General features: G+C 43.2%; 3 protein-coding genes across 6 annotated transcripts in view; 1 reads left to right on the plus strand and 2 right to left on the minus strand.

Annotated features, from left to right (window-relative positions):
* CGN (cingulin) overlaps positions 1-7913 on the minus strand; it is a 22981-nt gene extending 15068 nt beyond the window's left edge. The window contains exons 1-5 of the mRNA XM_032397056.1: positions 7823-7913; positions 1350-2230; positions 575-675; positions 351-420; positions 156-251 (exon numbers count right to left, since the gene is read on the minus strand). Coding sequence (XP_032252947.1) covers positions 156-251; positions 351-420; positions 575-675; positions 1350-2216 — 1134 coding nt within the window. The 5' untranslated portion in view covers positions 2217-2230; positions 7823-7913. The remainder of the gene's footprint in view (positions 1-155; positions 252-350; positions 421-574; positions 676-1349; positions 2231-7822) is intronic.
* A 39312-nt stretch (positions 7914-47225) lies between these two features.
* Positions 47226-99172, plus strand: POGZ (pogo transposable element derived with ZNF domain). Of its 4 annotated transcripts, none has more exons than XM_032397029.1 (19): positions 47226-47398; positions 66315-66439; positions 67389-67547; positions 77850-78025; positions 78963-79071; positions 80302-80592; positions 80673-80891; positions 82999-83108; positions 84186-84523; positions 84883-85037; positions 89895-89995; positions 90544-90690; positions 93146-93280; positions 93393-93565; positions 93722-93862; positions 94327-94383; positions 94575-94687; positions 94900-94924; positions 95062-99172. In XM_032397029.1, the coding sequence occupies exons 2-19, from the start codon at positions 66316-66318 to the stop codon at positions 96731-96733; spliced, it is 4245 nt and encodes a 1414-aa protein (XP_032252920.1). In that variant the 5' UTR covers positions 47226-47398; position 66315; the 3' UTR covers positions 96734-99172. The 4 variants fall into 4 exon arrangements, with proteins under 4 accessions (XP_032252920.1, XP_032252921.1, XP_032252922.1 ...); XM_032397030.1 differs by having other exon boundaries at positions 80700-80891; XM_032397031.1 differs by lacking the exon at positions 67389-67547.
* Positions 99173-99625: 453 nt separating this feature from the next.
* PSMB4 (proteasome 20S subunit beta 4) lies at positions 99626-102281 on the minus strand. The gene is made up of 7 exons (XM_032397033.1): positions 102111-102281; positions 101660-101866; positions 101237-101383; positions 100976-101057; positions 100481-100597; positions 100184-100272; positions 99626-99750 (listed from the first exon to the last, which is right to left on the minus strand). Exons 1-7 carry the CDS (start codon positions 102248-102250, stop codon positions 99738-99740), a joined length of 795 nt encoding a protein of 264 aa, XP_032252924.1. The 5' UTR covers positions 102251-102281; the 3' UTR covers positions 99626-99737.
* Positions 102282-115939: the final 13658 nt, after the last annotated feature.

Genomic DNA, 115939 nt, shown 5'->3' on the forward strand with positions numbered 1-115939 from the left:
TCCAGGGAACCCCAGAAGTCCTTGGTGGGACCAGCACACACGCTTGTCTCGTATCACAGAACACACAAGCGCTCATTCGATCGCTTGGCAGAGCAACCCAGGCCACGGTTTCTCCCGTGTCCTGTGTGCCTCCTGCAGCTCCAGTCTCCCCTCACCTTCACTTCTTCATCCAGCTTTTGCTGAAGCTCCTCCACTTTTCGGGTGAGCTCACTCTGCCCAGCCAGGGCCTTAGCAGACCCAGGAGAAGCCATCTGCCAGAGACAGGGCGGGAAAAAACAGGTCCACACCCAGACCCAGGCCTGAGAGGCCCAACACTGCCCCCCTGCTCCCACCAGGAGGTAGCCACTTACCACCAGAGGCTGCATCTGTTCCAGCACCAAATTGACCTTCCTCCTCACAGAGGTTTCACTTTCTGAGCTTCTGGAGGATAAAAAGGATAGAAGCAAAGGCTAAGGGAGGGAAGAGGTAGCAGAGATGAGAGAAGGAAGAGCTAAGGGCAGGGAAGATGGGGAAGGAAGCTAGAAGGAAAAGAGGGGAGGTGTGTGACTCTGCTGTTGGGAAGGCCCCCACTCACCCCTCCCTCAGGATGCTGTAGATGGTGGCCTTCACATGGTCCACACTGCCTGATGGGGCTGTCTCCTGCTGGTCTCGGAGAAGGTCTGGAGTTGACTTGAACTGCAAAACATAAACCCAGAGAAACAGGAAGATGAAGCCAGCAGTGTGTGTGATGTTCCGATGGCGCAGAAGCGGCAGGTGGGAGATGAGGCCCTCCAAGCGTGCTGAACAAGCCTCACGTGGGGAAAAGAGGCAACACCGCTGAGGCCTGAGCAGCAGGCCCAGGAGAGGTCCAAGCAGGGTACACCTCTCACTGTTGCTGCAAGCCAGATACTCCTTGACAAGCAGATCTCAACTAGCTGGGAGCTCTGTGGTAAGTGTTTTGTTGCTACTGACAGTTAACGTATTAGACTTTGTAAATGAACAGGCTTAAGAAGTCGCTCCCCCACTTACTTACACTCCTGAGTGGGAGACAAAGGTGGGAGTTTTGACAAGAGCACTGGAAGTTGTTCGTATTACCAGGCCTGCCTTACTTATGCTGCAGACCTAGCAAATGCTAGTGACTGAGGCACAGTTCATGGCCGGGCAGTAACACGGAACTCTCATGCTTGTGAAGACTAATTTCACAGTTAGTTTCCATGGAAGTATCTTGTACATGTGAATATCATCTATGAAGAAGATGGGTAAATTGGAGAACAAAAGTAGAAACCTTCTGCCTTAAGTTATTTGAATCAGCAAGGGGTCCCTGGGCTGGTGGGTTAGGGATTGGAAGCCACAGAGGAATGGGGTCTGACCTGCAGCATGCCAGGGTCCTGGGCTCTCCCCCGTGGCTCCTCAAAACTCTGAAGGACCCAGTCCTGGGTCTGACGGGAATGGCTAAAGCCACCAAGAGGGCTCTGGCTCTGGGCCGACTGTTTGGAGCTGCCCATGTGGCTGTCATGCTTTGTGCTAGGAGTCCAGTGGTTGGGGGACCGACGCTCCCGTTCCTCAAGGGTATCACGTGGGAGCCGGTTGTCCAGGCTTTGGCTCCGCTTGCGTTGTTCAGGGGGCAGCGTCCGCATGCGCCGGCCAGTCCGGCCCCGGGCCTGCCCCCCATGGTGACTGTCAAACTTGTTGATGAGTGAGTCCACTGAAGATAGGGGAGCAGTGTCAATGGTGCTCCCAGGGGAAGCTCCTTGGGGGGCCAACTCCAGCAAGCTAGTGCTCCTGGTGGTCGGACTCACAGGGGCAGGGCCTGTCAGTGAGGCCTGGGACTGGGATCGGAGTAGCCTTCCATTCCAGTGGGCCCCAGGCTCCTCATCAGACATGCTGCCCTGTGAGCGGGCAGGAAATTCCTTGGCATGAGAGTAGGAACTCTCTGGGAATTCCGAGTCAGAGCTCAGAGCTCCCGGAGCCCCTCTGTTGTTGGCCCCCTTGATCTGGACTCCAAAGGAGTCACCACCTTGCTCCCCACTGTTGAGCACTACAAAGGGCTGTCCAGCGATGCCCTGCACACGCACAGCGACCCCATAGGTATTGGCTCTTGCATCCTTAGCTGGACGTCGTCCACCACGACGTAGGGTGCCCATCTCTGCATCACCCACTGGCTCTGTAATGAAGCGAATCTGGACTCCATGGTCTACAGGGCCCCGGGGCTCAGCCATGGTAGATGCCTGCTCCATGAATGGGAGGGTTCCTAGAAAATTAAGAAAACAGTTAAAGCTGAGAGACTGGGAGTAGAAACCCAGAAACCTCCACCTGTCTGGCTTTTGTGTGGCTTGTTACCTTGTCGTTCCTTCTACATAGAATAGTGGTTCTCATATTTTATCTGAGCAGAAGTACCTCAAGGGCCTATGAAAACACAGACTATTGGACCCTGTCCCCAGAGCTTCTGATTCAGTAGGTCTGAATTTGCATTTCTAAAAATTTCCAGGAGATATTGATGCTGCTGGTCCAGATTCCAGATTTTGAAACCCACTGACTTAGAAGAATCCATTTCCTCTAATACAGTCCTAGGGAGCTTGGCTTTGTCGAGAGTTTAATGATTTTGCTTGATCTTCGCATGTACGCCCATAGCATGGTGTGCCTCCTCCAACTCCAAAGAAGGCAGAACCCAAACCCCACCTTATAGATACCTCTATCCCAATGGAGAAAAGGGGCCCTCTACTCCCAGAGCTCATTTAAAATACAGAAGACAACCCCCTCAAGGTATGCCATCCCATTTCTGGGAGGATAGCAGTGATGCCTCTGGGTTGGAGGACCTGGGGGCTAAGGACAGAGATGGGAGAGTAACTAGCTTTCTACTGTCCCTTTTAAACTTGGAACCATGTAGATGTATTGTTTATTCAAAAAAAGATTTAAATAACATTTAAGAATGTCAGTCCAAAGGGCCCTAGGATAGGCAGACTTGTCCCACATGAGGGCCAGAGCCAGGACCACCCATAGGCCAACTCCTCCAGTCCACATCAACCCAAGATTAGAGTCGGCAAATGGAATATATTCCAGGTGTGCTCTGGCTCCAGGAATTGGGGAGGGCAGGTTCTCCTTGAAGCAAATAAAAACTCCAGCTTCCCAGCCCTGCAACTAATCTCCACCACAGCCTAGCACTTAACTGGAGGAGGAGTATATCAAGACCCGGACAGACACACAAACATACCCAGCTCGATTTCCCAGTGGAGCTCTCGGCCAAGGAAAGTTGGCAAGGCCCCCTTCAGGGACTGTAGACAAGCTAAGAAACCCAGGAAACGGGGGTGAGAGGGGAAGGGAGTGGCCTAGCTGCAGGTGAGAAAGGGCTTGGTGGGAAGAACATTCCTAGCATTCCCAGCCCTTCCCCTCCAGAGAAAGGAATAGCGAGGGAGGAGCCCTTATTGGCAATGGTTCTTCTCCTTTTTGGTTCTGAGACTCCATTGAGAGAATGATTAAAGTAATGCACCCCGCCCAAGAAACAGTCCACCCAAACTTTTACCACAGAATCTCAAGAGGTTCATGGACACCTCCAAGCCCACCCTGAACTAAAGGACCCCTGTCCTCCCACCATTCCAGCATTGGGGAGGACTTTAACCAACCTCAGATACTCCAAACAAAAGGATATTTAGTTGACAGGGTCCTTTGTTAGAATTCAAGTAAGAGATGGGACCAGGAAAGAAGCTACAAGGCAAAGGTTCTCCAAACCTCATCCAGTAAAAAAGGAACTTAGCCCCGCTCTTCATTGGATGTATATAACCTTGAGCAAATCCCAACTTTTCTGAGCCTCAGTTTCCCCATCGGTAAAATAAGTACAATGATAATCCCTCATGAGGTAATACTTGTGAGAATTAGAAAATAATAATTACATGTATACAGCTGTAAAAATTTTATCATGTTCTACACTTCAGATTCTTGCATGTAATTTACTTAGGTTCCATTATTTTTTTTAATAAAAAGAGGGAAAATAAGGGCACCTGGGTCGCTCAGTCAGTTAAGCGTCTGACTCCTGGATTCAGCTCAGGTTGTGATCTCATGGTCGTTGGGATCGAGCCTCACGTTGGGCTCTGCACTCGGCACGATGTCTGCTTCAGATTCTCTCCCCCTCTCCCCCCACTCACTTTCTCTCTCAAATAAATAAAATCTTAAAAAAAAGAGGGAAAATGACAAAACATGAAACATAGCTAGCAGCATGTATGCCTGTCACAAAGCTGACAACAAATGTTACCCTGCATACATGTGTTCCTCCTAACAGGACCTTCCTGGCTTCAAGTGCCTCACAGAAGGATGTCACTTCCTCAGAGCCTTTCCCAACCACCCCCTCCCACAAACTAGATCAGAACCATGTTATATGTTCTACAGTTGTCCTTCAATGAATTTACCTCAGTTTATTCTTTTCTTTTTTTTTTTTTAAAGATTTTATTTATTTGACAGAGAGAGAGATAGCGAGAGCAGGAACACAAGCAGGGGGAGTGGGAGAGGGAGAAGCAGGCTTCCCGCCGAGCAGGGAGCCCGATGTGGGACCCGATCCCGGGACCCCGGGATCATGACCTGAGCCGAAGGCAGACGCTTAACGACTGAGCCACCCAGGCGCCCAGTTTATTATTTTCTTAAACAGTTTATTTTTAAGTAATCTCTACACCCAATGTGGGGCTCAAATTTACAACCCCGAGATCAAGAGTCACATGCTGTTCCGACTGAGCCAGCCAGACAACCCTGTTTATTTTTATATATTTATCAGTGATGATTTGTTTCCTGTCTGTCTCCCCCACTAGATTATAAACTCCTGGACGGCAAAGAACATGGCTCTCAGCTGACTACGGTGGCCCCAGGGCCTGGTGACATGGTATGCATCAATAAATATTTGTTAAAGGTTGTATCCTGAACCAAGGCAGACTCGCACAGCAGTGGGGAGATTTACCCAATGACCCCCTCACAGCCATTTCTCATTTGCCCCAGTAACAAGACCTCTCCCTGCCCCATTCAGTCATAATTTTGGAACCAGATGTGCCTAGACTGCCAGCTCTCAGAAGTCACATGATTTATTCATAATGCAGCTCTACTCTGTCAGTACCTCTACTGATCTTCCAGATCCAGGTCAAGGAGCTCCCCGACTAGGCCCAGCAGAGCGCACAGTCCCTCACCCACGCAAGTGCACCAAGTTGTTCAGAGCCAGTGCTGAACGTGCCCCCAGGTCCCAATGACTCCCTAACTTCAATGGACCGTTAGTCCTGGGGACAGGTGGGTCAGGGACCAGGAGGGTTGAAGTGATCTTTGGGGTGGGTCAGAAAGCAGAGCTCTAAATGATTCAACATGGAAAACCCGAAACCTACCCGCCTTCAGTTACGAGGACAGTGGGGCGTGGCCAGGGGAGCCAGGCAGCTCCAAGGTCTTGCGTAAGCCCCAGAGGAAGGTAAACAGCGATCCAGTGCCAGGAAACATGGAGTAGAGAGGGTTCGCTCTCACAGCCTGCCCCTGCTTTTCCCTCCTCTGGCATGTGCCCAGGGCACTCCTCACCAACTGTACTCTGGGAAGAGCTCGGGCCACAGGTTAATTCAACTTCATCTGTCTGCCTCTGCCATTCCAGCCTGTAAGAAAAGGGAGGATACGCTGCCCCTGTACCAGGCAGCCACTTCTCCCTGAGTTACTCATTAGCCTGCCCTGCCCCAATTCCGTCACCTCTGGCCCAGCCATAAGCATCTGGCTTCCAACTAGGAGTGACGGTCTCTGGACTTCTGGCAGGAAGTGGGGGTGGGGTGGTTTGGGGTGTGCAGAGGAAGAACTGATATATACAGGGCCAGGCAACATGCTAGATGCTATGTAATTGGCAGATTTAGAAAATGGAAGAATGAGAGGTATAGAGATTAGACTCCCCTCGGAGGTAACAAGGGAAGTAAATGGTCAAAATAGAAAAGGACACCTCAGTGACCTTGATCAATTGGTTATTTTCTCAGAAAGAGTTACAAAGACAAGAAGGTTCCCCACGGATCAAAAAGAACCACCCCAAGTGGACTCCTGGCCCAGTCCACTGAAAAAGCAGAAACCTGAGAGCCATGCTAGAGCAGCTTGGCCAGTGGAGGAAAAAACACAATGACAAACTGGGCCCTGCAAACTGGCTGGACTGGTTTGAGAGGCAAGGGGAAGGGGAGGGCCACGGACACTCCACTGGCAGCTCATAAAGCAGACCAGAGAAACTCCACACCACAAAGGAGGCAGGGGGCAAAACCATGGGCAAGGGCTGTCCAGCCTAGAGCCAAAGCTCTGAAGGAGTAGGCAGAAGGTGGAGAGGGAACAGGGAGGAACAGATGCACAAAGAACCTGGTGAGTGACAGGCCAGTATGTGACAGGAAGACTTTGTATCCCCCGCCCCTCCCTCTCAAGTTCCCCAAGTTACATTCCTCATCCCACACTTGCCTTGGCCAACTCCTGGGCCTTAGTTCTCCCCTCCCCAGCATGAAGAGAAGCAACCCTACCTTCTCCTCACCTCCCACAGGGCTGATAGCATGCAGGTCAGCCTGGGGAAAGAAGAAAGGATTCTAGGAAGCCAGAATCCTCTTAGGGTCAGGCAAATCTCTGGATTAGCAGTCCCCTAGGGCCAGCCCCCCACTCCCAAATATCAAGGAGGAAAGAAGAGGTGCAGAGGCACCCGTAGGCAGCCTATGAACAACATAGCGGTTGCTAATTATTTCCCAATTACAACAACTTTCCTCAGGCAGGGCATCAAAGGGGCCAAGCTAAGACTGGCTCTGGTTCCCTTACCTGCCTAAGGCAAGGAAATCTGCCTCAGAAGTCTTGTCTGGGCCCCAATGTGCAGCTCTCATCCAGCCTGGAGACCAAGAGGTGCCAATTCCCCTAGTCTTGTGGTCTCCTAAGGAGTCCTGCCTATTTCCCACACCACTGGTGCCTCCTGCCAGTCTGACAGCCATCATGGTCCCAGAGTCAGGGATGCCTTGTGGGGTTTCAAGGAGTAATGGGGATCTTCTGGGAGGCATCAAGGAAATTGGTTAGGCTCCCAAAGCGCATCCAATGACTCCATCTAGAACCACAGAAGAAAGTATGCGTGCTTGGGGAGAGGGTTTGACATTAGCCCCAGTCATTAAAAAGTATTTCTACATATTTTGTAGGCCTAGGGATCTACTTTCCTCCTATCCCTCTCTTGAAGAGCACTCTCTGAAGAGGAAGAAGGAAAAATTCTCCCAGGCATAAAAGCAAAGGCGACAGAAACTGAAGGCTTAAGTAGTTTCACACCTAGCAAAGAGATGGGGGTGCCTTCTTGTTCTGCCCCTCAGTGTCTTCACCTGTAGGTGAATAGTCAGAGCAAGATTCCACACCTCAGAGACATCTCAAAGCCGGAAAGGAGGTGTCAGCGCCAGCTGAGAACGGCAGCCAGGGGGAAAACCTCAGGGAAACAGCACCTCTGGATGCCTTCCCCTTACGTCTCTGACCCCTTGTCCAACTGAGACTAACTACTTCCCCCTAACACCTCGGTCTCCCAAGAGAAACTCTGCCCTGGGACCGGCGTCTGACCTCCAGAGATAACCTGGCCCTGAAATGCTTTCACGTCCTGAGAGTAGCCTTAGCCTCACCTGGCACGTTCCCAGGCACCTGCCTCTGGTACCTTAGAGTAGGAGCCAGCTCTTGATCAGTACTCCCACCCCAGCTTCACCTCCCCTCCTCCCCTCTCCAATGCAGCACCTGTACCCCGGAGGAGGGTATCTCGGATCGCCTCGCCCCTTGCCCCTGAGGCCCGCTTGCCTTTCAGGTACTCTTGGCCCTGAGGCCCGCTTGCCTTTCAGGTGCTCTTGCCCCCTCCGCATTCACTCACCCCAGCCGGGCTCGGCGCTCCCGGGCTCGGGCTCGGCGCTCCCGGGCTCGGGTTCGGGCTCGCGCTCCAGCAGAGCTGCACCAGCCGCTCCCGGGCCCTCCCCCTCCGTCCCTCCGCGCTCCCTCCCCCCCCCCCCCACCCTGTTACTCCCCTCCGGAGCTCCACCCCCATTGGCCGTCACCACCCGCCCCGCCTTACCCTTCCTCTGGTTGGTCCGTTTCCCTCGAGGGGCGGGGCCGTTCGCCGCAGGGAATTGGACCGGGGGTCGCGGGCCGGGGTTGGGGGGCTGGGTCACGTGGGCCGGCGGGCGGTGGAGCGCCGCGGGCGGGGCGGCAAGGGGCAACCGGAGGCCATTTTGGGGGCGTAATGGTTGGCCGTGTGTGGCCGCCCCCGCCCGGGTCCAGGAGCTGCCCGCCAGGGCATCTTCTCGCCCTTGCTGGAAAGCAGCCCTCTGTCTCCGCGGTTCTCGACGGGAATCTCTGTCTAGACCGCTTTCTGCCCTTCACCTAGCTCCACATAAATCAGATTGCTTTGATGTCCTTTTGCAGAGGGTATCTCCCTGGTCCTCAAAACGCCAGAGCTCCGCGACTTCAGCTCGTGTCGCTTCTCCCCAGCCTGAGCCGCAGCCCCTATCTTCTGGCCTCCACAAATCATTTTCCAGCCTGGTACCTTTTTCTCTGTAGTATTTTATCATTTTCCAAATTACATAATTCAATTTTTGAATCATATTCATTGTTTGTCTCTCATCCAACGTTAAGCTCCACCGCGGAAAGGATCTCTTGTGTTCGCTGCTATCCCAAACGCCTGCTACAGGGACTGGCACACATTAGGCGCTTAATTTGTTGAATGAATGGGAATTGGGTAAAAGTCAATGTAAGTTTACATTGAAGGGGAATGTAAGTTTACAATGAATAGGAATGACCCTCACTCTAAACAAAAGGGGACTCAACCTCAGATTGTGAATCCACTTTAGAGTTTAGCCTTTCAAGAGATGGAGGCATTGATCCCAGGCCCCAGAAGAGTAAAGTCAGGTCAGGGGTGCTCAGCAAACTATAGGCCCCTGCTAAACGCTAGCTGTGGTTAAACAGCATTAAAGTTGGCTTCCTCGATTTTAACCGCTGAGATATGTAAAAAGGAGATTAGTTTACGTTGCTGGGCTCTGGATACTGTTCTCAACAAATATTAAAAAAAAACACACACACAAATATTTATTGTGTACCTATTTAGGGTTGAAGTGGAATCTTAAATGCAGCCGACAGTCTGGTGCTCATTGCTGGCGCTCATTGCCTTTTCCTCCCCCCTCCCCCCTTCCGAAGCTAGGTGTGGGTCCTGGAGGGTAAAGTCCACCTACCAGGTCCTTAGCTAGATGCAAAGTCTCCGCATTCCAAGGGAAGCATTATACCCGGATTAGAGTCATCAAACAGGCCAGTGCCTAGGGGAGGGAACAGCAAAAAGGTGTGGGGGTGGGGATCCGAAGAGGAAGTATCCCTCCAGGACTTGTCTCTAGACCAGTGGGAAGACTTAAAAAAAAAAAACAAAAAAAAAAAACCTGTTTTTTTTGAAATGGGAGATTGTTAATTGACCCAGATATTGGAAAAGTGGAAACACCTGAAGTCTCACAGGTAACACCTTAATAATTAGGGTACTTAGTATATTTGTAGTAAATATAAAGTTAGGGTGGTAAAGAAGACACCACACCCCAGCACTCTGGACACAGATTACAAGAAAAACCAGGAGGCCTCAGAGTCACCATAGTGTCATCTATTCCTCAAGGAAGCACTCAATCTCAGAAGGACACCATCATCAGGCACAGGTAGTAAAGGTGACACCAACGTCTTTTTCCAGAGTTTGTGGTCCCTTCTCCTTAAGAAATGTTACAATTTGGAAAAATTGGCCAGTTTACAAATATGGCAAAGGTAGGAAAGCAGAGCAAATACAATATTCAGAAAGAAGGAATAAATTACATTGATATATATTCAAGTGGTAATTATACTTTTTGTGAAATGGTATAAAAGAGAAAGTTCTAGGTAAATTGGAAAATTTTTCACTAAGAAGTGAATTTGGAACCAAATTCCTGTCCTACAATTCTTTCCTTTGTTCTTTCCTGAGTGTCCCAGGCCATCACCACTACCACTAACAACTCTACTGAAATTATTACCCGTTAATCTGTGGCCAATTCCTGAGGAGGAGCAGGGAAGACTGCATAGGAAGAGTAACTTAAAGATAAATAACTGGAAGAAGGTGACACCATTGGCTGAGATTGAAAGGACAGGAGACAGAGGGATTGGGGAGGACCCAGAAGAGGAAGAACATAATAAATTAACTTTGGAATTTGCCATGTTGGAGAAGTAGGTGGGACATACACACACACACAAGGTAGGAACTGAAGCTTAGAAGAGAAGTAGAGCTAGAAACAGATCTAAGAATCATCCTAAGAGATATGCAAATTTGCAAAGAGGACCAAAGAACAAACCTTGAGAAATATGGGACAGAAGGGAGAAACACAAAAGTCAGTGATGGAGGATTCAGAGAGGTAGGTAAAAAAAAGTCCATGGAAGAGAGGTGTTGAAGGAGGAGAAGAAATGGGAATTTGACATTTTGAATTTTTGTTGGTCTTCCAGATGCAAGTTTCAGCAGAGGGCAGACCCTCAGCTCAGACTGCAACAACAGAAGTATATATCAAGAAAAGAGAAGGAAAAAGGTACCTTGACTTAAAGAAAAACAGGGTAAAAGGGGAAGTTTTTTGTTTTATTTTGTTTTTAGGGAGGAGAGACTTGGTTATATTTTGAGAATAAGCCAAAAGGGTGAGCAAGATTCAAGAAATAAGGGAGAGAGAGTGTGTGAGCAAGCAGTCAAAGCCTGGACCTAGAGGAAAAGGTAAAGTCTGTGTTCTGGAACTTAAATTGGAAGACCAGGTAAGGAGTTGAAGTTGAGTCAGATCACTCTAGTTCACCACATTGTACAACCTGCCAAAAAGAAGGGTGATTCTGAGGGCTGGAGACTTTGTAAACCAGTTTTGGAACTATTGGAATTATCTACAAACCTACAGAAGAATACGGTAAGTGCCAAATAAATGGTTCAAATGAAATGCTGCCAGGAAAGCCTCTCTTTCAACTAGAAGAGAGTGGTATCTAACCTGAGTGTTGAGAAAACAAGTAGGTGAAGGGAGAGGAGGAATGAGGGCCAGAAATCGTGCAAAGGTCCTGGGGCAGGAAAGCATAATGTTTGTTGTGGGAATTGGAAGGAGCCCCTACAAGCTAATCAAAGAGACAGGGACATAGTGGGAAATAAGACTGGAGAGGTAGATTCTGGGATAGATTATACAAGGCCTTGAATATCAGGATAAGGAATGTGGGCTTTATTTGTAATGGAGAACTATTCAAGGTTTTTGAGTGAGAACAAGGCAGTACTCAAGAGGGTTAAGCTAGGTCAATATGATAAATGCAATGGCAAGGCTTGGTTGAGGTGGCACACCCTACACTGGAGTTGTGGCAAAGGCAGAAAGAAAGGGACCACTCACACTGATGTCCCTTTGCACACTGCTCATCATTTCTTTCTGGAGCTTTGTTTACAAGTATTTTGCTCTTCAAGAGCAATAATAACTTGTCATACTAATGCTTGGGGCTTTTCTTGGTTGAGTAAAATTTTTGTTATGGGTATTGTTAGGGAAGACAATAAGAAAGGGTCACTTTATATACTCACTTGATATACTCTTCCCATCTTTGGGTTCAGGATCTCCAAGAGTTCCTTGGGAGAAACACAATATTTCTGGGAAATCCATAATATTAGTCAAGTCTCCTAAATCTCTGGGACTCCGTTTCCTCGGAAAAACTAAGAAAATGGTCCCAGATTTCATAATTACATTGTTTCCTTTGAGCATCTTCAGGGAAAAAAAAGTCTTGTTCTATCTTCCAGCCCCTCTCTTATCATGGGCTGGGAACATGAGTATGTGTAACCAGATCTGATATATAACAAGGTAACTGTTTGGGACAAAGAATTCCAAGCAACCTTTTCAGTCTAATCAGAGTCACTCCCTAACAAGGGAGAGCCTCATCTCCAAGCTCCTCCTGTCGTCCTACACTCACTCACCCATTTGTCCTCCTAGCTGCCCCACCTCTACCGCTCGGGCAACCGAATTCCAGTATGTCGAAAGTCTCCAGTAGACATTCAAAATACTGTATCATTTAAAAGGGGAAAAAAAGGGGGTGCCTCGGTGGCTCAGTGGTTAAGCGTCTCATTCCACTCAGGTCATGATCCTGGGGTCCTGGGATCGAGCCCCACATCCTGGGATCGAGCCCCACGTCGGGCTCCCTGCTCGGCTGGAAGCCTGCTTCTCCCTGTCCCACTCCCCCTGCTTGTGTTCCTGCTCTCACTGTCTGTCTCTCTCTCTGTGTCAAATTAATAAATAAAATCTTAAAAAATTTTTTGTTTAATTTTTTTAAAAATTTTTAAAAAATAAAAGGAAAGGGAAAAAAAAGAGCAAGAAGGCTACATATTTCCAATTCCAAGGGGAATTAAAAGGAACAGATTCCTTCTGCATAATTCTTCTTTCTGAGTTGTTAAGACGCCATTCTGAGGAGAGAGCCAGCTTGCCTCCACACACCCAAACAACAGCTGATTCCGCCCTCCCATCTTGCTTTCCTTTCCTCATCAGTGAAGGAGGCAGAAGCTTGGCAGCCTAAACCTGTACACACATTCCCAAAGCCCCAAGTTCTCTCCCAGTCAGTTACGGCAAGAAATTTCAGCAGGGTCCCACCAATTGCCAGATTTGCTTAGATTCCTGATGTGAATTTTTTTTTAATGTATATCTCAAATACAGAGAAAGGGAAGATGATATATGGACATAGCACTGAAATCAGAGACAAAATACCTGTGTGGGAGCCATGGAGATTGTATGGCTCAGATCTTCCTTTGACGAAGAATCTGCCATTCAACTACCAGCACACAGTTGTCAGCCCCCAGCTACATCACTTTTGGGATCTGTTACAGTGTCAGAGGTAAGGCCCCACTCTCCCTGGGCAGCGCCTAGTTTAGGACAAGGCATGGTATGGGGATTAGGGCTTGGCCATTTCTGTCCACTATTGGACTCTTCTATCAGACACTCTGCTCTGGAGCTTTCCATTTGGTTGACTGGAGCTTGGAAGGATCTGCATCATGGCTTGAGGTTCTCCTTGCCCAATTTGCTTCCTACATCCTTTCCTTTCAGGGGTATCGGATTTGTATCCTACCTGAAAGCTTTCTTTCCCCTTTTTCCTGCTTCTTTCCCCTTTTTCATTCACAGGCATTAATACCCACTGAGCCTCTTGCACTCCTAATTTTGCCTCAGCATCTGCTTCCCAGACCACCTGAATTAACTCAAGTTGGTTCTAGGAGTGGTCTGAAAAAGCAGGCAATCAGATAGGGTTTGGGAATTGCATTACTCACTGCCTGGCTGACAATAAGAACCCCTCCCAGATAGTACGTGGGCTACAGATAGTCTGAGACAAGATGGTGGCCCAGTTGCTTTCACTGATGGTGAAGTGGGAGAATATTCCTGTAGTGTAACAATTCAGGCATAAGGGGTAGACAGAGGGGTAGCAGTGAATACAGAGACAATGGAATTGGCTGGCTGTTATTAAGTTGCATTGAGCCCTGCCAAGAGATAATGAAAAACTGAGAGCAGTTACCAAACATTGAAAATTAACTGTGAAGGCCAGACAGCCTCTTTGATGGGTTACGAAGAGGCCCTTATCTGTAGCAGCTGGAAAGCAAAAAAAACTGAAGACCAAACTTGGGATTTAACAGAGTTCCAGGAGGCAGATCTGTAATCAAGGTCAGGGCCCTGGTTGGGAAAACCCAGGACTCTGGTACATGGAATGGAGGTATCTAAGTGGTGCCCCCCAAATTTTTGGCTCTCACACTCCTCTGAACCCTCAGAGCCTTAAGAAGGGGCCCACACCTCCCTATGAAGATCGAGCACTCCCTCCACGTGAAAAGACACTACAGAGGCCTCGTCACTGCCAGAATCTGCCCCTACGTCCTCTCCTGACTGCCAAGATCTTGTTTAGGGTTAAGTTACAGCATAGCCCAGCAAGGACATGCTGGTCCTGATGAGAGAAGAAAGGGACTATACCCCCAGCACTGCATGTGCTGCGTAAGAACTAACCAGCAGGTGCTGGTAAGATGGGGTTGGTGCTTAATCAAGGGGCTGAAATACAAGACTGGATAAGGGACAGTTTATTCACTGGGGCCTACTCTCTTGGGATAGAATTTAACTTCCTGGTAAGGACCTACACTAGTGACTCCTAGAAACATGGAGGAGCCTTTGCTGAGTGAAGCTCATCTGCCTGGATCGCCATGGCAACGGGGAGAAAGGATTGCATGGCTCAGTGAAGCGAGCACATGCTAGAATCAATTATAAGAGCCAGAAACTACCAGAGGATGTTCCGTAGAACTTCTGGAGGAACCCATTTACCAAGGCCGTCAGGAATGTGCTGGTGAGGGAGGACCAGCATTGCTACAGAGCTCAGCGTGGCTTTCTTCTGCGGGGCTAATAAGAGGAGATGTCACCACTTGGCTCTTTTATGGCAACAGAAATAAAGGAGGGTTCCAAAGCAATAGAGGCCCAGTGGCAGCACTTAAACTTAACTGCCCGAAGCCTGGGAGTTACAATTATCCTAATGACTGGCAAGGTCAGAGTGACAGCCCAGGGAGCTTGACACAGAGTTGTAGAGATGGTTAATAGAACGTGGCATCCCTAGGGGCAAATATAAGGGCAATCAAAGCACAGGTATTGCTGGAAATATGTCATTGAAAGAAAGCAAAAATAGATAAGCAGGAACCTAAGGATGGAAGTCCCAGTAAAAAAAAAAAAAATCCTGATCCCTTACCTAGTTCCGCAACCTGAGTCCGTTTTCAGACCTAAAGTGCATCAGTTAAAGAGGTGGCTGGGTCTCCAAGACTGGCAATATGGTGGTAAGTATATACTACAATAATTCCCCAGTCTTTCCAAAGAGGACTTATGACTGTTTGCTCAGGTAACTGTAAACAGAGGAGAGGAGAACAGGCCAGGCATTTTGAGGACTGTTGGACACAGGACCTGAGTTGACATTGATATCTGGAGACCCAAAGCATCATCTCAGCCCCCTGTTGAGTAGAGCTTATGAGGGCCAGGTAATATATAGAATCCTAACTAAAGTCCAGTTTATAATGGATTCAGCCCATCTAGTCAGAAACAATCTGGACTATTGGAACATCCTGCAGAACATCCCTTTGATCTACTGATGACATCATGCTGATCAGTCAGGAGAAGCAAGAGTAACCCTGACCTGCAAAGGGACCTCAGAGTTCTCAGGAATCAGGGTTTGGGCCACACCACTGGGTCCGCCACAGAGAACAGGAGATGTAATGGCTGAGGGCAAGGGAGGTTTGCAGCGGGGAGGAAGCAAACAAAGAGTACTGGTTGCAGCCCTGAGACTAATGGCAGCAACAGGGACAGTAGTTTATTCTGTTAACCTCCCTCTGAGTTCCTCCTCAGGAAGAAAGGCCCACAGAACACTTATCAAATGTGTAGGAGAAGTGAAGCCAAAGGACTGGGGGGGGGGGGGGGGCGCTGTAGCAGCCATGTAGGTGCCCAGCTGGATTCCCTTCAAGAAAGTACTTTCTCTCTCTCTCTCAAAATAAATAAATAAAATCTTTAAAAAAAGTTGGGGGGGGGGGACCTGGGTGGCTCAGTCAGGTAAGCATCTGCCTTCAGCTCAGGTCATGATCTCAGGGTCTTGGGATCGAGTCCCGCATCGGGCTCCCTGCAGAGGGAGCCTGCTTCTCCCTCTGCTGTTCCCCCTGCTTGTGCTCTCTCTCTGTCAAATAAATAAAATCTTTAAATTAAAAAAAAAGTGCCTTCTGTTCAGCTGCCAGAAGTATACCCATCTCCCCCCTCTTCCAGCTGCAGTACCTTCAGGATTCACTATTAGTTCAAGGTGAGAGCACACTCTTCCCTGGCAACCCCGCCAATGACTGAGCATGATTGGGTATTAGGACCTGGCCATCTCTGCTCAACATGGGCCTCCTATACTGGCAGTCTTTGCCCCAGGCCTCTGTCCTGGGCAGGCTGAGACTGTCAGATTTGCATGGTGCTGGAGGCTCTCCTTTGCCCCATCCTGCATCATCCCTCTTTCACAGGTGTTACCCTTAATAAACTCCTTACATTCTTAATTTTGTCTCAGTATCTCTTCTCCCAAAGGACCCAAACTGACACACTCATGCAATAAAATAATGTTAAACAGAAAAATGAAAACTACATATATATGTGTCTACACACACACATTACAATCACAAAGATTTTTATTTATTACTTTATTTTAATTTATTTATTTTAGGTGGGGGAGGTGCAGCAGCAGAGAGGGAGAGAGAATCTTAAGTAGGCTCCATGCCCAGTGCAGAGCCCAATGCAGAGCTCAATCTCATGACCTTGAGATCATGACCTGAGCTGAAATCAAAAGGAAGATGCTTAACCAACTGAGCCACCTAGGCACCCCACAAAGTTTTTTTTAAATGTGTATTTATGTAGATGAGATCTGGAAGAAGACATAGAAAAAGTTTATTTATTGTTAAGTAATCTCTACACCCTACGTGGGGCTGGAACTCACAACCCCAAGATCAAGAGTCAAATGTTGCCCCCAACTGAGCCAGCCAGGTGCCTCAGTATTATTTTTATTACAGGCTGGGGTCCCAGATATAAGGAAGTTGGTCAATAAACATATGTTTATGCACCAGGTACCATATGTATTAGTTTTCTATAGCTGCTATAACCAATTACCACCAATTTAGTGCCTTTAAATAATTTATCATCTTACAGTTCTGGAGATTAGAAATCCTAAAATCAAGCTATTGGCAGGGCTGCATTCCTTCTAGAGGCACTCAGAGAGAATTTATGTCCTTGTCTTTTCCAGCTTCTAGAAGCTGCCCACATTCCTTAGCTCATGGCCCCTTCCTCCATCTTCAAAGCCAGCAATGCAGCATCCTCAAGTCTCTCTCCCACTTTCTGACTGCCTCTTCTGTTGTCACATCTCCTTCACTGACACTGATTCCCCTTCCTCCATCTTAGAAGGACATTTGTGATTACATCCAGAAGGACCCACCTGGACCAGGATACTTTCCCCATCTTTGAGTCCCCATCCCGAACTTAATCACATCTGCAAAGTCCTTTTTGCCCTGTGAAATAACATATTTAGGGGGTCCTAGGATAAGGATGTGGCCACGTTTGGGAAGCCATCATTCTGCATTATTGCAGTGATACAGGGGTGAACACAGGAGGTGACATCCCTGCTCCCATGGAGAGTCTCTTCCACTGTAGGAGAGACAGAAACTAAACAGGTAAATTAATTGATAAGATACTGAAATGTGCTATGAAGAAAATTTTGAGAGGGCATCATGATGGCAACTAGGTATGGAGAATGTTTGGAGAAGTCTCTCTGAAGAGGAGGCTTTTGAGCCAAAGCCTGAAGGATTAGAAGCCAATTACTGGCACCCTTGCTTCCATGGTTCCCCTGGAATTCTTTGGAGATTTTTAGTAAATTTGGGACCTGTTAGTTCAGGAAATGAGTTGACTTTAACCCTCCCTACTTATGAATGCGCTCTATTAAACAGACCAGTTCCAACTCACAACTATTGATTTGTCACCTCTGCCCCAGGGATTTTAGTCTCTAGCCTTTGTGAGTTTCAAGTCAAGATCAAGAACCAACCCTGCCTCTTTAGGATTAAGAACAGCACCCAGCACTGTTTCATGCATATTGTTTGGCATAAAAGCCCTAAGACTGCAATGCAATGGCAGAGACCAATTGGGAATAATTTTTTAAAAGATTTTATTTATTTATTTATTTATTTATTTATTTATTTATTTGAGAGAGAGAGAGAGCACAAGCAGAGGGAGGGGCAGAGAGAGAGGGAGAAGCAGACTCCCCACTGATTCAAGGATCCTGACCTGAGCCTAAGTCAGCCGCTTAACCGACTGAGCCACCCAGGTGCCCCCCGTTGGGAGTAATTTAAATCCTTAGACACTTAAATTTGATTCCTGTGGACATAATTTCCAAAACCTTTTCAGAAAAGTTTAAAGTGGATGGACCTCAGCAAGAGTTTCATTCATCACTGAGTCCTGGGGCCAGGGAAACCAGGTCCTTGATCCATCCATTCAGTGAACTGTACTTGCATCTCTCAAGTTCTGTAGTGCCTCAGGAGGACTATGAAATGAGACCCTGGGACCAGCAGAATGCCAGAGCAACTGGCTTCCCTTGGGAAGAAAACACCTTTCTCTCTAGGTTGTAAAAAGGAGGGTTTTATGTATATTGGTGGGGACAAGGAGAGCATGGTCTCAAGGAGTCAGCCAGCTAAATAAGGAATTACAAAAAGAACACAACATTCTCATCCCAGCTAATGGAAGACTTTCTCCTCTTAAGTTCTTTGCCTCCCCCACCCACACCCCAGAAAATGGTTAGTTTATCCTGGTGTGTGGCTGGGATTCCCGCAATGACACTCTTTGTATCTTGTCTCCCTGGTTGTCCTTTGTTTTCTCCAAAATAATATCTTACTTCAAAATGATTTTCTCTTTGATTGCAAAGATAAATTCGATAAATTGATATATGCACAAAATAAATACCCTAACTCTGTGATTATAAAAATATTTTAGGGGGGAGGGGGGATTGGTTAGCCCGGTGATGGGTATTAAGGAGGGCACGTACTGCATGGAGCACTGGGTGTTATACGAAAACAATGGATCATGGATCACCACATCAAAAACCAATGATGTACTGTATGGTGACTAACATAACACAATAAAATTTTTAAAAATTTTAAAAAATATTTTACATGAGATTCCTGTTTTCCTTTTTCTAAACAGCTTTATTGGGGTATAATTAACATACAGTCATACATATATATGACTGCATAAATGTAAATGTACAATTTGATAGTTTTGAGATACATATAGATATCTATATCTATGTCTATGTCTATATTTATATCCATGAAATCCTCACTGCAATCAAGATAGGGAACATATCCATCCACCAGAAATTGGGGGTAGGTGGGGAGGTGGGGGTGAATATTGTTCTCCCTGGGTTTTAATCTCTTGTAATCAGCTCACAAATTTGTACTCTGGGTAATGAGAAAAGATGAATCATTCATAAAAACTTTTTTTCTACAAAAGTGGGCAGAAAGAAAAACAACTTCCCACCCACTTGGCAGGTGACCAGTGGTTCATTAACCTAAATCATGTCACTGCATTGTCAGTTCCCTTTCTTCATTGTGCACAGGACTGAGCTGGAATGCAAAGGGATGGGGAAAGAGCCCAGCTGGTGTCCCAGGCCAGCTCTTGGCTGCCCTGGATGGAAGCAGGAAGAGATTTTTGCCCTTAGTTCCTTGACAAGCCTGCAGTCCATCTTCATTGGGTACCGTGTCCTTCAGCCCAGGGCTTCAGGCATGAGTTCTGTATCTACCCCCAGCTCCTCAATCTTCCCTATGGTCTAAGAGGAAGAGATACATGTGTTCATTTATCCTTCATTCTAAAGCCAGTCTCTCGGGGTGCCTGGGTGGCTCAGTTGGTTAAGCGACTGTCTTCAGCTCGGGTCGTGATCCTGGGGTCCTGGGGTTGAGTCCCGCATTGGGCTCCCTGCTCCTCGGGGAGCCTGCTTCTCCTCCCTCTGCCTGCAGCTCCCCCTGCTTGTGGCTCTCTCTCTGTCAAATATATAAATAAAATCTTTAAAAATAAATAAATAGGGGCGCCTGGGTGGCTCAGTCATTAGGCGTCTGCCTTCGGCTCAGGTCATGATCCCGGGGTCCTGGGATCGAGCCCCGCATCGGGCTCCCGGCTCAGTGGGAAGCCTGCTTCTCCCTCTCCCACTCCCCTGCTTGTGTTCCCTCTCTCGCTCTGTCTCTCTCTGTCAAATAAATAAAATCTTAAAAAGAAATAAAAAATAAAAATAAATAAATAAAGCCAGTCTGTCTTCCTAGTATCTAGACTTAATAATTCCCATTCTTCTCAATCCTTCAGCAATGTTTATTGAAGACCTACCAGGTGCCAGGCACTGTTCTAGGCTCCTGGAATATGGCAGAAGTCAAAACTGATAGAAATCCTTGCCTTTGTGAGCTTACATCCTAGTGAAGCAGGGCAACTACAAGAACCTCAGTAGAACCTAACTTCCACCAATTTCCCTTTCCCCTCGATCATCTTCGCTAATTCACCCTCTGAGTTACTTTCCTTCTGACCTCAAAGATGTATATGAGAACCATATCCCCTTCCCTTTGCCACGTGTAGCTGCTACCCTATCTCTTTCCTTTCTATTCGCCATTGCCTGTGTCAGTTTATACCCAGTGGTTCTGAGTCCCCTTGTCCCTCCTCTATAGTTGAGCTCAGAAACCGAAAACCTCTTTTCAGTGCTCCTTCTACCGGATGTCTCTTGTTCCTCTGCTTCCTAGTCTTCCACACTCTTTCCTCCAGGGGCTCCAGCCCCTCGCCTGTCTCCAGCACAGGCCCTCCCTCCCAGTCTCCTAACTGTAGACAAGGCTCTCTCCTCTGCCCTCAGCTCTTCTCCCTCATTCCCATGCCTTCTGCTGCCACCTTCAAAAGCAGGTAACTCTCACATCTCCATTTTAAATGCTGACCTCTCGTCAGTGTACAAAATCTGTATGTATTTCTAGCTTTCTCTAAGACTTCTGCGCTTGTGCATCTCACCTTTACTTGCTGACCTCTCGTCAGTGCACAAAATCTATATTTCTAGCTTTCTCTAGGACTTCTGCGCTTCTGCATCACCTTTACTTCAGACACATACACACCAGGGGCATTAACTTCCCCGGTTCACCAACTCTTCTTCTCAACCTCCCTGTCTCTGCTAGTGGTAGTCCTCAGTCTCTCCAGGATCTGAAGGAGAGACTCCTTGCTTAGAATGGTACCAGAAACTAGCTACCAAAAAAACCAGCCAGCTACCCTAACCAAGATGATAAATAAACACACACACAAACAAATAAAGCAAGCTTGTTGGGATATGTGTGGGTGATCCCAGCCTCTGGCAAAGAAGGCTAGAAAGCAGCCTTTTACTTCAAAGGAAGACTTACCTTCAATATGTTGAAGTCAGAGGGCAAAGGAGGAATGCACAGGGCACTGGAGTGAATGTACGGGGAGGTGGGAATGCCTGAGAGCCTCGGGGTAAGGGGGTTGGAAGCAGTAGGGAGAGCAGAGATAGGGATCTAGAGTCAGCTATTTGCTGATTCTGTATCCTGGGCATGGCTGGTTCCAAGAGGGTTTTGCTCCCAATAGCCATGAATTGATGTGGGATGACAATGATAGAAAGCAGGAAACAACTGTCATGGCCAAGAGGAGCCTAAGTAGACATTATGAATAAATAGTAAGTGGAATCCTGGATGGGGTCCTGGAACTGAAACAGAATATGAGACTAAAACACTAAGGAAATCTGAGTAAAGCATGAAATTTAGTTAATAATAACATAGCACTATTGGGTCATTAATTGTGATAAAGTTACCATACTAATATAAGATGTTAATAATAGGAAAAACTGGGTGTAGGGTAGATAAGAACACTTACTCTTATGGTACCTACTATTTTTGCAACTTTTTGGTAAATCTGAAATAATTCTTAAGTTGTTTATTAAAAAATTAAAAGCAGGAGCACCTGGCTGGCTTAGTTAGTAGAGCATGTGACTCTTGATCTCAGGGCTGTAAGTTCAAGCCCCATGTTGGGTGTAGAGATTACTTAAAAATAAAATCTTTTTTAAAATTAAAAAGAAAGAAGTCACACAGATAAAGATGAATATCATGATTTCACTTATATGTGGAATCTGAAAAACAAAACAAATGGGGGCGCCTGGCTGGCTCAGTCAGTGGAGCATGCGATTCTTGATCTCAGGGTTGTAGAGATTATTAAAAATAAAATCTTTAAAAAATTAAATAGGGGCACCTGGGTGGCTCAGTCGTTAAGCGTCTGCCTTCGGCTCAGGTCATGATCCCAGGGTCCTGGGATCGAGCCCCACATCGGGCTCCCTGCTCTGCGGGAAGCCTGCTTCTCCCTCTCCCATTCCCCCTGCTTGTGTTCCCTCTCTCGCTGTGTCTCTCTCTGTCAAATAAATAAATAAAATCTTTAAAAATAAAAATAAATAAAAAATTAAATAAAAGGGGCACCTTGGTGCTTCAGTCGTTAAGCGTCTGCCTTCAGCTCAGGTCATGATCCCAGAGTCCTGGGATCGAGCCCCTCATCAGGCTCCCTGCTCCGCGGGAAGCCTGCTTCTCCCTCTCCCACTCCCCCTGCTTGTATTCCCTCTCTCGCTGTCTCTCTGTCAAATAAATAAATAAAAATCTTAAAAAAAAAATTTTAAATAAAAAAACAAATGAACAAACAAAATAAAACAGAAACAGGCTCATAAATACAGAGAAAAACCGGTGGTTGCCAAGAGAAATAGGTGAAGGGGATTAAGAAGTACCCCCCCCAAAATGCTACAAATAAAATCAAAAGACTCATAAGTCAGGGATAATATATTTATAACTCATATAACAAGCAAAGAGCTAACTAATTTATATAAAGAAATACTAAAGGCAAACAACCTATAGTATTAGAACAAAGGATAGCAATAGGCAATTCACAAAAGGGAAAAAAGAAAAATGACTAATACATAAACATGTTCAACTTCACACATGATTACATAAATGCAAATTAAAACAACTGCAACAATCAGATTGGCAAATGTTTTAAAGTTTGGAAATTCACGGAGTTAGCAAGCTGTGAGAAAAGAGACATTCTCAAATATTCTTGCTAGGAGTGAAAATCAGTACAAACTTTTTGGAGAGCAACAAGGCAATCATGATCATTATTTGAAATACAAATATCCTTCGGCTTGGCCGCAGGGCTACTGAGGGTATAGTGTCTGAACGCAATGTCAGCATATGCTGAAGTGTGTGTGTTTACATATATACACCCTGAGTGCAGCTCTGTGTCACTGCACAGGTCATACGGCCGTGAAGCTGCGCCTCTCTCTAAACACAGCTCATTCTCATTATTTGTGGGTTCTATATTTGTCAACTCGCCTACTCGCTAAAACTTACTTGTAGCCTCCCAATCAATACTCTTAACACTTTCGTGGTCATCCATAGACACGTACAAAGCAGCAAACAATTTGAGTCACAGGACAGGTTTGTTCCCAGCTGAGGTCAAACAAAGGAACGCTCTGCCTTCTTTTTTTAGCTCTGATCCTACAAAAAGTGTCCTACTCATGGTCTATGAAGTGTCATGTTTTTCACATTTTTTTGGTGCTGTTGGTGATTTCACTGTTTAAAACGGCCCCCAACTGTTGTGCTGAAGGGCTGTCTAGTGTGCCCAAGCTCAAGAAAACTTCCATGTGCCCTAGAGAGAAAATAGGCATTAGATAAGCTCCCTTCAGGCATGAGTCATAGTGCTCTTGGTCATAAGCTCAATGTTAATGAATCAACAATACGTATTGAATAAGGTGTCTTAAAACAGAAATACACAAAACCAAAGTTATGTTTGATCGGTTGAAAATGTTATGATCAGGCAGTGGGTCCTCGTCAGGTGGCAGCCGTGGCGGGTCAAGAGGATCCAGCGCAGCAGGAGATTCACCAGGACTGGGCGAACTGGGAATACATTGAAGTCATCACCAGCAGCATCAAGAAAATCACGGACTTTCTCAACTCGTTTGATATGTCTTGTCGTTCGAGACTTGCAACACTAAACGAGAAATTGACAGCCCTCGAACGGAGAATAGAGTACATTGAGGCTCGGGTGACAAAAGGCGAGACCCTCACCTGGAACTACACCATGCTGCTGCTGGGAAGCTGCTTTACGGAATACAGGCCCATGTGGGAGAGGCCCCAGCAGCCTCAGCTCCTTCCTCTCTCCTTAAAGAGCAACAGGGCTTGTTCTTGTTTTTCTTTTTTCAAAAGCGTGGCCTTTGGGCTCTGCCGTGTACATCGGTGTGTGATGTGGCGTGTGGGAAGACGTCCAGGGGAGCTCTTGGAACCAACATTAGGCATTTTATCCTTTAAGTAACATTTTGTAGAACTGTTCGTCAGTGTATTTGAGGTGCTCAGAGCCAAACGCCTGGGACTCTTTGTCAAGGTCCTCCCCACCTCTCTTTCTCTCTCTCTCTCTCTGACTTTCCTTACAGCTCTCATTGCCTCCGCACTGATTCTATAAACAGTCTTTGTCTCCTTTCCACCTTTGGTGGGGGGTGGGAGGCAGTCCAGGCTGAGACACTTACGCCCTGGCAAGGTGGCCACCAGAGAATGTTGTTCCTAACCCACCAGTTTCTTGTCCTTTTGGGGAGGTCAAGGCGAGGCCCCCACTTGGCTTGAAGGGACATTTTCAGAATTTTCTTTTTGTCACTTGGGTTGTCTTTGCCTCTCATATTTCCCTAATAAACTCCTCAACTTTAAAAAAAAGAAAAGAAGGACGCCTGGGTGGCTCAGATGCTTAAGCGTCTGCCTTCGGCTCAGGTCATGATCCCAGGGTCCTGGGATCGAGTCCCGCATCGGGCTTCCTGCTCCTTGGGAGCCTGCTTCTCCCTCTGTTTCTCTCTCTCTCTCTCTATCATGAATAAATAAATAAAATCTTTAAAAATAAATAAAATAAAATAAAAAAGAAAAAGAAAAAAAAAGAAAAGAAAATGTTATGATCAGAGACTTGCAATAATCTAACCCTGTGTTTCCCCAAGAGCAGTGGTTCTATATTTGCTAATTCAGTGTTGGAGACAACTTTATAGAACATAACTACCAGGAAAAACAGAGTCAACCGTTTATATACAGGTATATGCTTAAAACTTACTTGAAGTACACAAGAAATCTTTAAGAGTGTTTACCTTTGTAAAGCCAGACTAGGGGTGGCAAAGACAAGGCAGACTTTTATTTTTCATTTTATACCTTTATGTACTATTCAATTTTTTTTAACTCTAAGCATATCTTACTTTTTTTACTTTCTGAAAATAAATTTAAAACCAAATATCTCACAAATTCCCCTCATCTCACGTCTAGTGCAACATTAAATCAGGTCCTCACCACCTCAAGTCAGAATTATTATAACTATAATTATTTTATTATTATAACCACCTCAAGCCAGAATTATTATAACCATCCTTCCCACTCCTGATCTTTTCTCTTCTCCAGTCTTTCCAGAAAGCCACTGCCAGATGAATCTTCCCAAAACACTATTTCCATCGTGTCATTTCCTTCTGAAAAATGTCAACAATTCTCCATTGCCTCCTACAGAGTCTGTCAGAGTCCTATGCAATCAGGTTTGAACCTTAGCTCTCTCTGTTCCCCAATTGCAACTCTACACCCTGCCATCTCTTCTCATTCTCCACCACCTGCCCCCATACCATGTCAGTTTCTACCTCCATGCCTTCACCTGGATCTGGCCACACCTCTGTCTTCCCAAATCTGCCCACTCTTTAGTTTCACTACCTTACTGAAACCCTTCTTAATTTCTTTTTCCCTGTTTTTTCCCATTTCTGTTTTTGCTCTTGTTTTATTTTGTTCTTAAGTAGGTTCCACACCCAGGATGGAGCCCAACACAGGGCTTGAATTCACAACCCTGAGATCAAGACCTGAGCTGAGATTGAATTGCTTAACCAACTGAGCCACACAGGCACCCCCAATTTCTGAATTCTTATGGAACTAAGCCACACAATGAGTGTTGTTACATGTTATCTAGAAATCTCTAATTATATGTGTTTATTTATTTTAAAAGCACTGAAGCACTTATTATATGCCTGACACTATCTTAATTACTTTACAAATATTATCTCATTTAATCTTCATGATGATCTTATGAGGTAGGTAGCATTATCACTCCTACTTAAAGTGTAGGAACCGAAGCACAGAGAAGTTAAGTAAGTTACCTAAGTTCACACAGTAAGTAGCAGAGCCAGCATTCACACCCAGACAGCCTGACTAGATCTAGAGTCATGCTCTTAACCATATACAATTCTGCCTGCTGATTGCTCCAATGGATGTATTATATGACAAGTTCCTTGAGGAAGGGGAATATGTCTTCCATTTCTTCTCTTGAGAGGCCCTTATCATACTTAAGAAAGTCTTACTGGGGGCGCCTGGGTGGCTCAGTCGTTAAGTGTCTGCCTTCGGCTCAGGTCATGATCTCAGCGTCCTGGGACGGAGCCCCACGCCAGGCTCTCTGCTCCGCGGGAAGCCTGCTTCTCCCTCTCCCACTCCCCCTGCTTGTGTTCCCTCTCTCACTGTGTCTCTCTCTGTCAAATAAATAAAATCTTTAAAAAAAAAAAAAAAAAAAAGAAAGTCTTACTGGGGCGCCTGGGTGGCTCAGATGGTTGGGCATCTGCCTTCAGCTCGGGTCATGATCCTGGGGCCCTGGGATGGAGCCCTGGTGGGACTCTCTGCTTGGCAGGGAGCCTGCTTCTCCCTCTCCCTTTGCCTGCAGCTCCCTCTGCTTGTGTGTGCTCTCTCTCTCTCTCTGTCTGTCAAATAAATAAATAAAAGAATTAAAAAAAAAAAAAAAAGGAAAGACAGTCTTATCAACTTCCTGGAGTTTTCTGGACCTCATTTTTATGGGAGGCTGACTCACCTAGGTCTGGAAATGGACTTGGGACTTAGGAATTGACCTAAGTATAGTTCCCTTGAACTTGCTAACTTCTCCTTCCTTCTCCTTGAATACCCCATTTTTCTCCCACAGATGGGCTAAGTAAGCAAAGCCCTCTGCTGACTTTAGCCCTCCCCTCTGGCTTCCTCCTCACTCCTTGCCAAAGCTCAGGTCTTGTGGCCACAAGAGGGCGAGATGGATATTGGTTCCTTCGGGAAGTCCAATGAGTCACGCGAGAGCAAAAGGCAGGATTTCATTAATCCGTCTGTCCATGAGATGAGGCCTAACAGGTAGGAAGGGACTGGAATGTGAATGACCTTATGGCATTTTTATGACAAAAGTCTAACTCAAGCCTGTAAGTGATGAGGAATCATGGAAGAGTAACATGGCGAGGTTCACATTAGATGGGGATGAGAGATGTGTGGCTAGAGGTAGGGACTAATGTTAGGAAGCTATTTCGGTAGTTGAAGAAACGATGAACTCAGGCATGGTCGGGAGAATGGAAAGAAAAGTTAGAGTGTGAGAGAAATGAGCACAGTAAGTAGAGAAAACATTTCCCCTTCTGGCCTTCACAGCCAAACCCTTCTGGATTGTAAGTAATTACAATGGCTGGCAATGGACAAAAGTAGGAAATATACCTCCCATTGCTCAGCCTCACCCAGAGGACTTCATTCTCTCTCTTCTATTTCACACTTTAGGCTGTGTTTCTGGGTGTGCAAGCTAAGTGTGCCAGAGACTTCTAAGTACTCACCAACATCTCCGTTCTCCCCTTTTCTCTTTGCAAACAGCTAGACCACATTTCTTTCTTTTTTTTTTTTACAGATTTTATTTATTTATTTTGACAGAGAGAGAGAGAGAGAGAGAGAGGGAACACAAGCAGGGGGAGAGGGAGAAGCAGGCTTCCCGCTGAGCAGGAAGCCCGATGCGGGGCTCGATCCCAGGACCCTGGGATCATGACCTGAGCAGAAGGCAGACGCTTAACGACTGAGCCACCCAGGCGCCCCTAGACCACATTTCTAACCTCCGCTATGGTTAGACATGAACAGGAGACTAAATTCTAGCTGAAGATATGAAGGGAAGTAATGTACACTCTTGCTTCTAGATCATGTTTTTTGTTGTTTTTTTCTTTTCCTTCTCATTCATTGTAGACCAAAACTTTTGTAAAATACACTACAAATGAGTTACTGGAAAAAATGAAATTTTAACACAAAGACATTTAAATTAAATTCAGCAGACATAAAACGGCAGCAAAACGGTTATAAAACTTTCTAAAGGCTTAGTTTCTATTTCTGTACTTATCTTGTCACACCCCAGTAACTGCACCAAACTGATACCAGTCCATACAGCCCATTTTGAGGGACATACCCTACTTCTAGGCCCACAAAAACTTCCCACATGTGCTCCTCCATGCCTTTTGTGGGCCTTCCTTAATTTGGGTCCCACCTTCTGCATGGAGGTGGGCTGCTCTGGCTAAGAAGCAAGAAATAAACAATTGAGGGCATCTAGCTGGCTCAGTTGGTAGAGCATGTGACTTTTGATGATCTCGGGGTTCTGGTTCGAGCCCCACATTGAGTGTAGAGTTTACTTAAAAATAAAAATCTTGGGGCACCTGGGTGGCTCAGTCGTTAAGTGTCTGCCTTCGGCTCAGGTCATGATCCCAGGGTCCTGGGATCGAGCCCCGCATCGGGCTCCCTGCTCAGTGGGAAGCCTGCTTCTCTCTCTCCCACTCCCCCTGCTTGTGTTCTCTCTCTGGCTGTCTCTCTCTGTCAAATAAATAAATAAAATCTTAAAAAAAAAAAATCTTTAGGGGCACCTGGGTGGCTAGTCGGTTAAGCATCTGTCTTCGGCTCAGGGCATGATCCCAGGGTCCTAGGATGGAGCCCCGTGTCTGGGCTCCTTGCTCAGCGGGGAGCCTGCTTCTCCCTCTTCCTCTGCCACTCCCCCTGCTTGTGCTCACTTGCCCCCTCTCTCATTCTTTGTCAAATAAATAAATAAAGTCTTCTAAAAAATATATAAAAATCTTCAGAAAGAACGGAAGATTTGTATTTGAGCCATTTTCCTTATTTGGATCTATCTGTTATAGCAATTATCCTAATTAATACAACATGCTTCCACTCTTTCACAAGAGTAATTCTGTCCAGAAAGACATTCTCAGTACATCTTTGTAGTGAGAGGGTAAGAACCACATGCTAGGATGGAATGTGGTACACAGTGTCTGTATCTTCATAGAGCAATGGTCAAAGGTAGGAAAAATGTTTCAGGTTGCAGAGGTACCTTAATACTAAAGTATTTTGGGTGGATTTTTTTTTTAAGATTTTTAAATTTTATTTTAAGTACAATCTACCCCTCCAACGTGGGGCTCAAACTCACGACCCCAAGATCAAGAGTCGCATGCTCCACCAGCCGAGCCAGCCAGGTGCCCCAGTTTGGGCTTTTTTAAATTTGCATGTAGTTGACACAATGAATACTAAAGTATTCCTGTAGTTGGTCCTCACTCTGCAGGATATCATTTCAGGATGAAATTCCATTTGGGGGGATGCCTGGGTGGCTCGGATGGTTAAGCGTCTGCCTTCGGCTCAGGTCATGATCTCAGGGTCCTGGGATCGAGCCCCGCATCCAGCTCCCTGCTTGGTGGGGAGCCTGCTTCTCCCTCTCCCTCTACTGTTCCCCCTGCTCGTGCTCTCTCGCTCTCTCTGTCAAATAAATAAATAAAATCTTTTTTTAAAAAAAGAAAGAAATTCCATTTGGGAAAAAGCTGAAGAGTTTCTCTTGGACCCCAATATTAAAATGGTACAGTAGAAAGATGCGCCTTGTGTATAGTATCTATTCAACAACTGTTTGCTGATTCCGAATCTGAATGCCCAAGCCTTTCGGGGGGTTCTTTTTTGTACAGAAACATCTTTTCTAGGATGAGATCCTCCCTCATTTGTTTTGTGTTGGTGTCTACTATGGCTTGGCTGCAGGAAGTCCTTCTTGAATTATAACTTCCTTTCTTCCTTCTGTAACTATAGGATCTCTTCTTGCTCTCACTGGAGGTAGAAACAGTGTTGGCACCTGGCAGAGTTGTCTATATTGGAATAAATCCACTTTCCCAGAAGTAAAAGGGAGCAGCCCATATGCTTGGATAGGCTGTTCCTTCAAACAAGAGAACTGGTGCTCCACAGAAAATGTGAAAAGTTAAGGAACCTGCAAGCTCTCAACACCCTGGTTTATTTAATTAGGGATTTCATTTATTTATTGACCTCTGCAGACACTGAATAATTAATTTGCCTCACTGCCCTACTACCAGGAGGCAGCAGCAATCTACCTAAAAGAGGTACCGTTGGGGGCAAGTGCCTGGGTTCTTCTGACTTGTTTCAAATCAGTAGATGATCCTGAGTAAGTAGCTACACCACTTTCTCCTCTACAAAATGTGAAAGGGGATCGTTTTTCTCCCAGAAGGAGAAGGTGATATGTATTTTTCTATAGAAGTCTCTAATCTACAAGAAGAGCTAACTGAAGACCATGTTGAAAAAAAAAAAAAAAGCACCTGGACACCTGGGTGGCTCAGTTGGTTAAGCATCTGCCTTCGGCTCCCATCATGATCCCAGGGTCCTGGGATCCAGCCCCGCATCAGGCTCCCTGGGAAAGCCTGCTTCTCCTTCTCCCTCTGCCGCTCCCCCTGCTTGTGCACTTTCTCTCTCTCTCAAATAAATAAATAAAATATTAAAAAAAAAAAAAAGAAAAGAAAAGCACTTGAATTTAAACCTGATACAGGGTCAAGCTCTCCTGATTTTTATTTATTTATTTTTTTAAAGATTTTTTATTTATTTATTTGACAGAGAGAGACACAGCGAGAGAGGGAACACAAGCAGGGGGAGTGGGAGAGGGAGAAGCAGGCCTCCCGCGGAGTGGGGAGCCCAATGCGGGGCTCAATCCCAGGACCCTGGGATCATGACCTGAGCCGAAGGCAGACACCTAACGACTGAGCCACCCAGGCGCCCCAAGCTCTCCTGATTTTTAAGTGAAGAACTTGAGCCACAGAAGTAAATAACTATAGCACAAAATTTTAACCCCATTAAAATTCTATTCAAACCCATTTAAATTCTACTAAAGCAGGAAGAGGGGTGCCTGGCTGACTCAATCTGTAGAGTGGGTGACTGTTGATCTCGATGTGGTGAATTGAATCCCCATGTTGGGCACTGAGCCTACAGGAAGGAAGGAAGGAAGAGAGAGAGAGAGAGAGAGAGAAAGAAAGAAAGAAAGAAAGAAAGAAAGAAAGAAAGAAAGAAAGAAAGAAAGAAAGAAAGAAAGAGCCTACAGGAAGGAAGGAAGGAAGAGAGAGAGAGAGAAAGAAAGAAAGAAAGAAAGACAGAAAGAGAGAGAGAGAGAAAGAAAGAAAAAGAAAGAAAGGAAATGGAAAGAAAGTGGAAGGCAAGAAAGAAAAAGAAATTCAGATGATAAGAGACTGCTGGGTGATAAAAGGGGGAGGAGGGGATGGGGCTGAGAGGCCGACAGAAAAAGGAACCAGAGAAGGAAGAGGCAGAAACAGTGAAAGGGAGAAGTAGTGAACTTAGTGAGCAGAACTTGTGTGCTGGCTGCTTTACATCCATCATTTCACATTTGTTCACCGTGCATTCATGTATTTAAGGTTTTAAGCAGAGGGGGTGACATGATCACATGCACATGTTTAAGAGGTCACTCTAGCCACAGAGAGGTGCATAGGTGGATGCAGGTAGACAATTTTGGAGGCTGTTGTGCAAGTCAGAGAAAGGATACTGGCTTGGTTTAAGAGTCGCTGCAAGAAGGACGCAGAGAAGCACAAAGAATTGTGGAATCTGGGGACGAACTAAAGGGACTAAGTCTTTGTATATGTTCATTGTACCTTATACTTGTCTGATCATAGCTTCTGTTACATTTCACTGAAATTACCTGTTTACTCATCTGTATTTCCCTCTAGACCTGGGCTGCCTCATACGGTAACTACTGGTCACGTGTGGCTTTGAGTAGCTGAAACATGGGGAGCGCAACGTGAGATGTGCTGAAAGTGTAAAATACCAAATTAGAAAAGCTGGATTCCAAAGAATGTAAACTATTTCATTAATAATTTCTAAATAGGTCACGGGGCGTGAGTCCTACACGTTGGGTGTAGAGATTACTAAAAAAAAAAACTTTTTTTGGGGGTGGTTGGAGGGGTAGAGGGAGAGGGCAAGAGATAATCCCAAGCAGGTTCCACGCCCAGCATGGGGCTCCATTTTATGACCCTAAGATCATGACCTGAGCCCAATCAAGAGTCAAGGCTTAACTGAGCCACCCAGATTCCCCCAAAATAATAAACTATTAAAAAATAATAATTTCTGGGGCGCCTGGATGGCTCAGTCGGTTAAGCGTCTGCCTTTGGCTCAGGTCATGATCCCAGGGTCCTGGGATCCAGCCCCGCCTTGGGCTCCCTGCTCAGCAGGGTGTCTGCTTCTCCCTCTGCCTCTCCCCTTGGCTTGGGCTCTCTCTCTCGCTCACTCTCTCTCTCTCTCTCAAATAAATAAAACCTTTTAAAAAATAAATAATAATAATAATAATTTCTATATAGGTCACATACCAAAATAATATTTTAGATATATTTGGTGAAATAAAATATAATATTAAAATTAATTTTAGGGCGCCTGGGTGGCTGTTGTTAAGCGTCTGCCTTCGGCTCAGGTCATGATCCCAGGGTCCTGGGATCGAGCCCCACATCGGGCTCCCTGCTCAAGCGGGAAGCCTGCTTCTCCCTCTCCCACTCCCCCTGCTATGTTCCCTCTCTCGCTGTCTCTATCAAATAAATAAAATCTTAAAAAAATAATAAAAATAAAAAAATAAAATTAATTTTATTGGTTTCTTTTAAATTTCTTAATGTGGCTACTGGAAAATTTTAAATTACATAGATAGTTCAAATTATATTCCTATTGAACAGCACTGTTAGAGTATAAGAACTGAGGCATCTCCAAGGTCTAGCACTTAATAAATATGTGTTGAATGAATATGTTATACTCAGCCATAGCATACTCAGTCTCTGACTACAGATATATATTAATGTTGATGGCTGCAACTTGAATGTTGGTTGACGCTTTTGACAATGTTGACTTCACTATTGCCTGAAAAAGAATGTACTTCCTATACCAGCTAGGCCCAAACATTGGTCAAAATTTTTAGAATACTTCTGCAATTCATCTACTTGTCTGGAACATTCCAGGGATATTTGTCTCCTTACAGACATAGTTCACTTCCAGTTCAGTCACTCTGGAAACTGAGTGGCACATCTGGCTTGATAACTGAGGGCCAGCATCAGGTGTGCATTCCAAAGGAATGACTAAAACATGAAACATAATACCTACTCATCAAAATCTGTGAAGCTCCTCTGAAGTTCTGACTTCATTTTCACCAAATAGTCTAGCACCTTGCCAAAGTCTGTGCTTCTATTGCGCTCAGGTGCTTGAGCAGAAGAAAATGAGCATGGGGCCCAGCTGACTCCACTGTCATGGCCAGATGGAGTTGAACACTTGCATGTCTTTGAACACATCAGCACGGCCCTTATTTTATTCCCCTGCAGCTTTACGTGAACTGTGCTAGGCTGTCACGTCACATCAGTAGGAAAGAACAATTTTATGAGCCAGTAGGGGTCTGGCATGTTTTATCTCTCAGAACCTTTTTAATTAATTCACTAAAGTCTAATCTAAGGAAACAGCTCGGTAAATCTCTTCAACAGGTTTCCACCACTTAGCAGTCTGACAGCATTAAAGTAACTCGATCTCCATGTTCTGTTTTCACCTTTTCCAAATATACTAAAAACTGAATATGGCCAAGGGCAGAAACACAAAGAAAATTCAGTTAATTCCTTCACTGAATCATGTGACTTGCACAGCTCCCAGCTCTCACTCTCCTAATGAGTGATGTAATAAATGGAAACCAGGGCCCACTAATCGCTTTTGACATGAATAACTTGAATAATGTGTAGAAACCTCCCCCCTCCAATCTGTGTCAAGTGAGCTTAGCTTTTCCATATTTAAACAAACTTCTTAAGTTCCATCCTGACAAGAGGTTAGGCCCTACTAGTTAATTAGGCATGCTTCTTTCCCCCTGAAAATTAGAAGTGGTCCACATTCCAAAGTCAAGAGAGCCTGCATCTGGTAAAAAGGCTGCAGGATGGATACCTTCATACTAAGCTTCAGTGATGAAATGAAGTCATTGTGCTAGAGGGCTCCCATCCTAGCATTTCCCTGTGTATAGTACGGGACATGGCATGCTAATTCATTCAACCAATACTTATTGATTGCCGCGTGCAAAGCACTTTGGAGGATATCAAGATAAACAATACTAATAGCTGTCATTTAATGAGTCCCTATTATATCCTAGACCTTGTAAAATGCACAATGCCAGAAGGAGATTAACTCCATTTCACTGAAGAATAAAACAGGGCCCCTACATTTTGGGAGTTTACGTTTCACAAATATTTCTGATATATAACAAGATACAGACTATATGTAAATGAAATCCTAAATGCTATATTTTTTTAATATTTATTTATTTATTTGAGAGAGGGAGAGAGAGAGAGAGAGAGCACGTATGTGAGGAGGGGCAGAGGGAAAGAGAATCTCCAGCAGACTCCCCTGCCCAGCATGGAGCCCTCACGGCGCTTGATCTCATGACCCTGAGAGATCATGACCTGAGCCCAAATTGGGAGTCGGACGCTTAATCGACTGAGCCACCAAGGCGACCCTAAATTCTACTTTTTTAGCTTTTTTTTTTTTTAAAGATTTTATTTATTTATTTATTTGAGAGAGAGAGAATGAGAGAGAGCACATGAGAGGGGGGAGGGTCAGAGGGAGAAGCAGACTCCCTGCCGAGCAGGGAGCCCGATGCGGGACTCGATCCCGGGACTCCAGGATCATGACCTGAGCCGAAGGCAGTCGCTTAACCAATTGAGCCACCCAGGCGCCCCTACTTTTTTAGCTTTTTAAAAAATTTTTATTTATTTGCGAGAAAGAGAGAGAGCGAGAGAGAGAATGAGAGAGAGCAAGCGAGCACAAGCAGGGGGAGGAGCAGAGGGAGAGGAAGAAGCAGGCTTCCCGCTGAGCAGGGAGCCTGAGGCAGGACTCAATCCCAGGACTCTGGGATCATGACCTGAGCCGAACACAGATGCTTAACCGACTGAGCCACCCAGGCATCCCCTACCATAGAAATTTTTAAAAAACAATCTGAATTAACCAGGGCTGACCTAGGTATAATCTTACCCACTCAAAGAAGAGACATGTATTAGAAGAAGTAAAGCAAAAACTAAGTCTTCACCCATGGAAATGTTCATTACTTACCAGGGTGATGTTTGGGGGAGTCGACCTCCATTTGCCAAAATTACCATCACACCAAAATCTTATGTTAAGTGTCAGGTGAGGGCAGAAGACAGAGCCTTGGAAAGCCTGACCTTGGGTCCTTTCCAAATGTAACTTACATGTAAAGTAATTTGAGAGAGAAAAAGGAAGTAGGAAAAACTCTATTTTTTAAATCACATTTTAATTTTTTCTCCAGGTCACCTCATTTTCTGCACTCTCAATATGGCTCCCTTAACGCAGTCTGAGGCCAAGAGATGACGACGACAAAAAGAAATTATCAATAAAAGGCGGCTCTAGGCGACCGGAGACTAAACCTCCCCCGGCGGTGGGGGTGGGGTGGGGCAGGGAGACGTCGGCCCCATCCTCAGCTCCCCGACCGCCAGCGCCCCCTCCCGGGCGGCGGGCGCTCACCAGAGGCGCGCAGGCCGACGCTGCCCCTCCCGGGACTTCAGGTTTTCTTTTCCCCTCCCCGCCGGCCCGCCCTCGCCGCCCGCCGCCTGCGCCGCCGCCCCGCCCCGCCCCGCCCCGCCGGCCGGTCCCGGCTCCCCGGCCCCTGCCCGCGCAGCCCACCCACTCGCACGTCCAACGCCCTCTTTCCCCCTGAAAAGTTTTTAGACGGTGGGGACTATTTTCTTCTAAGGTAACCTTCCACCAAACTGGAGGGAAAAGTTAACCGAGGCCGGAGAAGGGCTGGGGCGCCAGCGGGACCCGCGGGAACCTGGCTTTGGGAGAGAGGCTTCTCTTGCATGGAACTGAATAGCTGGGCTCCCAAACCAGAGTTGTGTGTTGGGTTAGTTGTAAAAGGTGCACTGTGGTGCTAAATATTTAAGATGGAGATTTTTTAAAAATTAATAATAAATAATATAAAATAGATTCCACTAGACAAATGGTTCTTGTCTTTAGACCTTGCAGTTCGTTCGTTCTATTGATTCTCATGTTTGTCTGTCCTATAGGGGAACCAAGGTCCCCTGGGAATGACTTCTTAAATCCTAGAGCCAAAAGTCAAACCTTGAAACTGCCCTTTGGGGCAGTTCGCTGAATTCTGGTGAGTAAACAACCTACAGAAATATTTAGGAAAACCCACTAGACCTGTATTTTTCAAACTGTTGAGTGGCAAATCGGTTTGAGAATATTAGGGAGGGAGAGAGTAAGGGGGAAGGGAGGGAGGGAGGAAAGAAGGAAGGAAGGAAGGAAAGAAAGTATTACATAGTAAGGATCAATATTCTTTTATGAAACCTGTATCGGGGCACCTGGGTGGCTCAGTCATTAAGCGTCTGCCTTCGGCTCAGGTCATGATCCCAGAGTCCTGGGATCGAGCCCCACATCGGGCTCCCTGCTCAGCGGGAAGCCTGCTTCTCCCTCTCCCACTCCCCCTGCTCGTGTTCCCTCTCGCTGTGTCTCTCTCTGTCAAATAAATAAATAAAATCTTAAAAAAAAAAAAAATGAAACCTGTATGGTGAGAGAATATTGTATATGTTTGCATGTACCAGGTGGAAATTGTGTGTGTTTGCATGTATGAGGTCGAGATGTTGAAAAATGTTTGAAAACCTCAGTGCTAGGCAGAATTATTTTAGGCTATTAGATTGGAAAGCTTTGAAAAGTCATCCAATTTATGCCTCTATACTTCATTTTAAAGACTACAGGCTTTAATTATCTTTCTTGCTTATTATCTTCCCATCTCAGCATCTGCTATTAATGATTTGTGAATAATTTATCTCCTTAAAGCTATTATTTCAGTAAAGAAAGCTATAACTTAAAATGTGAAGGCATTTCTGCCAAGCTCCCCTCTTTCCCCTCTTCTATCCTGTGACTCAGGCTTATGGCCACATTCCAAATGTGTCTGAAGACCCTCCAGAAAGCCTGGGTTGCTGTGATATTATGTAATCAAATATTCCCCTTATCTAGTTTATTTTAATTTATATTAATTTAAAATATGTATTTTTTTCCTTTATTGCTTATTTTAAAAGTTTTATACCTGTATAGATAATATGAAAGGCAGTAGTGCTTGAATTTGACTTTGTTCCTTCTCAGTATAGGGGAAGCTCTCTTTTATGCCAAACAGGGGCATGGTCTGTGACTGAGTTTTCTATCTTTACTACCCTGTTGCTGGCGATACACAGGCTCCATTCATTCATTCATTCATTCCTGCCATTTTCTTTAATTCGATATTTGTATCAGAAGTCCCACAGGTATGTGTGGCTAAGGGTGCTGATGGTGAGGAAATACTCTTCATAGTCATTAGTGAGACGCTGGCCCAGTAACAACAACAATAATAAAATACTTGTAATAATAAACATTACTCAGGTTTACATTAATAGCTGACATTGACTCAACACTTTTCTGTACTAAGCATCTTACATGCATTAGGTCAGTAAATTCTCTTTAACCTTGTTTCACAGTTGAAGACATTAAGCTTAGATAGGGTTAAGTGAGGTGCTAGCTAGTGCTTGGCATGGTTCTTCAACTACCACCAGGCTCTCCTTTCACTTTTCTTCGCTGACTTCCTGAATATTGAATCTGAACATTTTCCCCCAGAGACCTCCTGCCTAAAAGGCAGTTGTGACATCAATGAGATATTTATGTTCCTTGAAGTCATGCCTTGTTAACTGGCACCAGGCACACTCCACAGATCTTGCCTACCAGGCAGGAGGGGGTCATTCCAAACACCGGCTGAAGAAGAAGAGCCCCTGGGTAAAACATTCTCCAAGCTATACACAGATGTGCCTTGGGAGAGAGGAAGAGCAAACACTGGGAACTGACTTAACTGGTTCTCTTTCCTCTATGTGTTCATCATGGGTCAGCGATGCTATTCAGCTGGTTGTTGAACATTTTGAGCATCACCCTGGCAATAAATCTTGGAATTTGATCTGTCATGGGGCAATCGTCGGAGATCTATGAAGGAGAGGAACGGGATGGAGAGAATTTTAGTGCAATTAGAAAAGTATTATTTTGAAAAACAGTGTACTTTCCTTGTTCCTTTATGAATAAATGACTTTATCCTTAATTGGTCCTTGGCATCCATCTGCTTGAGGAAGATAAGGATTTGTTAGAGAAGGAAGGGGGGAAAATACTGAGATATTCAGCTTCTGACATTCAAAATAGAACTTTATAGCAAAACAAGAAGTTTCTAAGCCAGGTTAGTGGCTTGAAAGAAGATTTCCTAAATTCCTTTCAAGATTAAAAAAAAAAAAAGTCTGTTTGACTCCCTGAAGATACCAGCTTGGAGGACTTAACTCAGGAAGTTCTCCCAAAGGGTATGACTGCCAGGCCGTGATGTCTACTGCTCAGAGGTAGAAGGACACAGAGTGGGGGAAGGCAGGGAAGCCTATGTTTGTTGGTCCTGGGGGATAATTGGAAGAAAGAGTGGGAGAGAGAATAAGGGGAGAAGGGAAAACTGTCAGATGTCCCGATTTTTCCTTTCCAGACTTCTGTCTAGAGATGACGAGATGGGTGCCTGGGTGGCTCAGTCAGTTAAGTGTCTGCCTTCAGCTCAGGTTGTGATCCCAGGGTCCTGGGATGGAGCCCCACATGGGGCTCCCTGCTCAGCAAGGGAGTCTGTTTCTCTCCCCCCACCCACCCCCGCTCATGCTCTCTCTCTCAAATAGAAATGACAAGGTACATCATGTGATTGGAGGGAATAGCAGGGACTTGCTCCCTTTTGCTATGCTCTGTATCTTCCTCTGGCATAACACATCAGGTAAAAGTGTACTCAGACCAAAGGCCCTGGGGTCTGGCTTTCCTGGGAAGCTGTCAATGAGAGCCACAGTATCTGGCTGAGGAACTTGTTGGAGGGGTGACCTTAGCAAGCTAGAGCAAGGTGACACAGTAGTGAAGCCTGCAGAGTGGATCACCTGCCTCCACCAACCAGGGCCAAGCCTAATGGACCTCAGAGACAGACTGTTATTTGTAGGATCTGCAGAGCCAGAGAGCTGAGGGGAGGCTGAGAGACAGTCATGAGGCCTGAACAACCAAAGGCCAGCTCACAAGTTATATCCACATGGTCTGGAACTATATCTTTCAGCTGCCAATACCAGCAGGACAAGCAGTGGCCTGGTGGGGAAGGGACAATGTCCCAAAGGCCAAAACAGTCCACATTGCACTTAGGGGTCTCTTGGATTGTCTCCTTTGTCATACAATTGCATAAGCTGTGCTTGCCGCCTAAACCATTTGGGGGAAAACTGGAGAAAAAAGTGAAGGTCTGAGAATACTGAGAAAACCAAGTGTTATTTTCTTTCTTTCTTTCTTTTCTTTTCTTTCTTTCTTTCTTTCCTCTTTTTTTAAGATCTTATTTATTTATTTGCCAGAGAGAGAGAGGGAGTACAAGTAGGGGGACGGGCAGGCAGACCTTGAAGCAGGCTCCCGCTGAGCAAGAAGCCAAACGTGGGACTCGATCCCAGGACCCTGGGATCATGACCTGAGACAAGGCAGATGCTTAACCGACTGAGCCACCCAGGCGTCTCCAAGGGTATTTTCCTAAAGAGAATGAGTGTTACCTAAAAGTAACCTAAAGGGATTGCTTAAATTATTTGATAAGATTTAACTTCCTTTTTTGCTCTTCTTTAAATTATTTTATTTTATTTTTCTTTAAATTATTTTAATGAGATAATTGTAAAATATTTAAGAACCACAAGAAATAAGAAGTAATATAAGGAACTTACGTACCTACCACTCAGTGTAAAAAAGAAAACATTACTGGGCGCCCGCGTGGCTCAGTCAGTTAAGCGTCCGACTCTTGGTTTTGGCTCAGGTCATGATCTTGGGGTTGGGAGAGGGAGCCCTGATTTGGCTGCACGCTCAAAGTGGAGTGGGCTTGAGAGATTCTTTCTCTCCCTTCAACTCCCATACAGTTGAAACTTCCAGTGTACCACTCCATAAATGCCACTTGTATTAATTCGAAAACAGAAAATTGCTGATATTAGATTGCTTTTTTTTTTTATTAAAGATTTTATTTATTTATTCATGAGAGACAGAGAGAGAGAGACAGAGAGGCAGAGGGAGAAGCAGGCTCCCAAGGAGCAGAGAGCCCGATGCGGGACTCGATCCCAGGACCCTGGGATCATGACCTGAGCCGAAGGCAGACGCTTAACCATCTGAGACACCCAGGCGCCCTAGATTGCTTTTTTGCCTACAAAAAAACCTTCAGAGATTTTATATTAATCAACCTAATATTTTATTTACCTTTATAGGTTTGATCAGTACCTTGCTCATTCTGTTGTCCACTTGAAATGCCTTCTTCCCTTCCCTCATTTATCTACATTCTAACCATGCTTCAAGATGAGATCTGAGCCCCACTCCTTTCAAGAAGCTTTCTCTGAAGACTTGAACCTGCACAGAGCTTTCCTTTCTCTTTCCAGAACATACTGTCTGTCTCACACAGTTAGCATTGTTTTATGTGTTCTATTCTGTAATTATCTGGACCACACACATTTGCACTTGGTAATATTGTTACCTTCTTTGCTGTTTTGTTCATTAATATATGGAAGAAATAATAGGCTTTTACTGAACATTTGGCTGATTAAAGATAATAAACTACTTATTTCTTGGAAGTTATTACTTCTAGCAATTTTATAAAAGATACTTTTGCTCAAGATCCAAACTATTTCCAAGAGATACTTTAAGGTGGGAAATCTGGGAAAGAATCAGAATAGGAGCCTGTTATCCATGAATGTAGTCAAATATTATCATGTTCCATAAAATACTTACATTATGGTATAGAATATCTTAAGAACTAATAATAAGGGACACCTCGGTGGCTCAGTCGGTTAAGTGTCTGCCTTCAGCTCAGGTCAGGATCCCAGAGTCCTGGGATCGAGCCCCACATTGCCTAATATACCCTGGATTTCACCAGGACAATAACAACACACCTTTATTGCTGAGAAATATATCACTTCTCTGTGAAGACAGGGAGTGAAGGATCTTGTCCAATGAACCCAGGGCCTGAGATTCTTTCCCTGGGGTTCATACAGAAGCACACAAATGGGCTTTAAGCCTGAAAGTATTTGCAAAATTTTACATCCATGTACCAATGTGCATTTTTCATAGGGAGATAATCCATAGCTTTCATAGAGATTTTCAAGAGGTTCATAATGCAGAAAAGGTTAAGATCCACTTTTCTAGGTTAGGAATAAGATCTCTGAATTGGAGAAGCAGAGATGCATAGGAAAGAAGAAACTCATATTACAACTGACTCACAAGGACTTACACACCAATGCATTTATTTTTTTTTTTTAAAGATTTTATTTATTTGACAGAGAGAGACACAGCGAGAGAGGGAACACAAGCAGGGGGAGCAGGAGAGGGAGAAGCAGGCTTCCCGCTGAGCAGGGAGCCCGATGCGGGGCTCGATGCGGGGCTCGATGCGGGGCTCGATGCGGGGCTCAATCCCAGGACCCTGGGATCATGACCTGAGCTGAAGGCAGACGCTTAATGACTGAGCCACCCAGGCGCCCCCACACCAATGCATTTACACCCAAGAGTAGAAATGAGAACAATTTCCTGGATGAATGAAGGCTCAATCATTTTGCTCCTATAAAATTATTTTAAATTGGTGAATCTTGGCACTTTCACATTTTCAGGTCTTACTAACTTTATGTCTCAGGCAATACAAAAGACATTAAAAATGAATCTCTGGGGGGCGCCTGGGTGGCTAAGTCGTTAAGCGTCTGCCTTTGGCTCAGGTCATGATCCCAGGTCCTGGGATCGAGCCCCACATGGGCTCCCTGCTCAGCGGGAAGCCTGCTTCTCCCTCTCCCGCTCCCCCTGCTTGTGTTCCCTCTCTCGCTGTCTTTCTTTGTCAAATAAGTAAGTAAAATCTTAAAAAAAAAAAAAAAAAAAAGAATCTCTGGCTGTCTTAGGAGATGGCCCTCTTGCTACCTCTAACTCCTACTGTACATACTCAACAATAAGAAGACACCCCAAAGGATGTGATCACCTATCTACACCAGAAACCTTTAAAACTAAATTCTGGAGCCTGAGTCTCCTCTCTGTAAAACAATGATGTTAATCCTCTTGTCCTTCAGAAGAATGAATCAAGTTGCTTAATGTCTGCAATTGTGTTCTGGAAATTATTCATGACTATAATAAAATACAAACACTGCTAAATTAGAAAAGAATGTATCCTAGAGAAAAAAAGGAAATTTTAATTAAATTGTACTTTGCAATCTATTATAGTGAACAAACCACATAACAAATGTGTCTATAAAGTAATCCAATTAATTTTTCCACGAAGCTTTATGGAATCAGTTTAATTACTTGATAATCATACCTGCTCAACTCCGTAGCAACAACCTAGATGAAACAAATGTAGCTTTGCTTCTGGGTGTCTCTTAAATAATATTAATTTAATTCAAAGTTTAACTAAATTATTACCTTCCATGAAATCATACAGCAACTCACAGAAAAGTCTTGATGACTGATGAAATTGCTGCTCATCCATTTCTCGCAAAATATATTTGGAAGGCAGAGACCTTCAGTTGCTTTTTACTGAAAGCTAATGAGTATCGTTTATTTTATTTTACTTTATTATTTTTTTTAAAGATGAGACCTGTGTTTTTTTTTAAAGATTTTATTTATTTATTTGGCAGAGAGAGAGACAGTGAGAGAGGGAACACAAACAGGGGGAGTGGGAGAGGGAGAAGCAGGCTCCCCGCAGAGCAGGGAGCTCGATGTGGGGCTCGATTCCAGGACCCTGGGATCATGACCTGAGCCAAAGGCAGTCACATACCAACTGAGCCATCCAGGCACCCCAGCAACGTTTATTTTAGAAACCCAGTCTAAAAACTTCCTCCAGTTATTTCTCACCTCTTGAGAATATTCTGAGCCCCTAGGAAAGTCCTCAGCTCTTCTAAGCATAAGGAGATAGCACATAATATTTTTTTTATTTTTTTAAGATTTTATTTATTTATTTGACAGAGAGATAGAGAGAGAGCACAAGTAGGCAGAGAGGCAGGCAGAGGGAGAGGGAGAAGCAGGCTCTCCGCTGAGCAGGGAGCCCGACGTGGGGCTCGATCCCAGGACCCTGGGATCATGACCTGAGCCAAAGGCAGCCGCTTAACCAACTGAGCCACCCAGGCGCCCCGCACATAATATTTTTAAATACAACCTAGCAGCAGCCTCTGGGTTCCCCATTTTTTATTTGTCACTGGTCAAACATAGATCACTTGCCCTTTATGTCACAATGATTTCCCCATGAAGTTAGGCATATCCCATCACGTTATGCATATATTCCCACTCGTATGTGTGGACTTCTCTTGACTCCCAGGTTCAGTGCAATCAGCTGTCGATCTTTTGGGGCTGGGAGATGTTCTGATGGTGAAAATTTCTCCACTGTTTTTCTAGCTCTCACATCTTGCAGAATGAGTAGCTCCTTTGAGTTCCTAGTTTTGACCACCCTGAGTGTATGCTGCAGAGAGCAAGATGTTCATTTTAAAGAAACCTGGCATTGTCCCCCACTGAAGCTGCTTTCTGCCTGGACTGACCTCACAATCCTCTCCACTCCCCACGCTGACAAGTATGGGTCAGCTTCACACTGAACCTGAGCAGTGGGTGTTGGGTCTGGATATTAGCAAAACAAGGGCAGAGGGGCACCCATGGATCACTGGTTTTGAAGACATGTTGAAATCATTTGTCTCTCTGCCTTGACACTCTCCAAGCTACAGGTGGTTCTAATTTTCAACTCGTGGCAGAAACCATAAGCCAAGGAAGCAAATAAGTGTTTCCATAAACTGTAGAAAAGAAACAGTCTCCGGCTACCTAACTGTGAAATGCCCAACTTGGGACTTCCATTAACTTTTGACCTTTCTTAGAAACCCATATGGAGAGGATTCAATTTTTCTAAGTTGGCTACCGAAGACAGGGAGGGGTAGCTTTTTAGCAGCAGTATTAGGGTACAATTTCCAATATACCAAACTGGATTGGCTTTCAGACCCCTCCCTAATATGTTGTAGAGGCACATGTGAATGGAATTCTAAGGTTTCAATCCAGGTTATCGGCTCTGCTGCTTTGGTTTCCCATCATTATCAAGATGGGTCAAGTATAAGAGACCACAGCTATCAGTTCTATTCACTCTAGGAGAAACTTGTGTCAGCTGAGGACAGCAAAATGTTCCAACACTGTCCAAATTAATATGGGCATTCCATCTTTAGCACAGGGAATACATTTCTGGAAATGGGAGAGCACTAACTGTAGAGTCCTTTTGCAGATGTTGCTTTAGTGTTGCAGGGTGGTGAAGTTCTTTTCACATCCCCCGAAGTTATAAAATGTCTCTACTACTGCTTTCTTCCAACAATTAGTCATTCAACAGTTGATCAGTCCTGGCTGTGGCATAGTTAGGACATCTCTTATAATGCAAAGAGCTTGCTCCATTCCCTGATTGTTGATCCTTATCCTTGTTTCCTGAACTCTTTCCTCAAAGGTGCCTCCCATACCCAAAAAAACTCCCATTTCAACATTCAGCATGATGTTCTTCTTTTATTTCTTTGTGGCAGGCAGGGCACCATCACTCACACATTTTGTTAGCCATTATGGGTCAAAACTCTCTCCCAGCGTGACGCCTTGTTGGCTCAGTCCATTGTGCAGCCGACTCTTGATTTCAGCTCTGGTCATGATCTCAGGGTCCTGGGATGGAGCTTGAGTAGAGTCGAGTGGGGCTCCGTGCTCAGCGGGGAGTCCCTGCTGCAGGATTCTCTCCCTCCTCCCCTTCCCCCCCTAAGAAATAAATAAATCTTAAAAACAAACAAACAAACAAACAAAACCTGTCTTCCAGGACACAAACAAAATTACAGAAAAATGGGTCACAGAGAACTAAACAACACACTGCAGAACTCACTCAGTTGAAGGAAGCAGCAGCTCCACGGTTCCCACCCGGTCCAGGCCACCATCACCTCACCTGGATTATTGCAAAAGGCTCCTAAGTCATCTTCCTGCATATGCTCCTTGCCCCTTCCAGTTATTCTCTAAAAGCAGCCAGAGTGTTCCTTTAAAAATGTTAGTCAGGTCATGTCACTCCTGGGCTCAAAATCCTCCAATGACTTCACTTTCTGAAGTTGCCTTCACTTTCTTCAGGTCTGCGCTCAAATGTCGCCTTAATAATGAAGGCTTTTCCAACCACCCCACATAAGATAAGGACTTTCCCATCCCCACCTCTGTACCACACTCCCAATTTGCCCTCTCCTGCCCTTTTCCCCATCCATAGCACCTATCATGTTATCACCTACTATATATCTACTGATATGATATGTGGTCGATTATAGTTTCCAAGATGGCCACAACAAGATTTCCCATGCCACAGATTCTTCTTACAATGTGATATTTCTACTACTTCCTCTGAGAAATGTTTCCCACTGGCCTCAAATCGAGGGCAGCCTTTAAGTGTAGTGGAAGTGATGCTTTGTGACCTCTGAGGCTAGATCACAAAAAGCCATATACTCTGCCTAGTCCTCTTGAGGCACTCAATCTTGGAATTCAGCCACTATGATATGAGGAAGCCCAGGCCACATGGAGAGGCCAACAGTCAGCTGTTCTGGCCAACAGCCATCACCAACTTCCAGATATTTGAGGAAGCTTTTGAGATGATTTCAGCCCCAGCCCCTGCATGAGACTCCAAGTGAAAACTGCTTAGCTTAATCACCTCCCAGAACCATGAAAGATAATAAAATTGTTGTTGTTCTAAGCCACTAAGTTTGGGGGCCATTTGTTATTCAACAATAGATATTGGAACAATTTGTTTATGTATATATTGTATGTCTCTCCCCACTAGAGTACAAGTTTCATGAAATCAGGAATTTCGTTTGCTTTCTTTGTTGCTGTACTCCCAGCACCTAGACCAGCAAAGCAGTCAATAAAAATGTGGTGAATAAGTGAATGAATGCATGACACATGTTCAGTATGGTATGCTAATGGTTACTGGTCAACAGTGCACAGTACAGTCAACTGGACTAGACCTCATTGGCAGAGGGGATAAGCTGGCACTTTCAGTATGGCAAAATACACTTCAACAAGAATATTTCAGAGACAAATAACATTATAGTGAATTATAATTATTGCAGGAAAGCATAAAATAGGATTTGAGCTTCGTGTAGAATTTGTCTTCTGGTGATTGATTCCATAATCCCATCATGGGCTTTTCCAGATCAGGTCTGGAAAGGCTTCAGAAGTACTTTCAGAAGGATTAGTGATTTTTTTCAATCCAGATAATAAAGTTCTTGCTAAAAATGCCAAGTTGAAACCATTCACATGTTCTTGGTATGAAATGAGATGAAGTGGAATGAAAATCGATGGCATCATGTATACACATGTGCATGGGTGCACAATTTGTAATGCCTACTTCCATGGCCTATCTTCAGTCTGGTGGTTTGAATGGAGTGTACATATATAAAAAAATGAATAAATATGGTTCTGAATCTCCCCAGTCATGCACTAAGTACTTTGATTTACATTTGGTTTGGAGCAAATACTTGTGTATTGCTTAGAGAGCAACAATATACTCACATCTCCAAGGAAAATATTACAATATTATCATCAACTCTAGAAGTAAAGAAGGACAAAATTTCTTAGCCACCTGGAAAAGAGGTTACTTTTTGTTTGGGGAAAAATTACAGGTGGATGGTCTTGAATGGACGCATCAATTTCTTTGGGCCTATCCATCTCAGCCTTGATTGGAGCAAAAAGCACAGATGTGGAATCTACAGTTTCTTAGAATTGGGGACCTCTGCTGAGTCTATTGACAATGGCTTCAAAGCAGTTTCCATACATGAATCACTTTAATAAGCAATATATGTGATTTCTTTCCAGAATCCAGAAGCGTTCAGAGTAAAAATGGCTTTTAAAAGTTCTTCACTTAAGGCTACTGCCATAAGACTACTTGGCTGAATGTCTCCTGAGGAAGAGTATGTGCCATTTTGCTGCCTTTGTTCCAATGACAGTTGTTGGTGCCATTGGGCCTCACCATCTGGCTTGTGGCATGAGGTTCCCTTCTTGGTTAGGTACAAGCCTTGAGTGGAAAGTGGGGAGATTCCCAAAATTTCCTTGGAAAGTCCAGGCAAGTGAATTGGGCAATGTTTTCTTTGGAAATCCCATTTTTCTCACCAAAATTTAGATGTTGCTTCTGAAACTAATTATTCTTTATTTCATTTAAAAAAAAAATGTTTTTATTTATTTATTTATTTGCAGGCCCAGACAAACTTGACTAGAAAAGAAGCCCGGGCAGGGGTTAGGATGAGCCCATGACGTGCCACACGCTCCAACCAATTGAAAGGCCACGAGAGGGGGAGGGCGGAAGTGACGAGACGTATCCCTCCGCGGGGCGAGAGGGTCGGTGGGGGGAGTCGGCGTCTCTCTCCCCCGCGCCAGCTCCCGTACACGGAGCCGCATTCCTTGGCCCCCCCACCCCCCTCCCTCGGGGCCCCCCCGCCCCCCTCGGGAAAAAAATCCACCCCAAATCACTCGAACCCGAGGGAGGTTTCCTTTTACCCTCGGGGAGACGAGCTCTCAACGGTTCCCTCTCAGCCGTCTCCCCCAAGCCCCCGTCCCCTCCCCTGCTCCCACCCCCTTCTCCCGGCGCCGGGTGCAAGGTCCCTTTAAGGCGACGGCGCCTTCCTCGGGTCAGACTACCGGCGGCGACGACCACGGGAGGTGAGTGAGGGAGCGGGCGAGCCTTCTCTCTCCCCACCCCCTTCTCCCGGGGGTTCCGTTATCTTTTCGCTCGGCGAGGCGCTCCGAGGCGAGACAATGAGAGGGGGATGGGGCGGGTGCGCGAGGGGTGGGGGCGGGGGCCCGGTGGCGCGCGCCCCCGTCCCCCGCGAGTGGCGGCGAGGCTCGCGGCGGCGGCGGGAGTGGGGTGCGGTGCGCGAGCGCGAGTGTGAGTGCGTGCGCCCCGGGAGCCGCGGGAGCCGCGCAGCGAGCCGGGCCGGGTGGCCCCTGCTTGCCTGCCGGCCGCCCCCGCCCCCCGGCGTCCGCCGCGGCGCGCGCGCGCGCACTCGCGCCCCACGGCCCCGCATACACCCGACGTCCACACGCACGCCCGGCGCGAGGCGTCTCGGAGGAGTGGGCGGGCGCGGGCGCGGGCGCGGGCGGCGGCCCGCGGGGAAGGGGGCGGGGGCGCGGGCGGCTGTGAGACGGCGGGGCGCGGCGGGAGGGGCGGGCGAGGGGGTGAGGCCGCGCCGAGGTGACGTCCCGGGGGGGTAGCGCTCGGTTCTCCCGCCGCGCCCCCGCCGGCGAAGGAGTGGGGCGCTCTTTTTGCGCGCGATGAGGAAAATGAGTGATTGCTGTGCCGCTCCGTTGTGTTATGTAATCTGTGCTTGGTCCGATAGTACATCCTAAGCCTTAGTGCACTGCAGTTAGTTTACAAAGTCTCCTCCCTTGGCCCTAAAATTTCTTTGGGTTGGCGCCGTGATTTATAAGATGGGATGGGGCGGAAAACCTTTATTTTCTGATGATTATATCCTGCCGCGGTGGGCGCCATGTTTATCCTAGGGACTATTTTTTCTAGATTCTCGGCACCTACTGGAAAGGAGTGATGTCGTTGATCCACCTGCTTTTCCTCCTTTCTGCGAGTTGCCCTGATTTCCTCTCCCGTCAGACGCGGGATTCCCCCAGACTGTTAATGACTGGACATATCTCTGCTCACTTTTCTTGGACGTTCTCAGCTCAGAAAAAGGTAGAGCTGAGGAGAGTCTTGGAAGTTAATTAGCCCAATCTCGTTTTCCAGACGGAAATTGGGAAACAGTTGTACCACCTCAGAACAACTGCTTTCCTGTTGGAGATTGTAGCCTAGCCTTCTACACTCCCAGAGAAACGGAGTTTTACTTTCAAAGAAGATTTTCCCATCTAGAGGGAGGGGAAATGGCGGGGGCGGGGAGGGCTGCTTCCTGATGAACGACGTTGAATTTCCAGACCCTGGAACTGGAAACTGGGACTGGGACTGGAAGTTGGACTGTGAATTCAAACTAGTTCGCACAGTCTGTAACTTCGGGATACATAAAAAGTACCTTGGAGATTGCGGAAAGAGCTGTTTTGGGGCCCTCATCCCCAAGTCTCTTTGGGTGGGATAGGGAGTGCCATCTTCTCGACATTGTTAACCTGCAGTCCGGCTGAGGTAACCACATTGAGAATTAACTGGTTTAGTGTAAAAGTGCTCAATATATCATCTTAAAACAATTAAATGGCAATTTATGTCCTTGATTTCCGTCCCCTTCTTAGGGTTGTAACAGTCCTGTTGGTGGTGTATCTCAAACTAAACGAACTAACAGAATGGAGACTCTTGGGATGAACAGGATCTTGTTCGTTTCCACCCCCACCTTGAACCAGTGGTATAATCTAGGAAAGCAGTTCTTTTTTTTTTTTTCTTTTTTAAGATTTTATTTATTTGAGAGAGTGAGCGAGAGAGAGCACGATCAGGGGGTGGAGGGGCAGACGGGGAGGGAGAAGCAGGCTCTGCACTGAGCAGGAAGCTGGGGTTCGATCCCAGGGCCCTGGGATCATGACCTCAGCTGAAGGCAGACGCTTAACTGAGCGACCCAGGCGCCCCTGAAAGCAGTTCTTAAAATGTGGCCCGCTGACCTCTGGGGATCCTTCAGCCCTTTCAGGGGAGCTGAGAGGTCATAACTGTTTTCAAAATAGAAAATGTTAAGATGCTATTTATCTTTTTTCCAGTGATATTTGCATCAATGGTCCAAAAGCAAAGCTGGGTAATAATACTGGTGGTGCCTTAGCACAAAGCAAGGCAGTTGCCTGAAACACCATGTGAGAATGTCCTTGTTGAAGCAGTAAAAATGATTTTTACTAAAGCTCAACCCTTGAGTAGATGGGTTTTTTTTGTCTGTTGTTTTGTTTTTTAATTTTTAAGAATCTGACCAAATGGGAAGGATGCATAAAGCGCTTTTGCTGCCTAAGGAGGTATGATCCTTCTTATAATGAAAAGCACTTGTGAGATTGAGTTATGAGCTGCTTGTTTCTTTTTTTTTTTTTTTTTTTAGATTTTATTTATTTGACAGAGACACAGTGAGAGAGGGAACACAAGCAGGGGGGAGGGGGAGAGGGAGGAGCAGGCTCTCCACTTAGCCGGGAGCCCGATGTGAGAGGCTCAATCCTAGGACCTTGGGATCATGACCTGAGCTGAAGGCAGTCACATACCGACTGAGCCACCCAGGCGCCCCATGAGCTGCTTGTTTCATGGAACAGCATTTTTACTTGGAAGAACGACTGACAAACTACAGTTTTTCACACTTTAATGTTTGGCACATATTTTCTTGACAGTGAGGTGAGCCTGTCATTTTGAGGAAAGCAATTGATAGTGTTTGTTACTAATGATAAAAATTTGAGTGAAAATTAGAATTTGTTAAAAGTTGACATCTCAGGTTTGACAGCTTCGCAGTCCTATTAAGCCTTTTCTCAAAACATCAGTGTTAATGACTGTGATTTTTAAATCTTTTTTATATTGTATTTATAATGAAATATGTCAACATTTGGAGGATGGGCATCTCAGTCTGTATTTTCGAAGTGACCAATACATGATGTTTCAAAATCATCATGTTAATGATCCTTTCAGAATGCAAGGTACACCAGTGGATTTTATTTTATTTTATTTTTTAAAGATTTTATTTATTGGGGCGCCTGGGTGGCTCAGTAGTTAAGCATTTGCTTTCCGGCTCAGGTCATGATCCCAGGGTCCCGGGATCGAGCCCTGCATGGGGCTCCCTGCTCAGCGGGAAGTCTGCTTCTCCCTCTCCCACTCCCCTTGCTTGTGTTCTTTCTCTCGCTGTGTCTCTGTCAAATAAATAAAATCTTTAAAAAAAAAAAGGATTTTATTTATTTGTCAGAGAGAGAGGGGGAGAGTGCTAGCACAAGCAGGGGGAGTGGCAGGCAGAGGGAGAGGCAGGCTCCCCAATGAGCAAGGAGCGCATGAGGGGACTCGATGCGGGGACTCGATCCCAGGACTCTGGGATCACTACCTGAGCCGAAGGCAGATGCTTAACCGACTGAGCCACCCAGGTGTTCCTACACCAGTGGATTTTAATGTAACGAAGTAGGAAAAGTTCATTGATAGGGATTCAGATTCCAAGATGCAAGTATTCTTTAAGAAACTACCATTTGTTGGGTTTTAGTATTGTGTCAGTATAGGCAGCTACCTGAAGAGGTTTTTAGAATATTTTTCCCTTTTCCTGCTATCTGTGAGGCCAGATAGTCTATATACTTAACCAAAGCAGCATACAGCAACAGGCGGAATGCATTAAGCAGCTATGAGAATCCCACTGCCTTCTATTAAGCTAGACCTTAAAGATTGATAAAAATGTAAAACAATGTTACTCTCTGATTATTTTGGGGAAAATAGTAACTTTTTTTTTTTTTAAGATTTTATTTATTTATTTGACAGAGAGATAGAGAGCACAAGCAGGCAGAGTGGCAGGGAGAGGGAGAAGCAGACTCCCTGCCGAGCAGGGAGCCGGATGCGGGGCTCGATCCCAGAACTCTGGGATCATGACCTGAGCCGAAGGCTGACACTTAACGACTGAGCCACCCAGGCACCCCGAAAATAGTAACTTTTAATTGAAAATCTTATGTTAACCTGATGGTTTGTTGTTAATTGTATTGATAAGTACTTAACTTTTTTTGTTTTAATGTCTGGTATGTATGGTAAATATCAAAAGGTGTAATCCACATAAATAAAAACTCTTTAAGGTCCTCAATAATTTTAAGACTGTAAGGAGGTCTCAAGAGCAAAAAACTTGGGAATGACTCAGTGTATCCTATGCTTCTGCTTCTGAGATCATCCAGATCTGCCTCCACCATTTAGGAACTGAAGAATTTACAAATATTAGTTGGAGTTAATAAAGGAAGAGGCAGTGGCTTGAGGAAGAATTCTAGAGAAAAAGGTTGATTTGAATCCTGGCCTGGATTACAGTTATCTAGTAACTGTAACCTTGGGCAAGGTACTTAATCTCTCTAAACCTCCTTTTAAAACCTCATCTGGGGGCACCTGGGTGGCTCAGTCGGTTAAGCGGCTGCCTTCGGCCCAGGTCATGATCCCAGGGTCCTGGGATCGAGTCCCACATCGGGCTCCTTGCTCAGCGGGGAACCTGCTTCTCCCTCTCTCTCCCTCTGCTTGTGCTCTCTCTGTCAAATAAATAAAATCTTTAAAAAAAAAAAAAACAAAAAACCTCATCTGTAAAATGTAGTACTTAGTACATACAATTGTGAAAATTCATTGAGATGAGTGTAAATTACATAATAACGTCTGGCAATATCACTGTAAAGTAAAATACATTCCAGGTAATGTTTCAGTCTTTATTCTACATATATGTCTTTTTGTTGAGGGTGGAGATTTCTGATTTAAATTACAAACCCTAGAGCTGGTTGGTGCCTTTGTCATATCAATATGTTAAGATTTTGATAGATTCTTTGGCATTCTGGTTTGTGATATTAAAGCCATATCCACAGAAACATATTTTTACATGTAACTCGGGAGGAGAAAAGGGAAATAAGCTAACATTACTGGTATTTAGCAGAGTTAAATGAAATCAAGGGAGTAGAAATATCATAACAACTGTCAGTGAGGAAAAGCTTTTCGTGGGAAAGGGACTCCTGAATATTTAATCCTTTAAAAATAGGGAATTTACTGCTTACTTTAGTTGTTGTTTTAGTAAAGAGCACATGACTTATATCCGGGTGCTTCTTGATAGATTTGCTGTCTGATAAATTGAAAATATTTTGTGTTTGGGAGTATTAGATTATTAACACTATTAAATAACATTGTGAATATTGTATGTGAGATTTGACAACTATTAGATTCTGTAAGGGATAAAATAGGTCATGCAAAAGACTGGATAAATAAAAGCTCCTTACAGATTTAACAATAATTAGTTTCATAGCCATGTCCTATAGGTTTTTAGTCCTATAGGTTTTCTAAAATTAATCTTTTTTAAAGCCAAAAATTGAGTTAACTTGAAAACAAATGCCAGTTGTTTCGAGGATTGTTTAGTTCTCACCTTGGAATAAGAGTGTATTCTTAAATGTTTTGTTTTTTAAAACATTTTTCCTGTTCCACATGTTCTTTTTATCTTAATTTATGGGTAGGTATATACTAGCAGTGAATTGAAAATGTTAAATTCTGAATTCTTCATTCCTGGTATTTACATCTATGAAAGAACCAGACAAATTAAAGGAATTCAAATCTTCAAGAGCCAAATCTGTCTGGAGAGTTTTGATAGAAAACATGTTTTCTTAATATTATTTGAGATGAGGGTAGGTAAATTTTGCTGTGCATTAAGTACCGCAAAAGTAGACTGATGGGTGTATCTGCTGGATTCTTTTTCTTGCTTTTAAATAACAGGTTGTTTGTAAAGATTTTTTCTATCTTGCTTTTCCATTATGTAGACTTTTACTGATTAGCTAGGACCTGAGTATAGACTACCATATTTACCAACAAGTAAGGTATAATTAATTCACTTCTCTCTAGAAAGATGTATTTGGTATACCCATATTGTGGATGGATAGATGAATGCCAGAGACTTAAAAGGCTCTGGGAATTGCTAATAGTCCTGTGTGAGCTGCAGTGTTGAGTAAAGCCTACTGAGTGCACAAAAATTATGTTGTCAGTATAATTACTGTTATAAAATACAGAAACCAGATAGGTTACCAAGATGTCAAATAAGGGGTTGGATTAATGGAAGATGGCAAAGTTCATCTCCTCCTAGAGTACCTCCTTGGTAGCCCTGCAAAATCCACCTTAGATTCATGTTTTCTTTCTAACATTAATTAACATGTACATTTTAAGAAGCATGTATATACTGGGGCGCCTGGGTGGCTCAGTCGTTAAGCGTCTGCCTTCAGTTCAGGTCATGATCCCAGGGTCCTGGGATTGAGCCCTGCATCGGGCTCCCTGCTCACCGGGAAGCCTGCTTCTCCCTCTCCCAGTCCCCCTGCTTGTGTTCCCTCTCTCGCCGTGTTTCTCTCTGTCAAATAAATAAATAAATAAATATCTTAAAAAAAAAAAAAAAAGCGTGTATATACAATCTATGTGAAAATTGCTCCTAGAAATAAGAATACATTAACAGAAAATTCAGTCAACAAGGTTACCAGTTTTAGTAAATGGCAAAAGATAATGGCAGAATATGGTAGCATAAAAATATCACAACCAAAATGTGAATAGGTAGTTTTTATCCCCAACTTTTTTCTTTTTTTTAAATTTCAACTTTATTGGGCGCCTGGGTGGCTCAGTTGGTTAAGCGACTGCCTTCGGCTCAGGTCATGATCCTGGAGTCCCTGGATGAGTCCTGCATCGGGCTTCCTGCTCGTCAGGGGGTCTGCTTCTCCCTCTGACCCTCCCCCTCTCATGTGCTCTCTCTCATTTCTCTCTCTCTCAAATAAATAAATAAAATCTTTAAAAAAAATAAATAAATTTCAGCTTTATTGAGATATAATTGACAAAATATAAGATATTTAAAGTGTACATTATGGTGATTTAATGTACATTGTGAAAGGATTCCCTCCATCTAATTAATGAACACATTCATCACCTCACATTTTTTGTGTGTGTGAGAACATTTAAGTTCTACTTTCAGCAAATTTTAATTATATGATAGTGTTACCAGTTATAGTCACCGTGTTTTACATTAGATCCTCAGACTTTATTCATCTGATCTCCCCAACCTTTTATTACGAAAATTTCATGCATAGGGGCACCTGGTGGCTCAGTCAGTTAAGCATCTGCCTTCAGCTCAGGTCATGATCACAGCTGCGGTCGAGCCCCGCATCGGGCTCCCTGCTCAGCAGAGAGCCTGCTTCTCCTTCTCCCTCTCCCGCTCCCCACTGCTTGTGCCTTCTCTCTCTCAAATAAATAAAATCTTAAAAAAAAAGAAAAGTTCATGCATGTAAAAGTGAAAGAATACAATACAAGGAGTACCGGCAGTGGACCCATTACCTAGACATGACGTTTTTTAAACGTACTAAGGTCTATAAAAAAATACCAAAATATGCATGTTTCCTAAACCACCTGAAAGTCAGTCATGACACTTCCACTAAATATTTCATGCATTTGCTAAGAATAAATATACCCTCCCGCATAAGTCTAATGTAACTGTTCTTTCTAAGGAAATTTAGAAAGTTATTCCTAGGTGGTCGTGGGGGGAATGGGTGAAATAAGTGAAGGGAATTACAAATACGCTTATCTTGATGAGCACTGGGTAACGTATAGGATTATTGAATCACTATGTTGTACACCTGAAACCAACAGGGTATGTTAACTATACTGGAATTTAGATTTAAAAAATAAAAAAATTTGGGGCGCCTGGGTGGCTCAGTCGGTTAAGCGGCTGCCTTCGGCTCAGGTCATGATCCTGGGGTCCTGGGATCGAGCCCCACGTCCGGCTCTCTGCTCAGCGGAGAGCCTGCTTCTCCCTCTCCCTCTGCCTACTTGTGCTCTCTATCTCTCTGTCAAATAAATAAATAAAATCTTTTAAAAAAATAAATAAATTTAAAAATTAAAATAATAAAAAGTAATTCCCAGGTGTCATCTAGTATCTAATCTATATATTTAAATGTTCCAGTTGTTCCCAGAATGTCATTTATAGCTTTTATATGAACCAAAATCCAATAAAGGTTCACATCTTGAATTTGTAATGGCTCTTTAGTTTCTTTTAATTTAGTTCGGTCTCACTGTGTGTGTGTGTATGTGTGTGTGTGTGTCACATTTTTAAAGAGAACTTGTTACTAGTTTTGTAGAATGCTCTATATTCTGCATTTGTCTGATGATTTCTTTTTTTTTTTTAATGTTTTATTTATTTATTCATGAGAGTCAGAGAGAGAGAGAGAGAGGCAGAGGCAGAGGGAGAAGCAGGCTCCCCGCCCAGCAGGGAGCCCAGTGCGGGACTCGATCCCAGGACCCTGGGATCATGATCTGAGCCACCCAGGCGCCCCTGTCTGATTATTTCTTTAGAGAATGTCCCACCTTCTGGGTTTACGTCATTATTTTCTTACGGTGCTACTTATTCCTATTTTGCTGTTTCCTACAAACTGCAAGTTAAATTTAAATGCTTGATTTGATTAAGGTTAAACATTATCTTTGGTGGCTTGTTTGTTGTTTACAAAAGAACAAGTCACACACCAGTTGGTGACAGGCAGAGTTTGGATTATTGGCTGACATTTTTCTATTTATTTTTTTAAAAGATTTTATTTTATTTATTTGACAGAGAGAGAGATAGCTAGAGAGGGAACACAAGCAGGCGGAGTGGGAGAGGGAGAAGCAGGCTCCTGGCAGAGCAGGGAGCCCGATGCGGGGCTTGATCCCAGGACCTTGGGATCATGACCTGAGCCGAAGGCAGACGCTTAACGACTGAGCCACCCAGCCGCCCCGACGTTTTTCTATTTAAACTTAAGTACTGTCATAACCTTTGGTTTTTGAGATACAGAGCTACCTCTGTAACTTGAAACATAACAATAAGACTTTGAGAAAACGCAGAAATAGGTTTGCTTCATGTCATTTTGGTTCACTGTCCTCTGAGAAAATGATTTGGAAGTTGGACAGGCAAGAAGCGTTGATATATTTAGCAGAAGCAACCCATAGAGGAATTGTAAAGGGGTCAAAACCAGAAATTTTAGGGCACCTGGGTGGCTCAGTCAGTTGAGCGTCCAAGTCTTGGTTTTGGCTCAGGTCATGATCTCGGGGTCCTGGGATCAAGCCCCACATGGGGCTCCATGCTAAGCGAGGAGTCTGGTTGAGATATTCTCTCTCTCTTCCTCTCCCTCTCTCCCCCCTCAAATAAATAAATAGATCTTTTTTAAAAACCCAGACATTTTAGAAATGGAGATTAGATTAAATGATTTTGGGAAATTATTTTCACAAAAATTATTCACTAGTCAATACTAATAACATACTGACAGTTATAAGCATTACTGATAATAAGCATAATCTTAGAAGATTGACATCATGATGCTCCTGTTTTATGAGGAGAAATTAGGTACTTGGGCAAAAAGAAGAATGGCACAGAAGTTGTCAGATGAATACGAAGAGAAAATCAAGTTTCACAGGTAGATGATTATAAGGTGAAACAAACCAGATGCATATGAGCTTTATAAAAATTAAATGTTTTTACTTTGTGAGATGTAACCATCTGAACAATTCATTGGAAACGTATTCTCATTTTCTCTGTTTTTGAGAAGATAGATACTGTAAAAAGAAATGGTAGTTCTTGGGCACCTGGGTGGCTCAGTTGGTTAAGCGACTGCCTTCGGCTCAGGTCATGATCCTGGAGTCCCAGGATCGAGTCCCACATCGGGCTCCCTGCTCGGCGGGGAGTCTGCTTCTCCCTCTGACCCTCCCCCCCTCTCATGTGCTCGCTCGCTCTCATTCTCTCTCTCTCAAATAAATAAATAAAATCTTAAAAAAAAAAAAATGAAATGGTAGTTCTTTATGCATAGGATGTGGGATGATTATTTTGAAATTTTCCCCCTTCAGAGCATGGATTCAGTTTGATCAAGGTTTCTCAATCTTGGCACTATTGACGTTTTAGAGTAGGTAAGTCCCTAGATAATCTGTACATCATGGGATGTTTAATAGCACCCCTGGCCACTACCCATTAGATAAATGCCAGTAGCACTCCCCAATCCCACCTATAGTTATGACTACCAAAAATTTCTCCAGACATTGCCAAATGTCTTTTCAGGGGCAAATTCCCATTTTTGAGTATCACTGAGTTGGATAAAATCCACTGGCATGTGTGAAGATTCCTTAGTAATGTCCTCTGATTTGCTTTCCCTTTATGTAACCCATATACGGCTATTGAACCCAAATTTCTTCTGCAGATAGGCTGCATAGCTTCCGCTGTGCCTGGTATGTGTTGGAGAACAGTGGGGTATGATGAAATTTTTTAGCTCTATTGGAAATTTTATGGAGGGGAGAAATGAGCTCTTCATTTATAAGTTAAAGATACAGGCTTTTTGCTTTATCTAACACCCCTCCCCCCCCATTTCCTTGGAAAGGAAACTTATTGGCTATATAAGCTTATATGCTATAGATAATTTCTGTTAGGAATAGTTGAGATTGATATTTGTTTGATATCTGTGAGGTGATCTATCTTTATCTTGGAATTCAAGAAAAGACTGTCTTTCAAAACATAGTGACTTGCTAAAGAGCTTGATTAAATGTATCCTCTTTGTTAACCTTTGTCCTTACATTTTTTTTTTTAATTTTTTTTTTATTTAAGATGTTATTTATTTATTTGAGAGAGAGATGAGCAGGAGGGGCAGAAGGAAAGGGAGAGAGAATCCCAAGCAGACTCCACATCGAACACATAGCCCGACTTGGGGCCCAATCCCACAACCCTGAGATCACAACCTGACTCGAAACCAAGAGTCTGATGCTTAACCGACTGCTCCACCCAGGTGCCCCATCCTTAAAATTTTTTAACTACAGTTGACCCTTGAACATCGTGTTGGGGGGAATGTTAGGGATATCAACAACCTGCCCCCCCAATCAGAAATCTCCATATAACTTTTGACTTCCCCAAAATTTAACTGCTAATAGTAAGAACTAGGAGAGATAACTTCTTATTTTTTTATTTTTTATTTTTGTTAAAGATTTTATTTATTTATATGAGAGAGAGAGAGCACAAGCAGTGGGGAGGGGTAGACGGAGAAGCAGACTCCCTGCCAAGCAGGGAGCCGGATGTGGGACTTGATCCCAGGACCCTGGGATAATGACCTGAGCCAAAGGCAGACGCTTAACCGACTGAGCCACCCAGGCGTCGGAGAGATCACTTTTTACTGTGATACACAATTTACTGGCGAGAAGGGCTGCTCAAGTGGTGTTTTAAGAGAACACTCGAGCTCATTGCAATAGCAATAGGAGGTCACTACAAAATTAATTGCAGTAGTACAGTGTGTACTACAGTTAATTTTATGCAGTTATTTCATACCGCATCTTTGTTTACATTCTCTCAACTGCAAATGGCACCACGTACAGTCTGTGTGTAAGTTTTGATAAATTTGACTTTTTATAATAGATTTGTTTCTATTTTATGGTAGTAAATGCTAAAATAAACTAGTATCTACATGTTTTTTATGTATTCATGGCATAGCTAACTTTTTCTTAATTTTTTCTATATTTCTAGGTTCTTCAAGTTTTTTTCAAATTGTCACAAATCTCCAAACATTTCCAGTATATTTATTGAAACAAATCTGTTATTAGTGGACCTGCACAGTTCAAACCCATGTTGTTCAAGGGTCAACTGTATATGTAAATTCTCCCAATCAGGAAAATGATCCAGGCTTCTTAAGGGAAGGAAAAGGAGTTTGGAATAGGAGAAGAGTGGAAGTAATGAGAATTTTTTGTTCAATAAATATGTTACAAGACTGAGAAATCTCAAGAAAGAATTTCAGGAGAAAATAGAATTTTGTTTTAAGTTTCTAAGACATATTCTTTGCAGATGTGGAATTTTTCTGCCACATGCTATAGGAGTAAAATTGAAGATAGCTGACTAATAATTGGTGGTTGATAGGGAGATAATTTTATATTTAAAATGAGCTGAAAGGTCCCTGGCATATAGACTGGTCTTGGAATATCATTCCCCACCAGAAGGAATCAGAGCTCTTTAGAGGAATGGCTGATTCTGACCTGGGGCAGGAAATGTATGAGATGAACCTAGAACATCTTGTCTATCACTATCACTGCAAGGGTTTTATCAGACACTACTGAGGGTTCTGTCAGAAGGACTCAGGAGCCAACTGAAGAAGTTCCACTGGCCAAAATAGGACATTTTTGAGTATCAGTAAAAATAACTGCAATGGATCAAAACACATAAATTACGTTTAAAACATGATATCATAAGGGCGCCTGGGTGGCTCAGTTGGTTAAGTGTTGGACTCTTGATTTTGGCTCAGGTCATGATCTTGGGGTTGTGAGATTGAAACCTGCTTAAAATTCTCTCTCCCCCTCTCTCTCTGCCCCTCCCACTCCCTTTCTTAAAATAAAATATATCATAATGATAGTTTAACAACAAGCTTATTGGTCACTTTGGTGAAATGCTATTGAATTACCTTGAAAACTGGTAAAAAGAAGCAGGCAAGATAGAAGAAATCAAGATGGAATACCCACCACTGGGTAACCAAGTAATATGTTTTGCCTTTTTGTTTAATTTTTTTAAAAGTAATCTCTGTCCATCGTGGGGCATGCTCCACTGACTGAGCCAGCCAGGTACCCCTGCGTTTTGGTTTTTTTGTTTTGTTTTGGGTTTGGTTTTAAGATTTATTTATTTTATTTTTAGAGAGTGCGGGGGTGGAGGGTGACAGAGGCAGATCGATAGAGAATCTCAAGCAGACTCCCTGCTGAGTGCAGAGCCAACGTGGGACTGGATCTCACAATCCTGTGATCATGACCTGAGCTGAAATCGAGAGTCAGACACTTAACCGACTGAGCCACCCAGGCACCCCTGCTTTTTGTTCCAGTTAATAAATGAAGAAAGAATGATTTAGAGTGATTAGATCCAGCATTGAACATGCCTCCTGATGGAAGAAAACCTCATCCTTATGAGTAATCTTGGGGGAAAAACATTCAACCTGTATTTATTTATTTATTTATTTATTTAAAGATTTTATTTATTTGAGAGAGAGAATGAGAGAGAGAGCATGAGAGGGGGGAGGGTCAGAGGGAGAAGCAGACTCCCTGCTGAGCAGGCAGCCCGATGCGGGACTCAATCCCGGGACTCCAGGATCATGACCTGAGCCGAAGGCAGTCGCTTAACCAACTGAGCCACCCAGGTGCCCTCAACTTGTATTTAATCATGCCACTAGATCCAACTGTCAATTTCAGGATATCCAGGGGACAGAGGCATGTAAGTGCTATGGGTATGGGATCAACAATATCCAGGTTGTAGAAATTGTAAGAGGTGAGCTGGTTCTTCAACAAGTAAATCGCAAGGAAGGAAAAAAAAAGATAAAGGAAGACCTATAAATTAAAAGATATAAGAAACTTATCAAATAATCATGATATATTTGTACTTTATTTGGATTCTAATTCAAACAAACTTTAAAAATTATGGTATTTGAGAGAATTTGAATTGAATGTTCATATTAAGGGACTATCAATTTTTAGGCATTTAATGGTACTTTTTTGTTTTGTTATATGATCTTTTAAGTCTTCATCTTTTAGAGCTACATACCGAAATACTTATAATAGGGATTAGCTTCAAAATAATACGAAGGAAAGGAGGCATAGATAAAACAAGGACAATTTTGGGTTGATAATTTTTTTTTTTTTAGATTTTATTTATTCACTTGACAGAGAGAGACAGCGAGAGCAGGAACACAAGCAGGGGGAGTGGGAGAGGGAGAAGCGGGCTTCCTGCCGAGCAGGGAGCCCGATGCGGGACTCGATCCCAGGACCCCGGGATCATGACCCGAAGGCAGACGCTTAACAACTGAGCCACCCAGGCGCCCCTGGGTTGATAATTTTTGAATCTGGATGATTGGCTACATCTCTACTTTTGTATTTAATTAGAGTTTTTATCATTTTTTTAAATAAAGATTTTATTTGAGACAGCGAGAAGAGAGAGAGAGTGGGCACGTGCAGGGGGAGAGGCAGACTCCCCGCTGAGCAACGAGCCTGATGTGGGACTCTATCCCAGGACCCCCGGATCATGACCTGAGCTGAAGGCAGCCATTTAACCAGCTGAGCCACCCAGGTGCCCCTATATCTCATTTTTAAAATAGCTGAAAAGAATCACAACAGTCTGGGGCGCCTGGGTGGCTCAGTCATTAAGCGTCTGCCTTCGGCTCAGGTCATGATCCCAGAGTCCTGGGATCGAGCCCCACGTCTGGCGCCCTGTTAGCGGGAAACCTGCTTCTTCCTCTCCCACTCCCCCTGCTTGTGTTCCCTCTCTCGCTGTCTCTGTCAAAAAATAAATAAAATCTTTAAAAAAAAAAATCACAACGGTCTTGATTCAGAGACTCATAATTGTAACATGATGAAAGTTTCCCACTTAACTTGGTTGTAGTATGATTCTCAAATTTGTTGCCCATCCCAAGTTTTCCTCTTGATGAGGCCCTATGTGCTAGCCTTTATTTTCCGAAATTCACTTTTTTACCTGGCAGTTACTCAGAATGAAAATGCCCCTAAATTGAGTAAGAATTGAATTTCAACTTCTTTGTTAATGTGAGAAGTACTAAGCTTGAATACACCTCTAGCAAAACAATAGAGAAGAGAGGGGGAAAAAACCCAGGTTTTTTTTCTCCTTGTGAGAAATTAAGTTAAAGGTTTGGTGTGCAAAGAGGTTAAACATTAGTAGAATGATAGTTTGGGAAGATCCGTACATTGTAGTACTGCATATTGAGTAATTCCTGCCTACTTCGATCAAAAATAGTTGAAAGTTGGGGTGCCTGGATGGCTCAGTCGTTAAGTGTCTGCCTTCAGCTCGGGTCGTGGTCCCAGAGTCTTGGGATCGAGCCCCACATCGGGCTCCCTCCTTGGCGGGAAGCCTCCTTCTCCCTCTCCCCCTCCTTTTGTTCCTGCTCTTGCTAGCTCTCTCTCTGTCAAATAAATAAATAAAATCTTCAAAAAAAAATAGTTGAAAGTTGACTATATGCCATGGATCACTTTTGAAAGACACAGAATGATGGTGTTTCTTTCGTGAGCATCTCGGTAGAGATATTAAATACAGCATTTCATCATATTAATGAAGATTTCTTTTTGATAACTGGAAAACCACAGGAAGGGTACTAAATTTGCATTTTTCATTTTTCAAGTTTGTGAAGTATTTAATTTAGGTGGTTATCTCTATTGTGGTATGGCCCATCTTTTCTTTTTTTTTTTTTTTTTTTTAAAGATTTTATTTATTTATTTGACAGAGAGAGACACAGCGAGAAAGGGAACACAAGCAGGTGGAGTGGGAGAGGGAGAAGCAGGCTTCCCGCCAAGCAGGGAGCCCGATGCGGGGCTCGATCCCAGGACCCTGGGATCATGACCTGAGCCGAAGGCAGATGCTTAACCGACTGCGCCACCCAGGTGCCCCTGGCCCATCTTTTCTTCTTTCTTTTTTAAAGATTTTTATTTATTTGTCAGAGAGAGAGCACAGCAGGGGGAGCAGCAGAGGGAGAGGGAGAAGCAGGCTCCTCACTGAGCAAGGAGTCCGATGTGGGACTCGATCCCAGGACCCTGGGATCAGGACCTGAGCCGAAGGCAGACGCTTAATGACTGAGCCACTCAGGCATCCCTGGTATGGCCCATCTTTTCAACAAAGTTGTTTTTTGACCCTGAACTATATAGATGCTAAAAAGAATGATCATGCTCAGAGATAAGAGTCTAGGTCATAACTGAGGAGTGTTTGAAAAAACTTGGTTTCAGTGTCTTTCAGAGATGTTGGATATAAGTGTGTGAAATATGCTCAGTTAGCAGATTGTTTTTGTTTTTCTTTTTTTTCTTTTTTTCTGGGTTGATAAGCCTTATTGGTTAATTCTGTCTTGTTTGCTGTAGAGAACTTGGAAACTATTTTCTGAGTTGAATTTTCTGCCTGTTTTGAATCTTTTGTTAGATTATTTATTTATTTATTTGACAGAGACACAGAGAGAGAGGGAACACAAGCAGGGGGAGTGGGAGAGGGAGAAGCAGAAGCAGGCTTTCCACTGAGCAGGGAACCCGGGATGCGGGACTTGATCCCAGGACTCTGGGATCATGACCTGAGCCGAAGGCAGACGCTTAACCGACCGAGCCACCCAGGCGCCCCTGTTTTGAATCTTTTAATTTATATTGGTTGTCTTGGCAGAGCATATACCTGGGGAGTTCTTTTTCTCACTCAGTTGATAAAAAGTAGTTAGGCGACAAACATCTTTCTTAGCCATCTTTTCAGATTTACTCTTCCCAGTCTGTTTCTTAGAGTATCTTTTTCATGGGAGGACTTAGTATAGCTTGACTTTGTGATGAAGTGGAAGAAACTTTTGATTATTCTTATTACACTTCATTGCTTCACAAAATAAAACATGCACTCAAGTTTTTAAAAATATCATGAATAGCTGAGGTAAAAGACCAGCCTTTTTTTTTCTTTTTTAAGATTTTATTAATTTGAGACAGAGGTACAGAGAGAGAGAGAGCATGAGCAGGGGGAGAGGCAGAGGGAGAGGGAGAAGCAGGCTTCCCGCTGAACCAAGAGCCTGATGTGGGGCTCGATCCCAGGACCCTGGGATCAGGACCTGAGCCGAAGGCAGATGCTTAACCATCTGAGCCACCCAGGCGCCCAAAAGACCAGCCTTTTGGATATGCTGTTAAAATATCCATAGGCATGACATTGAAAACCACAATTTGCATTCAGATAGCTCTACTTACTCTGAAGGAAAGTTTTCTACACATTGCTCAGCATATGCATGGGGAGTTTGCTTGCACCTTGTCTGGGTTGAAAGAAGGTGCTTGAGAACCATCTGTAGAGGTTATCATCCACAGTTAATATTCCTTCTGCTGGGTGTTTGATATTTATGCATTAATTATTTGTTGGCTTTGGGCCTGAGAAAGTTATACAGCAAAGAACTGGTATAAAATTAAATAGTTAAAAAAAAGAAAGTTGTTGGGGCACCTGGGTGGCTCAGTTGGTTAAGTGTCTGCCTTCGGCACAGGCCATGATCCCAGGGTCCTGGGATTGAGCCCTGTCGGGGGCTCTCTGCTCAGCAGGGATCCTGCTTCTCCCTCTCCCTCTGCTTCGTACCGCCCCCCCCCCCCCCGCCTCGTGTGCTTGTGCTCGCTCTCTCTCACTCGCTTTGCTCTCTCAAATAAAATCTTTAAAAAATAAAAGTAAAAAAAGTTGTTTAGAATGTTATCTTTTTCAGTGAAACTAGACTGGATAATACAGAAATTTGTGTTGTGCAATCTTTGCTCAAGGAATGCCTATGATATGGATTTGGCTTCTTTTTTTTTTAATTTTTTTTTTAGATTTTATTTATTTGACAGAGAGAGCACAAACAGGGGGCGCGGCAGACAGGCAGAGGGAGAGGGAGAAGCAGGCTCCCCGCTGAGTAAGGAGCCCGATGCGAGGCTCCATCCTAGGACCCTGAGATCATGACCTGAGCCAAAGGCAGCCACTTAACTGACTGAGCCACCCAGGTGCCCCTGATTTGGCTTCTTTTTAAATTCAGTTTCTGGCTAGCTTCGTCTTTTATATATATATAACTTAAACGTGTAACTAAGAAAATTTAAGTTGATACCTTATATATTTTTCTTTCCTTGTACATATCTTCTCCCCTTTGTGATTTTGGTCTGGGAAGACAAATAATTAGAATATTAGAGACCAGATAGAATCAAGGTAGGCACTTTACCCATTGAAACTGTGGGCACTTGGCTACAGCTAACTCACCTGGGAGATTGCCTAGATATTTTAAATTTTCAAGGGAACAACGCCATCTGTTGGGCATCTTCAAAACAAATCCGTCAAGTTGGATCCAGCTTAGACTATTTATTTAGTTTGAGGTTTGTTGTTTTGTTTTTGGCTTAGGGGTTTGGTAAAAAAAAAAAATGCTGAAATACTAAGGGCACTGATAGAACATTTGCATTAAAGGCTTTGTTTGAACATTGAGCAGTAATGCTTCTACAATTCCAAGACAAAGAAATTGACCTTTAGTCAACTAATACTGGGGAGGCAGAATAGCAGGCAGTATCTCTGTCTGCATTGTAAAGGTGTAGGCTTTATGTTTATAAGAAGCATATAAGTTAGGCAAGTGTTTTCAAATTAAAGGCTGACTCCAAAATCATGGTGAAGTACAAGGAAACAATTTAGGGGGGAAAAGAACTATCACCCACTTTCTGAATTCAGAGCAATCTAGAATTGACCCTGCAGTATCACCGTTTTGAAAGAACAGCTAACAAGCCTAAGTTTGTAAACTGGGACTAGACTGTGAGGTTCTTTTTTATTTAATTTTATTTATTTATTTACTTATTTTACTTTATTGTGAAGATTGAAGATTTTTTTTTTTTTTTTAAGATTTTATTTATTTGTCAGCACACGCGCACACAAGCATGTAGCACAAGCAGGGGGAGTGGCAGGCAGAGGGAGAAGCAGGTTCCCCATTGAGCAAGGAGCCCAATGTGGGACATTGCAGGACTTGATCCCAGGTTCCTGGTTCCTGGGATTATGACCTAAGCCAAAGGCAGATGCTTAACCGACTGAGCCACCCAAATGTCCCTAAGCATTTTCTTTTTAAGTCATCTCTACACCCAACGGGGGGCTCAAACTCAAAACCCCAAGATCAAGAGTCACACGTTCCACTGACTGGGCCAGCCAGGAGCCCCCAAAATATACATTTTAATTGAAGACCCTGCACTTGCATGATTTGCCTCACCCTAATCACAGTCCTAGATATTACAAATTAAATTTTATACTCCTATTTATTGAATAATTTGCTGTGGGCTTTTTCATAATTTTTTTTCAAGAATAAAAGTTACAATTTTGGGGGATGTTAGGGGAAATAGTAGAGGGAGCACAAGGGGTTGGGTTACTGATAGATTAAAGAATCTGATTCCATATTTTGTATAAAATTATTTCTTTCATTCTGAGGTATCTTATTTTGTCTTTTTTTCTTGTAGCATGGCGGACACCGACCTCTTTATGGAATGTGAGGAGGAGGAGCTGGAGCCATGGCAGAAAATCAGTGATGTCATTGAGGATTCTGTCGTTGAAGATTATAATTCAGTGGATAAAACTCCTACAGGTAACAAAACCTCTTGATTTTAGATTATTTAAATTGATTCAATTGGGTGGCATTTTTGTTAAGAAAGTGTGAGGCAGAGGAGGACTTTTAAGAATCCAGGGATGCCTCATTGTGGCACTGGTGCTTTTTTTCCCATGCTGTAGTGTATAAAAATGCCTCAGTTTCTTCATACATAAAGCTAGAAACGTTGAGAGTTGAATTAACTATCAAATATTTAGCAATCCTCTTACCAATAACGAATGAACAAGAATGCAAAGTAGTGGTGTGTGTCAGTGTTTATTTATATACCCAGTCAAAAACAGGATCCCATAGTCATTTTTTTCTTCTTTGTTTTACTTGACCTTTGTTTCCTTTGTGAGCTGAGCAGAATTTGCTTTGTGTCTGCCTTCATGGAAAGTTTACAAACTTAGGCTTGTTAGCTGCTCTTTCAAAAAGGTGATGCTGCAGGGTCAAATTCTAGATTGCCCTGAATTCAGAAAGTGGGTGATAGTTCTTTTGCCCCCTAAATTGTATCCGTTGCTCTATTTTTATCTTCCCTGCCTTGAGACCTGAAGATGGCATTGGTTTAGGCTGAAACAGGACACAGTTCAGGATCTTGTGGAGGTCTTCCTATGTCTGCATGGTTATGAATACCAATAGTGGTGGTAATAAAACTTTGAGTCTTAGAGGTTTGCTTGTGCTATATAAGCAAAACCTTAAAATACTGGTTCAGTGAGCTTGTGATCTAAATTAATTTAACCAGGCAATGTGAGATGAAGAAGGCATTGTGTCTAATTGGTGGAGTGAGGGACAAGTAGGAAGAGAAACCAGATGCACAGTTGTATTTGCAAAGAAAGCAGGAAAGTTTTTGGTTATAGAGAGCCACAACAAGATGAAAAGGGATTAGAACAGTATCCTTTAGTGTCATCTGTCCCTGTCTCCAAGTGACTGTGCCTCCCCTTCCCCACAGTTTCTGTGAGCCAGCAGCCAGTCTCGGCTCCAGTGCCCATCGCTGCCCATGCTTCTGTTGCTGGGCACCTCTCTACATCCACCACCGTTAGTAGCAGCGGGGCACAGAACAGCGACAGTACAAAGAAGACTCTTGTCACACTAATTGCCAACAACAATGGTAAGTGGGATTATCGGGAAATTCTTCCTGGGCCAGAGGGTGAGAGAATTAAAGAGGTCTTAGGAACAGACGCACCCATTTAGTTTTAGGTACTGATGTGGCTCAACTAGTTGGAGTGAATTTAGTAATGATTCAGTGATGTGGAAGTGATTCAGGAGTGGTGCTGTTCCTTCTGAGTTAGTGCTGAATTGATGCTGGTGTTTCAAGTCCGAGGGCACCTGATTCTTGCTGCTGATAATTTCTAGGAGAGAAAATGTAAACCCAAAAGTCCTAACAATTAAAGAGATCTGGGTTTTGTTTTGTTTGATTTTTTTTTTTTTTTTTTTTAAGTAGAAGAGCCCTACTAGTTTGTTAAGAATTCTCCCAGGGCAGCTTTGTTTTGGATTTTTTCTGGCAGATCCATTTGGTTATTGGTTCCTGGGTATGAAAAATAGGATAGGGTTGTTGTCTACTTGAAGGAAATGGTGAAAGAATAGTGTCTTTAGTGTATTACTGACCAGAGAAGCTATATAGTATTGGTTTCTATGTCATTTCTGATGACTATTTTTACACTCTAAAGATGAGTTATTGGCAAGTTATGTCCTAAGATTCATAAGTAGAATAAGCACTTTGTAGAATCATTGTGTTGCTGCAGAGGACTTTTAATTATTTTTCTTAAAATAAAATAGCTTTATTAATATAAGAATAATGTGTATTGTAGAAAAAGTAAACTGAAAAAAAATAAAAGGGAGGGGAAAAATTTTTAACTGTAATCTCACTACCTGGAGATAACTATTTGTAACTTTTATTTTGTACATATACGTACTTTCAATGCTATATGTAATGATTCACTTTTTATAAAAATGGATCATACACTCTACCCACTCTGCCTCCTTTTCCCCTTAATATGTAATGAGTATGTTCTCATTTTAACAAATGTATGTCTGTAACATTGTTGATGAATAACTGTATAGTTGACCCTTGAACAACATGGGGCTCAGGGGTGCCAGCTGGCTGCACAGTTGAAAATCTGCGTATAACCCCAAAAACTTATCTATAGATAGCCTTCTGTTGATAACAGTTGATTAACACATATTTTGGATGTAGTATGTATACTATATTCTTACAATAAAGTAAGCTAGAGAAAAGAAAACATTATTCAAAAAATTATGAAAAAGAGAAATAACACCGTACTGTACTATATTTATTGAAAAAAAAAATCCATGTACAAGTGGACCTGTGCAGTTCAAACCTGAGTTGTTCAAGGGTCAACTGTATTTCCTGTCATTTGGTTAGCTGTTAATTAACAATAGTAGTAAAGGCCTGTACTGCTACTTTAAAGAGCTGTTGTGAACATCTCTGTATCTTTTCTCACATCCTTAGTTCTGAGAATGTATTTACTTATTTTTTTATTTTCTTAAAGATTTTATTTATTTATTGGACAGAGAGAGACACAGCGAGAGAGGGAATATAAGCAGGGGGAGTGGGAGAGGTTGAAGCAGGCTCCCCGCTAAGCAGGGAGCCTGATGTCAGGCTCGATCCCAGGACCCTGGGATCACGACCTGAGCCGAAGGCAGATGCTTAACCAACTGAGCCACCCAGGCGCCCCTGAGAATGTATTTATAAATTTCAGATTGTTGGATCAAAGGTCATCACAGTTTTTAGAATCGGATATTTTTGCTGGATTGGCCATCTGAAAATGTTGTTATCAGTTTATATTTCCATAGAAGTGCATATAGTGGTCTTATTTTTGTTTATTACCATTTACTCCTCTATTGTTAGATATTTATTATAGTCCCTATTTTTTTGTGATTACAAACAATGCTTGGTGAACATTCTCAGGCATTATATCTGTGCCCACTGTGTAAGCATATCTTCAGTAGAAAGTGAGATTGTTTGGGCCAGGCATTTAAAACTGGATAGTGTCAAATTGTACTAATAGATTGTTCTGAATAAGTGTCCCCCAGTAGCTCTTTCCCCATATTGTTGCCAACTTTAGGTACTATTGAACTTAAATCTCATTTCTGTAGGCATTTTTTTCAGCTTTTGTTACTGATTTTTATCACATGAAACATCCTTAGAATTTTTTTAAACTTATAAATAGGGACCCTTATGTATATAGAAAGATGAGGAACCACTATCCATAGGATTCTCTCATTTTACAGACATGGAAACCAAGTACTAGAGAGTCTAAATAATGTGTTTAAGGTCAAATAGTTGGTAAGTGACTAAACTGGATTTGAATTGTCTAGATTTCAAAGTTTGTATCCTTTCTACTGTGTTATACTGCTTTCCTGTATTTCTTTCTTTTTTTTTTTATTTGAGAGAGAGAGAGCACGAGCAGGGGGGAAGGGCAAAGGGAGAAGGAGAGGGACAAGCAGATTCCCTGGTGAGCAGGGAGCCTGATGTGGGACTTGATCCAAGGACCCTGAGATCATGACCTGAGCTGAAGTCAGATGCTTAACCAGCTGAGCCACCCAGGCGCCCCTGTGTATTTGTTTTTAAAAATAATCTGTCAAAATGCTATTAGCAACCATGTGGCTAAATTTTTCTTTGATCCTAGGGTGTTCCAAGGCTTCTGAGGAGCATGTCATGACACACTGACATGACCTAGTCTTCTTGACTCCTTGGATGGACCATTGATTTCTGAGCCCACCTAGGGCTGTGTACAAAGTTTTAAAATTTATATATATATAATTTGATTTTATTTCAGGTACTTTTAGTATTCAAATTAAAATGTTAACCCATGCTAGTGGGGAAAAAAAATTGGGTATAGACAGGTAACCAGAGTTATATGTGTCATGTGTATTCTTCCAAAAATTTTCATGCATAGATAAGCATGCATTAATAGGTACAATTTGCCTAGCCACCTCCTTTTTGCATAATATAGACAACTCTATAACTTTTTTTTTTTTTTTTTGACAGAGCACAAGCAGGGGGAGCGGCAGGCAGAGGGAGAAGCAGGCTCCCCGCTGAGCATGGAGCCCAATGTGGGACTTGATCCCAGGACTCCGGGATCATGACCTGAGCCAAAGGCAGACGCTTAACCAACTGAGCCACCCAGGCGCCCTCTATAACTTTTTTTATCTTATATTCTTTTTTTTTTTTTTTTTAGATTTTATTTATTATTTATTTGAGAGAGAGACAGAGATAGTGAGAGAGAGCACGAGCAGGGAGGAGAGGGAGAAGCAGGCTCCCTGCCAAGCAGGGAGCCCAACGTGAGACTCGATCCCAGGACCCCGGGATCATGACCTGAGCCGAAGGCAGACACTTAACCAGTTGAGCCACCTAGGCGCCCCTTTATCTTATATTCTTGAAATGTTAATCTAGGTTTAGGGATGGGACTTCAGAATAGAGAGAATTAAAAATGTTCCATCTTCGGGGTGCATGGGTGGCACAGTCAGTTAAGTGTCCGACTCTTGGTTTCAGCTCAGGTTGTGGTCTCGGGGTTGTGGGATTGAGCCCCATGTTGAGCTCCACACTCAGCTCAGAGTCTGCTGGAGACTCTCTGCCCCTCCCCCTGCCGTCATGCTTTCTCTGTCTCTCTTTCTCGCAGATAAATAAATCTTTAAAAAAAAAGTTCCGTCTTCCAGCCCAGTTTTCCTGTAAGTCTTCAGCTTAGTTGTATTGGTGTATTGTCTACTTATTACATTAATAACATAGCAAGAAAGAATAACTTTTAAGCAATTCAGTATTGTTTCACTTAGTGTATTTTGTACTTGAGAAAGTGAAAAAGTTGTCTTTTCCTGCTCCCTCCTTTTAAACCAGTTTTAAAGCTTGTCTGGCTCCTGGTTACAAATAGCCACCTCCTCCAATAATTATATTGTAAAAAACTGGTTTTTGGGGGGTATTGGTTTGGCTTTTATAATTTACCTGTTTCTCTCGTTTCCCTTGCTCACTCTACATAGAAAGCATTTCCTTGACTCTTGATTTTTAAGGAACATTTTTTTATATGTGAGAGGGAGGCCATGGGTTGAGACAGAGGAGGAGCACATTGCTAGTTTTTATAATGGTCTAGTCCTACACTGGGCAGTGGATTCAAGAGTGTTTGTTTTATCATTACACTTTATAACTTTAAAGGTATGTAATATTTTATAAGAGCCAACTGTTAAAATATAATTAAGGTGAATATTATTTTGCAGGAATGAATGGGGGGCACCTGGGTGGCTCACTCGGTTAAGCTCTGCCTTTGGCTCAGGTCATGATCTTGCGGTCCTGTGATCGAGCCCTGGGTTGACCTCCCTGCTCAGCGGGAAGTCTGCTTCTCCCTTTCCCTCTGCTTCTCCCCCTGGCTTGTGCTCTTTCTCTCTCTCTTTCTTGCTCTCACTCTCGCTCTGTCTCAAATAAGTAAAATCTTAAAAAAAATTAAAAAATAAAAAGATTCTTTCTCTCCCCCTCTTCCCCTCTCCCTGGTCACTCACACTCAAATTTTTTTTCCTCTCTGTCGCAAATAAATCTTAAAAAAAAAAATAAAAGAATGAATAGGGGAGGAGAAAGAAAAGGGTGGGGATATGGACACAATTTTGTTCTATTTTCCAAAATACCTGTTCCATGGATAATGATAATTGGTTGAAAAAAAATGTAATCTGGGGCGCCTGGGTGGCTCAGTCGTTAAGCGTCTGCCTTCGGCTCAGGTCATGATCCCGGGGTCCTGGGATTGAGCCCCACGTCGGGCTCCGTGCTCCGCGGGAGGCCTGCTTCTCCCTCTCCCACACCCCCTGCTTGTGTTCCCCCTCTCGCTGTGTCTCTCTGTGTCAAATAAATGAATAAAATCTTAAAAAAAAAAAAAATGTAATCCTTTCCTATTTGATAGGGATAGAATAGTTTTGCAACAAATGATACTGGGACAAATGGATACTTTTTCCACACAGAAGAGGATGAATTGGCACTTCTACATACCATTTATAAACATTAACTAAATGGTCAAGGACCTACTAAATGTAAGAGCTAAGACTGGAAAATGTTTAGAAGAAACATAGGTGTAAGTCTTTATGACCTTGATTTAGGTAGTGGTTTCTTTTTCATTTATTTGTATTTTTTAATTTATTTGAGTGGGGGAGGGGCAGAGAGAGGGAGCATCTCAAGCAGACTCTGAGCTCCTAGGTAGTGGTTTCTTAGGATAGCAAAAGCATATGTAACCATAGAAAAAAATAGATAAATTGGAGTTTATAAAGATCAAAACCTTTTATGCTTCAAAGGGCATAATCAAGAAATTCACCATAACCCATAGAATGGGAGAAAAATTTTGCAAATAATATATCTGATAATGGACATGATATCTAGAATATATAAAGAAGCACTACAGTTCAATAATAAAAAGGTAATCTGGGGCACCGGGGTGGCTCAGTGGGTTAAGCGGCTGACTCTTGATTTTGGCTCAGGTTATGATCTCAGTCCTGGGATCAAGCCATACATCAGGCTCCATGTTCAGGAGGGAGTCTGCTTCAGGAGACCCCCCCCCCTCTCTCAAATAAATAAATACTTTTTTTAAAAAGATTTTATTTATTTATTTGACAGCAGAGCACAAGCAGGGGGAGGGGCAGAGGGAGAGGAAGAAGCAGACTCCCCGCTGAGCAGGAAGCCCGACACCGGGCTTGATCCCAGGACTCTGAGATCATGACCTGAGCCGAAGGCAGACGCTTAACCAACTGAGCCACCCAGGAACCCCTAAATAAATAAATCTTTTAAAAAAATAATAATGGGCGCCTTGGTGGCTCAGTCGTTAAGCGTCTGCCTTCGGCTCAGGTCATGATCCCAGGGTCCTGGGATCAAGCCCCACATCGAGCTCCCTGCTCGGCGGGAGGCCTGCTTCTCCCTCTCCCACTCCCCCTGCTTGTGTTGCCTCTCTCGCTGTGTCTCTCTCTGTCAAATAAGTAAATAAAATCTTTTTTAAAAATTTAAAAAATAATAACAAAAGGACAATCCAATTTCTTAAATGGGCAAAGGATCTGAGTAGACATTTCTCCAAAGAGAATATATAAATGGCCGGTAAGCACATGAAAAGATGTTCAACATTATTAGTCATTAAAGGAAAAACAACATAACCACAATGAGATACCGCTTCACACCCCCTAGGATCCTGTAGTCAAAAAGATGGACAAATAACAAGTGTTGATGAGAATGTGGAGAAATTGGGACTCTCGTATATGCTGGTGAGAATGTAAAAATGGTGTATCCACTTTGGAAAATAGTTCGGCAGTTTCTCAAAAAGTTAAACATAGTTATATGATTCAGCAGTTCTCCTAGCTATATACCCAAAACAGGCAAACAGTTCCACAAAACGTCCTGCCCAAATGTTCATAGCAGCATTATTTATTATAGCCCCCAAATAGAAATAACTTAAGCTGTTGAATGGATAAACAAAAGGTGATCTATCTGCATAAAGTAATATTATTAGGCCATTAAAAGGAATGAAAGTCTATAATATGAATAACCTTGAAAACGTAGTGCTAAATGAAAGAAGTCAGATGCAAAAGGCAACATATTGTATGACTCCATTTATTTATTTATTTATTTATTTATTTGACAGAGACATAGCAAGAGAGGCAACACAAACGGGGAGTGGGAGAGGGAGAAGCAGGTTTCCCGCCGAGCAGGGAACCCGATGTGGGGCTCAATCCCAGGACCCTGGGACCATGACCTGAGCCGAAGGCAGACACTTAACGACTGAGCCACCCAGGTGCCCCATGTATGACTCCCATTTATATGAAATGTCCAAAATAGGCAATTCTCTAGTGACAGAAAATAGATTTGTGGTTACCAGGGCTGGGGGAGAAAAGAACAGGGAATAACTGCTAATGGGTGTAAGATTTCTTCTTGGGATGATGAACATGTTCTGGAATTAAATAGAAGTGATAGTTGCACAAACCTTGTGAATATACTAAAAAGCTCTGAATTGTATACTTTATATGAGTAATGTCTATGGTATGTGGATGATATCTCAGTAAAGCTCTCCCTTTTTTTTTTTTTTAAAGATTTTATTTATTTGACAGGGAGAGAGAGAGAGAGAGAACAAGCAGGGGGAGTGACCAGCAGAGAAAGAGGAAGAAGCAGTCTTCTGCTGAGCAGGGAGCCTGATTTGGGGCTCGATCCCAGGACCCTGGGATCATGACCTGAGCTGAAGGCAGATGCTTAACCAACTGAGCCACCCAGGCGCCCCAGCTCTTTTTTTTTTTTTTTTAAGTTTCAGGAGTAAAATTTTGAAACGTTTTTACAATTCTTTTTGTTGTTCTTCAGAACCTATCACTCAGCATTTAGAAATTACTTATATAGTTCTGACTGATCATACATTTGCTTTGGAAAAAAATATTATGTAGTAAAATAAACCACTGCTTAATTTTGAGCTGTGAATGATCTGAATTTATTTTTTATTTATTTATCTTTTTTTATTTTTTAAAGATTTTATTTATTTATTTGACAGAGAGAGAGCACAAGCAGGCAGAGAGGCAGGCAGAGGGAGAGGGAGAAGCAGACTCTCCACTGAGCAGGGAGCCCGACGCGGGGCTCGATCCCAGGACCCTGGGATCATGACCTGAGCCGAAGGCAGCCGCCTAACCGATTGAGCCACCCAGGCGCCCCTAAATGATCTGAATTTAATGTTATAGGTTTCTTACTCTATAAATAGTTAATGTTTTTCAACTCGTGTTTAGCTCATTTTGACTCCATTTAGTCCTCCTATCTCTGGGTTTTAAGGCTATGTAAGTAAACATAAAAGAATAAAGGAATACATCAAGACCTTCAGATTTGTAAAACAACATATTGTGAGAGAAGCTGCTGAATCTCTTTCCCTTATTTAATCAGTTTATGGCTGTGGTACCTAGTTTGAGAGCAAACTTTGAGGCAGGGTATTAGTTGGTTAATTCTTTTTTTTTTTTTTTTTTTTAAGATTTTATTTATTTGACAGAGAGAGACACAGCGAGAGAGGGAACACAAGCAGGGGGGAGTGGGAGAGGGAGAAGCAAGACTCGCTGCTGAGCAGGCCCGATGCGGGCTTGATCCCAGGACACTGGGATCATGACCTGAGCCAAAGGCAGACACTTAACAACTGAGCCACCCAGGCGCCCCAGTTGGTTAATTGTTTTATAGGCTTTTTAAGCCTAAGGATTCTTTTTGTTTTTTTTTTTAAGATTTTATTTATCCATTTCAGAGAGAGAGAGAGAGCACGAGAGGGGGGGAGGGTCAGAGGGAGAAGCCAGACTCTCTGCTAAGCAGGGAGCCCGATGTGGGACTCGATCCCAGGACCCTGGGATCATGACCCGAGCTCTAGGCAGACGCTTAACCGACTGAGCCACCCAGGCACCCAAGCCTAAGGATTCTGATTGCCTCTCATTTCCTGGAAGTAGAACTTTGTAAAACCCATGAATTGTCAGAATTTCTCTAAAGAAAGATTTAGTAAGAATGCAGAAATCAGGGGCACCTGGGTGGCTTGGGTGGGTGGGTGTCTGCCTTCAGCTTGGGTCATGATCCCAGGGTCCTGGAATCGAGCCCAGTGTTGGGCTACCTGCTTGGCGGGGTGTCTGCTTCCCCCTCTCCCTCTGCTGCTCCCCCTGCTTGTGCTACTTCTGCTCTCTCTCTCAAGTAAATGGATGAAATCTTAAAAAAAAAAATGTAGAAATCATTTAAAATAATTCAATAGAATTATTAGAATTCATTGGAGTTACTAGATTCATAGAATGTGGATGGGAAGTACAAAAAAAAAACAAAATTGGCCATAGTTAATAATTGTTGTAGCTGAGCGATGGGTACATGGGGTTCATTATGGTATGCTATTTTTATATGTATTTGAACTTCTCCATAATAAAACATTTAAATTAAAATAGTAAATTGCCAGTATAATTAGAGATAGAACTTGTAATTTTTTATCTGTGTCAACCTCATAATCACTAGTCAGCTGGCCTAGTAACTATGAGGTCTAGTCCACTGATAGGCACTCATTTTCTGGAAAAAATTGGGACAAACCATTGTTGGCCCATTAATAGCCACCTATGTACCCACTCCAGTGGTCTAGCTTTGTAGCTAACTGCAGTGACTCTATCTGTCAAAGTAAGACATACAGCTCATAGGAACCCATCCCACTCTGGTTAGTTGAGGTAAAAGGTTGAGGCAATATCTTACTTGAATCTCTGATTTAGGTATATTGATGCTCAAATTTTCTGTCTGGTTTTGGAGTATTCGCTATAAATAGGAAACTTAGGGAGCGCCTGGGTGGCTCAGTCGTTAGGCGTCTGCCTTCAGCTCAGGTCATGATCCCAGGGTCCTGGGATCGAGCCCCACATTGGGCTCCCTGCTCCCTCTTTCACTCCCCCTGCTTGTGTTCCCTCTCTCGCTGTCTCTCTCTCTGTCAAAATAAATAAATAAAATCTTAAAAATAAATAAATATGAAACTTGTATTAATGACTTTTTTGCCAAATGTAAATAGACTTTAAAACATTTATAAAATTACTTTTCTTACAAATGAGAAGAATCTAAAGTGGTTCAATAATTATGGTATAATTATTGTTTAATAATTATAAAATATATATAAAATATATTTATATATATTTTATATATACTTATATATTATAATAAATATAAAATAATAAAAGGTTCCATAATAGTCCATTTATTAATATTTAGTTATGAATGAACCATTATCTTCTGAAGTTATACCATTTTTACTGGATGTTAGTTAGTTTTTGACCAAGTCTTCATCAGTTCTCATGTCAAAAAGAGCAAGAAAAGTTAGCCTGTCCATCTCTGTGTTCCCATACCTGTAAAAGACAGTGGTTGTTAGAGAATCTGTTGGATTTCTGAGCTTTGACTCACTAGGAAGAGGTGCCATTCTTAAGATTCTGTGTGCTTGCTGAATTAATGTTTGTTGATGAGTATGCCGCTTTTAAAAAGATTAAAAGTGAATTACCTAACAACAAATTATATTCAGACAAAATAAGTTTTACTAGTGAAAATATGGAAAAAGAAATTATATGTTACTTTGTTTGCTAATTTGGTGTGGAGAGATTATGTTAAATTATATATTAATATTGTCAGAGTTAAAATGATAGCCATGTAGAAGTTTTACTACATTAAGACATCCCTGGTTAAGATGTATATGGGGGAGATGTTAGTGAACCTTCCCTATCTACAGTTTTTCTGTTAGTTGCAGATTTGGGTAAAGCTTAAATTTTTGGTGAGTTTGGTGACATTAAACCTAAGGTGAGTGTGACAATCCTGGATATTTTGATATCTGGGATACCATTTCTTATCTGAGACTATAATGTTTCTTATAAAATGTGGGTTTGTTTTTTCTTACATTTTTTTTTTTTCTTTCTTCCTTTTACTCTTCAGCTGGCAATTCTTTGGTCCAACAAGGTGGACAGCCACTCATCCTAACCCAGAATCCAACCCCAGGTCTGGGCACAATGGTTACTCAACCAGTGTTGAGGCCTGTCCAGGTCATGCAGAATGCCAATCATGTGACTAGTTCTCCTGTGGCCTCACAACCAATATTCATCACTACACAGGTGAGTAGGACTCTGAATTCTGGGGCTGCATAGGGAAGGAGAGAAAGACTGTGAACCTTTGGAGGCTCTGACTTAGAACTCTAAGTCCTGTCTTTTGACCTGGCTTTCTCATTTGCTGTTTTTTAATTTAATGCTGATTTTTATAGAAAGCCAAACATAACACATCTGGGTAATTTCCTCTTCCTATCCTTTAGAGGGCTATTAAGTGATTTGATTAAGATCTGGGCAGAAATTAGTGGGAAAGCTTAGATTAGGAAACCTTCACACTTGGCCCTTAACACTTCCTGCCCTTTGCTTGGGCTATTTTTTCTTAAAATGGGGTGAGTTAGTTGACTCTTGAAATCTGTGTGTGAAATTGGTAAAGTGCAGGAAGAACTTTGGAAGAGAAGGAGGAAGATAGATGACTTATTTGACATATAATGTGACTCGAAGTTGAAAGTCTAATGCTGCATGTGGAACATAAAGGCAAGTGCTTCTCTGCCTGTGGCTTCCTGAGTTATAAATTCTTCTCTTAAAAATTTGCCAGAGGTTTATGGCCTTTGAAGTGGACTTTGGGAACAATTTCTTAACAGTTGTTTTGTGTTGAATCACTCCAGTGAATACTCTTAGTGTCTTTTTTTTTCCTTCTTCTATGCCTTTATCTGTTTAGGGGCCAGTTTGTGAATGAGGTACTTTTTAAGCTGAGGTTCTTTTAAGACAGGAAAGTAGGTTTTCATTTTTGCTCATATGTACTAAAGCTTCTTCAGTTTTGATATTTTGTCACTCAAAAGTTTGCCAAAATTCCTAGATTTCTCCATCTCAGTTATTTAAAAGCTCTACCTCTAGAAAAAGAACCACTAGGTAAGAGTGTGGGAATTTTTTAGGATGTAGTCTTATTGTAATCTCTGCTTAGTGTTAGCTGATCTCCATGTTAAAGATCATTTTGCTTTTAATGCAGGGATTTCCTGTAAGAAATGTCCGGCCTGTACAAAATGCAATGAATCAGGTTGGGATTGTGCTGAACGTACAGCAAGGCCAGACGGTTAGACCAATAACACTAGTCCCAGGTAAGGAAAAATGTCTACCCATTCTGAATAAACTGGCATCCAGAAGATTTGTTTTTCTTGTCTCAAAATATTCTTGGTCATTTAAAAAATGTGTTTAAGGAAAATATAAAAATATAAAGATCATATTGATTTAAGCCCAATTTTTAAAAAACTGTTTCTAACCTTTGGCCAGGGTGGTGGTTTTTATTTATTTTTCTTTTCAACTTTTTACCACCCTTCAAACAGGGTTTATATAGTCATTTTTCTGTTTCTGGTGTTTTAGTGTTTGTTATCCTGAAGGAATATTATTATTGCAAACTCCCAAATTCCATATTTCTTACAAGTCTACGCACTTACATGGTGGGATTATAAACTTTATTTTGCTTTAATTTTATAGCATAGATCTTGGATATAAATTAAACAAATGACCTACCCTTTGATGATAAATTTGCCAATGACTAGTTAGTATTTTTTTTAAGAAACTAAATTGAAAATAATTTTTTAAAATCTCGTAATTTTCCCCACAGTTCTTTACTTAGTGTCTGTAAGTTTACTACAATTCAGGCCAAAAAATAGCCTAATTTAGTTGATGTATGGGTGCCTCCATGAGCTTGTCTTCCTAAGTTTTTGTTGTTGTTCTCAGAGCCCACACAGTGCTTTTGGCCTTTCTCATGAAAGTCTCGTGAATTTAACTTACCTAGTTCTGGTATTTCTTATATATTTGTCAGTGGAATTGTTTACAGCTGAGCCAGGAGATTCACCTCTGGGATCCTAGTAGAATGGCATAGTCCGTCTTCCGTTTGAGTTCACATGAAAGAATGGAAGACTCCTTTAGTATCCTGAGAAAGAAAGATTGCTTTCTTAGGTCTACAGCTGCCCTCTGGCCTATACATACGCACACTGCCTCCTACTCTGTACTCATCCTCGCTCTTCCAGTACTGAGGTCAAGCTACTCCTGATTATGTTCTTGGGATTAAAAAGGCAGTGTGGTAAGGTGTTTTGGGAGGAGTTGATAGGAATCTTCTTTCTTCAGTTTAATAGGGCTGATTCCTTAGGATCTTTTATCACCTTGGATATGTATTGTCTTAGACATTAGAGTCTGTGCTACTCTTGTTAGCCTCTGATGGCCACCAAACACTTTGGGGAAATAATCTTTTCTTATTCCAGTATTTTCAGTAAAGACAGGTGGAATGTATTAGAGGTGAGCTCATTGACCAAGCTTTGGTACTTTTCTTTGTCTCTCTTTTGAAGCCCCAGGTACCCAGTTTGTTAAGCCGACAGTTGGAGTCCCACAAGTGTTCTCTCAGATGACCCCAGTGAGGCCAGGCTCCACAATGCCTGTGCGGCCCACCACCAACACCTTCACCACTGTCATCCCAGCTACTCTGACCATTCGAAGCACCGTCCCGCAGTCCCAGTCCCAGCAGACCAAGTCCACACCAAGCACCTCCACCACTCCCACTGCCACACAGCCGACCTCTCTGGGGCAGCTAGCTGCTCAGCCTCCAGGCCAATCCAGCCAGACCCCCAATCCCAAGCTAGGTGAGCCCTGGGAAGTGGAGATGGCAGTGCTGGGCGGGGCAGTGGGTGGAGAACAGATGATTATCACTTGGCCAACATAGCTCCCTCCTTCCCCTCTCCACCTGCAGTGAGCATTGCCAGCTTTGTCACTGTGAAGCGACCTGGGGTTACAGGTGAAAATAGCAATGAAGTAGCCAAACTGGTGAATACCCTTAACACCATCCCTTCACTGGGCCAGAGTCCTGGGCCAGTGGTGGTATCCAACAACAGTTCTGCCCATGGCTCCCAGAGAACCAGCGGACCTGAGTCTTCAATGAAAGGTACAGTAACCTGAAAGACAGAGTATCCAGTCATTCAGAAACATTAATAAAGTATTTGTTATATTAGAACTCTATGCTTTGAAATAGAGACTATAGAATATAGTTGCCACAGTCTGTTGTTATGTGAAACTTTAGTGTAGGAAAGGGGATAGCCACTGTGAAAAGCGTAACTAAAAAAGCTACAAGGAGATAATTCTCTGTTTCTTGTGCTGTAGAGATGAGTGAAATGGACCAGTTGGGTGGGATAATAATAATTAAAAAGAAAAGCTTCACAGGGAGGTGGATTTCTGCACAAGGTTTTAAAGTTGGGATTTGGTAGAGAGGTTTTCAGGTGTAGACAGGATATGAGCATAAGGGTTTTCAATGGAGCAGAGGTCGGCAACCTTTTTCTCTAAAAGACCAGATAGTATTTTAGGCTTTATGCACTAAATATGGTCTCTGCCACAGCTACTCAGCTCTGCCATTGTGGTGCAAAAGCAGCCACAGACAGTACACAAACAAATGAACATGACCTTGCTCCACTAAAACTGTTTGTGGACTCTGAATTATATGTAATTTTCATGTGTCAGAATATCTTCTTTTGCTTTCATTTCAACCATTTAAAAAGTGTAAAAACATTTAACAAATGGTATTGGAAACATCAGACATCCACATCCAATGAAGTTGGACCCAAACACCATATATAAAAATTAACTATGTGAACCAAAGACCTAAACATAAAAGCTAAAACTGTTAAGAGAAGATAACATAGGGGGAAAGCTTCATGACATTGGATTTGGCAATGATTTCTTACATATGACACCAAAAGCATGGAGAACAAAAGAAAAATATAATAGTAGATATAAGAATAATAGATAAATGAGATTATATCAAATTTTAAACTTTTAGGATATCAAAGGGGACACTGTGAACAGAGTGAAAAAGCAACCCAGTGAATGGGAAAAAATATTTGCAAATCATATATCTGATAAAGGGTTAACATCTAGAATATATAAAGCACAACTCAACAACAAAAAAACAACCCAGTTAAAAACTGGGCAAAGGAGTTGAATAGACCTTTCTCCAAACAAGATATACAAATGGCTGTTAAGCACATGAAAAAATGCTCACCATCACTAATGATTAGAGAAATGCAAATCAGAACCATGTTGAGATACCACTTCACACCCATCAGGATGGCTCTTCTCCAGAAAACAAAATAACAAGTATTGGTGAGGATGTGTAGGTATTGGACTGTGCATTGCTGGTGGAAGTGTAAATTGGTATGATGGTCTCTCAAAAAGTGAAATATAAAATTACCATCTGACTCAGCGATTCTGCTTCTGGGGTATGACCCAAAAGAATCGAAAGCAGGTACTCAAGCAGATATTTGTACACCCATGTTCATAGCAGCATTATTCACCATAGCTAAAAGGTGGAGGCAATCCAAATGAGCATCAACCGATGAATAAATAAACAAAATATGATATATACATATAGTAGCGTATTGTTCAAGGAAGGAAATTCTGACACATGCTGCAACATTCATGAACTCTGAGGGACATTCTGCTAAGTACTGAACTGAGTCCCAAGAGGATAAATACTGTGTGATTACACTTAATATGAGGTACCCAGAGGAGTCAAATTCACAGAGACGGAAAGTAGATTGGGGCTTGCCAGGGACGAAGAGGAGGGAGGAATGGGGAATTGTTAAATGGGTACAGAGTTTCAGATTTACAAGATGAAAAAAGTTCTGGAGATTGCCTATACAACAGTGCAAATGTACTTAACTGTACACTTCAAAATGGTTAAGAGGTAAACTTCATGTATATGTTACCTGAATTAAAGAAAAAGTTGTATAACGACAGAAAAGTAAAATCCGTTCCTAGCTCATGGGCCAAACAGAAGTTAGCATCTGGCTGGATTTTGTCTAGGAGCTGTGATATGCTGACCCCTGGCTTAGAGTGAAAAGAATGGTAAAGAGAATGGTCCTCATAGTGATCACTCATGCTTGTGTATCAACCTTAATATGCCCTTTAGGGAGTGTTTAACCTTTTCTTCAAAGGGCCAGTAATCTGTTAACCAGTATCATCTCGTTAATCGTATCAATGCTTCTCACTTCTTCCAGTGACCTCTTCTTCTATCCCAGTGTTCGACCTCCAGGATGGTGGACGGAAAATATGTCCACGGTGTAATGCTCAATTCCGTGTTACTGAAGCTTTGAGAGGTCACATGTGTGTAAGTGATACCAGTTGTGATGGGGATCCAGCTTCAGTGGCTACCACTGCATACCTCCTCTAGGATTAGGAGCTTGTGAAGCAGGGACTCTGAAATGACTTAGAAGTTTCTTAAAGGGTTATGCTCCCTTTTGGCCTGTTTTAGAAGAGTTTCAAACTTTGGAATATAGAAGGATACGTTTAAAGACTCTCAAGTAGATTGGAACATATGCGACCTTATTCCTTGGCTGTGGTTGATTTTGAAATTACACAGGAGTACAGGAGGACAGGTTTGTTAGATAATCAACTCAAACTAAGTTGGCCTTGGTTTATTTTCTTTTTCCTTTTTTTTTTTTTTTAAGATTTATTTATTTATTTGACAGAGAGAGCCAGAGAGCACAAGTGGGGGGAATGACAGAGGGAGAAGGAGAAGCAGGCTCCTCACTGAGCAGGGAGCCCTACACGGGTCTCGATCCCAGGACCCTAGGATTGTGACCTGAGCAAACGGCAGACACTTAACCAACTGAGCCACCCAGGCACCCCTATTTTTTTAAGATTTTATTTATTTGAGGGAGCGAGAGAGAGCATGAGCAGGAAGAGGGACAAGCAGACTCCCTGCTGAGTGGGGAGCCCAACGCAGGGCTCGATCCTAGGACCCTGAGATCATGACCTGAGCTGAAGTCATATGCTTAATCGACTGAGCCACCTAGATACCCCTCAGTTTATTTTCTATTTATTGTGTCCTTGGATGAACCAGGAGTCATTAACCAGTTCCCATTTCTAGCCTTTTCATTTTTTGGTATTAGTCCGGACACAAAGGTTGGAATTTCTTCCTGCCACGGAGTTCAGAGGCAAGTATGCTAGTAAGTGGTTGAAGGATCTAAGGCAGGAGGGAGGAATACAAGGTACCGGGTTTGGAGAGGCATATGGCTATAAATAAATATCCATTAGAAAGAGCCGTAATTCTAGAAACACTATAGAAAATTGAAGGGTGAAACCTGGATGAGAATACCTAGAACCATTCCCAAGAGATGTTCATGAGGTTGGGGAGTTGGCACATCCCAGCCTCCCGGATAACCACAATGATCTTCCTTTATAGTATTGTTGCCCAGAAATGGTGGAATACCAGAAGAAAGGAAAATCTCTGGATTCAGAACCCAGTGTCCCATCAGCTGCAAAGCCCCCATCCCCTGAGAAAACAGCTCCTGTTGCTTCCACACCCTCTTCTACACCTATTCCTGCTTTGTCACCACCTACCAAAGTACCAGAGCCAAATGAGAATGTGGGTGATGCTGTCCAGACCAAACTCATCATGCTAGTAGATGACTTCTACTATGGACGGGATGGTGGCAAAGTGGCCCAACTCACAAACTTCCCTAAGGTTGCCACATCTTTCCGATGCCCACATTGTACCAAAAGGCTAAAAAACAACATTCGGTAAGTGTTAAAGATCCTCAGAGGTTACCCTGGACAAGAGAAGACTGAAATTTTCTTACATGTTTTAGTCTTTTCTCTTTGGGCAGTAGTCCTGTTTTCCAGTCTGGCTAAGGATTATCATTAAATCAATAAGTGGTACTATAGAAGGAGGAGGTATTGTGGTAATAATAAGAGAGAACTTTGGGTGGAGTAAGGGAAACCAGTACATCTTTCCACAGAACTCTTAGTTTCAAGAACCCTTTTCTGGGCTCAGAAAGGGACTGTCCCAAACAAGGGAAGGGGGGGGCACATAATGTGTGTTCTGGGATTCCAAGGCTGCTGATTTTTTTGTTTTCTGTACTTCTTGTGCTGTGCTACAGATTCATGAACCATATGAAACACCACGTAGAACTCGATCAGCAGAACGGTGAGGTAGATGGTCATACTATCTGCCAGCACTGTTACCGCCAGTTTTCCACGCCCTTCCAGCTCCAGTGCCACTTGGAAAATGTTCATAGTCCTTACGAATCGACTAGTAAGTTTGGAAACTCACTCTAGGGGTATACTTTGCTCTTCATTCGTTGAATGGCACTGGGAGGAGCCCATCATTTCTATATGAGTATCCGTGTAGAGGAAGCTCTTTGCACATTTCTAATCAATTCCTTACTTCACTCACCCTTTATTCTTACAACTTAGACTTCTCTTCAAGCTTGAATTGAATTCAGTGCTAGAATTGTTAGGGGCTTTGATTCAGGACCACTGTAATGTGTTGTAATGTATATAATATAATGTAATGGATACCTTACCAAGATCATCTATATTTGGACCTCCACTTTAGTTAGTACCCTGATAGGTTTTACATAAGACAAAAGATAGCATTATAAACACTATGAAGTACCATTAAGACAGTGCTTTCAATGAAATGTAAGATGAGGTGTGTGTCGCCTCCACTGTACATCTAACAGATGAGGAAATACAGAATGAACACAGGCTCACAAAAATTAAGTCATTTACTTCAGAGCATACATCTCTAATAAGGTGCCATTGTGAGGATTTGAGCCCAGTCTTCCTAGAATATCTCCTGTGTCCTTCAGGGGATTTCTGGTTTTGTTGTAGAGACAGAAATTACATAAATAAAGGAAATGAAACAAGACAGTATATTTATTATAAACCTGTGCATTGTATAATACCAATGATAGGTGAAATAGTTTACTGAAAAGATCGTTGAGGATAGATTTTGCAGAAAGTCATACTTAAACTTTTAGGGTCTTTAAATACAAGAAGAATTCAGACAGATGAGAGTAATGATTTATTTATTTGACAGAGACACAGCAAGAGAGGGAACACAAGCAGGGGGAGTGGGAGAGGAAGAAGCAGGCTTCCCGCCGAGTAGGGAGCCTGATGTGGGGCTCGATCCCGGGACCTTGGGATCATGACCTGAGTCAAAGGCAGATGCTTAACAACTGAGCCACCCAGGCGCCTCTGTTGTTTAAGTAAGCTCTACAGCAACGTGGGGCTTGAACTCACAATCCTGAGTTCAAGAGTCACATGCTTTACTGACTGAGCCAGCCAGGTGCCTCTGAAATTAATTTTAATAGTATATTTTATTTAAATCAGTATATCCAAAATATCATTTTAGCATGTAATCAGGGTTTAAAAATTAATGAGACGGTAGAACTTTGGACTAATAATCTGGGAATAGAATAGATATTGGAATCAACCACTATGCAGTTAGTGGCAGAGTAGCCAACTTGGTCTTGGTTAGGGCCCCAAAGTCTTCCCTGTCAGTGACAGAAAATCTGAGTAACTCATCTACACCTCCTAGTGAATACACCTCATTTTTATACAGTGGGTGGGCTTTTGTTAATTCCATTTATGTAAGGACTGTACATAGGAAAGAGAAGTTTTTCCTTATGGGGAAAAAAGATTCCCAGACAGTCAGAACCTCATCAGTCCTTTTCTCTTCGCTTTTCACTCTTGTTATGTCTGACTTTTAATTTTTGAGTATCCTGTGACTTAAAATTTATATTGATCAAAAACCTGAGAAATTGTTGACCCAAAGAAGTAAATACCTTTTCTATAGTCCTCTTTCCCACACGCCATGGCAGATCCTGCATAAAAGTAGCTTATTTTTTAATGTTAATTTTGGGACCCATTGCTTTCTTTTTAATTTTGGAAAAAAAAAAAAGTTTCCTTTTATTTTCTGAAGGTTTTTTTTTTTTAAGAATTTATTTATTTATTTGACAGAGAGAGACATGGGAACACAAGCAGAGGGAGTGGGAGAGGGAGAAGCAGGCTACCTGCTGAGCAGGGAGCCTGATGCGGGGCTCAGTCCCAGGAACCCAGGATCATGACCTGAGCTGAAGGCAGACGCTTAATGACTGAGCCACCCAGGCGCCCCTATTTTCTCAAGTGTTTTTAAATGAAATTATAGACATAATGACATTTCACCCCCAAATACTTAAGTATGTATCTCTAAAAAATAAAGACTGTATTCTATATACTACCATAGTACCTTTTTCAAGATCTAACAGAAGCAATCGTAAATCCTTAATATGATCTAGTACCTAGTCCATTTTCAAATTTCCTGAATTGTCCCAAAACATCAATGGATCATTGCACTTAATTATAGTAATAGTATAATCTTAATAGCATTATGTTTTTCTTCACACTTGTTTAAGGGCAGTAGACTGAAGAAGAGGTAGAGTTGAGGGAAGGATGCTTCAGGCTTAAAACCATGGTCAGATGTCAGGGGAGGATCCTGTGTGGAAAACGACTCAACCAAGGGGGAACTAATTGCTTGATAAAGTCTTGGAATATATGGAATGATGAGGTTGGCTGAACCTTAGAAAGGTATAAGATACCTATCCTTTCTTTCTTTTTTTTTTTTTTTTTTACATTTATTTATTTTAGAGAGAGAGCATGCGAGAAGGGGGAGGGCCAGAGGGAGAGGGAGACAAGCAAACTCCCCACTGAGCAGGGAGCCTGACACAGGGCTCGATTCCAGGACCTGAGCCGAAATCAAGAGTTGGACGCTTAGGGGCGCCTGGGTGGCTCAGTCATTAAGCGTCTGCTTTCGGCTCAGGTCATGATCCCAGGGTCCTGGGATCGAGCCCCACATCGGGCTCCCTGCTCGGCGGGAAGCCTGCTTCTCCCTCTCCCACTTCCCCTGCTTGTGTTCCCTCTCTCGCTGTGTCTCTCTCTATCCTATAAATAAATAAATAAAATCTTTAAAAAAAAAAAAAAAAAAGTTGGATGCTTAACCGACTGCGCCAGTTAGGCGCCCCTATCCTTTCATAATTTGGAGAACAGGAAGCAGAAGCTGTAGTAGTTCACTCCTATGTTCTCAAAGTAACAGACAGTGTTAGGTGTCAAGGACATGAGGGTAATGGTGCTGGGAGGGACCGTGTTAGGATGGCCACTTTGCAAAATCAGTTATTCTGTCTCTGGAATCTTTCCATACCAGCTCCAGTGTGGAACTAGAACAGATGTGGATGGTTACTAGAGATGTCTTAAATCGACTGATGCCTTAGGTTTCTATTTCACTGGTTTTCTTGGTATGAGATAATATATATAAATCTTAGTATGGTGTTTATGTGTTAGAAATTGCTTTAATTAATGTTGTTGTTATTGATGTTGTGTAACAGCTATACCAAGAGAGCTGATACATAGGTTGTAGGAAGAGCTTCAAGGTTGAATGAGATTGCCCAGGGAGAACACAGAATAAGAAAGGTGTTAGGACAGAAAGTTGGAAAGCACCAATATTTAAAGGTGTTCTAGGAAAAAAAAAGAAAAGCAATTAATGACAAATTGAATTAAGAGGCAAAGGGCAAAAGGAGAAAATATTGTCATTTTTATTTTTTTTTTAAGATTTTATTTATTTATTTGACAGAGAGAGAGCACGCACACAAGTAGGCAGAGCGGCAGGCAGAGGCAGAGGGAGAGGGAGAAGCAGGGTCCCTGCTCAGCAGGGAGCCCAGCGTGGGGCTTGATCCCAGGACCCCGGGATCATGACCTGAGCCGAAGGCAGACGCTTAACTGACTGAGCCACCCAGGTGCCCCCAAAATATTGTCATTTTTAGTTGACACTTAGTTACTATTTCCCAAACATGGCGTGCACTTCCATATCTCCCTGCCTTTGTTCCTGTTCTTCTCTTGGTCCCTGTGTCTGGCAAACCCCTATTCTTTCAACGTTCAGCTTATATATCTTACAGCTTACCTTCATTCTTTTAGATAGAATTTTTTATTTGTGTCTTTGTAGCACCTAATGAATCTCTAGGCAGTGCTTCTAAATGGGTTGCCATACCCCTTTGAGATAAACACAAAACTTGTGAACCCTCTTCCCAGAAAATAAACATTTTACTCTTTCGCAAATAATTTCAGGGGATACCTAGGTTCCCTGAGGCATCGTCCATGGACCCCAGATTAAGAATCCCTGGTTTTTTGTTTGTTTACTTTAAAGAATTATTTCAGTTTCACTCTCTTGGGGGAGCAGGGATTGGACATTTTCCAGTAAATGCTTAAAGCTTCAAATTCACAATTTCTACATTTGCAAAAACTTGAAAATAATTCCAGTGACCATAAGAAAAATAGTTATTTTGTCTATTTAATTCAAAATGTGTAGCAATTCAAATTATTATTAAAAATTCAGAATTGTAGCTTTATAGCTTGACAAAATGACCAATTTCAAAGTTTAATCATCTCAACAACTCATAACAAGGCAAGAACTTCTGTTCCTGATTGTCAGTCTTTTGAGGACAAATTCTTGTACTCATTTAGTAGATGTTTGATAAATGTTTGGAATTATTCATAGGAGACGATCATTGTCTATCTTTGAGCAGAGGGATGAAACAGTGTAGTAATTTAAAATAATTCATTTGGCAATGGTATGTAAAGCATAGACACTATTTATTGGAGAGATAGGAGGTATTGGAAGCCAGCTGATTAGTAGTAGGAAATCGTGTGGGCTTCTACCAAGTTTTTGTCTGTGAGAATGGAAAAATGACCATTCCTAGATACATTCTGAAATAATGGTGACAGAACACAGGGGTGTAGACTCAGAGATAGTGCCTAAGTGTAGGAGGAGGTAGGGAAGTGAGAAGCGAAACAACCAGGAATCAGAAGGAGGCTGAATTAGAGTTGGTGGTGGAATATCCAATTAAAAATGTCTTGTAAACAGTTCAAAACCTAGAATGGAGCTTTAGTAAGAAGTCTGAGCTAGAGGCATAAGGTTTGTTGTTATCAGCAACACAGATGTTAAGACAGAACCATTTTAAAGAAAGAAGAGATTTAATGAAAGTGAAGATAGAGAAGTCAGAGAATAAAGATTATGAGTCAGCAGGACTTTGGTCTTATTTCCAGGTGGATTTATTGATTATTTTTCTTCTTACAGCCAAGTGCAAGATCTGTGAGTGGGCGTTTGAGAGTGAGCCACTATTTCTCCAGCATATGAAGGATACTCATAAGCCTGGAGAGATGCCTTATGTCTGCCAGGTATTGCCTTTTTCTCTAGGGAGCTTTAGCCATTTTGCTCTCAGTGGATTCTACACTGAGAATTCTACAAAGAACCCACTAATGAACATTGCTGCATACCTACTGCATACACTCAGTTTTTTAGGAACTCTGTGGAGATCCAGAAGAAATAATAAACCTAGAGTCTGTTTTCAGGATTTTCCATGCCAGAGAAAAACATTAAAGGAACATGTGCATGTACCCAGCCAGGGAACCCAGTCGGAGAACATACACATGTACTGCAGGAATGTGTCTCCTGAATGGCCCTGTAGAGATGGACAAAGAAAACTTAACTCCTCTTAGTCACAAAGTGGATTGTTCTCAGACTTTCTTGTCCTTCCCCTATTTTTATCTTAATCAACAGCTGAATCTATCACAAGTAGCCCTGCATTACAGAGTCAGAATAATAATTTGATTTCTGTGCATTTAGGAAAACTTATTTTTCTCTTACTTTGACATTTTTGTTGCTACCTCTTTTTTAAGGCCTCAGTTGTTCACTCTTAGCTTATTTTCCCTCTTATGTGACTCAGGTGTGTCAGTATCGCTCCTCACTCTACTCTGAGGTAGATGTCCATTTTCGGATGATCCATGAGGATACTCGGCATCTGCTCTGCCCTTATTGCCTGAAGGTCTTCAAAAATGGCAATGCATTCCAACAGCATTACATGAGGCACCAGGTACCAGGCACCAAGCATTTCCCATATTCTCATTTTTTTAATTTTATGGATGCTGGGGCCAGGGCTGAGCTAGGCAGATTTTGGTAGAGAAGATACTGTATGTATGTTTGCAAAAATTTGCCAAATTTCAATTATGTGCCATGCACTGGGCTAGGTGTCAGGGATTTAGTGGTATACAACACAAATAGTGTACTAGAGAATATTGTGTTAGGGGAAGTATAAAATATATAAAAGCATATACCTATTTTGGGAGCCTGCTAAGGCTTTCTTGGAAGAAGAGTATTCAAGCCCTAAAGTGTGAGGAAGGGTGAGCCATGTGAAGTGGGATGGAAGAATGGTGTCCTCCAAGCACAGAGTGAAGGTTCATAGAATTAAAGGAAGTTCAGTGTGGTTGGAGTGTTGGGCACAAGGGGGAGGTTGGAAGTTAGGAAACAGGTGGTAGAAAATCCCGTAAGCCATGAAAAGGGGTTTCAACTTTTTTAAGTCATTGGAGAGGCATTAAAGGGATTTTTTAAGTCCTTGAGTGATATGGTCAAATTTGTTTTAAGTTACGATTACACTGGCTGCATTAGGAGAATGAATTGAAAGAGATTAAGACCACAGTTAGGGGGACACGCCAAAGGCTCTTTTGGTTTAGGTGAGAGACAGTAGTGGCTTTTGGCTTTGAAATGAAGAAGAGGATAGAGTTGAGAGATATTGAGAAGGTAAGTGATATTTACAATTTAGAGATGGATTTGGTAAAGGTATAGAGGAGGGAGTTAGGAATAGTGCCTAAAATTCTGTCTCGGGAAAAATGGATGAATGGTGAGACTATGTATTGAGGTAGAAACACTGTAGAAAGTAAGGTTGGCAGCAGAAGTGGGGATTACATGTTTGGGTATTCTGAGTTCAGTGAATATAGTTGTCTATTGAACAGGTAGTTGGATATATAGGTCTGAAGCTTGGGAGAAAAGCCTGAGTTGTGGAAAACATACTTAGGAATCATAATTACATAAATCAAGTGATTTTAAACATAGAAGTTGCCATGTTCCCTCACCCCCAATTGAGAATAAGATGAAGGTTTAGAACCTCTGAAGACTCTGTCTACAAAGCCAGTACCATAGTCCTAGGAGGAAAACCAGAAGAGACTTGATGTCAAGGAAGCTAAGGGGAGGAAAGTGTTTTGAAGAAAGGGGTGTGATCAAAATGTTGCAGGAAGATGTCAAGCACTATAGAAACTTAGAGGCCAACCTTTAATATAGCAACGTTGATGGGAGCCATGTGGTTGTTTAGCAGAGTGGAAGTCAGATTTCAGCAGGATGAATGACGAGGTGAGGAAATGGAAACAACTTTTTTACAAGTTTCAGAAGGGGAAGACTGAGGGTTGGCACATCCAGGGGAAGAGGTAGCAGAAGAGAATTTGTTCTTGCTTTTGTGTTTTGATTTTAAGATGGATTAAATAGGGCCTTGTTTTAAAATGCTGCAAGAAAGGAGCCACTAGAGAAGAGTGAAGGTACATAGAGAAGACACAAAATGGAGAACCAGATGGGTGCACCTGTGCTTAACATTTTCCTGGGTCTGCACACAACGTTCCTGCACTGTCACATGTGAGCTCCCTCTTGGGCTCACATACTCATATGCATAGGTGTGACTGCCTGTAATCCTCCACATGTGTATTTCCAAAGAGCAGCATGGAAATTGTCCTTTGTACTCAGGTAAATGGAGTCTTGTTATCCTGGGAAGAAACCATAGACCTGGGTCTTGTTTCTGAAGGACTTCAGTAGTAGGCAGTCTGCATCCTCAAACTTGTCTCACAGGGACAAGTGCATGTCTATATATTGATGTGTTAAGAGGAAAAATAGCAAGGGATAGAAAGGTATAGAAAAGGTAGAGAAAAATACTGTCATTCATGTTAAGAAAGAAAAAGAAAGGACAAAGAGGGAGATTGTGATTGGAGATGTGTTTGTGTTATGTGGCTATGTGCATAGACTGTCCATGAAAGAATACCCAAGAAACTGGTAACAAGTTGTTTCTGTGCAAAGGGATGGAGGGTTGGAATTGAAGGCAGACTTAAAACATGAAGGAATATGGAATAAAAAGTAATGATTTTTTTTCCATCATGTACATTTTACTGTGTTTAAAAAAAAGAAGAATGTCCAGAAGTAGGTAGCACTGTCTGCATTGTAAAGACAGAGTAGGGGCAAGTACAGCTTAAGCCACTAATCCACATTGTTAAACCAAGTCAGGAAGAGATGGTTGGAGGACCTAGTCATCCTGGCTGTGAATCTCCCTTTCTTTGGGACCATGGGAGGTGATGATTCTCAATGGTAGGTTTTGGTGTTGTGTATCTTTCTTCCTCTTTCAGTTACCCACAGAAAGGGGGAAAGGATGATTGTTAGCATTAATCTATCTTCTCATCAGGAAAGAAAATTTATTGGGAATCTTTAAGGGATTCTCTTTCTTTTCCCCCCTTCAGAAGAGGAATGTTTATCACTGCAACAAATGCCGGCTGCAGTTTCTCTTTGCCAAGGACAAAATTGAACACAAGCTTCAGCACCATAAAACCTTCCGTAAACCCAAGCAGCTAGAAGGTTTGAAACCAGGCACAAAGGTAAAGGGCTTGTCACCATTTCTTCTATAGATCCAGGGGGCGGGGGGGATAGAGATTATCAGTATTCCAAGGTTTAGCACAGTGTCTAATTGTTCCTTCCCTTGGCTCACAGGTGACAATCCGGGCTTCCCGAGGGCAGCCACGAACTGTTCCTGTTTCCTCCAATGATGCACCTCCCAGCACCTTGCAGGAGGCAGCACCACTGGCCTCCTCAACGGACCCTCTGCCCGTCTTCCTTTATCCCCCTGTCCGGCGCAACATCCAGAAGAGAGCTGTTAGGAAAATGTCAGTGCCTTCTTCTGGAGGCTGGGGGCCGGGTGGGCACGACGACTCCTATAGCCAGTGTAATCTAGTAGCCTTTTAGCAGGATCTGTTGTCTGAAGCCCCCACAGTTTGAGGACTCCTGGGGCGTTAACAAGAAATTTCTTTGTTTCTTGACAGGAGTGTCATGGGCCGGCAGACGTGCCTGGAGTGCAGCTTTGAGATCCCGGATTTCCCTAATCATTTCCCTACTTATGTTCACTGCTCTCTGTGTCGCTATAGCACCTGCTGCTCTCGAGCCTATGCCAACCACATGATCAAGTAAGTCTCTGTTAAACCAGTGATCTTATCTGGAAGTTCAGATTCTCCAGAACTCATTTCATTCCCTCCTTCAACTCTTAAGAGCTGTTTGCCCATCTCTCCTAGCAGGGTAAGAGTCAAACCCATGTTCATTTGGCTTTGATGGTCTGTGCTCTAATTTTGTAGGACCTTGCTACTCAGAGTGTGGCCCAAAGACCAGCAGCAGTAGATGGGAGCTTGTTAGAAATTCAGCTTCCGCTCCCCAACCCCAGGCTACTCAATCAGAATGTGTGTTTTAATAGCTCTCCTGGTGATTCGTATGCATACTCATAGGGAATATTAATATGATAGGAAAACTGGCTTGGGTTGAGGTGAGGATGGATTAAAGTGGCATCTCTTTTGTTGGGGCATTGTCAGAGACCAAGATCTCTTGGTGAATGATCAGAACCCCCTAACTCATGCTGTTTTTTCTTTGTCTTTCTCAGCAATCATGTTCCACGCAAGAGCCCCAAGTATTTGGCTTTGTTTAAAAATTCTGTGAGGTAAGGGAAAACTTAGTGATGGCCTCTTAATTTTTCACGTTCTTACATTAAATCCTTTTAAGTAACTTGGGGAGGGGTACGTGAATTAATTTGAGAAAGAGGAGAAAGGATACTCTCTTTATTAGACCTCAGATTTTATCCCTAGTGTCACTGATACATTTGTTTAATATACTCTTGATTCTTTTTCTTAGTGGAATCAAGCTAGCTTGCACTTCATGTACCTTTGTTACCTCTGTGGGAGATGCCATGGCCAAGCATTTGGTATTCAACCCCTCTCACAGATCCAGCAGCATCCTGCCACGGGGTAAGTAGTAGAGATGGGAGTTAGTGGGACAACAAAAAAAGAAAATAAGGATATAAGTCCTACCATGAGTCAGGAGCCTCTCTACCTGGGCTAGCTCGTCCACTGTTCAGATAGACATCACCAAATTGGAAGCATTCCAGCCTGACATTTATATAAGACTGGAGGGCTTGTTTCTTTGAGTTAACATTTCTTTATTGTCTCATTTCCTATAGGACTCACTTGGATGTCTCACTCAAGGTAACAGGAATCTCACTTCATGGTTTAATTTCTATTTTCAGTGTGTTTTCATTTTTTATTATTATTGCTGCTACTATTAGTATTTCATTTTCCTGGTTTAACTGAGCTTTCTTTCCCTCTCTTTGCTAACCCTTTAGACATGGCCACACTCGTGACCGAGTGCATGACCGGGGCTTGAAGAATATATATCCGCCTCCTGCCTTCCCCTCTAATAAAACTGCCACTGTGAAATCTGCGGGGGCCACCCCAGCTGAGTCTGAAGAGCTTCCAACTCCTATGGCCCAAGCACTCCCGTCACCAGCCTCAACCGCAACCCCACCACCAACCCCAACCCACCCCCAGCCTTCAGCCCTTCCACCCTTGGCTGCAGAGGGAGCCGAATGTCTGAATGTTGATGACCAGGATGAAGGGAGCCCAGTTATCCAGGAGCCTGAGCAGGCAACAGGGGGCGGTAGTGGCAGTGGGGTTGGCAAGAAGGAGCAGCTGTCTGTGAAGAAGCTTCGAGTGGTACTGTTTGCCCTGTGCTGCAATACAGAACAGGCCGCCGAACACTTCCGAAATCCCCAACGACGGATTCGGCGTTGGCTTCGGCGCTTCCAGGCCTCCCAGGGGGAGAATCTGGAGGGCAAATATCTGAGCTTAGAAGCAGAAGAGAAGCTGGCTGAGTGGGTCCTAACCCAGCGAGAGCAACAGCTACCTGTGAATGAGGAGACCTTGTTCCAGAAGGCCACCAAAATAGGACGTTCTTTGGAGGGGGGGTTTAAGATCTCTTATGAGTGGGCTGTGCGTTTCATGCTCCGGCACCACCTGACTCCCCATGCCCGACGAGCTGTGGCCCACACCCTACCTAAGGATGTGGCAGAGAATGCAGGACTCTTCATTGAATTCGTACAACGACAGATTCACAACCAGGACTTACCCTTGTCCATGATTGTGGCTATTGATGAGATCTCCTTGTTCCTGGATACAGAGGTGCTGAGCAGTGATGACCGTAAGGAGAATGCCCTGCAGACAGTGGGCACAGGGGAACCTTGGTGTGACGTGGTGCTGGCCATTCTGGCAGATGGCACTGTCCTCCCCACCCTGGTTTTCTACCGAGGACAAATGGATCAACCTGCTAATGTGCCAGACTCTATATTGCTAGAGGCGAAGGAGAGTGGCTACAGTGATGACGAGATCATGGAGCTGTGGTCAGCCCGAGTGTGGCAGAAGCACACCGCTTGCCAGCGCAGCAAAGGCATGCTTGTGATGGACTGTCATCGCACTCACTTGTCCGAAGAGGTGCTGGCTATGCTTAGTGCCTCTAGCACCTTGCCTGCGGTGGTCCCCGCAGGCTGTAGCTCCAAAATCCAGCCGTTAGATGTATGCATCAAACGAACTGTCAAGAACTTCCTACACAAAAAGTGGAAGGAGCAGGCTCGGGAAATGGCAGATACCGCGTGCGACTCTGATGTCCTGCTTCAACTGGTGCTGGTCTGGCTGGCCGAGGTGCTGGGCGTCATTGGGGACTGTCCAGAGCTGGTGCAGCGGTCCTTCCTTGTGGCTAGTGTTCTGCCTGGCCCTGATGGCAACATTCACTCACCCACGAGAAATGCTGACATGCAGGAGGAGCTCATTGCCTCCCTAGAGGAGCAGCTGAAGCTGAGTGGGGAACAGTCTGAGGAGCCCTCAGCTTCCACTCCCCGACCCAGGTCATCTCCTGAAGAGACAATTGAGCCTGAAAGCCTTCACCAGCTCTTTGAGGGTGAAAGCGAGACCGAGTCCTTTTATGGCTTTGAAGAAGCTGACCTAGATCTGATGGAGATTTGAGTGTTGGGGTCATGAGCGGGTGTGGAGTGGGGGTGGGAAAGTGTGAAGGGGGGGTAGGGGGATTTCGGGGAAAGGGGATATGCCAGGTCGGGTATTTGGTTTATATTTTTTAATTTTATGCCACCACTCCCCCCGATGGTGACTTCTGTTTCCCTGTGGATTTGTGGATTATTAGGAATACCAGTAGTGATCCCGTCTGAGCCAAGAGCTGGCCCATTGGTCATTCACTTCTGCTAAAAACAGGTTTTCGTGACTTTTTTTTTTTTTTAAATTTAAATCACTGTGTTTGGTATTTTTCTGACAAAATCAAGAAAAAGAAAAAAAAAATTCTTCATGGGCGAATGTTAAATTTTTTGTTTCCCCTTTTACCTCAATTGTATCATAGTACATCTGGATTTTTTTTTGTTTGTTTTACTGTGTGGCAATGTCTTTGGGCATGATGCTATCCAACCATTGTCAATGTGAGAACATTTCTGAAGATGGGAAAGACAAAAATATGTAGCTCACAAACTCTGGTTTATTATATATATGGATAAAAAAAACTTTTTTCATTGTGGTCTTAACACTTTTATATAAAAATGAAAATGGAAAAAAAAACCCCACTGAACTCTCTTCCTTCTCCTTTCCTTCCTTCCCTCTCCAGAGATGTTGATTTCTACAGCAACTCTGAGATATAAAATTGTGGCTTTAAAAATGCATGAAATCACCTCTCATCCAGAATGATGAATTAGATTTGTTTTTCCTCACCACCCTCCCTCCAACAAAAACATGACAAAACCAATATTCTTTGCATTTGGGATCCTTACCCCTTTTCCCATGCTCACACCATCACTCTGGACAAAGAATCATACATGTGTCATTAGCAAGCAAGAGGTACTGAGGTGATCACAGTGTTAGGGTGGAAGCCATTCCCAGTGTATGGGTCTTCATCATGTTAAGTGGACAGCATGCCTGTTCAAGAGATCACATGTCCTACAGCCAGGAGCTAATTGTGCAAGAAGTGTTGAACTTTAAAAACAAGACAGACCACTTGTTGAAATCCTGCTTACCCTGTGGCTTTCCTTATTTCTCTTAATGCTTAGAGAACAATGTGACCTGAAGAAGAAACACACAGGGGTGTGCACAAAGAAAAAGACATGAATCTTTATTTTTCACTGCCAGCTTCAAGGAAAGAATTTTTCTACGATTTGCATGAGGGATTTTTTTTAACTGTATGTACTCATGGTTATAAACTGAAATGTACTGTATCATACAGAGAAAAGGAACAAAAACCCAAGTCCAGCTATCACACAGCTAAACCTTCTGTCCATCCCAAGGCTTTCAGCAACATGTCCCTCCTGGGAGCCAAGGAGGCAGCCTGCATAGGCTTGTAAATGGTTCATCTTTAAAATGTACATAAGTGGAACATTTAATAAAATGAGGGGAAATGGATTTATAAACAATGTGGTTTTTTTTCTAGGTAACCCTATTTTAGTAGGCTTTCACAGACTGGGACATGCTCGAGATGTGATGGGCCTGGTGGTACGGGTGTGACATTTGTTACTACCCTGTTTCTCCTCACCTCCATTTTTTGGTTTTTTAACCCCCAGCACACTATAATATAGTGAACTGGAGTGATCCCGCCCATAAACAGTTTGGCCAGCTTCATGAACCCATGGCATCTGAAAAGTGAACTGAGGATCCATCTTCTCTTGGGCTTCTCTTCCCCAGCTTTTTTGCCTGATGCCATTTTGACAAATACGGACTTTGAAGTCAACCCTTTGCCTTTGAGAAAGTTCAAGAACTATGGTCAACTATCTACAATGACCTAATCCTTCTCTTTGGTAGTCTCCACAGCAGCCCCAGCCTCAGCAGAGCTGGGTTCCTGGCCTCTGCATATGACTTTCTTGATGGGTAATTTTTTTAAGACCATAACACCAACAGTGGATCAGCTGGGTTTGGCCAGGAAGTTCTTTGTGGATTCCACCCGCATGGCTTAGTAGTAGAAGGAAGTTTTTTTTGTTTTGTTTTTTTTTTATAATTCAGTTTAATCAATAAACAAGTATTTATTGACTACTTTCTGTGTTGAGACTGAGTATGTGGAAGACTGAAATAGAAAACTCATGGTTTCTTTTTACTTTTCATTTACTAGTTTTGTTGTAACATGGATAAAATGGAGGGATATTTTGATCTCCCCGTCAGCTCTCTCACCTCACTAAACTTCTGCAGTAGTTTTCAGTTTGCTGCCTATACTAGTTTCTCAAAGCGGTTTAGAGAGGATGTGCATCTGAATCACCTAGGGTGTTCATTTTTCAAGTTCAGGTTTAACACCATTTTGGGAGAATTTTGGCTAATGCCCCAAGTGATTTGACTCACAGCTAAACTTAGGACTTTTAAATGAACACATAGTAATTTTAAGAGGTTTTCTGATACTAGATATGGACAATAAACATTTAAGTTAAATGTTGAAGTTACTTAGTATTTATTAAGGGTGAGGAGGTGGCATGGGTGAGGGACTGAAGCTTACCCAGAGCAGCTTTATTAGATGCTACATTTCCATCTTTGAAATGGTGTTTTAACTAAAATCACATTTGCAGCCAACATTAAACCAGAAAATCTTTAAGAATCTAGCACATGGGTGGAAACGTTGAAGAAAAACGTTAAGCACTTTGTTATCCCACAAAGATGATTAAGCCTGGCCTCTCTACGAAGCTGTTCTCTAGTACAGGCCCAAATGACAGTGGTGGATCTCCTGTACCGTCATGCAGAAAATCCTGTATTTGCTGTAAGAATCAAGAGCCGATGAAGGGTTCTCTGGGCGATGAAGGGTTCTCTGGGCCGGGAGGGAGATGGCATGTGGCAGTGCTTCACACCTTCACTCCTGGTGTGACTTAGACAATAAAACCACTCAGCAAGCATTTCAAAGGACTGATTTATTTTACAATAGAAAAGTATACCTTTGAACCAGCCAAGTTCAAAGTTAGAAGAAGGGTACAACTGCAGTTCTGGATAATGCATCTGTATTTCATTCAAAGCCACTAAAAAGGAAGACAGCATAATAAAATTGTGACGCCATCGAGGGAGGAATTAATTCCTAAATGCAACTCTATCCTCCAACCAAAACCCTCTCAACCCAAAGAATTCTTTTGGTTGAGACCTCCAGAAAAACCCAGCTTAGTACAAGCCAACGGGCCTCCCAACTGTTCTACCACTTATTTTTTTTTTTTTTTTAAAGATTTATTTATTTATTTGAGAGAGCGAGAATGAGAGAGAGAGAGAGAGAGAGTACATGAGAGGGGGTAGGGTCAGAGGGAGAAGCAGGCTCCTCGCTGAGCAGGGAGCCCGATGCGGGACTCGATCCCGGGACTCCGGGATCATGACCCGAGCCGAAGGCAGTCGCTTAACCAACTGAGCCACCCAGGCGCCCGCTCTACCACTTATTTTTAATTCTGTAATTTTAATTTCAATCACCTGATCATGTGAGCAATCTCCCAGTTAGTCTCTGCAGACAGTGGTCCCTCAATTTCAACACCTTTTTCGGTGACAGTGGCGATTTGAAACTGAAAGAAAGAGTTCCCAATGAAAATTCTACCCCCCCCACCCCATGAAGTCCCTGAGACCTGCTCAAAGGTCAAGTTAGGGATCTTCCCCAATCTGAAAATAGGAAATTTGGTAATCTGTTCTTCAAAAGCGAAGACCCAGGTATTACAACTACCCAGAGCCCACCAGTTAGAGTCCCATTTCTTTATTATTCATATCCCTCCTCACCCGGTTATAAGAACGGGCATCTCGATAATACAGCACTCGCATGCAGCGTTCCACTAGCTCTCGGGCCTCAGTCTGGCTCAGGACTGGCTGCTTCTCCAGAACTTCTCGCAGTAGAGGCTAGGGAAATGGGAAAAACATGGGAGATACCAGGGGCTGAATACCTGTTGGTCCCAAATCCACAGCATAAATGATTTAAAAAAAAAGACGACAATCCACCTACTGCCTCACCACACTGAATTCTGCTTACCTGTGCTAACACCAACTTGAAGGGTAAATTCTAGGGCATCCCTCTTTGCACATGTCTACTGAATCTGACATACCACTTTGTCATTGGAATATAAGTGCCAACACGTATAGCCTCCAGACTACAAAGAAAGCCATCTGCCCAGCAGTAGGGATCCTAGCCTAGTCCTCATGTTGGAATTTCAAGGGAAGAACAAGCAGATGACAACTAGCCCCCACTGCCTTGTCTTCCCTCCCCTCTCATGCACGTACCTGAGCCAAGTATGCACCATAACCAGTGGCCAGCGAAGGGGCTTCATAAGCGACACCAAGCATGTCCACATAACCAAGGAAGCTAACAGGACAACACAACAGGTCAAAGAATTCATTTCATCTTAGGTTTTCTTAGGTATCTTAGCTGAAAGATGGGGCCATGGGGTCTGAGAAGTGGCATTCACTCAGAGGGAAGAGATAAAACACTACACAGACACCAGAGGTTGGGTAGTCGGGGAAATTAAGTTATTTCAAGTCAACCTCTCTCCATCAGCATAGCCTCCAATGACCATGGTGTTCCACAGGGGGTTCATCTTGGAGCGGCGGCTGTACATGGCCCTGGTCAGCCATGAATGAATAGCTCTAGGACTATAGCTGTGTCCATCTCCCAACAGCTCCTCATCAATCCTTAAAAGGAATTGGTCATGAGAAAAAGGAAAGAATGGAAGTCGGGAATTCCACCCATCCCCCAAAAGAAGTTACCATAATCTTCCCCATTTTACACCCCCTAACGCCGAAAACTATGTATTGCAAACACTCTCATCTTCCACCCCCAACAATTTTTCTGTCCTCTGCTGCAGCCTCAAAGTTCTCCACTCTAGAACTTCTAAGGGGATTTAAAAACAAAAACAGTGACTTCCTCTCCCCACCTGGGATCTATCCCCTATTCTCCAGATAACTTACACCATCTGGCCGAGAACTTGCTTCAAATACTGGAAATCTGCGTAGTCTCCGGAAGCACCCAGCATGGTGCTGTCGTTGACTCGCATAATGCGAGAGATGTTGCGGAAACGAGCCAAGGAGCCGTAGGAACCCAGCATGTCTGCCGCAATCACCACTCCACCCTCAAACTTAACGCCCAGGACCGAGGTCCCGGTCACCATGGGGTTCCTAGACAGAGGGAGGGAGGGAGGTCTGGCGAGGGAAGAGGCACGGGAGAAGAGCCTGAGCTCTCTTCCACGCAGTGGGTTCCGCTTCTGATTTTCCATGTCTCCTTTCACTCTTCGGTACTCTCGGCCCCGCGGTCCCCACCTCGCCGTCCCCGCCTCGCCTTCCCCGGTTTCCTCAGAACCGACCGGCCCTTCCAGGCCTCACCGTCCCGCCCCCTGCGCAGGCTAAGACGCCGAGAACTTACTGCGTGTGCGTAATCGGACCCCCGTAGGGCGCGGACGCCGGCTCCACGGAGGCACCAGGAGTAGGCGGGATGTGGTAAAACTGCCCGGGAGCCGGACCCCCGGCCCAAAGTGTGGACCGCGACTCCAAAAACGCTTCCATCTTAGTCACGGTGGCAGAAGAAATGATAACGCATGCGCCAACGGAAGCGGAAGTGACCCTTCGGTGGCCACACCTTCTTCCTGCCAGCCGCTTCCAGCAGCCATGTTGATGAGGTCACAGCCGACCGTAAGCATCCCCGTGGTTGGTGGCAGAGACCCAGAGAGTTGGAATTTTCTGGCGTCGCAGCGCTTGGCCGCATCGCAGTAGAGGCTGGACTAGATCAGAGTGTTCTGACGCACAAGTTCAAGGAAGGGAGGTTGATTGGGAGGTGGGTATGGGGAGCCACTTCAAGACACTGTGGAGGCAGAAATTCTCGTGTCCTTTTTTGGATCTTTATCAAAAAGCCCCACGTGAAACTGACAGTGAACCAGGATCTCTTAAGTCTGTACTTCTCAAAGCAGTCCTGTATGGCAGGCATTATTCGACCTATTTTATAAATAAGGCTTGTGGCGTAGTTATTTACCTGACCACACAGCAAGTAAAGATCTGAGTCTTCAAGCCCAGATTTAAAAAGGAATCATATACGGACGTCTGGGTGGCTCAGTGGGTTAAGCGTCTGCCTTCAGCTCAGGTCATGATCCCAGGGTCCTGGGATCAAGTCCTCCATTAAAGGGAGCCTGCTTCTCTGTCTGCCTGCCGCTCCCCGTCCTTGTTCTCTGATAAATATAGGAGAATCTTTTAATCATACAGATGTGCATGCCCTGGGGTGTATGGTATCCCAGGTGGATCACACTCTATGGGACCCTGGACAGATGTCTGAAAGTTCCCTTATTGTCAATGTTCTTGCCCTCCTCGTGAGCAGCAGAAAAATTCCATTGACTGTGGGCGTGAAACTAAATTCCAGGAGTTCCCGTTCCGATGTGGTTCTGTATCAGGAGCTGGAAGCAGTGTCTAGAATCAAACTGATGAATCTAAAACCACTACTTTGCCACTCCTCCCTGATGTGGGAAAGACGCTAGGGTTCGAAGCCGATGGCCAAGGAAGAATTCTTGAGAGGTCTTTGGTGCAAAAAGGTGATTTTATTAAAGCACAGGGACAGGACCCATGGGCAAAAACAGCTGCTGCCCTCGGGTTGTGAGGGGTGGCTGATTATATACTATAAAGTTAGGGGAGGTAAGGAAAAAGGGAGGTTTCGAGAGAACTTATTCATATGCTAAGGAGGACCTACAAGATACTGGAGGCCTTGCCATTGTCAAGTTAAGGTGGTTTTTCCCCTCTAGCAAGGCATTAACATTAAGATAGGAGATTCCTGGAAGAATGTCCTACATGTCCCACCCAGGAGTGGGGGCTGGGGGGAGGTTGCAGGGTGTCAATTTACGCTTTATCTTCAGCCAGCCTTCTGCTCCCTCATCACTCTGTACACAACTTGAATTTGAATTTTTTACACAGTGGGAAACCAAATCAATTTTGTTTTTTGTTTTTTTAAAGATTTTTTATTTATTTATTTGACAGAGACACAGCGAGAGAGGGAACACAAGCAGGGGGAGTGGGAGAGGGAGAAGCAGGCTTCCCGTGGAGCAGGGAGCCCAATTCGGGGCTCGATTCCAGGACCCTGGATCATGACCTGAGCAGAAGGCAGATGCTTAATGACTGAGCCACCCAGGCGCCCCCCAGTTTTATTTTTTAAAATTCCCTGAGTGGAGTGCCTGGGTGGCTCAGTCCGTGGAGCCCGGGACTCTTGATTTTGGCTTAGGTCATGATCTCTGGTGGTGAGATCCAGTCCCGCTTGGACTTTGTGCTCTACTGAGCAGGGAGTCGGCTTCTCTCCCTCTCTCTTCCCTTCCTCCTGTTCATGCACACTCACGCTCTCTCTCTCTCAAATAAATAAATAAATCCTTAAAAATAAAATAAAATTCCCTGAGTCAATTTGAACCAAAGCAGTGTGTGAAATTTTAACCTAATTAAGTAACAAAATATTTTACTAGGTCATGAAACCCTGGAAAGGGAAGGGTCAAGATCTTGTGTTAGAGGCACCCGACTGACACCCTTTGTATCACCTTTTGGTCTTGAAAAATTTACTTTCCTTTCTAAAAATAGCCACCTCATCCCCAAACCCTACATTCCAGGTGACGCCTGGGCCACTCAGAGTTTTACTTGGACAAATAGCTGGCACTTAGTGGGATGATGGCTTACTGGGACTCCTCGAAAACTACAAGAATACCTTGTTATTTGTAGCTGCCAGAGCCCTCATAATATGAACTTTAAATCAATCAGCAATTAACTGGCTATGTCCCTGTTTAGAAGTGACCTCCTGGGTTGCTGGTTTTTGGTGTCACTCATTTTTAGGTCCCCAGAATAAGGCTCTTCTAAGGCCAGTACCGGTTCCAGAGATTAGACAGGTCTAAATGAAGAGAAGTGAAAAGATCTGGAGTCATCCAGCCTGAGAGTAGAATGGCTCTCAAACCACCAACATTTGATGACGCAATATTCAAAAGAAGGTGACCAGCATGTCTTTGCTTATGAGGTGAAAACAAGACGTAAATTAAACTGAAAACAAGGGAAATTAGGAAGTTTCTTTCTTCTCTTTTTAAAGCAGTCTGGTATTAATCTGGGGGAAAAAAAATTTTTTTAAGAGAGGGAAGAGGGGGAGAGGGAGAGAGAGAATCTTAAGCAGGTTCCGTGTCCAGCGTGGAGCCAGACATGGGACTTGATCTCACTACACTGAAGTCATGACTCAAGCCGAAATCAAGAGTCAGACGTTCAAGCGGGCGCCTGGGTGGCTCAGTTGGTTAAGCGACTGCCTTTGGCTTGGGTCATGATCCTGGAGTCCTGGGATCGAGTCCCACATCGGGCTCCCTGCTCCGGGGGGGATCCTGCTTCTCCCTCTGACCCTCCCGCCTCTCGTGCTCTCTCTCTCATTCTCTCTCTCTCAAAAAAAAAAAAAAAAAAAAGAGTCAGACGCTCAAGTGACTGAAACACCCAGGTTCCCCTCTGGAAAATCTTTTTTAAGTGTGCCTAATTTTCTATGGTTGGCTGTTACTTTGAGTTTAATTAACATTTAGCTCCCACCAAAGTTAAAGCTTTTAAGTCAGCAATCCCCAGACTGGTTTTGAAACCAGTCAGGATATCCTTGGGTATAGGGGATGTTGTGAAAGTCTCAGAAAATAAATAAAACTAGACTAAATTGGAAAATAATAAACATCATTACAACCACCTCAGAAACATTTTTACTACTCTATTTTTTAGGAGAAATGGAATTTGAACCTTCAAAAGAGTTAAGGATCATTTCCTGATCTGTTCAGGGCCTGGCCCCAGGGGGTATAACAGAGAGATGAGAAAGAAAGCGCCTCCAGCTTGTCCATGACTGCACTGTTCTATGAGTCTTCCCTGAGGATTTTTGCAATTTTTCATCTTCTATAATTCATTTCTATAGTATCTCTCTTACAGCATGTGTCACACTTATCCAAAGACTCTCCTCCACCAAACTAAAAGTCTCACAAAGGCAGTAATTGAAATTGTCTTTCAACAGTGTCCATTGATGCACAGAAGTTTTTAATTTTGATTTAGCCCTATTTATCAATTTCATCTTTTCTTGTCCATACTTTTGCCATCATAGCCAGGAAATTATTACCAAATACAATGTCATGAAGCTTTCCCCTGGTTTTCTTCTAAGTTTTATAGTTTTAACTTAAAAAAAAATTTTTTTTTTAAATTTCTTTTATTTGACAGAGAGAGAGAGACAGCGAGAGAGGGAACACAAGCGGGGGAGAGGGAGAAGCAGGCTTCCCGTGGAGCAGGGACCCCGATGCAGGGCTCGGTCCCAGGACCCTGGGATCATGACCCGAGCTGAAGGCAGACACTCAACGACTGAGCCACTCAGGCGCCCCTTAACTTTTTTAAAAAAAGATTTATTGATTGATTTGAGAAAGAGAGTGAGCTGGGGGAAGGGGCAGAGGGAGAGGAAGGGAGAGAATCTCAATCCAACTCCCCACTGTGTGGAGCCTGACACAGGGCTCCATCCCAAGACCCTGAGATTGTGACCTGAGCTGAAATCAAGAGTTGGATGCTTAACTGACTGAGCTACCCAAGTACCCCTAGTTTTAACTCTTATATTTAGATTTCTTATCCAATTTTTTGAGATTTTATTTTTAAGTAATCTCTACACCTAATGTGGGGCTCAAGATTAAGAGTCACATGCTCAACCAACTGAGCCAGCCTGGCGCCCCATAGATCTATTCATTTTGAGTTAAATTTTGTGTATGGTAGAATGTAAGGGTCCACCTTCATTCTTTTGCATGTGGATATCCAGTTTCCCCAACATTATTTGTTGGAAAGACTGTCTTTTTGACAGTGAATGGCCTTGGTACTTCATGGAATTCATTGATTGTATGTGTGAGGGTTTATTACTGGGTTCTCTGTTGTATCCCATTAGTCTATATGTCTTTATCACAGTACCACCCTGTTTTGTTTACTGTAGGTTTGTAGCAAGATTTGAAATCAGGAAGTATAAGACCCCCAACTTTATTCTTTTTTAAGTGTTTTGATAAAAGTATCTTTTTGAAACTTTTTTGTGGTGGCATTTTTTTTCCTTTCATATACAAATCTAGATTAACAGTTATTTTCTTTTGGAACTTTAAAGATGTTATTTCATTGTTACCTGACTTCTATCGTTTTTGTTAGAAGTCACCTATGTGTATTATTGTTGTTTCCTTGAAGGTAATGTGGTTTTTTTCCTCTAACCTATTTTAAGATGTTCAGCAATGTCTTTGATGTTCATTAGTGTTAGGATATACCTTGGCATGGTTTTATTTGTATCTATCTTCCTTGGGTTAGCTGAGCTTCTTGAATATGTGGGTTGGTATCTTTCATTAGTTTTCAAAAATTCTCAGCCATTATCTCTTTGAATATTGCTTTTGCTCAACAATCTCTTTTCACTCCTTAGACTCCATATGTGCTATATATTTGAGCATGTCCTCATGCTTCATAATTTTTGTTTTCCATTCTTTTTGATCTCTGTACTTCAGCTTGAGTGTTTTCTATTGAACTGTCTTCCAATTCACTAATCCTATGTTCTACTGTATCTAATTTGTTGTTAAACCCTTACATTGAATTATTCATTTCAGATTTTGTTTTTTTTTTTTTTTTCAGTTCTAAAATGTCCATCTGACTTTTTTATAGATTCCAATTCTCTGTTTAAATTATCCATATTTGGGCACCTGGGTGGCTCAGATGGTTAAGCCTCTGCCTTCGGCTCAGGCCATGACCCCAGGCTCCTGGGATCGAGCCCTGCATCGGGCTCCCTGCTCCGCGGGAGGCCTGCTTCTCCCTCTCCCACTCCCCCTGCTTGTGTGCTCTCTCTCTCTTGCTGTGTCTCTCTCTGTCAAATAAATAAATAAATAAAATCTTAAAAAAAAAAAAAGACTTTTAAGTTTATTTTAGAAAGTGAGAGCACACACACTGGAGGAGGAGCAGATGGAGAAAGAGTCCTCAAGCAGACTCCACGCTGAGCAAGGAGCCTGACTCAGGGATTAATCCCAGGACCCTGAGATCATGACTTGAGTGAAATCAAGAGCCAGTACTTGACCAACTGAGCCACCCCAGGCACCCCCAAAGTGATGTAGTTTTGAATAGCTTTGGGCTCCAGAGCCGACAGCCAAGAAAGAATTCTTGAGATGTCTTTGGTGCAAAAATATGATTTTATTAAAGTACGGGGACAGGACCCGTGGCAGAAAAGGCTGCATTACAAGTGGGAGGGGTGACTGACTGTATACCTGGGGGTTGGGGGAGGTAAGGAAAAAGGAAGATTTCTAAAAGGACTTTCAAGTATTTGTCAATGGGCTGCAGGTCCTAAAGAAATTTAATGTTAGGGCTCCAGGAAATTGAGTTATGGGTCTCTGAAAGTTAGGCTGTTGTTAAGAATGTTTTTTCCTTGTAAATCATTAGGACATTTGTAAACTGATGGAGACTCATGTCCTGCAGGACTGTGATCTTTATCAGTTAACCATTTTTGTTTTTCCTTTCCCTTAGTTTTCGGGCAGCCAGAAGTACCTGAGGAATGTCACACATATCCCACCGGGGAGTTCGGGGTGGGGGGGCTTGCGGGGTGTCAGCTTATGCATTTGTCCTCAGCTTGCCTTCTGCTCACTCATCAAAAGTGCCTCATGAATTTACACTGATACTTCTACTTCTACTTCAAGTAAAATGCTACAAATCTTTTACTTAACCTAGTCTCTGTGATATCTGTATTTCTTTTCTTCCACAATGAGAAGAGACCCTGTTTTCTCAAGGACATAGGGGGGTTATAGAATTAAAATATCCCAGATTATTCATTTATTTTATCCCACATTATACATCAGTCTCAGGATAAAAGTATTACTACCACCACCAACAATATCATTTCTAAAAACAATTAAAACATTTTTTGAATTTGTTCTTCCCATTCTCCCCCCTCATTTTAATAGATATGCTATATCCACATGGTCAGATCATATAGCCATTATACCATACTCTTTTCCTTCTAACTCCCATTTATTCTACAAGTAATTTATAGCTAATATATAATACATATATATGGCTTAAACCAGCTCTCCTTATGTTGATGTTGTTCTGGTCATTTTGTTTGTCTAAAGCCTGGATTCTTCAGGGAGGGCTCATGGAATCTACATTCTCTTACTTATTGAAGTAAGAGACAACAGCGACAGTTGTCCGTACCATTCAAACTTCCATGTCAGTTTTCCTGGGTATAAAATCCTTGGCCCACAGTTTTTTCCTTGAGTATATTTGAGTTAATATTGCTCTGTTTTCTTCTGACTTAGATCGTTCTTGTCAAATGGCCTAATCACAATATGATTCCCCCCACCCCCATAGGATATTTGCTCCTTTTGCCTAAGATGATGAAATGAGTTTTTCCTTAAAGTCCAGTAATTTTACTGGAACATGACTATGCCATTCTGAGTCAATGTTTTTTTTTGTTTTTTTTTCTTTTTATTTGACAGAATGAGAAAGAGAGCAAGCACAAGCAGGGGGAGTGGGAGAGGGAGAGGCAGGCTCCCCAGGGAGCAGAGAGCCCGACATGGGACTCAATCTGAGGACCCTAGGATCATGACCTGACCTGAAGGCAGACGCTTAACTGACTGAGCCACCCAGGTGCCCCCAATGTTCTTTTATATGTGTTGTGTTATTTCAATATGTAGGGGCTTTTTGTTTTTAAAGATTTTATTTATTTATTTTTGAGAGAGAGAGAGAGAGCACAAGGCGGGGGCAGAGGGAGAAGCAGGCTCCCCACTGAGCAGGAAGACCAATGCTGGACTTGATCCCAGGACTCTTGGATCATGACCTGAGCCAAAGGCAGACACTTAACTGACTGAGCCACCTAGGCGCCCTCAATATGTAGGGTTTTAAAAATATTTCTTCCCTTGACTTACAGCTTTTATTTTTTTTATTTTTTTATTTTTTTTTTTTTTAAAGATTTTATTTATTTATTTGACAGAGAGAGAGATAGCGAGAGCAGGAACACAAGCAGGGGGAGTGGGAGAGGGAGAAGCAGGCTTCCCGCCGAGCAGGGAGCCCGATGTGGGACTCGATCCCAGGACCCTGGGATCATGACCTGAGCCGAAGGCAGACGCTTAACGACTGAGCCACCCAGGCGCCCTTGACTTACAGCTTTTAGTATTTATTTTCTTCCCCTGCTTTGATTTTCTTCTTTAGGTCTATTATCTATGTGTTAGAGCTCCTGATCTTCTTTACCTATCTTTAGTATTTGTCACTGTCTCTTGAATCCTTAATATCTTTTCATTTATTTTCAACCTTAAAATTTTTTTGACATTCTGTTTCTCTTGAGGCATTATCTGTTGTGTTTATTAGTCTTACTCTTACATTCCTTCTAGTTTATAGTCTTCATTTCTGAGATTTTTTTCTTTTATTTCCAGTTCTTTCCTGAGTTTAATCACCTCATAGTTGCATTTTTTCAAATTCTGACTTATGTTGTTCTTTTATTTCTTGTATCATTTCCTCAGTATCTTTCAGCTCATTTTGAAATAGTGAATTAGTTTGTTCTGCTTGTGGGCATGTCTGTCTGGCATGGTTTCAATGTCCATAGGGATATTATCCTCCCTTCTCTCTTTTTTCATAGAATAACTTTGTGTGGGATTTGCCTTCAAGCCTTGTCTGTTGCTCATTTCTTTTGGAAACATTTGTTTTCCTAACTTTTAGGAGTCATGGTTCAGGACAGCTTTTCTAACTTCACAGAGCTCCCTCTGCTGTTGATTTTGTGGAATGCTTCAAAAAACATGGCGGGTGCTAAGATTTCCCAGCTTGGTTCCTCTTTTCCACTTTTATCTAGACCTCCTCTTCCTTTGGCTCTATTATCCCTGTTGTGATTAATTTTTTCTCTGCTTCCAGCAGTTTCTCCTCAGTGTGTAGCACTGTCCTAGAAGGGAGCCTTGCTGCTCAGTTGGAGAGTTCCTGACATCTAGACTACTCCAGCCCCTTTAGACCCGGGACCCCTTGCCTTCTCAGCCATTGGCTTGGGCAGAGCCCTTCTCTGTTTCAACGGCTGTTTTCAAATTAGCCTGTGCTTTCCTATGAATGCCTGTTGGCTCTTTTGGGATCTCCTGTTCTCAGGTGTGTCTGATGCCGTTGTTTTGTTCAAATAATAATCAACAAATATTATTGATTATTATTCAAAAAATAATCAAACAAATAATCAACACCTCACAGGTCTTTTAGCTAGCGGTGGTTTTGAGACAGGGAAACTGAAGGTGATACAGACAGGCTGGGTCCAAGGGCCCAGAGAGGAGGTAGCACAGGACTAGCCAGGAGGTTCCTTGGCTTCACACAGGATGGAAATCAAATGTGAGCCAGGAGGAAGTGAAAGCAGAGTTTACTGAAACTACATGAAGAGAGAAGAGATACAGACAGAGCACCCAGGACACTTGGAAAGGAAAAGAGAAGGATTATCATCTTGCTTCGGGTCTGAGGTTTTTATTGGTGATTGTGGTCTGGTGCACATGTCAGGCATCTGGGAACTGGTCAGAGCAGGGCCAACGGCCAGGTGTCCTTCATAAGTCACCCATTCCCTGAAGCCAGGGGTCTTGGGGTCAAGGTGTTTAGAGTCAGTGTGGTCTTGGAGAATATTCATGCTGACCCTGCCCAGTCACTCCTGGAAGACTCTGAGGATCACATTATCTCTTTGTCCCTTACCAGGAGGACTCGTGCTGTCTGCATGACAAGGCACATGTAGAGTGGAGGGCTGGGTGCACATCCTAGCAGGAACAGAAGCTGGAAAACTTGCAAAGGGGAAAAAAAAAAAGGCTTTTTTTTTTTTTTCATGGGGTCCCTTCAGTTTTCCTATCTCAAAGGGACCCCATGAAAAAAACCATTTTTTATTTCCTTTGCTCCTTTTCCTGCTTCTATTCTTGCTAGGACCTGAACTCCCCACCCCCACCCCCACCCCCCATATGCCTTAATGTATGCCCTTCTTGTAAAGGTCAAGGAGAGAGGGGCAGAGGGAGAGAGAGAATCCCAAGCGGACTCTGCAAGCAGACCGGGGCTCAATCCCACAACCCTGAGATCATGACCTGAGCCAAAATCAAGAGTCAGACGCTTAACCGACCAAGCCACCCAGGCACCCCATAAATTGCTGCAATAAATTCTTAAACTTTTATTGTTACGTAACGATGCTTTTGTTTCTGTAGACGCAGTCAAAAGATACCTTTATTACTTCTTTATGGATGTCATACAGATAGTACATAAATCCTAGATGCACAGCTCAATTAAAATGTTTATATGTATATATCCATGTAACCACTATTCAGATCAAAATATAAATCTTTCCCCAGAAATCTCCCTTATACCCCTTCCAAGTCAATTATCCTCCCTTGAGAGGAAACCACTATCCTGATCTTTGTCAACATAGATTTGTCAGTTCTTGAACTTCTACACTTGATCTTAGCCAAAAGGCCGAGAAGCAATTGATCTTGAACTTCTTTTTTTTTTTTTTTTTAAAGATTTTTTTATTTATTTATTTGAGAGAGAGAGAATGAGAGAGCAAGCACATGAGAGGGGGGAGGGTCAGAGGGAGAAGCAGACTCCCTGCCGAGCAGGGAGCCCGATGCGGGACTCGATCCAGGGACTCCAGGATCATGACCTGAGCCGAAGGCAGTCGCTTAACCAACTGAGCCACCCAGGCGCCCTGATCTTGAACTTCTAATGAACAAATGATGCAGTACTCTTTTGTGCCTGGCTTTTGCTCAGCCATATGTCTTTGAGATTCATCTATGTTATTATGTAAGAGTAGGGATTTCTTTTTCCTGTGTGGTATTCATTGTATAAATTGGGGTGCATATTTAAATTTGTTTTTTGTATCTTTTATTATAATAAAATATACATAGCATAAAACCTGCCATATTAACCATTTTAAGTGTACAATTCAGTGGCATTAAGTGTGTTTACACTGTTGTGCAACCATCACCACTCTCCATGCAGAGAACTTTTTCATTACCCTGAACAAATAATCACCGTTCCCCATTCCCCTCACACCCTGGTAACCTCTATTCTGCCTTCTGTCTCTGTGAATTTACCTATTCTTGATACCTCACAGAAGGGGCACCATAAACTATTTGTCTTTTTCTGTCTGGCTTATTTCACTTAAGACAGTGTTTTCAAGGTTCATCCATGTTGTAGCATTTGTCAGAATTTCATTACTTGTTAAGGCTGAATAATATTCCAGGGTATGTATATATCACATTTGGTTTACTCATTCATCTATTGATTAATATTTGGGTTGTTTCCACCTGTTGGCTATTGTGAATAAGCACATTTTTAATTTTAATAGATGTTGGTGGATTATTTTCAAAAGGAGTGTGTTCTGGACTGAATTGTGACCGCCCCTCCACCAAAATTCACACATTAAACAGGGTGTTTAAAAATAAATAAATAAATAATAAATAAATAAATAAATAAATAAATAAATAAACAAACAGGGTGTTTAGAGATAGGGTGTTTAAGAAGGTAATTAAGGTTAAATGAGTCATGTGATTGGGGCCCTGATCCCATAGGACTGGTGTCTCTCTTTATATGAAGAGGAAGAGACACCAGAGATTTTTTTTTTTTTTTTAAGAAATTTTTTTTTTTTTTAAAGATTTTATTTATTTATTTGAGAGAGAGAAAGAATGAGAGACAGAGAGCATGAGAGGGAGGAGGGTCAGAGGGAGAAGCAGACTCCCTGCCAAGCAGGGAGCCCGATGCGGGACTCGATCCCGGGACTCCGGGATCATGACCTGAGCCGAAGGCAGTCACTTAACCAACTGAGCCACCCAGGCGCCCCGACACCAGAGATTTTATACATTCTCTCTCTCCCTCCCCACATGCACAGAGGAAAGGCCATGTAAGAACATAGCAAGAAGACAGCCATCTGTAAGCCAGGAGTAGGGGTGTTGCCAGAAACCAACCTTGCTGGTGGCACCTTGGCCTTAGACTTCCAGCGTGCAGAACTGTGAGAAAATAAATTTCTATACTTTAAGCCACCCAGTCCGTGGTATTTTGTTATGGCAGCCCAAACCAACTAATACAGATTGTATAAAACTTTTACCCTCAGGGGCGCCTGGGTGGCTCAGTCCTTAAGCGTCTGCCTTCGGCTCAGGTCATGATCCCAGGGTCCCAGGATCGAGCCCCACATCGGGCTCCCTGCTCAGCGGGAAGCCTGCTTCTTCCTCTCCCACTCTCCCCTGCTTGTGTTCCCTCTCTCGCTGTGTCTCTCTCTGTCAAATAAATAAATAAAAACTTTAAAAAAAAAACAACAACTTTTACCCTCATAAGTAGTGTGTTATTAAAATGTGCCTGATATCCCCACACCCTCAAAACCATTGGATATTATCAGTCTTTACATTTTTGCCAATCTGATAGTGAAAAATACCTCCTTGTCCTTTTTTAATTTCCATTATACTGATGAAGAGTGTTGTATTCAAATCTCTTCTTCTATGAACTACTTCGTCATAGTCTTTATACTTTTTTTTTTAAGATTTTATTTATTTATTTGACAGAGAGAGACACAGCGAGAGAGGGAACACAAGCAGGGGGAGTGGGAGAGGGAGAAGCAGGCTTCCTGCTGAGCGGGGAGCTCGATGTGGGGCTCGATCCCAGGACCCTGGGATCATGACCTGGGCCAAAGGCAGATGCTTAACGACTGAGCCACCCAGGCGCCCCTAGTCTTTATACATTGTTTTCCTTATTTTTTTAAGATTTTATTTATTTATTTGACACAGAAAGAGAGAGAACGAGCGAGCAGAAGTAGGGGGAGTGGCAGGCAAAGGGAGAAGCAGGCTCCCCTCTGAGTAGGGAGCTGGACGTGGGGCTCAATCCCATGATCTCGAGACCACGACCTGAGCAGAAGGCAGATGCTTAACCAACTGAGCCACCCAGGCGCCCCTCTTTTTTTTTTTTTTTTTTTAAGGTTTATTTATTTTAGAGAAAGAGCATAAACAAGAGGAAGAAGGAGAGGGAGAGTCTCAAGCAGTCTCCGTGCTGAGCACGGAGCTCGATGCTGGGCTGGATCTCATCACCCTAAGATCAGGAACTGAGCCCAAATCAAGAGTCAGATGCTCAACCGACTGAGCCACCCAGGCGTCCCTGCTTCACTTTCTAAAGTTTGGATCTTTATTCTCTGAGTTTTGTTTTTGTATGTGATTAGAGATAATGTATCTAACTTTATTTTCTTCCAGATCAATACACAGGTATGCCCACAGATGCCCACCATGTACAAGCAAACATCCTTTTCTTCTGTCTACCTTTGTCAAATAGTAAGTCCTTACATGTACTTAAATCTGCTTGTAAGTGTCATTCTAGTGAACCATTGCACAGTTATGTTGTAAGAAGTTTTAACATTAAGTAAGGCAATAACCCACCAAGAAAGTTTTTAGAACTTTCTTGGCAATTCTTATACATTTATTCCTCCACGTGAACTTTAATTTCTTCAAATCCATTGGGATTCTTTTTATTTTTTTTTTAAAGATTTTATTTATTTATTTGACAGAGAGAGAGATAGCGAGAGAGGGAACACAAGCAGGGGGAGTGGGAGAGGGAGAAGCAGGCTTTCCGCCGAGCATAGAGCCTGACGAGGGGCTCGATTCAGGATCCTGGGATCATGACACGAGCCGAAGGCAGACGCCTAATGAGTGAGCCACCCAGGCGCCCTGGGATTCTTTTTTTTTTAAAGATTTAATTTATTTGAGAGAGAGCACGAGTTGGGTGGAGGGGCAGAGAGAGAAGGAGAAGCAGGGTCCCCACTGAGCAGGGGGCCTGATGCGGGGCTCGATGCCAGGACTTTGGGATCATGACCTGAGCCGAAGGCAGACACTTAACCAACTGAGCCACCCAGGTGCCCCATCCATTGGGATTTTTAATGGAAAATAATTACTTACTAATTTGGGAAAGATTGACATATTTATATTAAATTTTCCCATCTAGAAATAAGGTTTACCTTTCCATACAGTAATTTATTAATCTTTAAAGTAATTGTTCATCTTTTTTGTCATATAGATTGTGGACTTTAAGTTATTACTTTTTACTAATTTTGTCAACATAATTCATTGTATTAATAAAGGGAGAGAGAGCCCATATGATTGTATCAGTAGATGCCCCCACAGAAGCACTTTCTGAAAATCAACAGCCATTCCAAGTAAAACTATATGCAAAATAGGAATATAAATAGAAGTCCTAAACATAGTAATTCTTATTTGCCAAAAGCCAACA

The sequence above is a fragment of the Phoca vitulina genome, unplaced genomic scaffold (assembly GCF_004348235.1).
Source record: "Phoca vitulina isolate PV1807 unplaced genomic scaffold, GSC_HSeal_1.0 scaffold96, whole genome shotgun sequence".
NCBI classification, from domain to species: Eukaryota; Metazoa; Chordata; class Mammalia; order Carnivora; family Phocidae; genus Phoca; species Phoca vitulina.

Excerpts from the sequence above, each read along its gene's own strand:
- POGZ (XM_032397029.1), top strand. The coding sequence starts at position 66,316 with ATGGCGGACACCGACCTCTTTATGGAATGTGAGGAGGAGGAGCTGGAG. Across the intron at positions 66,440-67,388 it reads AGTGGATAAAACTCCTACAG|TTTCTGTGAGCCAGCAGCCA; the intron begins GTAACAAAACCT and ends CCTTCCCCACAG. Across the intron at positions 94,384-94,574 it reads TTGTTTAAAAATTCTGTGAG|TGGAATCAAGCTAGCTTGCA; the intron begins GTAAGGGAAAAC and ends TCTTTTTCTTAG.
- PSMB4 (XM_032397033.1), bottom strand. The coding sequence starts at position 102,250 with ATGGAAGCGTTTTTGGAGTCGCGGTCCACACTTTGGGCCGGGGGTCCG. Across the intron at positions 101,058-101,236 it reads GGCTATGCTGATGGAGAGAG|CTTCCTTGGTTATGTGGACA; the intron begins GTTGACTTGAAA and ends TTGTCCTGTTAG. Across the intron at positions 100,598-100,975 it reads ATGGTGCATACTTGGCTCAG|CCTCTACTGCGAGAAGTTCT; the intron begins GTACGTGCATGA and ends CCATTTCCCTAG.